Raw genomic sequence first — 139,679 nt, 5'->3', positions numbered from 1 at the left:
TCAAGCCGCTGCCATCTGGCTTTGCCCTGCCGCGCCTCCAGCCCGCCTGCCCAACCTCAGCCTTGAACCCGCTTCCACCACCAGCCTCCACAGCCAAACTCCTCTGCAGCCAAACTACAACTCAAGCCGCTGCTCTCAGTCTGTTGCACATTCTGGCCTCAGTGCCTTCTGTAGCTTCTACTGAACACTCAGTAAACACCCTTGAACTGTGCTCTCACTCTGTGTCTGCTTGTGGGTTTTGGGTCCGGGTCATAGCTCATGACATCATCAGCCCCAAACAGTCTAACCATGATTGACATTCACTCCAGATCAATGATGAACTCCCAAATCAAAGTTATCTGAATGACGCCACCTCACCAGCCGTAATTTAATTACATTTATTTACATTTATCTAACCCTTGAGCTGACCTGAGCGATCCCATTGTCCCATAACAGAAAATTAACCTTGATCCGTGTCTCAAACTATACCGTGTTGGGTCCTTGGATTTGAGGGAATTGGGCCTAGAAAGTCCTTGAATTTGATGTTTAAGGTGTGGGAACCCTGAGTAGTGTGTGTGTGTGTGTGTGTGTGTGTGTGTGTGTGTGTGTGTGTGTGTGTGTGTGTGTGTGTGTGTGTGTGTGTGTGTGTGTGTGTGTGTGTGTGTGTGTGTGTGTGTGTGTGTGTGTGTGTGTGTGTGTGTGTGTGTGTGTGTGTGTGTGTGTGTGTGTGTGTGTGTGTGTGTACGTGTGTGTGTACGTGTACATGTGCAGGAGCAGATACACCCCACTACCTCTCCCCTCCCCTCGCTGCTCGCCCGATACACACAACAGGTTCTCCTCCACCAAGGGGAAGGAATAAGGAGCATGCTACCGCTGCCCCTGCAGGCTAAATGGTAGTTCTACCTGGCTTCAGTGTGTGTGTCTGAGTCATCGTGACCTTGCTGTTACTGACAGCTAAAGCCCTGCTGACAGACAGTCTGAGTGACAGGCGAGCGCAGGTGAAGACTGACGCGTAAACATGCAGACACAAATTCAGGCGCAGAGAGCCTTGGGGCGAGGAGAGGTTCGGAGTGGTGATTGGTTCAGACACATGTGGCAAGAGTCAACTAGAAGGATAACAGATGATACAAAAGAATGGCAAGGCAGACAGTCTGACAGGCATGCTGGACAATCATACGTGCACAGATGGGTGTTAATGATGGAGAGATAGACAGGCAGACAGATAGACAGGCAGACAGATAGACAGGCAGACAGATCGACAGACAGGCAGGCAGATATTTTGCTATGCATGCCGCCGCTGCGCTAGCCTGACATGAATACCAAGAAGCGCGGGCGTGGAGCGGCATTAAGAAAGGGAATTTTGACATTTTCAAAGAAACACACACCTCACATAACCTTCGCCACTACAAAGCCTGCGCATGGCAGGCGTAGGGAGAGAGCGATATTTGGTTTAGAGATAGAAGAGCGATGTCAAAGTGAGCTCTCGGCCTTCACAGGGAGAGACGTGGGAACAGAGACCATGCTGAGGGGATGCTCTCTCTGATGTTCTGCTTCGTCAAATATTCAAGAAAAGCGCAGAAACAATGTACACAGTGCATAGGCCAAGAACGGGAGTCGCCCGCTGGCGCCTCTTCCGTCTATCTGTATGCACGCTCGCTCTCTGTACAGTGTGTGTGTGTATAGTGCTGGGTATCATTAGAAAAATGACGATACCGGTACCAATACCAGTACCCTAAATGTGTTCATGATCTCAATAGAGTACTGCATTCGATACTTCTTTTTGCATCTCGGCACGCTGTACTGCCAACTCCGTGCTCGACTTCACCACCAGACTGTGTGTATGGGTTGTAGCCAGGGCCGTATTTTCAACTGGGGACAGGGAGGACATGTGCCCCCCACTTTTCAAAACCTAGATTTGGTTGCAAGCCGAAAGAGGAAATCATTAAAAATGCCCGACTTTGCAGTGCTCGCTTATTTCATATCAGGTAAGCTGTAGCTGTAGGCTGCTAGTAACAGCCACATCGCTCGGTTAGTTAACAACCAAGTAACGTTAAATAATGTCATTATTAAATTGAACTGATTGGAACGAGGACATCATTAAAAATGCCCAACTTTGTAGTGCTCATTTCATAATCAGGTAAGCTGCCTGTAGCTGTACTGTAGGCTGCTCAGCCACATCGCTCGGTTAGTTAACAACCAAGTAACGTTACATAATGTCATTATTGAGTTGTGTGCATTATCAACATAACAATATATCTTTGCAAGTTACAGAATAATTATCTACGCTATGTATTGCTGGCCAGTCTAGGCTTGGCCAATTCTTCTTGTCTTTTATCCATTGAGAGCGCCAGTGTGTATGGGTCTGTAAGACGTATCCCATTAACCAACGTTAATTGCGATGCATAACATTGCTTATCACTAGGCGATAAGCTGTGGTAGTAAGCCGAGAACTGCATTTTAAAACTAAAATCTAACTGTGTGTCGCAGATGGGCACAGAGCAGTCCTGACAGCGGGGCTTTTACACAGCTCTCTGTGTCTGTCAATGCTGGGCTCATGGCTTTTTGCCTACACGATGCGCGCGCAGCTCCAATGTTGACAGCTGTATAAGGGGTCTATTCACCCTTGGTTGTAGCTGATGTGGCCAATCATATATCACATTAAATCAAAGATCTCTTCTGGTGATTGGCTGTAAGCAAAACCATACAAATAGTACATAAAGGAAGAAATGCATGTATCATTTGACTGGAGACATTTTTCAATACTAGCCTACTGGCTACTAGTACTGGGTTTTTTCCGCCGATACCTTAAAAGTATCGAGTCCCGATACCCAGCCATGTCGCGCCTAGGGCTACATCCCAGTAATCACTACAGGCTCTTCGTGGTGTGTGTGTGTGTGTGTGTGTGTGTGTGTGTGTGTGTGTGTGTGTGTGTGTGTGTGTGTGTGTGTGTGTGTGTAAATGCGCATGTGTGTCAGTTGGTATCAGGGACACACCTGGCCGGAGCAGACGGTGCCTTGATACCTCAGGTGTGGCTACAGAGAAGCCCTACTTCCAGCCAAGGAGGGAGGGAGGGAACCGGGGGGGAGAAGGAGGTCACAGGGGTTGCTGCTGGGCACCAGGCCAACTGTATCCTTGGAAGACCATTAGAAAAACCTGTGCGTGTGTGTGTGTGTGTGTGTGTGTGTGTGTGTGTGTGTGTGTGTGTGTGTGCCCCCCCCTCCCCCCTCCCCAACCAACCAACCAACCCTAACGGACTGGATGAAACCACATGGAAAATAAGTGAGAGCGAGCGTTCATGCACAGATGCTACCCGGCACACACAGCTACACACACACACTAACCACACACATAAACGAACGCAGATGCACTGCCATAGACACAGAGTACCACACATTACATGCTAAGAAGCATAGCATCCACTGCAGTTGCCACCATCTCTTCTCCATTGCCTTGGCTAGTGCCTGCCTGGGGTCTTGGCAGCAGACGCTAGCGAGAGGAGGAGATCGAGGACCGGCAGGAGGCGAGCAATGCGGCGGGGCTAGCCCTCTCGCCCTCTCCTCCCACGCGCCACTTTAACCCTTCATTAAGCTCACTCAGCGTTTTAACCCCTCGTCTTCCACGCCCGGCCCTCCAAGAGCCGTGGCATCTCCCCACCTCGAATTCCCCCGCCGAGACCATCAGAGCCAATTAGCCGAGATAAAAAGCACGCAGCAGGCCGCCGGTCACAGCTGAGAGAGAGAGAGAGAGAGAGAGAGAGAGAGAGAGAGAGAGTGAGAGAGAGAGAGAGAGAGAGAGAGAGAGAGAGAGAGAGAGAGAGAGAGAGAGAGAGAGAGAGAGAGAGAGAGAGAGAGAGAGAGAGAGAGAGAGAGAGAGAGAGAGAGAGAGAGAGAGAGAGAGAGAGAGAGAGAGAGAGAGAGAGATTACCCCGAGACTCAGGTAAACGGCAAAACAAACATACAAACAAATGGGTTTAATTAGGGGGAGGGGGCTGCGGATCACTGCGCGAAATCGCCTGCAGGAATGAGGATGCCGGGAGAGGTGAGCTACAACGGCGTTGCGCGGGAGAGTGTGCTTTTTCACTTGTTAGTCTGACAGACATGCTTAACATATATTTATGAGAGGAAGGCGTGGGTACAATAGCGAGCGAAAGGTTACAATACGAGAGCATAAAAGCATCCATGCATGCGTTTCGACTGCGGCGTGGTAATGCGCTCGGCCTTGGGAAAAAAAGAAAAGAAAACAGATGTATGTGCTAAACACAAGCGGATGAACGTATAGCAACGCGTGCAAAAAGAAGCTGTTGCCACGGCACAGAGGTGAGACGAGCACTTCAATTTTTGATGTTCGGGGAACGAGACGCCGTATAAATACACCTGAACAGTTTTACAAGGTGGTGTTGAGAAACAACAATGCGGTAGACGCTGTGGTAAATATCCACCACAGGCAGCGGCAGTGGAAGAGCCTCCCAGAGCAATAAGAAGCTGAATAGTTAGATGAAGGGTATAGCTGTAACAAGCACTGTGGGGATTAACAGCAAAGGCACAGCAAAGGCAAGGCTTTACTCTGATGTGTTTTATTAACAAGAGGGAAGAAGAAGAAGAAGAAAATAGCAAGAGCTGGCTTCGTAAGAGAGGACATACGGAAAAGCGCGGCGTAGACTCAGCAAGACTTGTAATGCGCCAGGTACGTAGGCTCTACCACAGGAGAGTTGGAAAGAACAATCCACCCCCTGATGCTCTCACACTGTTTAACAATCACCGATCTGCGATCTGTGATGGCCAATGCGTGTTTTTTCGTGTCATCACTCTCCCTCAACCTGCTTCCCTCAAGGTTTCTCCCCCCTTCTCCCCCTCCCCACATCGATAGGTATTTTGTGGGTAGTTTTCCCATGGGTGCAATGTGCATGGTGACCCTGGCATACCAACACCTGGCCGTGGTGTGAGGCTCCTGCACAGAGTGGCCATGCCTCATCCTGTAGCTGATAGAGAACCCGGGTTGAGGGATGAAGGGTTAAGCCCTCTGGTTCACACAGGACGCAGAACGTAAACAGAACTGAAGCTTGAGGCAGGCACAAGCTGAACTGACCCCTAACCGTTCACACAAGAAGCCTTCTCTTTTCCTCTCAGCGCCTCCTCGGCGCGCCTTGAACCCGCCCACAACTCCCATTGACTTCATGCCTGGCAGCTTCAAGCTTCACGCGTCACGCCTGGAAAATAGGACTGAATCCTGAACGATCGCTCCAGCGCAGCTTCGGCGTGGTGTGGGGCTGGTGTGAACGGTCTCACCTGTTAACAAGGACGCTGAAATGAAACTGCGTGGCTTCAGCGTGGCTTTGGCATGGCTTTGCCGTTGCTTCGGCGTATAGTGTGAACGGCCACTAAGGCTGAGGGATAGTCTAGGTTAGGCTGTAGATTAGCTAGATTATTTGGTTGCTAGGTAGTTCAGGTTAAGGTTAGAGTAGTTAGAGAGTCTGTCTTCTTGTTCTCTTCTCTCTCTCTTCTCTCCCTCTTCTTTCTCCACACTCTTCTCCCTCCATCTGCTCTCCCCCCCCCCCCCTTCCCTTCTCTGCTTGTTTTCATATACTTTATATAAGTTGTTCGATTCTGTTTTATTGATTGTGCTTAGCTAGATTTAGTTAAACACATTAATTTAGCTAAACACACTCTCTGTCAAATCCTCTGAGATATGCTTGTGATTTAGGGCTATACAAAGAAACACAGAAAAACTTCCACGGTTAGCAATTTCCTACATTTCCCAGAATGACTATGACTTTCAGGAACCTCCAGAGAACAGTTATATAAACGTGTTGCATTCAGCTGTGTTATATGTGTAGGTGGAGAGATCGATAGCGATAGTGAGAGCAAAGCGGGCGTTTTTCCAGTGGAGAAAAGTGAGAGTCAGGCCCCTTACTCAAAACACAACACGTCTTGTCGCTGCACTGCATTCTGCTTCATTGAGGTTTACTGTCAGTGGAGAAATTGAACTCTCTGCCTCCTCGATGATTGATGTCTCCTGGTATGATTGTTGAACCTCTAAAAGAAAGAAGCCATGAAAGAAGCCCTTGATTCTTTTTGACTGAAAGAAAAACCTTTACAATTCAGTAAAGTTAGCCGTCATTTTTCCTGCTAACGAACGTCATTGTTGTAGCTGGTGGAAATATCTCAATGTAACAACACAATTATCTGTTTGGCCAGTTATCGATGGGAATAAGAAAAATACACCACCAAACAATGGGCCCAGGACTGCACGGTACATAATGCCATTTATGTGAATAGCTGTTTGTTTTTATAACGGTGTTAAAGTGTATTTAGTCGTGGATTATTTCCCCCTTCAATGCCAATGTGTAGCATGGATTGAAAACCTGCCCTTGCATTACAGCACAGTGCAGAACCCGATCACAATGATGGAGTCAAGGGTAACCAAAGTCAATGGCGGTGCAGGTAATTGTGAGCATGTGAAACATGGTCCATTAGTGAGAAGTGATAGAAGATGGCAGCGGTGCACGTAGCGTGCAGGGATTGTGCAGCTGGCACTCACACAGGCTATAGTGCCAAGATCAAAGAAAAGGTGCACTTTTGCACTCAAGCACAGAAAGACACAAGTATAACAAGAAATGTCACCTATCTACATTTTTCCCTTACTCACACACATTTACCCGCACCTGTCTGTCAACGCACATGATGGATGGGACAATGTATCTAAATTCAATACATCACAATATAAAAATTGACAATACATATGGGGCGGAAAGATTAATTGCGAAATTAGCTATATTTTATTCTGCTGTAGTAATCACAAATGAGATGATACGGCTTGCTCATCACAATTTCACAATCTCTCCATCCAAATTATATTATTTACACTTTATAAGGACATTCATAAATTGTTGTTTGCATTCTAGCAAGTGTCATTGCTCGAAAGATTTGCGACTCCGAAATAAACGTAATTCTGCACAGTCAGACACCCACCACAACACCAACAAACGTACACCTGACCACCCCCCAATGCAAATTTCTCACATCTACAACATTTGCACTTGCAGAGTCCCAGCTAAAATGTGTAAAATGAAAACACGCACATCGTCATCGGCGCACGCATCTCCCCGTGACCTACATCATAGTATCAAGAGGTCGCGGGGGCGAGTAGCGAGGGTCATGTCGTCCTTGTGCCCCTAAAGAGAGAATTGAGGCTGCTGTCACTGCTACAATGTCGCTGCATGAGCCGGCTGCTGAGGAAAGGCCTCGGAGAAGCACTGGGGAGAGAGACAGACAGAGAGAGACAGAGAGAGAGACAGACAGACAGAGAGAGAGAGAGAGAGAGAGAGAGAGAGAGAGAGAGACAGAGAGTGTGCCACTCAACTGAATCACCAGTGCCATCAATGTAATGAGAGGAGATGGTCCTAAGCAATGAAAGGCATGAGGGAGAGAGAGGGGAGGAAATGGACAGGGGGGCATATACAGAGTATAGCACTGATGGAGAGACAGAGAGAGGGAGGGAAGAGAGAGGAGGAGATGGACAGGGGGGCATATACAGAGTATTCATCTTATGTAGCCACGCCCATTTGACCCGGTTGTGTGGTCGTGTGACGACTTCCGGCTAAAAATAAATAAAAAGAAAATGGCTGGCTGCTCCAATATCATCTAACTCTGAATTAACTAATAATTTAGCCAATTGTATGTAACATACCAAATAAAAGCAAACGGCAATATAGAATGCAATGCCATGTACCTGGCTCGTTAATTCTCGCATTCCAGGGAATTACGTTAACGTCTGCGGGTCTTATAGACGTAAATGGCTCGAGCTGCGCTCGGAGGAGAGAAAACTATCTGAAGCTTTCTTTGTTGGAGTCCACTCAGTCCAGGTATGTTTTACAAGAAAGTGCTCGTCATTGTCGACGATAACGTTATCTGACCTGGCTAACAGTTGATACTCGCTTGCTTGCTGTGTACCAAGCTCAAAGTAGTAGGCTACGTTCTTTGTTTTACCCCCTGCACTGTCCGCTACAAAAACAACTCTCTTCTTCATGACGTTCTTTCATATTTCGCGCCGTGACCGCCGGAAGTGTTAACACGACCCGGAAGAATTTGGCCCACCCCCGCGTCTGAACATAAGGTGAATAGCACTGATAGAGAGACAGGGAGAGAGAGAGGAGAGAGAGAGAGGAGATGGACAGGGGGGCATATACAGAGTATAGCACTGATGGAGAGATAGACAGAGAGGCGGGGGCTATGACATGATGAGAAACGCTGGAAAATGCAGGAAGGGAAGACGCGGCCGGGCAGATAAGCATTTGTTGCTTTTCTGCCGCAGTGCTGCTGACATGAGGACATCAGAGGCTGAGTGACACTGAGGAGGCCAACTGCTGGGCACTCAAGACTGTGGCACTCCAACTGTCAGGAGAAAAGCATGACACAAAGGGCATGGAGAAGAAAGGATGACAAGAGAGATGGGGGAGGCAGTGTTGCCAAATTCAGCTAACCCAGCCCAAATACCGTTCAAAACCCGCCAAAACGCACAGAAAACTGCCAAAACACATGCAGGTCTATGGAAACAAACGGCTCTGTAAACTTGACACGCCCAAGCCCATTTTCCCCCGCGCACAATGGAACCCAAAACCGCCCAATATGGCAACACCTAAGCGAGAGTCTACCCAAAGTAGACTAGATTGTTATTGGACCCTAAAGAGATTAGAAATTGTCTGAGTATCTCCACTCTGTCAGACTGATCCTGACAAAATACAGGCTCACTGACCACCAACTGGCAGTAGAAACAGGAAGGTCCAGACAGACATGGCTGCCCAGAAAGGAGCATGTGGTCACTGCTTGACAGGGGAGGTAGAGACAGAGATGCACTTCCTGCTTCACTCACTGTGAGAAGTTCTCTTCAATAAGAGACTTCACTATACGGGGAAATAGCCAAGAAAATACCAAACTTCCTATACTGTTAACCCCAAGAGGAGTTAACTGGCAGTTCTCGATGGGTGAATTGACAGCAGCTCCTCTGGCAGCTAAATATGTATCTGCCTGTCACAGCCACGGGGACTCACAACCACTATAAGATCCCAAAAACCATATGGTATTCAGTAATTGTATTAAATTGTATTGTAAGAATGGACTGCATAAGTATAATATAGAACCACCTGCATATGTGACAGCTATAATGTGAATCTTCTGTAAACTGCTTTGGCAACATGTTTCTGTTCGTGACAAAGCTATTTGCATTGAATTGAGAGAGAGAGAGAGAGAGAGAGAGAGACAGAGAGGGAGAGAGAGTTGAATTGAGAGAGACAGAGAGAGAGAGAGAGAGAGACAGAGAGAGGGAGAGACAGACAGAGAGAGAGAGAGACAGAGAGAGGGAGAGACAGACAGAGAGAGAGAGAGACAGAGAGGGAGACAGAGTTGAATTGAGAGAGACAGAGAGAGAGAGAGACACACACAGAGAGACAGACAGAGAGGGAGAGAGAGTTGAATTGAGAGAGACAGAGAGAGAGAAAACAATCCACCTTAATTTTCGATCCTTGGCAGCAACGAACAATACTGACCAATCAGGGCATTGCTAATGTTGTTGTTCATAGCCGCCTCCTGATTTTGTAATCAAACCGCCATTTCCAATATTTAGTCCATTAGTTTCTCATTGTCTTAATGCTCTCCATTCTGACATTCCCATTTCCCACAGCGCTGACAACCTGGACTATTGTTTGCCATCATAGAGGCTGAACTTCCAAGAGGTCATTACTCAGTTCTGGCATCCATCCGGGCTCCGGAAGAGAGAAAAGTCATACATTATTTCTCTCACACATAATCCCGGTGCCAAAGCTGCGTGTCAATCACTTCAGAGTCGCCGCGGCCTCCTCCCGTCGGTTCCGTCACGTCCGGCCCAGTGGATCATCTATTCAGTAGGCGATGGTCCATTTGGATGGGTACCCTCTGTCATTACCCTCACGCCCCCCGGCCCCCGGCTCAATTACAATTGCAGAGTCAGTGAAGAGCCAGGGAGCTGAAAGGGCTGAGCCTGAGAAACGAGCTCCGGGGCGGTTAATTAATGCGTCCATTTCCCCCGTGGTTCATAGGGGGAGGGACGGCATTGATCAGAGCAGGATCGGTCCGGGGGGAGGTAGGCGACGGGGAGCCACAGGGGGGATTAAGTCTAAATCTAGGAGAACAGGACAGGGACGGAGAGAGGGAGAGGGAGGCTTCAAGCCTGGCAGAGTCTGTTCCTCTTGAGACGGGTCTTCCGCTGGGGCCTGCAGCAGACTGTCAGAAATCCTGCGGAGTGACACTTCAAACCCAAAACACCACACTAGTCCCTGACTCTTCCTTCAGAATTGCAAAGAAGATCCAGAAGGAAAGTAACAGTCCAGTGCTCCATCGACGCTATAGATGCCATACTTGTCGATGATTTACATAAATCACTGCCTCCCCTATCTCACTATTTAAATAAAACAACAACAGATAAAAACGTATTTTTTGCATACGTACAAAAACCCGGTGTGAGGTCCGTGAAACAGAAAACACCCAAATGGTGTGTCATCCTAACAAATGTTAAGTGTTCCACCGGCACTGGTGGACAAGCGGCGAAATAGCGAGGAGCCAGAGAAAGCCCACTCGATACTGTGGAACAACAGAATCCGCAATTCACTTTTCTCTAACCCCCGAGGGTCTTGAGTCACCACCACATATTAAAGGACGCCACGCAATAAGAAGAAGAAGAAGCCAGGAGCCACATGGGAGTCAGCGGAGTGACCGTGGCAGCCGCCATCGCTCTTACTGCGCCGTCTTTAGCCGTAGTCTCCCTGACCCTGTCTCTCTGTTTGCCTGGGAGGCCAGGCCCTGCCGCTGTTGATGATAAAACAAACAGACAGGCCTCCATTTATACAGGCAGGTGTCATGACAAGGGATCAACAGCCTACCGCTTCAGGCCTCTTGAGGAGCAGGCGGCACTATTGGCGGGTGGGGGGCTATCATCCTCTTCATCCTCGCCCTCATGATCACCGTCATCAACAGCAGCAATACTGGTGGTGGCAGCAGACGCTCCTTAAGTGCCTCTAAGGCTGCTGGGAAAGGGGGACGGAGTACTGACTCAGATGGAACACAACTCATGGGCCGCCGCACTGTTTACTCGGTCGGGCTTTATTCATTCGTGTCACTGAATTAATCGCGTCAAAAAAGAAAAAAGCAATTGCCAAGAACATTGTTGGAGAAGATGAGGGAGGTGAGAGAGAGACAGAGAGAGAGAGACAGAGAGAGAGAGACAGAGAGAGACAGAGAGAGAGAGCAGTCTGGAGTTGGCCATGGCGAACATGCGGCGGGAATGACAAGAGCGCGGCTGTCATGGCGAGGGATGAAAAACAGCACCTCTCAAACGAGGCGAGGCGGCGGCTGGCTCGTGCGCCAGCGAGGAAGGGGATGCGCGCGCGGGGAGCACAAACGCAATTATCTTCACGCCAGCTTTGTTGTTTGTCAGGAGAACTGGTGCGCATTTAAGCACTTGGGTGTACTGATTATATGACACCCGGAGAGCCTTCGGGGGGTGGACAACAGGCGGCAAGACGGGAGTCGTTACCCAGGCCAAACACACTTCTCATTTGTATTTCCGATGGCGTAAAAAGCATCAGCGGGAATAAATAATAGCTCCTGAACACTCAATCACCCAAGACATGCACCCTCGCTGTTGGTGTTTTTGTTTTTTCCCAATCTCGTTTTATGATCCCATAGGCCGAGCTTCAGATCACGGGAGAAATAACAGCTCCCGTGGGAGGTGTGTGTGGAGCTAAAAGGTTGCCGGGCCACCCTCAGGAACATGTTGTGATCTGATCTGGTGCCATGTGGGCACCAGATCACATATGACCACCTGACAGATGGCATCATGTGGGCATAGAGGTTATTTTCTGACAGTGTGAAAATCATCCTGCTGGCACCTTCCCATGTTGCCAGCTGGTCTTTTCCATAGCACTCTGTCTCATTTAGGTATTAAAAAAAAAAGGCGTAAAATGCAATTTTCTTTCATTTGTCATGACTCCCCAGTGTCACCATCTAGCCCTAGGTGTACAGCTTTGTGGAAAATATTCTCAACGTCAGTATTGGTAATAGTGAGTTAGTGACTATTCTGAAAATACCTGTTGACAAGCTGCAGTGTGCATGCCAAAGGTAATAGAAGAGTGGCTCTACTGCCAGCACACTCCTGGTGCAACGCCAAGGTCACACACCAACAGGCTGGGGAAGAACATGGTGGAACACCATACACTACACATGACTGGCTGGACCAAAAGGCCAGACAGGAGTCACAGGACTGACCACTCCACCAGGAATTCAAGGTTCAGGTACAATTGAAGTCACAAGTTCACATACTGTAGGTTGAAGTCATTATTTAAAAGTATTTTGAACCACTCCACTGAGACTAGTTTGTGCACAACACAAGTTATTTTTCCAACAATTGTTTACAGATTAATTTCACTTACACAGTAATTCACTACATCACACAATTCCAGTGGGTCAAATAAGTTTACATACACTAAGTTGACTCTGCCTTTAAACAGCTTGGAAATTTCCAGAAAATGATGATGTCATGGCTTTAGAAGCTTCTGATAGGCTAATTGACATTATTTGAGTCAATTGGAGGTGCACTTGTAGAAGGGTTAGGGTTAGGGTTTAACCCTAGAGATGAGCGTACTTTGGTGCAAAAAGTGCATATCAATCTCAGAACAGGAAACAGGTACAAAAGTATCAATATCCACAGTAAAACTAGTGGTCCTAACCTAGTCATAACCTGGAAGGCCACTCAGCAAGGAAGAAGCCACTGCTCAAAAACCACCATAAAAAAAGCCAGACTACCGTTTGCAACTGCACATGGGGACAAAGATATTACGTTAGAAACGTCCTCTGGTCTGATGAAACATTTTTGTTTCATCAGACCAGACTGTTTGTACATAATAATGACCATCATTGTTTGGAGGAAAAAGGGTGAGGCTTTCAAGCTGAAGAACGTTAGGGTTGTGCTACAACCCGGGTTTTACGAGTGAGAACGAGAGCTCTCACTCTAGTGCCATCTCCGCTGCGCACGCAGCTACTGGAAGAATGTTATTTTTGCTCCAAAAATTATCGTTATATAAAACCAACCACCCACCAACAGGTGGCGTGGTACCCCCTGGGGCTGAGGCGGCCACCCACATTCCTTACCCACGTGACTACGTCACGCCCGCCCAGACTCAAGGAAGCCACTCCTTCTTCCAGCTCGCTGAGAACGACGCATCCAACGACGCATCGACGCAGCAAGGCTGGGTAGTGAGAGCTCTCGTTCTCACTCGTAAAACCCGGGTTGTAGCACAACCCTAACGTTTTACTTCGTTTCGAACTCAAGCTCTCACTCTAGTGCCAAATTCAACCGCCCTTACTGCCGGGAGCACTCCTCAGAGTGACCCGAGAGGCATTGGTGAACCACAGCCGCATGGCGAAACGCCCATGCCCAACCGTGTGGCATTTGGAGCGGCAACGATACTACCTTCTTGCCATTGACAGTACCGCATGCGCGAAATGCGAACTGGACACGTCAAGGCTGTAGTATCTAACAAACATGTGATGAGAGACCATGAGGCCGCAGCGCACATGTCCTCCACCGATACACCACGCAACAATGCGGAAGACGTCGCAACGCCCCGCGTAGAATGCGCCTTGATACCCTCCGGGGGTACCCTACCCACGGCAGAGTATGCCAAAGCAATCGCCTCCACTATCCAGTGTGATAAGCGATCCTTGGAAAGGGGTCCGCCCTGGGCCCTCTGCCCAAAACAGACCAACAACTGGTTTCTAGTGCGTAATGAACGCGTCCTGGCCACATAGGCCGAGAGCGCCCTTACGGGGCACAGCATGTGCAAACGCCTCTCCTCGCCCGAACTGAATGGCGGGGGACAGAATGCTGACAAGTCTATGACCATAGACCTAAAGCTGGCATTAATATTCTTAGTTTGATAAGCCGGGTTAGGTCGCAACGTAACCCTGCGCCCATCATCCCCGAAAACCATACAGGCCTGCTGCACCGAGAGGGCAATCAGGTCACCAACCCTCTTTCCTAACGACAAGGCCAGCAGCAGCGCGGTCTTCAAAGACAGAAATTTCAGATCGGCGGAGTCCAAGGGCTCAAACGGATGACCCGCGAGCCCGTCCAGCACCGTAACCAAGTCCCATTTGGGAAAGACGCACCGCGACGGCGGGCGCAACCTACGCGCTCCCTTCATGAAGCGCAAGACCAGAGGGAACGCCCCCACGGGGCTCCCCTCAATTCCCATGTGGCAATCAGAAATCGCGGCTACGTACACCTTAAGCGACTGCGGGGACTGGCCCGTGTCAAGCAGGCTCTGAAGGAAACAGAGAACTGGTCGCACACCACAGTTCACTGGATCCACGCCCTTGTCCGTGCACCAACGCGAAAACACCCGCCACTTGTACATGTACTGAGAGCGGGTCGAAGCAGCCCTAGCACTCTGAATAGTGCACACCACATTATTGGGCAAGCCCTGGGCTAGCAAATGGTCCCGTTCAGGAGCCAGACTGCTAGCTTCCACCTGCTGGGGGAGGGGTGGAGCACCTCCCCTTCCGCCTGGGATAGAAGATCCGCCCGCACCGGCAGCGCCCAGGGCGGACCTTGCGCCAAGGAGATCAGGTCCGCAAACCATATCTGCTTGGGCCAAAAGGGGGCCACTGAAATAGGCTGAATGCACTGTTCCCTCACCCTGTCCAACACCTGTCGGATCAGGGGGATCGGGGGAAACGCATAGAGCCCGTCCCGTGGCCACGCGTGCGCCAGCGAGTCGTGACCCAACGGGGGGCTGTCCTCTTGGATCGAGAACCACAGTGGGCAGTGCGTCGCGCGCCGCGATGCGAAGAGATCGACGCGGGCGTGGCCGAACCTGGCCCAAATCTGTTCCACCACCTGAGGGTGGAGGCACCACTCTGTCTGACGGGGATTGCCCCGAGACAGCAGGTCGGCCCCGAAATTCAGCCGGCCTGGCAGATGAACCGCTGACAATGAAAGGAGACGGGGATACGCCCACAGGTGAATCTCCGTCGCTAACCGGTTCAGCGCCTCCGACCGCACACCGCCCTGCTTGTTCAGGTGGGCGATCGCCGCTGTATTGTCCGAGCGGATCAGAACATGGCGTCCATGTATGAGCCGCTGGAAGTGAAGTAGAGCCAGGCGAATTGCCTCCAGCTCTAGCACGTTTATGTGGCGAAGCTCCTGAGCCTCCCACCGGCCGTTCGCCGAAAAGCGCCCGCAAACCGCACCCCATCCCCAGAGGAAGGCGTCGGTGCGAATAACCAACCTGAGCGGGACAGGGCCCAACCGAGTGCCTCTCGAGAGGTAACGGGGGTCCGCCCATATGGCCAGCGCCCGCCGGGCCGGACACGTCAGAGGAACCCTGTGATGACGGTCGCTGGCCGGGTCCAGGCGATGCCTGAGAAACCAGATCTGGAATAGGCGCATGTGCAGTCTCCCCAGTGGGAGCACATGCACTGCTGAGGCCATCAGCTCCAGCATGACTGTGCACTGATGCACTGACACGGAGGGACACAGACCTAGCGTCTTTGCCGTCCGCACTGTGCGAGCCTGTCGCTCTGGCGAAAGGCGGGCCAGCATGGCCCGGGAGTCTAGTTCGAGCCCCAGGAAGGTCGCCACCTGCGCTGGGCCGAGGCAACTCTTCTGCCAGTTCACCAAAAACCCTAAGGTCTGCAGGTGATCGGTCACCACCTTGGTTCCTCCTCGACAAAGAGCGAAGCTCTGTGTCGCAACTCCGCCAGGTTAAAGCCGTCACAGACGCTGCAGAACTTAGCTTTCAGCAGCGCCTGTGCAGAGTGCTCGTGCCCTAGGCAGAACACACAGCTATCGTGCCGATCGTAACCGGCCAGCGTAGCATCGCACACCTCACAGCTCCTGGCTGTCCCCCCCTTCTTCATGGCAGCCGCCTGGCTCATTGCACGAGTTAAGAAGCTAACTCGTAGCAAGCACCCGCAGGCTGTACCAGGATTTAGCGGAGGTTTTACCGTATGAAGCTAAGCAGTAAGCCGCCCTGAGGCTAGCGAACCTGCGCGTGCAACGGTAAAAAGGTAGCCGAAGTGCTAACGCACAATATGGTCAGATGCTAGCCGCACAGGTGCGAGCTAGCTATCTAGCTAAAACTTGAGAGCACAGCTCTTGAGCTACTACTCTCTCTAACGTTACTCCAGCCGGAGTGAACGTAAGTAATCTACATGGCGGTAGCCTGCGCCTAATATGCTAGCACACAAGAGATACTGTTTGCACGGATGCAAGCTAGCTATCTATTCACAACTGAGTGCGTCACCCCGTCCGGGGAAAACGCAGCTGGCTACACGGCGGTAGCTTATTGTACTGTGCTAATACAAGATAGATGCTATCCGCACGGATGCAAGCTAGCTATCTATTCAATAACTGAGAGCGGGAGCCACTCGAGTTAGCTCTCAATTGCCCTTTTCTCTATCGCAGTGATACTCAACTGACGGCCCGCGGGCACCCCCTGTGTGGCCCGCGATGGAATTGCAAAAAAAAGAAAAAAAAAAAAAAGAATTAGGCTACAGTGCACCTGATGCATGCATGCAAAATACCCGCTGAATAAGTGTCCAAATGTTCATGTCATTCTGGCCAATACTCCTGCCCAATACTTAGCATTTCAGTCTGGAATATGGAATATCTTTCAATAATCTATGATTTAGCTGCTAAATTGTCAAATACCGCCGTCTGCTCGCTACCCAGGCACTTATGTATGTACTTAACCTAACTAACTATCCGGTGTGCACAACATTGTCAGACTAAACTCCGGCTGACACCCCAAAAACCTACAATCCGCTACAGAAAAATGTATATTGATTGTTTATTAACTGGCGCCTGGCCTTCTATCATTTCACGAAAGTGGCCCCCGGGCAAAGCAAGTTGAGTATCCCTGCTCTATCGTCACCCCAGCCGGGGTGGATGGAGCACGCTACACGGCGGTAGCTTAACAGGTGTTATCCACACAATAAGCAAGATGCTCTTAGCTTATGATGAGCTTGTCCGACGCCGCTGGTGAAGAGATGCAGGATCGGGCCCCCGAAGCCTGAAGAATCTCGTCCACACAAACCTTCTTAAGGTGGGCAAATAAGACGGAATTAGCCTAGCTTAAGAGCGCAAACTATGAGTTAACACGCAGCAATAACACGTCCTCTAGGGGGGTACGGTGGTGCAGTGGTAAGCGCTGTCGCCTCACAGCTCGAAGGTCCTGGGTTCGATTCCCACCTGGGACGTTGTGAACGCTGGGAATGCGTGCCCGTCCGCATGTCCTCGAGTGCCCACCGCCCGGGTGGGGTCGTCAAAAAGGGCCTTTCTGTGTGGAGTTTGCATGTTCTCCCCGTGCCTCCCAGGGGCTTCCTTCATATAGGAACCCCCTTCACCAAAACATGCAATATCCTGGTTGCTAATGTGGTTCCTCCTCTGGTTGTTAAGGGCGCCTGTTCGGAGGGAGGGGAACTGGTTGGAATAGCGTGAACCTCCCACGTGCTATGTCCTGCTACTGGTGAAGCTTCCCCTGTCAGGTGAAAAGAAGCGGCTGGCTAACTGCCCATGTCTCGGAGGAAGCATGGAGCCAGTTTCGGCTCTCCCCAGATCGGCAGAGGGTGGAGTAGCAACCAGGATAAATAAATTAAATTAGCACTAATGGGGGATAAAAATGGGATAAAAAATCAGGGGGAATTTAAAAATAATAATAATAATAATAACACGTCCTCTAGCGAGCTGGAAGAACAAAGGAGTGGCTTCCCTTGGTCTGGGCAGGCGTGACGTAGTCACATGGGTAAGGAATGTGGGTGGCCGCCTCAGCCCCAGGGGGTACCGCGCCACCTGTTGGTGGGTGGTTGGTTTTATATAAAGATCATTTTTGGAGCAAAAATAACATTCTTCCAGTAGCTGCGTGCGCAGCGGAGATGGCACTAGAGTGAGAGCTTGAGTTTGAAACGAAGTAAAACACCATGAAGCACAGTGGGGGCAGCATCATGTTGTGGGGGTGCTTTGCTGCAGGAGGGACTAAATGGATGGCAGGACAGTGGTGTAGGGGAGTCATGATGGGCCCCAGTGCAAGCAATTTTGACAGGGCCGCCTAGTAGGCTATACGCTAGTTACAAAGTACACACACGCAAGCAATATATATATATATATATATATATATATATATATATATATATATATATATATATATATATATACTTCTAAAGCCATGAATGGAATTTTCCAGGCTGTTTTAAAGGTACAGTCAACTTAGTGTATGATGTAAACTTCTGACTCACTGGAATTGTGGTGAATTATAAGTAAAATGTCTGTAAACAATTGTTGGGAAAATTACTTGTCATGCACAAAGTAGATGTCCTCAAGTTGGAAAACTATAGTTATGAAATCTGTGGAGTGTTTAAAAAGACCTCTAATGACTTCAACCTAAGTGTATGTAAACCTCTGACTACAAATGTAGCTGAGGCAGCCTAATTAAATCCTACAGCAAAAATTGAATCGAATCAAAACCCAATAATGAGCGCTTCTTTCCCAGATAACTTCCCCCGAAAAAAGGAGCAAACTGTCAGCAGGTCAGAGATTTATTGGGACCAACAAATTGCTGTTTCAACTTTATGCCTCCCTGAGAGCCTATGGAAGATATAGCCCATGATATAGCCAGATACATTTAGGTTTCACCATTGCCACGCCCACTTAGGAGACTGATCAGCGAATTAAGTTTCATATACCATTGACAGCCAGCCAATCACAAGCTGATGACCACACCCATTTAGGAGACCGGAAGAGTAGGCCTACCATCTTATTATTGGTGCCATGGGGTTGATATAGCCTTTCCCAGTAAATCTTGCTTTCTTTCTTGGCCTGGTCACAATACGTTTTCTTAAGATTTTTTTTTAATATATAAATACCTGTATCATGTTTATAGATTATTCCATATCTAAACCAATTGTAGTAGGCTGCTGTGACCATCATTTACTTTTAATATAATTTACTTATGAATGTATGAGTTTTTCATACAAAATAATACACTAATATTCCACAATAGGCCAGCCGTTCTTAAGTCTGGTTCATAATGACCTGGATGCAAATTGAGTAAATGTAGTCCTGGAATGCAGACCTCTGAAGAAAGAAAGAAATTATTGCTTTTGTCACACAGGACCCACCGAAGTAAACTGCAATCCATTTTTGTATTCATGGCTTAAAAATCCAGGCCATATATCATTGGCTTCAGGTCTATTAATAATCACATCTTATTATGATGTATTCGGTGCGGTGCTGTTTGTTTGTCAGCAGGATTATGGAAAAACTACTGGCCCGGTTTTAATGGGCCAGGGAAGAAACCATACCATTTTGGAGCGGATCCTGATCCGACTCACGAACAAACAATTTGCCTTGGCGGAGGTCTGCGCTCTCCAAACACCCATCTAGTTTTCAGCTGCATTGCAAATTTCCATATGTTTTGGCAGCTGGATTAATTTGTGGTATATCACACTGGATAACAAACTAGGATATTAAAGTTCACCCATCCAATCTAACTGCACCTAGACATGTTCTGGAACTCTTTTGCTCAAATAGCGCAAACATTATCAAGCAATTATGGTCTAAAATTGTAGCCTGTAAGAGCTGCCTATTTGTACCGGTGTCCCTTCTACCCTGTGCTTTAGACAATGCAGCCCTGTTCTATGTTTAATGGCACTGAAGGACCTAGCCTTTATCCCCTATTTTAAGGATCTCATTTGCATACATTCACTCCTATGCAAAAATCAATCCTTTACCATCTGAAGCCTGCTTTAGAAGAATGGACCTGAACGTTATCATTTCGAGTATTTTTCCAACATTTGTTCCATTTCATCCCACCTCCACTAACGCGCCACTGTCATTTTGATTGCATGTCCAATGATGGCACAATTCCCATCACTTCATTTAGCAAGAGCGCCATCACAGGCGAAAGCAGCTCATTCCCATTTATCGGAATCCCATTTCTATCCCATCTGCCAACTAGTCACCTGTGAAACTAGTTTTTAACCACGGCTTCAAGGTGTCAAGGGTTTCAATGTCTGCCCATCGCCTTTATTAGTGTTTATTCCCAACCATAAAAAGCGCTGGAGGGGCACACACTGCCAGTGCGGGTCGTTACATTGTAAAACACCATGGCAGGGTGGCACACAGCGCGTGGAGAAGCTCAGTGTGTCGAGGAGGAATTAAAATATAAATTTCCCCTTCCAATTAAAACAGGTATTTGGTGCAACTTGAGTGGAGGAAGGGAACATTATCAATGAGGGGAAGAAAACACACTGTTACAAGTCAGGAGGCACAATTACGGATGCTGCTGCTATGCAATTAAATAGTGCTATTTAGACAGCGCTACTCCCCACTAATAAACACTGAACATATAGAGGAGACAGAAGAGGCTGCGGCTGTACCTCCGAATCTCAACAGCTGGAGGAACAGATGAGTGAAATGTAAACAAAAACAGTTGCAAAATAACTACATCAAAGTATGGTTATAGGAGATGGGACTCTGTTTTTACATAAAACATGCACGCTGAGAAAGACTATACATTGGCATCCTATAACCTAAAGGTAAAAAGCAGAGAACCCGTACAAAATGACAAACACATTCGCCTTGAAAAAAAAAACATAGGTTTTATTGAGCAAGAAGATGTTCTTTTTCCAGGGTATGATCCAAAGGAAATGTAGGACAGGCACTACACTACTCCCACACTGTATTAAAGCATGTTTGACTCACTCCCTCGCCCCCCCCCCTGTGAGAGACACTGCACCCCCTCAAATCATACTCTGTGTGGGGTAACTGTAGCTTACTGGGTTTGTTCAACAACAACAAACGATGAAGTACAACATTTAGCTTTAAGCTAGCAACAAGTCAAAATGGGTCACGGCGGCTATGTAGTGGAAATCAATCTGGCAGATGAGTGCTCTCTTTTCATGTCTCCAGCCCTGCTTACATTTCAGAACATCTCAAAACATCACAGGCTGAATTCCTCGGTCCCCCTTCCCTCCCGCTGTGCTCTGGCTTCTCATGACTACGCCTGTTCCTTGTACTGCTGGTGGAGCATGAGCACGTCCTCCTGGGAGACCCTGGTCCAGCCCTCGCTGTGGACGTGGTAGAGGTTGACCTGCCCGCCGCTGTAGGCGTCGCGGTAGGTGGCATGGTAGATGGCGCGACGGCCCAGCTCGCACGCCTCCTCCACGCTCAGGTCGTGCCGCAGGCCGCTGTCGATCACGCCGTACGCGTACATGGAGCCCGAGCCCACGGCAAACAGGTCGCCGCACACCCGGTTCCCCTCCGAGTCGACGTAGTACAGTCCTGCGGGGGAAGAGATGAAACGGAAGGCAAATCGGTCAATACTAGTCTGGGGCGGGCATTGTAGATCCGGTGGATGGGGAACTTTTCTGTGCTCCAAAAAAACAATTCTGCTCTGAAAACAGGGCGTCTTAGTAAATAAATGTGCTATATAGCTAATACACAAAAATACAATTAACTAACACCATATAAAGCCACCTTTCTATGAGGGACACTGTAACACACATCCGACCGGATCTGGGGCGGGTCTTAGACAGGAAGCCAGTAATGGATCCCAGGCTCTTCTCCTTTGCGAGAGAGTCTGGTGACCCGAGGTTAGTCAATATGGGGTGATTTTCAAAGGCGTGTGGGGGGGTGGGGACACGGGGAAGGTGGGAGGAAACGGTGTGCAGCGAGTGGCGTTCGATGCGCACGCTTCCTCTGTTCTCCTGACTCAGGTGTTGAGCCGTGACAGGGAAACGGAGACGCTGTACATTTAACACCACCACGCACACATCACACACACGCACGCACGGGCTGCGTCCTCCAGAGAGACAACACCAACAGCTGCATCCTCTCCCAACTGAAACACGGCCGGCAGATATGAACAGCTGCATCCTCTCTCCGATGTAAAACGAAGCCGGCCGCCCGCCGAACCTGCTGACACGGCGCGGGGCGCCGCGGCGCAATCGCCGTCTGCCGCGGGGCCCCGCCCCCACTCCAGGGCCTTATTGATCCCTGCGACCAGACCAAAAATTAACTATCGACCCGCAACCCGAGCAGGTGACCGCACCTCACACCTCACGAGGGAAAACAACAACACGCTCACATCCTGCGGTCGGGTTGTTGAATAAGCACACGACGTGTTCCTATCTTTCCACACAAGTACACACCCACCCCCCCGGGATTTTTCCCACATCTCCACACGTACACAGGTTTGAATGACACATGCAAACATGTGCTCAGCCCATCCCATCCCACACACACACACACGATGGTCTGCTGGACCTGAGGGACAGTTTGCTCCGCAGCACGCGTTGCGGACACGTGCGAGAGACATTTTGTTCCACGCCATGACACACTCGCTAGGCCTGATCACTGAGTGACATGGGGAACGGGTGACTAGCAGCAGCCAGCCTGCCAGCTCGCCCACAGCAGACCTGCAGATGGTGAAAAGGCAGCCTGCAAAAAGCGCGTCACAAAGCAAAACCTGTGAAAATGAATGACTCACACAAAGACAGGCAAAAAGGCACAGCGACATGCATAGGAAACCGCCTAATATATCCACTGCTATCGCTCATCATCCACATTAAAACACTTGAAAATGCCCTCAGATTGCAGAGCGTCGCTACACCGTTCCACAGCTAAACTAGTGACAGTCTATTAGGGATGGAGAGCCACTTGCTTTTGGAAAGAAAAAAAAAAGAGTTCACCATCGCTTTCAACTGGCAAATTGCTGCTTCCTCAGCCTGTCGTTAGCTCGCCATGATAATCACCCAGTGCTTGCCAAATGCAAGGGGGTAATTTGCCATTTTGCCTGCCTGTGCCTCTTGAAAAATGTAAGGGACTCGTTAAAAACATAATAGGCGGGGAGAGAGAGCTCTAATGGCAGGCTCAAGTGATGAGTAGCATCGATGACGGAGGTGGATGAGGACTCTTTAGGAGGTCCAAGTATAGAAGCATAGCAGCACCCAAAAAAACACCCAAAAAAACACTTCCCACATCCACTCCAAACACACCTGGGGCCTTTGTGGAGCCCGGTGTGATATCGCTCGGCGGTCTTTTGCGTCGCAAAGCGGTTGAGTGTTCGACAAACAAGAAGGGGCTTGAAATTCATGAGGCTTCATATTAAAGCAGAGGCGGAGGCACGCTGCCTGGATGGTAGAGAGGCTCCTTCCACTCCATCAATCAAATGACAGCTGGTTAAGGAGCCTATGCAGCTGGCTGGATTGACAGCTTTTAGAGGTAGGTTTAGAGGGGCATGGTGTGTTGGACGGGGGGCTAGCTGGCTAGCTGCCTGGCTGGTGGCTAGCTGGGTGGCTAGAAAACACACGGGAGAGCAGCGGTTGATGGGGGGAGGGAGGTAAAAATAAATAAAGAGAGACCCATTACATCAAGATGCTGCGTGCCTGGGCTGTGAATGCATGCTCAGTCACTCACAAGGGAGCAGCTGTAAACCCCTGACTACTCATGTTTATCCCCATGGGTCTTCTCCGATGCGGTCGCGGATCAGTGAAAAGATTTGACCGCAGTAATATCCCACGCGGTGACGGCGGTAAGTCTTTTTTACGAGTCGGTTTCCCCCCACTTTAATCACCTGACACCTTGTACAGACCTTTTCATGTCCATGCAGTAGAGGGCGCTGAGCACAGGCAGTAAGTCGCCTTCCCTCCTCCCACAGCCAAGCCACCAACAAGCTGCCAGGCACTAACTGCATCCTGATTGCCAGCGTCATAATGTTTAACATCGTTATTTACAGTCATATTTGTCAAGCTCCTCAACCTACTTTTTATTAGATTTATTCTGCATGCAGCTTAAGACACTTCATCAGCGGAATAAGTGCTCTTGACACGATTGTAGCTGGCTAATGAGCTTCCCCCTTAATCGCGATTGATTTCATTTACATGACATTTACCTCTCCGTTCAATCACAGGCATTGTAAGGCCAAGTGGGTCCTCTGCTCCTATTGAACTTATACAGGGATCATTATTTGCCCAATTGATTGCCCAGGATTTAACATGTGTCATTTAGGTTTGTTGGCACACCGGGGGCCATCATTGTTCTCACAGACCTCTCTTGCTTTCCGAACAAAGCCAGCATCGATCTTGGCGGGCGTATGGGCATTATGCATGCGACCCAATTGTCCACGGCTGAGACCCCTACGTCCATCATCGCGCCGCTCTCTCGCTGGCCTGCAGTCCCAGCCTCATCGATTTCCCATTACTGTGTCACTGTGGCGCCCTCTTTAAGCACACCTCCTGTGATGTACGGCCTCTCGCTGCATGCCATCCAAAAGCCACAGCCCAGAGGCTCCCGAGTACAAAGAGGGGAGGGCAGTGAGAGTGGTTGCAGTACCATCTAGTGAGAGACAATGGTAACTACAATTCTGTTTCTACTGACTGCACCAGTACATGTACCATGCAATAGAATTTTGATACATTCCTAAATGGCGAGGGGGGGTGGGGGTGAGGTGGGGATGGTTGTTACATGGCAGTTCTGTCTTCTGTGTATAAAAATGTATATGTCATCATGAGCATATGGATATATTTTATAGTTCGGAAATAAAGATTTTTTTTTTTTTTTTGGAAATGTGTAGAATTATAGGGATAGTCTGTTTTACAGCAAGACACATTAGGTGCTGAGTCTGACAAACAAATCAGTGGCTTCAAATGTGAGAATTTGCTGGGGGTGTACACCTGCATCAGAGCTGGTCAGCAAAATATGGGAGAACGAGGAAAACTGATCCCAGCATGTGATCTGTCCTAAACAACAAATTAACTTATTTTCTATTTTATTCCACAGATGAGCAGTAAATCAAAATTAGTATGCCCTAATATAATCCACCCAAAAACCAGAAGGGAAAGCAAATCCCAAGACTATGTACCGTAAATTCCGGACTATAAGCCGCGGCTTCCCGTTTTTTGGCCCCTGCGGCTTATATAACGGTGCGTCTTATCTATGGATTTTTTCAGAAAAAAAAAAAAAAATACAAATAAAATCTCTCTTTTTTAGCACTCTTTCTAACTATAAATCCACTTCTGTTTTAATTTCCTCTCTTGCCCTCTTTTCACCACACCGCGGACACTGTGTGCACTGTAAAAATAAACAACGGTGGTGTTGTGTTATGTTGTTTTGTTGAAATGTTACGGTAATACGGTAAATGGGAGCTTCCTCAAACAGCCATCTCTTTCCCGACAATCCCCTCTGTGCGTGACCACTTACATATGGTAATTACGGTAAGCAAACGGCCACTCGGCCATCAACTCCCTCCCCCGACTACCAGGAGAAAATCACAAACTTCGGCGAATTCACACAAAGGAAGATCAAGGAATATTCCATCGAACCGGAGCAGATCATAAATATGGATGAAGTGCCTTTGACGTTCGACCTGCCACTCACTCGGACTGTTAACAAGAAGCGCCCTGGAGGATTCTTTCACCAAAAAAAAGCTTTGCTCGTTCTCGACAGCATGAGAACGAGCAGTAGAAGCAACACTCTCACTTACCATGGGGAAGGTACGCAGAAATTCACACGACGCAGCTTTCAAGTTGAAAGCAGTCAATCTCGCATTAAAAGAGGGAAACAGAGCAGCCGCGCGTAACCTGGGCATCGATGAGTCAATGGTGAGGCGTTGGACGGTGCAGCAGGAGGAACTGTCTCAGCACGGAATATTATAGGAGTGTGAAAACATCCACAATCACCAACGGGTTCCAAAACGCTGGACTGCTGCGGGATGAAGAGGATGACGCCGCCACAGCTGGCGCTGAGGGCCGTCAGAGGCTTCAGAGGCTGTTCGATGCCGACAGTGACGAAGAGGAGTTCGTTGGTTTTGAGTGACAATGAAGGAGAGAGGAGAGTGGTTGACGAAGCCACCCTGAACCTGTTCGTTTCCGACACTGAAGATGAGGACTTTGGTGGTTTCAGTACGCAGGAAGAAGAGGAAGACGAGGATTAGTGACTTGACTTCTCTGGTTACAGGTTTGCTGCACATATAGCCTATTGTTGTGTGATTTTGTCTGGGGATTAGTGACCTGACTTTTGTTTTGTTTTGTTGAAATGTTAATAAATGGGAGCTTCCCCAAACAGCCATCTCTTTCCCGACATTCCTCTCTGTGCACGAACCCTTTCATATGGTAATTAAACATCAAAACACCCGCGGCTTATAGACCGGTGCGGCTTATAGAAGAAAAAAATAGTCAATTTTGGTCCCGCGGCTTATAGACCGGTGCGTCTTATAGTCCGGAATTTACGGTAATTAATATGTGATGGGTATGTTTGTGTGCATTTGCAGTTTTGCAAAGTGGTTGATCACAGAAAAGCACACTAAATTAACTTTCAAATACAGTTGCATAACTGAAAACCTAATCAAATTTGAAACACTGATGACTGCTGCAGTGCAAACTTGCAGGTTCCATGAAGTTGGAATTACTTCTCAGAAGTTTCATACAGATCCCTAACCCAAGCTATTCTTGACAATTAAATGTGGAATTAAATTTACTAAATTCAAACCAGCACGAGCAAACCATCTTCAGTCACAATGGATGTATTTTTCTAGCACTGAGACTGAATGGTTTTTATTTTTTTGCACGTTTTTAGCGGGGGGTTCGTATCTGGAGAAACCCCCAGGGGAGCACAGGGAGAACATGCAAACTCCACAGAGAAAGGCCCTTTTTGACGACCCCATCTGGGCCGAAGGCACTGAGGACATGTGAATGGGGACACACCCTGAGCGCCCCAGGCAGGAATCGAACCCAGTTCCTTCTTGCTGTGAGGAGACATCGCTACCACTGTGCCCCCCTGGTACAGCTGTTTGCAGAATGCCTGATGCAACAAATTCCACAATGCTTTACCAACTAAGAAAACCGAATGACATTTTTATTTCATCCATTCCCCCCATATGCTCATCTAAACTCTCTGCCACAGATTCTATTGTAATATATAGCGATATCTATCACCCAGTTTGGCTAAAACAAACTATAAAAGGTAGATATAAATGCTAATTGACCCAGGTCAGGTGTGCATGTCATATGTCGTAGAGCCGTTTATTTACCTGGACCTCTCTTGTCCCAGCCACACACCATGGTTCCCATGCTGAGGCCCATGCCCTTGTACTGGTACACCATGTTGGCCAGCAGCTTCGAGGCTGCCGCCACAGAGATCCTCTCCTTGTTGCGAAGCTCGTAGATGCGACACTGGCGGGCCAGCAGGCGCTCCCAGAAGCTACAGTCTGCAGCTCCTCCGGCCATGGTACCCAGCAGGTAGGGGTTGATCTCAATCACTTTCTTCACGGTCTGGGAGGCGATGTAGGCACCTGCTGTGGCCCTAGAGTCCACCGCAACAATGACACCATGGTCGAACTGAGAGAGAGGAGAGGAAGGTACAATAGGAGGAGTCACCAATTAAGGCGTTTTACATTTCTTTCAGGTTCATAGAGACAGAATGCAGCATTGCTATTACTGTTTCCACGTGACACAAATACAATACTGTCTGACATTTATGTTAGCCATTAGCCAACTACTGACATTATTGCCAAGGCAAAGTGGAACATCCCAGAACTAGTTTGTAGACACTGTAGGCTAATTGGGTTGCTTCTGTATCCAAAATATCAAAACAAAGCCCTGACAAATGGCTAAACAAACACTCACGGTGAGAAAGCAGTTTGTTGTGTTGGGAATGCTAATGTTAGCTTACCTAGCTAGTAACCTAAGGAATGGAGTAGCGTAATGCACTGAAACGCATTTTTAAAGCATGAAAAACGTGATGTATCGAATGTCCCCTGCGACAATTAAGGCTACGACGACAAGTGTTAATCCATTAGAGGGTTTTTGTAACGCCAATTAGCTACCGTTAGCTTACTTACTTTGAATGCTAAGGTGGTGGTTCCATGCAGAAACTCTATTTTCCTCTCCAGGCCCTCCTCGTCCGCCAGGTTCACGGACGCGTCAACGGAAAAACATAGACCGTCTCCCGGCGTAGCCCCATATCCCAAGTCGCTCTGTCCGAGTCCACAGCCAAAACCAATGCGTTTATTAATATCAAATGAAAAATCCGCAGAATCACTGTTCAACACACTAGCGAGCGCCATCTTGGAAACTGTCTGATCATGAGCAGAGCAAGCAACTTCCGCCGTTTATGGACAGGAAAATCCATAACAGCGCCAAAGAGTATCACAATGTAAATTCTCTGACAGCGCCTCTGTGGCCATGGAGGGCAATGTTGCCAGATCTCGCAAGAGAAATAAGCAACTGGGTGTTTCTTCTTTTTCTTCTTCTTTGAGTTTAATGGCGGTTGGCAAACCGTTTTTTGTGCATTACCGCCCAACTGGGTGTTTTGCCCACCCTTCAAAAGACCTTCACCTCATAACAATAATGGTACATCATATTCTGATGAATGAAAGCCATACAGATTTATTTTATATTTGTTGGTGGATAAACTCTGTTCTGCAAATAATACGGTGGGTAAACTGGATCAGTGGGTTTAACATTCACTACAACCAATTCTCTAACCCCCCCCCCCCCCCTCCCACACACACACACACACACACACACACCACACACACACACACACACACACACACACACACACACACACACACACACACACACACACACACACACACACACCCCACACACACACACCACACACACACACACACACACACACACACACACACACACACACACACACACACACACACACACACACACACACACACACACACACACACACACACACACACACACACATACATTCAAATGAAACCCAAGCTTTTGACAGATCTAAATTTACAATGAAGGTGAAAGAAGGAGATCTGGGGTAGCCGGCAAATTAATTTGTCCCTCTCTTCCTTTCCTCCACCATCTTCACTCTCTTCTCCATGTCTCTGTAATATTCCTCTTTCAGGTTCTCCCTCTCTCTGCGCCTCCATCCACGGGCCGTGATGTGGAAGAGGTCCACGTTATTTCCTGAGTAGGCGTCCCTGTGAGTGGCTCTGAACACAGCCTCTCTGGCCAGAGAGACAGCCTCCTCCTTACTCAGGCTCCACCTCAAGTCTCTGTCCAGGACCCCGTAGGCATACGGAGAACCTGAGCCCACGGAGAAGACGTCTCCCTGCAATCGGGTGCCATCGCTGCACACGTATATCACCTTTGGGCCACAGTTAGAGGAGGTAGAATGGATCGGAATGTCATCTTGGTTACCGACGGCAGCTGAGAAGCTATCATCATTTGACCCCGTTGACCCCGCTGCCCAGTCTACATGCTGCCCCGCTTCGGTATCCCAGCCACACAGTGTGAGGGCCACACACACATCCGTCCCTTTAAAGGGGTGCAGCATGAAGGAGAGGAGCTTGGCGCTGCCACTTACAGACAGGCAGCGCCCGTGCCGTAACTGGTAGAGCCGGATCTCTCTTGCCAAAATGCGTTCCCACAGCACGCAGTCTGCACCGCTGCCAGAGGAGGTCACCACCAAGTGGGAGTGGATGGGAGTGATTTTAGAGACAGCTGGACAGGCGACAAGGCCCCCGGCGCTGGCCCGCGTGTCCGCAGCGGCGATGACCCCACCTTGGAAGATGAAGCCCAGGGTCGTGGTGCCGTGAGACAGAGGGAAAGGCCTGCGGACTGTCAGTGAGCTGGTGCGTGGGGAGACGGGGGTCGAGAGTTTGCTCTGGAAAGGGGCAGAGTTTGGCAGAGATGGTATGAAAAAGTGCAGCGGGACCCCACCATGCCTCTCAGATGATGTCCGCGTCTTCCATCCGAGGTTGTATTGGTCAGTCATCATGTCAAAAGCTGAGGTTGTGCCTTCCAAAAACGAAGCAGGATTCAGCTTGTGAGGCACAGGTAGGGCCTTGAAGCTGCAAATGTCTTCTAAAGCCATAGGTAGGTGAGTGAAATGGATACTGAGGATACTGAGAGATTTGTCAGTCACAAAATGAAATGTCTTTCCTCTTACCAGAGAGGTACAAAGCACAGAATAAACCAGAATCCCACCTCTGGGAAATCAAAGAAATTCACAAATCCAAAAATGTCCTCCGTAGGAATTGGTGTCTCATTAAAATCTCCCAGTGTAACCTTACATTGGCATCATGTACTGTGAACATCCTCAGTGGTGTGAACCTTTTATAATCCTCCAGAACATCACGGCTTGCTTGTGACAATGCTTACACACATGCACATGACGTACAGACACGTACACTTGAAGGCATTTGACTGGACATAAGCGATATTTGATAACAGCTGCTGTGAAAGTGATATCCAGAGAAGCCACTCTCTACAAACATTAAGAGTTCTGCTGAATCAGCTTGTTAACTAATGTGCAATTTCATACACACATTTTTGTTGTTAAAGGAAAATAAGTCTGCAACCTATAAAAATATTGACTATTCTGGTGGTAAATACAATTATTCACTTTAAATACTTTTTCAGTATTTCCTATGATAATTTAAGTGATTAAAAGCCTGGTCTCACAAAGCCCACACAAATGAACAAACTGATGACAACAAATGAACATCATAACCCTCATCAAGATCTCGCGAGAGAATCCCACACTAGCACTCACACTCAGTAGGTCGGGTCTACTGTGGGAGAGACACACACCCTCGGGTGTCGGCTGCAGGTGCTGGATGAGTTGTGAAACGTTTTTTCGTAGAGCCAGGATGTCGAGACATCCCAGTCCAACTACTCAGTCGGCGAGATTCAGTTTTTACACAAGGTTGGAGGGTAGCATAATATAAATAAATAGTGGTAAATAGTCAGCATCGTCTCCTGCTAGTGACGTCATCAGTACACGACAGTAATAATCAATCAATCAATCAATCAATCAATCAATCAATCAATCAATCAATCAATCAATCAATCAATCAATCCATCCATCCATCCATCCATCCATCCAATAAATTACCGGTACACACCATCGACATAAATAGTACACACTCTTGATTGAACACGTACACTCTACACTCTTGTACAGTAGGTGGCGGTATGCACCTTATAATGTTGTTTGCGATCCGCCAGTAAACCGAACAGTGGAGGAGAAGAAGAAGAAGGAGAAGAAGGCGAAATCATCATGGCGTCCGTCAGTACAGGAGGCAGGGTGTCCTGCGGGAGAGATTTGAATTGTGTGCCGGAGGTAGCAGACACTTTAGACGCCTGCGCTAAACTTGGGTGAGAAGAGTGCTGCACTTTGCAAGTTATTTTTCTACAAAACGGAGCTTATGCGACGCCGGGCACGCAGGTTTGCTAGCATCATTTCTGCGCTAAGCTAACCGGTGAATTAAATAGCACGTGCCCAATCACAATGATGCTTGAGATTTTCCACCTAGGCAGTTTTTCTCATAACGTTGCACATGCTGTTCTATCACACTTGTGTTTGCTAGCTGGTACCGTCAACGAGACAGCCTCGCAGTTTAGCTTTTAGACAGCTGTTAACGTTAGCTGATGTCAGTGATTCTCAGCTTTTTTTCCATATCAAGGAAATCTTTAGTCCACATCATGGCCATGGAATCCCCCCCCTTCCCGACGAGATTTTGAGTCTCGGACCCACGTCTGAGAATATCTTTGTTACTTAGATATATGATTTTGTCCAGAGTAGACCCGATCATGACTATCTGTAGCTATTTAAGGTACCGTTAGAGAGATAACAGAGAAGCTATGGTCAAAATAGCCATTCTTCTACAATCTCTATCTGTGTTCTAAATGAAATAATGCTGGAGTTGAACAATTCATTAGTTTGCTTGCTGGGGACCCCCAGGAACCCCCTCAAGGATCGCTAGTGGTCCCCTTACCCCACATTAAGAACCACTTTTAAATCACATGGACCTTTCTGTCTCTGTTTTCTAGGTTTGACTTCCTGTGTATGCCCCTGTTCCACCCGAGGTTCAGGAGAGAGTTTGAGTTGGAACCCGCTAAATCCCGACTCGGAGCCCAGACCCGGTCAGACCTGCTGCTGTGTGGGAGAGGTTAGTGCTGTCTGTCCAGTATGTTCCGTTGTCTCTTATGGAGGGAGCTGCACACCAAACTCCATTCAAAAAAGGTTTAATGAATGTCCTGCTTATCGGCAAACGTACCCACCTGGTAAAACATTGACTTTGACAAATAATCATGATCTAGTAGTAATCCACCCAGCTACACCGATTTCGATTGAATTTTAACCCCCCCCCCCCCCACACACACACACACACCAAGGTGATGTGGGGATTATCATTCAGAAAATTGGTGCCAAATCATGTCTTGACACATAAGTATTGCCTGATTTTTTTTAATGAATGAAGTTTGGTGTCTCTATACAAGAGAGAACATAATGTATTTATGTCCCTGAGATAGCTCTCCCAGCCAGAGTGTTTTTAAATAATCTGGTTTTCAAGTGGGAGTATTGATCATTTCTACCTATTCCCTCTGATTACCAGGTTGAAAGACAATACGTCTGTTTCCTTTCAGAACTTTTAAAGTACGGTAACTTCTTCCTTCATGGTTGATCTGATTGCACATAGCTGTCCCTAAGTAAGTCCTAGATGTACAGTATGTGCAATGTCAAATTAGATTACAGGTGTTTAGGCCTGATCATTGTTGATTCTGTCAGTATTTATTGCGCCATTGTGAGTTAGGCTAATTTAACATAACATCTGTGATGGATGGTAAATGCACATCATTCTGACAACCCCACCGACAAACTCACTTCCCTATCCTGTAATATCCAATTCAGTAATACAAGGGATTTTTACATCAGATCCAATGTATTGGTGAAATGTCATCCCCAGCCTTTTTCGCACTTGGTTTGCAAAAGACAAGGCCAGTAAGACTGAATCTCTTTATTGTGAGAGTAGGTAATTCAAGGGATTCAAAAGTATTTGTAACATGTTAACAAATGCTCTCTCATTCTTAATCCATCCTGCTTTGCCTAGATTGGAATACTCTAATTGTTGGAAAGCTTTCTCCATGGATCGACGCAGACTCCGAAATCGAGACGGAACGCCGGAACTCAGAAGCTGTAAGTTGCACATTGCTCTTGGCCCATTTGTTTGACCGTCCCAATTTTTGGGTTGTTAATTTTGAAGAAAGTTCTTTGATCACAAGCTTTTATAGTCTTGAATGAGCCTACCTTGTCTAATCCATATTATCCGTCTCCTCCTCTCATCCTTCCATGCTCTCTCCATTCTTTGCCCTGTTTCTTTCCCAGGCTCTGGTGCAGGAGCTCAACTTCTCAGCCTACTTGGGTCTGCCAGTCTTCATGGTCCCTCTGAAGGGCCCCCATTGTGCCAACCTAGCCCGTCAGCTGCTAAACCACATCCAAACTGGACACCACACCTCAAATGTAACGCACAGAGCCCTAAACAGATCCCACATGCATGTGTAGATTGCCTGTAAGATGTCAGAAAAGCCAAATTGGGAATTAATATCACAGTTCATGTTTTATTTGCTGTCCAGCTTTCCCATGGACAACTGAAGTTAAGTAACTGCTGTCTTTATTTGTGTCTGGTCAGTTCTGGATCCGCGTCCCGCTGATGGCCCCGGATGACATGTGTGACGAGCTCATTGAGAATGAGCCATCCATGGCCAGGCTCAATTTAATGGATGACGCTACCGAAGAGAAGACCTGGGCCTGGTTAGTTTGACTTCCAGTACACTTCCTGTGCTCCACACCAAAGTAGATGTTACTGATTTCCTTTTAAAATCCTGTCTCATTTTGTTATCTTGCCTCTTCTCTTTTAGGTGGCACTCATTCAGAACTCTTTGTGACTACAACAAGAGGGTCTGTCTCGGTGAGCGAGCACATTGTGAAACACTAACCTGGGGCCATGTCAGAAATACCATGAAGGTTGAATGGTTGTGGTACATTTATGATGCTAAAAATGTATTTTTACTTTATTTATTTTTTTGTATTCCTGAAGCTATTGAAGTCGGGGCAGACATGCCCTGCGATGCTGTGATCGATAAGTGGCTTGGGGAACCGATCAAAGCAGCCATTCTTCCCACCAGCATCTTCCTAACCAATAAGAAGGGCTTCCCTGTCTTGTCAAAAGCTCATCAGCGAATAATCTTCCGTCTTTTCAAGGTATAGAGCAGTAGTTGCAAGTCGTTATGATTCAGTGCAAATGTATAATTTTCACCAGCCGTTGTTTTGGAGCCAAATGCCGAAGTGTTTGTTTTGAAGAGATTAAATGACCAAAGCTTCAGCGATCTCCTTTCCCAGTTGGAGGCCCAGTTCATCTTCACAGGCACCAGTCGCCATAGTGAGAAGGACTTCCGCTCCTACCAGCAGTACCTGGAATACCTCAACCAGAACCGGCCCACACCCAACGCCTACGAGATGTTCGCCAAGGGCTACGAAGACTACCTGCAGTCCCCACTCCAGGTGTGTGTGTGTTCCATTTTGTTTACGTATTTGGATATGTTTTTATTTGTTTGTTTTTCCCAGATGACTGACTGCCTGTTCTCCTTCCCATTAGCCTCTTATGGACAACTTGGAGTCTCAGACGTATGAAGTGTTTGAAAAGGACCCTATTAAATACTCACAGTACCAGAAGGTAAGACTATCTGACAGAGGCAACTGAAACACATTTGATATTTTATACAACATAATACTGTCCTGCAAAGTTAATCAGCAGTAACTACTTTTTGTGTTTTACAAAGGTCATACATCAAGTTTAGATTTAATTTGAACAAAAACTAGGCCCATAGGTCCTACTAAACTGTATTATGCACTTTCGCCATGACAGGAGATAATGAAGTCATTTTTCTCACGTTCACTCTTTTTTTGCTTTTATGCAGATCATGCCCTTTAGCAGTGTGTAGGGCAGACTAGATTAGAAGTTTATTAGCCACAGGGGGGATTTTGTCTTTCGGAAAGAGCCACAGCACAAAAACAGTGCATACTTTCAGTGCTTCTTTTTCCATCCCTTACATGAAAGTCCATCCAGAAACCACAATTCTAATCCATCTGATGTAGACATACATTTTACATCCACTTGACATCATTTACATTTGCATGAGTGGTGAACTCTTGCTCCAACAGTGTGCCATGCTCTCTTTTCATCGAGCTGGGACAATCTTGTTCCATAGCTGTAGAAATGCTGGTCTTTTTCTTGTGTTGAAGGGTTTCACGTATTGAATAGACTGCCTTGTCTTGTGTGTACACTAGGGGTGTCCATTTTGAAAAATTTCCATAATCGAAAATCGGGAAAATTAACGATCAATTATCGATCATATTAACTCATTGAGTGCCAGCCACTTTTGGAGAACGGACGCTCCCAGTGCCAGAGTTTCAGAGCGTTTTCAGTGCTTTCTCGAGGCCCACAGAATATTGTGTGATATTACTATGTAAACACCGAACACGCCAAAAGAACGATGAGAGTCTATTGTATCATCAGCAAAAAAAAGTTTATTGATATCAATCATTTTCCGTTCTTTAGTTATCAGCCAGAGAAGATAGGTTGATTTCAGCAAAAACAGACGTTTCAGACTAGAAGCTGAGATAATCAGCCTTTTGTGAAATGAAACATTTCAAGCACATCACTGACTCTGAAGCTAATATTTTCTGATGTAGTGACACCTCAAAAATAATTTCCTTCAATAAAAGAGCGAAAACAAAGGAATTTTGTTTGGCAAAATAATATTTTTTAGCTGCAACCAGCAGCGCTGGCCCCTGCTGTGCAGACCCTACACTTTCTTGCTGGTCTTGATTTACTGCTGGTGGGCATCAGATATTCTAGCTTGTGTTTGCCAACCAATCTGTCCATCGAGCCTGCTGTCTGGGTCGGTGTTGTATGCTGCCCTGCGTGCCCCACCCCCCTCGACTGCAAACCCCTCCTCCGTGGGTGTGTCTCTGGTGGCTCTGTGCTGCGTTTGCTCTGCACTGAAAACCCAGCTTTTTCACAGCGTTTTGCGTGTATTTGTCACCGGCTCCCAGCGCTTCCAACTGAGAATAATAACAACTCCACAACTAATCATGTGAGGGGCTATTGCAGCGGAGACGGAGGGGCTCAATTGTGGCAGCAGATTGGCTGCTGCAGGCACAGCTAACGTTATGCTTCATGCATATCGATGCATACCGATGCGGTTTCCGTGTCCCCACGGCTGCTTCTGTTTTTTTCCTCACCTTTCTCTAATCTGGAGAGCACTGTCGCCACCTAATGTGTCTGTAAAATAGCTTTTACACATTCAACATCCACCATACTTTCACAGGAGATGCATCTGGCTTTGATCCACGTCCCACCGTCAAAAAACGCAATTGACGACAATCGTCGTCATTGGCACTCAACGTTACTATTTGAATTGACGACGATTGTCGTCATTGGCACTCAATGAGTTAATAATAATATTTTTTTAATATTATTATTATTATTATTATTTTTTACAAAATGAATGCCTATGGCAGAAAATACGAAAGACAACGTGTTCTCCTCAATGAACTCTTTATTTCAATGTGTCTCCTCTCCAACACTCTGCTGTCCCCGGTGCATGCCGGTGTGAATTCCCTATGTTTAAAACAGTTTTGTTGGCACAAAGGCCCGTGCCCAGCCAGAAAACTAGAGACTATATGAAGCTCCACCTCACGTTAGTCGGCTGTGCAATGGAGTGGGGCGAGGAGGAACGAATTCCACCCAAACCTAGTCCGCAAAAAAAAAGATATATATATATATATATATATATATATATATATATATATATATATATATATATATATATAATAATAATCGATAAAAATTCCACATGATCGATTCCATTCCTTAACGATCAATTATCGATTTTCGATAATTGATGAACATCCCTAGTGTACAGGCTGTGTATAAGTGTGCCTTGTCTTGTGTGTACAGGCTGTGTATAAGTGTGTCTTGTCTTGTGTGTACAGTCTGTGTATAAGTGTGCCTTGTCTTGTGTGTCTCTACAGGCTGTGTATAAGTGTGCCTTGTCTTGAGTGTACAGGCTGTGTATAAGTGTACCTTGTCTTGTGTGTCTACTGTCTACAGGCTGTGTATAAGTGTGCCTTGTCTTGTGTGTACAGGCTGTGTATAAGTGTGTCTTGTCTTGTGTTTACAGGCTGTGTATAAGTGTGCTTTGTCTTGTGTGTCTACAGGCTGTGTATAAGTAATTAGACTGCATTGTCTTGTGTCTACAGGCTGTGTATAAGTGTGCCTTGTCTTGTGTCTACAGGCTGTGTATAAGTGTGCCTTGTCTTGTGTGTCTACAGGCTGTGTATAAGTGTGCCTTGTCTTGTGTGTCTACAGGCTGTGTATAAGTGTGCCTTGTCTTGTGTCTACAGGCTGTGTATAAGAGTGTGCCTTGTCTTGTGTCTACAGGCTGTGTATAAGTGTGCCTTGTCTTGTGTGTCTACAGGCTGTGTATAAGTGTGCCTTGTTTTGTGTCTACAGGCTGTGTATAAGTGTGCCTTGTCTTGTGTCTACAGGCTGTGTATAAGTGTGCCTTGTCTTGTGTGTCTACAGGCTGTGTATAAGTGTGCCTTGTCTTGTGTGTCTACAGGCTGTGTATAAGTAATTAGACTGCTTTGTCTTGTGTCTACAGGCTGTGTATAAGTGTGCCTTGTCTTGTGTGTCTACAGGCTGTGTATAAGTGTGCCTTGTCTTGTGTGTCTACAGGCTGTGTATAAGTGTGCATTGTCTTGTGTGTCTACAGGCTGTGTATAAGTGTGCCTTGTCTTGTGTCTACAGGCTGTGTATAAGTGTGCCTTGTCTTGTGTGTCTACAGGCTGTGTATAAGTGTGCCTTGTCTTGTGTGTCTACAGGCTGTGTATAAGTGTGCCTTGTCTTGTGTCTACAGGCTGTGTATAAGTGTGCCTTGTCTTGTGTGTCTACAGGCTGTGTATAAGTGTGCCTTGTCTTGTGTGTCTACAGGCTGTGTATAAGTGTGCCTTGTCTTGTGTCTAAAGGCTGTGTATAAGTGTGCCTTGTCTTGTGTGTCTACAGGCTGTGTATAAGTGTGCCTTGTCTTGTGTCTACAGGCTGTGTGTAAGTGTGCCTTGTCTTGTGTGTCTACAGGCTGTGTATAAGTGTGCCTTGTCTTGTGTGTCTACAGGCTGTGTATAAGTGTGCCTTGTCTTGTGTCTACAGGCTGTGTATAAGTGTGCCTTGTCTTGTGTGTCTACAGGCTGTGTATAAGTGTGCCTTGTCTTGTGTGTCTACAGGCTGTGTATAAGTGTGCCTTGTCTTGTGTCTAAAGGCTGTGTATAAGTGTGCCTTGTCTTGTGTCTAAAGGCTGTGTATAAGTGTGCCTTGTCTTGTGTGTCTACAGGCTGTGTATAAGTGTGCCTTGTCTTGTGTGTCTACAGGCTGTGTATAAGTAATTAGACTGCTTTGTCTTGTGTCTACAGGCTGTGTATAAGTGTGCCTTGTCTTGTGTGTCTACAGGCTGTGTATAAGTGTGCCTTGTCTTGTGTGTCTACAGGCTGTGTATAAGTGTGCATTGTCTTGTGTGTCTACAGGCTGTGTATAAGTGTGCCTTGTCTTGTGTCTACAGGCTGTGTATAAGTGTGCCTTGTCTTGTGTGTCTACAGGCTGTGTATAAGTGTGCCTTGTCTTGTGTGTCTACAGGCTGTGTATAAGTGTGCCTTGTCTTGTGTCTACAGGCTGTGTATAAGTGTGCCTTGTCTTGTGTGTCTACAGGCTGTGTATAAGTGTGCCTTGTCTTGTGTGTCTACAGGCTGTGTATAAGTGTGCCTTGTCTTGTGTCTAAAGGCTGTGTATAAGTGTGCCTTGTCTTGTGTGTCTACAGGCTGTGTATAAGTGTGCCTTGTCTTGTGTCTACAGGCTGTGTGTAAGTGTGCCTTGTCTTGTGTGTCTACAGGCTGTGTATAAGTGTGCCTTGTCTTGTGTGTCTACAGGCTGTGTATAAGTGTGCCTTGTCTTGTGTCTACAGGCTGTGTATAAGTGTGCCTTGTCTTGTGTGTCTACAGGCTGTGTATAAGTGTGCCTTGTCTTGTGTGTCTACAGGCTGTGTATAAGTGTGCCTTGTCTTGTGTCTAAAGGCTGTGTATAAGTGTGCCTTGTCTTGTGTGTCTACAGGCTGTGTATAAGTGTGCCTTGTCTTGTGTGTCTACAGGCTGTGTATAAGTGTGCCTTGTCTTGTGTCTACAGGCTGTGTATAAGTGTGCCTTGTCTTGTGTGTCTACAGGCTGTGTATAAGTGTGCCTTGTCTTGTGTGTCTACAGGCTGTGTATAAGTGTGCCTTGTCTTGTGTGTCTACAGGCTGTGTATAAGTGTGCCTTGTCTTGTGTGTCTACAGGCTGTGTATAAGTGTGCCTTGTCTTGTGTCTACAGGCTGTGTATAAGTGTGCCTTGTCTTGTGTCTAAAGGCTGTGTATAAGTGTGCCTTGTCTTGTGTGTCTACAGGCTGTGTATAAGTGTGCCTTGTCTTGTGTCTACAGGCTGTGTGTAAGTGTGCCTTGTCTTGTGTGTCTACAGGCTGTGTATAAGTGTGCCTTGTCTTGTGTGTCTACAGGCTGTGTATAAGTGTGCCTTGTCTTGTGTCTACAGGCTGTGTATAAGTGTGCCTTGTCTTGTGTCTACAGGCTGTGTATAAGTGTGCCTTGTTTTGTGTCTACAGGCTGTGTATAAGTGTGCCTTGTCTTGTGTGTCTACAGGCTGTGTATAAGTGTGCCTTGTCTTGTGTCTACAGGCTGTGTATAAGTGTGCCTTGTCTTGTGTGTCTACAGGCTGTGTATAAGTAATTAGACTGCTTTGTCTTGTGTCTACAGGCTGTGTATAAGTGTCTACTAGACAGAGTTCCAGATGAGCAGAAAGACACCAACGTTCAGTGAGTAAGCTGTTCCCTAGTCTCTGTATGAACTTGATTTGTCCCCAGAATGTCTATGGCGAAAAACTTCTTTTGCATTCAGATTTTGAAACGGTGTTGAAATCACCTTTGCCGTTAGCGATAATGGTTCGTGAAATTGCGTCCCACATTCAGAGCTCTCTTGCCCCGATAAAGATTAAGATACCACCAGTTCCAAATCAATGTTGGAATAGGCTAATACACAATGGAAAAATAATGCCAACCTTTCAGTTGTGAGCTTCGTTAGGCCATGAAGCATTTTGTGAAACGGTGTTTTGTCTCTGCCTCAGGGTGCTGATGGTGCTGTGTTTTGTCTCTGCCTCAGGGTGCTGATGGTGCTGTGTTTTGTCTCTGCCTCAGGGTGCTGATGGTGCTGGGGGCAGGGAGGGGTCCCCTGGTCAACGCCTCTCTGCAGGCTGCCAGGCAGGCGGACAGGAAGCTGAGGATCTACGCCGTGGAGAAGAACCCCAATGCTGTGGTCACGTGAGTGGAGTATGACTCTTTCTGCTCATAGACACATGCTGTACTGTATACTCATATTTGATGTATCCATTTGCCTCATATGGTAAAATACAGCGACACTTGTCTTTTCACTGTGACTGTTATCATCTGATCACACCAGGAGGCATTAACTGGGCAGGTCTGGCTCATTGTCGGGGTGCACCGATCGATCGGCAAGCAATCTGTATCGGCCGATTGTGACCTCAAATATGCGATCTGCTGTTTCCGATATTCCTTTAATGTTGCCGATTGCATAGCCGATCCGCAGAGTCAATTGGTGCAAAAAAAAAAAAACACATGCGCGCACCTCTTCTCAGCAAGTAGCTTACACATGCGCACAGCTGCACACCCCAGTTCTCAGCAAGTAAAACACGTGGCGCTCAGCCCTTTCCCTCAGCGGAGTTTACTCGCCTCAAAACATGTCTGCGGTGTGGCAATTCCACACAGTGTGTGAGACTGATGCCTCACTTGCTGTATGTAATGTGTGCCAGGAAAAAATACCTCGTGGAGGAAGCAAGGTGAAAAGTTTCAACACGACAAATTTAATATGCCACCTGAAGACCCGTCACGCAGCGCAGCATGGCGAGTTGACCGCAGAGAATGAGAAAAAGAAAGCAGGAGAAAAAAACATCACAGCGGCTGCTGACACAACCCACTTTAGAGAGCACCAACGCATATAGCCGTGATAGTGGGAAGGCCAAGGCCATCACAAGAAAAGTTATGGAATTCATAGGGCTGGATGACCAGCCATTTAGCGTGGTTGAAGACATCGGATTCAGACGGCTGCTCGGCCATATTGAGCCACGCTACACCCTCCCAAGTCGCAGGTATTTCACCGATGTTGCCCTCCCCGAGCTCTACCAGGCAGTGTACTCGCACATTGATGACATTCTGAAGGAAAACGTTTCCTCATTCAGCTTTACAAGTGACATCTGGAGCTCCGATGTCAGCCCCATGTCAATGCTGAGTTTGACAGCCCAGTGGATTGATGCAGACTTCCAACTGCGTAATGTGATCCTCCATTCACAAGAGTTCTCTGGCTCTCACACTGCTGCAGCGCTGGTAACGGCATTTGAGAACATGTTCCAGACATGGAATATCCCGAAAGAAAAGGTGCATGTCATACTCCGAGATAATGCCCGAAACATGGTTAAAGCCATGCAAGATGCAGGCTGGAAAAGTTTGGCATGCATGGCCCACACGCTGCAGCTTGCTGTAAATGAAGGAGTGCTGTCACAGCGCAGCATAGGTGACATCCTAGCTATAGGGAGACGCATCGTGGGCCACTTTAAACACTCTCCCCTGGCATATTCCAGACTTCAAAATGTGCAGAAAGATCTCCAACAGACTCCCAAAAGGTTGCAGCAAGACGTCGCCACCAGGTGGAACAGCAGCTATTACATGCTGCAAAGCCTCCTTGAACAAAAACGGACATCGAGTGCTTATGCAGCCGACTTTGAGCTACCTGCCTCCTTCACTGCAAACCAGTGGGGACTGATCGAAAACATAATATCCATTCTGGAACCCTTTGAAGAACTCACACAGAAAATAAGCAAAGTCTCCACAACTGCCGCTGATGCCATCCCTTCTGTGATGGCTTTGAAACGTGTCCTGGGCAAAGACGTCCCCTCGGATCATGGCGTGAAGACGTCAAAAGCCACACTGCTGGAAGCTGTCACCCGCAGATTTGCTGACATAGAAAAAGATCCTCTCTACAGTTTGGCAACTATAATGGACCCAAGGTGAGAAAAACATTTGTAGAATAATCAGCAAAGATATGTATAGAATAAATCAGCCAAATATAATAAATAAACGTCTAAATGAACGCCATAGGCTACTAAATTAATGTATTAGATTAGTAGATTAGGCTACTATTCCGTTTAGGCCTATTTAAGATTAGGCTACATAAATAGTCTTCTTTGCCTATTCTATGGAGGTCTAAATCACCCCATAGGCTACTAAATTAATTCGATGTTTTCTTTGCTTCAAATAAAAGATAGGCTATCAGTTTAGGCCTATTTAAGATTAGGATATAGTATAAAATAGTCTCCTTTGCCTATTCTATGCTGGTCTAAATCAACAACATAGGCTACTAAATGAATGTGACGTTTTCTTTGCTTCGAATAAAATATTACTATTTTAGGCCTATTTAAGATTAGGCTACATAAATAAAATGGTATGTTTTGCCTATTCTATGCTGGTTTAAAATAACAACATAGGCTGCTAAATTAATGTGATGTTTTCATTGCTTGGAATAAAATATTACTATTTTAGGCCTATTTAAGATTAGGCTACATAAATAAAATGGTATGTTTTGCCTATTCTATGCTGGTTTAAAATAACAACATAGGCTGCTAAATTAATGTGATGTTTTCTTTGCTTCAAATAAAAGATACAAGGACAGATTATATTCCAGCCAATTGAAGGCAGAAGTCAAGGGACAGCTGTTGGATCTGCTGGCGGAACCAGACCCCGACCCCGACCAAGCACCCACAGCTTCAGCCGAGTCAGACACAGATGAGCCAGCCGAGAAGGTGTCACGAGCCGGTTCCATCTCGTCGATGCTTGGTGAGACCATGGAAGAAGCAGGCCCAGAGCCTCAAGCCCATCGTGATGATAACGCGGCGCAGGCACAGCTCGCTCTGTACCTCTCTGAGCCAACCATCTCCATGACAGCACAGCCCCTGGCATATTGGAAGACCAACCAGGATCACTTTCCTGCCCTCGCCAAAGTCGCAAGAGCGTACCTGTCGGCACCCTGCACAAGCGTGGAGAGTGAGCGCTTGTTCAGCGCTGCATCAAACATTGTGAATGAGCACAGAAACAGACTCTTGTCTATAAATGCAGAGATGCTGCTCTTTGTGAAAAAAAACCTCCCGACCTTGCTGAACAAGCAAGTAGGCATGATGTAGAGTAGACTATAGGCTATATTGCAAGTGCCATGTTTTTCTGTTTAGAAGTCATTGTTTAGCCTATATCCTGAACAGCAGGGCGGATATTATTGTTAGGCTATTTGAAATAATTCTGCAAGCTCAAAATCTGAGGCATATATTGCCTTATATTTTATTTTATTTTGAAGGGTTTGAGTTTGGCTTTATTTGAATACACCATATAGATTGGTTAACCTATTTAATTTGTATTTCTTTAAACAGTAGTTACTTTGCATAATTGCTATGCAACATCTCTGCAAGCCAATGTTCCAAGGCATATTGTCTTTTATTTGAATTTTGAACTTATTTATATATATTTTTTTACATTTCTTTGCATTGCAATAATGCAACTAGAGCTAATGTTCCCAGGCTGCATAAGGTTATTTTAATAACGTTTAGCCCATGAGTAAACAGCCAATTGCTTTTTTCCAGCCTGTTAATAAATGTGTTAATTCACTATTCCGTGTGTGTGTATTTAATCGGTGATCCGTGATCAGTGATCGGTGGGGCAGATATTTCTCATAGGCGATCGGCAATCGGTGATCGGTAGCAAAAAACGTGATCGGTGCACCCCTAGCTCATTGGGTCACAATGTGAGCAAAGTGGGATTTGGGTTCATCCTGGTGTCATCAGATAATGAATGGGTTAAATCTGGTGTCATCAGATAATGAAAGTTGCATTGAAAAGACATGTACAAGTGGTGCTTTTTTTAGGTCCTCCGGTGACCTCACCAACAATGATAAAAACAAATCTCTTGGTTTATGGGGTAAAATAGCACTGTAACAGCTGATTGCCACTAGTTGAAGTGGGTGCAGGTGTCCGGGTTCCCACGGGTCCTTGAAAACTTTGAAAGTTTGTGAATTTGAGAAATAAGGCCTTGAAGGTTTTGAAAATAGACAAACATGCGTGAATTTATATAGAAGGCAAGAGACCACATAGTCTGTCATCACTGTAACACAGCACAGCTGAGAAGTGTTCACACACTCTTCTTCATTGTTGTATGTGAGCTTCTGTAAAGCCTGCTAGTTCTCATTATAAAAGGGGTTGTAACAGGTGTTGTAACAGTAATTGACCTTGATCCGAGTCTCAAACCATGCCTTGTGTTGGGTCCTTTCCAATTTGAGGGAATTGGTCCCGGAAAGTCCTTGAATTTGGTGTTTAACCCCGAGGTGTGCAACCCCTAACCTAACCTTTTCCACTGCTGCACAGTCAAAGCATCATTTAGTATTTGGAGAAAATCATTGATCAGTCTGTGTGTGATGCTGATGACCCTCTTTTAGTGGTGCTTAGATGGGTGTGATCAAGTCACTGTGGCGAAGCTTTACCTGACCCAGACAAGCCTTCTCTCTCTCAGGCTGGAGAACTGGCGCTTTGAGGAGTGGGGCGATCAGGTGACCGTGGTGTCATGTGACATGCGGGAGTGGACTGCGCCCGAGAAGGCTGACATCATCGTCAGCGAGCTGCTTGGATCGTTCGGTGACAACGAACTCTCCCCTGAGTGCCTAGACGGAGCGCAGCACTTCCTCAAAGGTACTTTACATAATATGCCGACACTATAGCCAGAGTCCTAGTGAACGCTGACCTGTTTATATTTCCCATACCAAGCAATATGAAAATGATTCATGTTACGCTCCATTATGCTCCGTGCGTCCTCGCCTCTCACACTCACCTCACATGGGCTATCTCTTTCTCTCTGTCTCTCCTGTCACACTCCCAGATGGCGGAGTGAGCATCCCCTGTTCCTACACGTCCTTCCTGGCTCCCCTGTCCTCCTCCAAGCTGTACAACGAGGTGCGAGGGTGCCGGGAGCGTGACAAAGACCCCGAGTGCCACTTCGAGACCCCCTACGTCGTGCGCCTGCACAACTTCCACCAGTTGGCTGAGCCCAAGGCTTGCTTCACCTTCAGACACCCCACCACAGGTAGCCACAACACACACTTTAATCACACATCCTTCAACAAGCACACTGCACACCGTGATATAATGCACTGCTTTCTCCTTTCTCTCAGATATGAACAACAACCGCTATCAGTGCCTCAGATTCCCAGTGGGTTGTAACTCAGTGCTCCACGGCTTTGCCGGCTACTTCGAGACCACGCTCTACAAAGATGTCACCCTTAGTAAGTCTGCTTCAGAAACAGGAGGGCCATGGCGGCATGCTGGGATAAAGCCTGAAAATTAATCTCTATATTGCAAAATCAGATCTGTCAAAAGCTTGGGGTTTTGTGTGTGTGTTGCAGGTATCAAGCCAGATACACATTCACCTGGAATGTTCTCTTGGTTCCCAATCCTTTTCCCGCTTAAAGTAAGTTTTACAGTCATCTCATTAAAACCCTCCGTTATCTAAAACAATCCTTGATTTATCCTACTCACCCCCCTCTTTCTCTTGCATCTTATAGCAACCCATCCCCCTGTCCCGGGACGATAGCGTCACGGTGCGATTCTGGCGCTGCAACAATGGGAAGAAGGTGTGGTACGAGTGGGCCGTGACCGAGCCTTCCTGCTCTGCCATCCACAACCCAGCCGGACGTTCCTACACCATCGGCCTGTGAAGACGACACTCGACCATGACGCTGTTCAAAGTAGCGAAACACCTGTGAGCTTGCATATTGGAATTTACACTCAGAAAATACTCACACCTGTGTCTGAAATTTGGATTCACAGAGAAGATTTACAAAATGTGCAAGTCAATATTTCATTGAATGAAATAGAAGCTGCAAACTTGTAGTATATTTGCTTCCGTTTCTTTTTTTTTTTCTCGTGTTTTTTTTGGTAAGTTAAAAGTTGGCCGGCTACTAGACCAATATGTTCCGTTCTCACAGAGGATGTTTCACCAGGCTCTACTAAAAAGTCCGACAAGTTAATGTAGTCTTATTTATCAGCAAACGAGACACACATTGTAGAACATCTACTTGACTAACTTTGACTTAAGCAGACCTGCCAACCTGCACGCATTTATCGTAGCGTGACGTTTAGAACTAATAAATTCTTATTTGCAAGTTTGGACGGTATGCGGGACTCCCTTTTTACAATTTTTCCGATTTGTCATTTAAAACTACGCAAAAAGGTGTTGACGCCTGTGAATTCAATGGTGCACATGCAATATATCTAAGCGTGTCCTTTGAATTTGTAGGTCAATGGGATCGTGGCTTGTTCTTTTCCACAGGTCTACATTGTTTACTCTCCACCAGATGTTTAGTATTCTCATGAGGCAGGTGGTGATGGTGTTGTCATTCATTGTTCTCCCCATGCCTCTAATCCACACAAAATACGGCCCCAGGGCCGGACCTGGCCCCTGGACCATCTCAATCCGGCCCCCAACGTCCTCAAAGGAAAACAAAAACTCAATAAAAGGCAGAATTATTTTAGTGAATTCCAGCTGCTACAGCCCTTGGATTTGTATCACTATTATACTAGATTAACGAGAAATTACCAATAACAGTGGGAGAGAGGGTTAAAAATAAGGAGACTCCCACGAAAATCGGGAGCATTGGCACTTGGCAGGTATGATCTCCAATGTGTGGCCCTTCGCTTACTTGATGTAAGTCAGCATGGCCCTCTTAACCTGATGCAGGTGTTTATTCAGAACACTGCCCATTGTCTTATGCCTGACCATGTTGCACTGTGGGATATGTCCACCACATCCGCATTATAATAATTAAAAAGTATTTGGATAGCACCTCTTAACAAGGTTACAAGGTGCTTGTAGAAGTAAAAAAAAAAAATACAATACAAATAAAATCAAGTTAAAACAATAACATGCAATACACAACAGAATAAGCACACCAAAGACCAATTGTATAATATATATATATATATATATATGGGTGTCTGTGGTGTGATTATCACTTTAACACATTATGCTCCCAAGTTGAGAAGTTGAAAAAGTTGGGAGCACATAAAGAATTTTAGGGGCACAATGAAAATTAGATACAGAACGATATAGCACCTATTCAATACGATTCGATTAATCTCTGATGCATTACAATTTAGTTTAATTCCATTAAAGTACCATATTGTCATGATGCACCATGCATTTCTTGCCAAAATGACTATACAGCTCATTGGCTATTGTCATTAAATTATTAACGATTTATTTAGTCATCAATGCTGGTGTGGTGGAAAATGTCCCTGCATTGACAGGTCGTGATTGTCAATGTCCACGTTACTGTGATTAGTGACATATCCCACAGTGTGCTGTGAAATCATAAAGCAGATAACCTCACTGCAGAAAATCAGTGAGCAGACACTGGGTGTTGAGTGTCCAGCTAACATTAGCTGTTAAGTTGAAACCATAGCCAAACCGTAGCAATAGCTGCTCTTATATCAGGGTTCCTAACTTTGGGTAACTGGCTGGAGTCAGACTTTGATAGCATGAGCTATGATGAGGGGCCAGCCAACTTTTAGCTAACCACATCCAATATGATGAGAAATCTTATAAATATTTAAAGGTGATTAAAGCATTCCTTCCTTCTTGGGAATCATAAGGAGGGTAACTTAACAAGATGGAGGTGTGTGTGTGATGAAAACTGTTTTTAGCCAGGAACCATCAGGAAAAAGCTGCCTTAAATGACTTTTCTGATTGGTCACACAGAGTGTAAATTCCAGCTTTCAAGTTCTCAGGTTGCTTTGCTACTAACACCTTCACACACAACAGCACACCCACCTAAACGCATACTCGCACATACTTTTTACAGGCACTTGGTGGCATTTGGAAGTGGAAGCAGCCTGGCTCTTTTTCTGTACACGGTTAACCTGGACCCCCCCCCCCCCCTCCTCAAGTTCTGCACTGGCTCTGAGAACCACCAGCCTGGGCACTTGTTATAGTTAATAGGATACACCAGATTTTTGAGTCCGTTTGTTATTGAGTTTGTTGTTGTAGGAGTTAATTTTCAGCAGGCACGGACTATCATCCACACACATTTACCGAGGTTGTCCTTTGTTTTGTTTTTAAGCAGTTAAACGGGTCGACATACCCAGTGAGATTGGCTCATTCAGATTAGGTGTGTAATGGGACACTGTCAAACTCCTTGCCATTGCGTCACCATGCTTTTTTTGTTTGTTTCTATTTTGTTTTGTTTTGACTGTACAGTTTAGGCGTCACAGAAACACATTCAATCCAACAGGACCTCTGCCTGACCAAGCACACATTCCACACTGACGCACACAGACGACACGCTCGAGGGAGTCAGAGGGACGTCAGGCTGTTCAGGTCACACACCACAATGTTGTCATCCTTTTGTTACGGTTCGTTTCTGTATGTTTGAACCATGTTGTCAATAAAGACAAACTGTAAGGTACACACTGCGTGCCCGGCACTTCATTTGGTACCACTGTGTTCTGTAGGTTTCCTTCGTATTGCCGTGTGGATTGATCAGGATGACCGCATGAGCAACCTTCACAGCTGTTTGCTTTAATGAGACAGCCACCTGACACGCAAAGATGGGATTTGTCCAGTAGATGTCACCGGAGAGATCCCATCAAAAGTCATTTATATTAGTTGTGTCCTGAACATTGCCATAGCCCATTGTCAAGAGGAAAATAGGAATGACTGATGCTCTATTAGCTCAGGCACAAAGCTCCTTACAGGTGATTGCCATAGATTTAATGGGCTAAATCCAAACTGGACACATTTACACTACACACTTGTTTCTGTATCAGTGCAACTGTCAAAATCAATTCAGCTCTCCTAGACGCTGCAAAAGCACCTAACATGCTTCTCAGTCACAGCTGTCAGGGGCCTGTTCAACATGATGTAATTACAGTATGAGTATATCTGGTTCCTCCAGAACCTCTCATTCTCCAATGTGCTGTTTTATTTGAACGTTGGGCCCACTTTATAAGCACGTAACCTGCTTGCCAGATTTAGAACAAATAGTTCACTACATTACTTGTCTGCTCTTGAAGACCCGCAAACACTCCCCATGTCGTCTTATCATGTAGAAACACGCCCTTCTTGGCACATATCTAAGAAGCTGCAGTTGCTGAAGAAGAGGCCTAGCCACCGAGCTAAATTAGGATTTAAATGTTTTGTCAGCCTTTGCATTTGTAGCATTACAACAAGGAAATGTCATAAATAAAATGTAATAAGGGCTGCACAGCATAGTGAGCTCATGGATGTGACAGAAAATGTAGGCTACCAAACAGGCCTATTATAATTTGAATATATGTACTCAGCTCCTCGGAGTGCAGTGCCTTAGTGTGACTTGCTATGGCTTTTATATAATAACAGATTTAGTTATAAAATTCTTCTGTTTGAATTTGAATTGCAAAAGGAAATAAAAAAAATGCGTGTGTGTGTGTGTGTGTGTGTGTGTGACGACCTTCATTCAAGTAGCCTATTTTTTTTTAATACTATAGTAGCTACATATTAGTAGGCTTATATCCTAAATGTATTTGATCTCAAATAAATAAATGACTTTTGAAATGACTACAATTTTTAAATCTGCATTTACAAACACTTTACTTTATGTTTGTGAGGGCGGGGCTTGAGGCATGTTGACAGTTTGGGACGCGCTGATTGGTCGTAAATAACAAGCTTTTCCATTTCCCGTAGACGGTGTCAGCTGCGAGTCTTTTGTTATCCTGCTCGCGGACAGCCGAGCCGACAGAAATAATGCTGAACATGCAGTCCGTCACTTAGCAGGCACTTCTCAAGTGGAAATATATACATTGTTTCCAAGTCGCCGCAACTGAAAAGGTGACAGGTGAGTGTCCGTTTTATGAATTGCCTCAATTTAGAAACAAAAGTAACTACATTTTGGAGGGTCATATTGTTCGGTGTAATTGCAAATCCTGGGTTAACCCTCCACAATACTGTAGTGTTAAAGCACAGAAGTTCACCCATTACTGACCAGTTTGGTTTCTTAAAATTAGTTGCCACATTTTGTACACACTCACATGGTTTCAAGTCTGTGGCCTATCTGCTCATTTCAGATCCGCTTAGGTGACAGTGGGCGTTGCACTCATTGAATTATTAATGCTGTAATGTCGTTTCTAATTATAGCACCGCTGTAGCCAACATAAGAAGGGGGGGGGGGGGGGGCACTGGCATCAGCACGTTTGACATTCAGAAGCATTGTTGCTATAGTAGCAAGAGTTGTAGGACAAAGGGGGAATTGTGTTTTTTGAGAATGTCACTCGAATAGCATCTTTCATACTGTGTCAGATAGTAAAGTAATGAAACAGGGTTTTTTCTTCCAACAAAACTCTGGTAGCCTGCCTTAGCCTTAAATTTGTGTAAACGTGTAAGTTTGTTTACTGGTTTGTGGGCAGAGCGGTGTCACCTGTCAAAGGGGGGGATATTGGAGAGAGGAGGAACTCAGGATGACCGCGGGTCCAAGGAAGCGGAGCAGCAGCAGCGGCCAGTCGGAGCCCGGAGACTCCCAGTCTGATGCCGGGGAAGAGGCAGGCAGCTCCGGGGTGGCTCTGAAGAAGGAGATCGGCCTGGGTAGCGCCTGTGGTATTATAGTGGGTAAGTCGATCCAGCCATGTGCTGGCCTGTTCCCAATATGTCACCATGCAGTAAGTAGGTTTAGTGGTGAGAAAATGTGGGTGAGCCATGACTTCCAGTCAGCGAGCATCACAAAGCAACCACCAGTCTGAGGAAAAATAAATTACATTTGAAGAAAAAACAATAATTATTTATCTCTGGAACAATTGTCAGACTAAAATGGTTGATAAACTGAGTTAACCTGGGTTTGCATCCTTTATAGAGCGGGTCTCAACCTTTTTCAGGTCCATAGAGACAGTCCGCATGTCTGGGAACGCCCATACAGGCTCTAGGAACGCCCACAATAGACGCTGGGTTAGCCTGGGGGCGGGGTCAGGGTGGGGTAAATTCCCCCGTTCTATCCATTCAGCAAAGTTAGAATTTAGCTGATAGCCCAGCCCAGGCAGACACGATCGGGGATTTAACCACCGCAGTAAACGCACATCTGAGCAGACGTCTTGTGTTCTGCTCTAGAACCCCCAAACATGTAGTTTAGAGCCGCAGCACCGTCTTTTGGTGAGTCAGCCCATGAGATGGCGCAGTCGGTAGCGCTGTCGCCTCACAGTCAGAAGGTCCTGAGTTTGATTCTCGCCTGGGACACTGTGGGCGCTGTGGTTGTGTTCCCCCCCATATCTTCAGTGCCTACTGCCCAGGTGGGGTATCTCGTCGTAAGGGCCTTTCTCTCTGTGTGGAGTTTGCATGTTCTCCCCGTACCCCCCAGGGGCTTCCTCCGTATATAACCCCCCCACTAAAAACATGCAGAAGATCAGATCGTCATCGTCATCCGACCAGTGACGACAACATCCGAAGTTGGTCCCCGGGCGCTGTACGAGAAAGCGACCACTGCTCCTGGCCTGCCCCTCGGAGGAAAGGACATGCCTGGATGGGTTAAATGCAGAGGACACTTTTCACCGGCCACCGTCAGCATGAGTGTGTTGTGGCTGCATGCATGTATTGGGGTGTTCGTGTGACAATAAAAGACGGGCTTGTCCGTTACGAGAGAGAGAGATATATCGGCGGTTTTACCCCACTCGTGCGCCAACCATTTAACATTTTGTGGGCGTTCCCAGACATGCGGACTGTCTCTATGACCTGAACTGACGCAAGACCATGGACCCCCATTTCATAAGATTTTGTCCCAGGGTCCCCCATCTGATAAGATGTTTGCTTTTAGACATCTTATTACAGAAAGTGTATGAAACACATGACCAAAATAGTCATACTGTACATTCTGTCATTGTGTTACTTATGGATGGAATTATAGTGAAAATAATTGATTCCCCTTTTTGCTGGGGACCCACTGGAACATGCACCCTGAAGGAAACCTAGGAGTTTTTGAGAACTGCGTTGTAGCATAATGAACTTGATTCTGTGTCAACCACAAGTGAAAAATCCTGCAAGTTGTGGGCTGTCATGGCATGTTTTATGGTTATCTTCTTTCTAAAAACCTGACGAAGCCCTTGCTGGGCGAAACGTTGTTTGTGGTTGGAGGGGATCATTAAAGCATGGGACAGCATATACTGTGTGCGGACTTTTTTCGTTATATCTTCTTTCTTCTTATATAAAATTGAGTAAGTGGGTTCTGTCTGTTTACATTTTTGTCCCACTGATGATGTCACAGCACTGATGATGTCTATGAAATCATCAATTGATATCATCAGTGACGTCATTATTGACGAAAACATCTTATGACATCACTGATGAAGGCATAGGCACTGATGATGGCATAGACATTGTGACATCATCAGTGATGTTATATGCATTGTGACATCATCAGTGACAGTGAAGTCATCAGTGATGGGATTGTACACTGCACATGCCAATAGAGCAGGTGATTGTGCGCTGTACATGCCAATAGATCAGGCGAGGCCACGCAGCAGCCGAGCTGCGGGCAAGACCGCACAGCGGGCGACCCTAGGGGGCCCTAGTTGCCACAAAACTGACTTGAATGATGCAAATCATTCATTTTATTTGTTATCCAGTATTGTATTTGAAATGAATATAACATTCACAAGGTATTTGCTTGTTGGGGATGTCAGGCATGTTACTGAATTCGAGTGTGATCACCGACATTTGCATTGCACTGAACACTACCGGCTGTGAAATCTCTTCCCTATTGAATATTTATTTTTACCCTCAGCCTCTCTCTATCGAGTCTCTCTGTCTTGATTGCTCGCCAAATCTCCAGTGCACAAGCAGCATCGTACATCTTGCTCTCGCTCATTCAATGTCACTTTCATGCTTGCGGGGGATTCGCTGGCTGCCATCACACTTCCTCGGTCCCTCCTTGCCTCCCACACATGCAGCGAAAGTCGATAAAAAAGTAATCCCACTAATGCTCGCCCGCCGGTGTCACGATTGCAATTTCCATTACAATCCGTAGCAGCATGGATGAAGCACCATTCAGCAGGAAACCACCCGGACCCTGCACACTTTCTCCATTCACCCACATATGATTAATAGATCTTTATGGATAAAAGAGTGCAACGACTCATCATAACTCAGCACAGCACAGGTTAATCCATTTCTAAACATTTTAATTTCATTCTTTTGTTTGGCGTTTCACATTTCTTCCGGCTGTATCTCTTTCATTGAATCGCTGTACTGCGCAAACCAAAACGGAACATGGATTTTTACTGAGTGGAAGGGGTAATTATTGAATTATGGACACTACCCTTTCTCTTTTTTCAAGGGGGCTGAGTTAATGCTGTATGGGCGGGGGTTAGTTAATGCTGTATGGGAGAGAGTTAATGCTGTATGTGGGGAAAATCATTATCAGGCAGGCAAGACTATCACCAGCCTGAATTTGATCCTGACCGCAATAGCTTTGATATGGGCTGCTGAATGTGACCTTTATGAGAGAGAAACATCCATTTAGTATACTTGATATATCACAACTAATGCTGGCAGTGCTTCACAGTAGTCAAGCGAGAGGGGCAAATTAATTTTCCTAGGGTGATCCAGAACAGGAACTAGAGCTTTCACACTGAGCAGTAGTAGATGAGAGGGGATTTTCGAGTTGTTTCATGCGATTGGTCTGCAGTCAGGAAGCTGGGGAATAAGTGACAGGAAATGGTCACGTTCCGTTATAGTCCTCTTTCTGCTCTGCCGACGTTTCACATTTGTTTTCTTGTGCTCGTTTTTTCATGCCCTTGTTTTTCTCTCCCTGTTCATGAACATGTTATATCTGCAATACCGCCCTTCCTGATACAGATAACTGATGATGTAACTTTCCGTGCTTATTTTGTTAGGGTTTGTTTGAAATATTGCATGAATTACAGTAGTGATTCGCAAACTTTTTCATATCAAGGACCCCTAATTTAGTCCGCATTAGACCCATGGACCCCTACATTTACGAGATTCTTGTCTCAAAACTCAAATCTGAGAATATTTGTATTGTCAGATAATTATGATTTTGTCCAGAACTCCATGACTGTCTGTATTGTAGGCAGAGAGATAAGATCAAAACAGTCTTTCTTCTACATTCTCTAATCGTGTTAACTTTGTAAATTAAATCACGTTGAACAATTCATCAATTTGCTAGGGACCACCTGGAACCCCCTGAAGGGCCCCTGGTGGTCCCCGGACCTCACGTTGAGAACCACTGAATGACAGCATCAGTTCCTGGATGAGCGTTGTTTCTTAATCTGCTCTCTGTGCCTCTCTTGTTTTTCACTCTCCCAGGCAACATAATTGGATCGGGGATCTTCGTGAGTCCTAAGGGGGTTCTGGAGAACGCCGGCTCAGTGGGTCTGGCCATCATCGTGTGGGTCATCACTGGAGTCATCACTGCTATCGGTGCTCTCTGCTATGCCGAGCTGGGCGTGACCATCCCCAAGTCGGGGGGAGACTATGCCTACGTCAAGGATATCTTTGGCGGACTGGCTGGGTGAGAGAAAAATGAGACGAAAATGTTATCCCTTGTGATACCAATGCAGAAATTGGTTGGGTTCCCAGATTAATGAATGTTTGAGATTACATGAGATAGATTTTAAAATATGTCTCAAATGAATGTGGTTCTTGCGGTATCACCCCCCCCCCCCCCCCCCCCCAAAGGTGCCCAATCTGATGGCAGAGCTCTGCACATTGGTAGGCGCTACGGTCTCCCATTCAGAAGAGAAATTATCTCTGTGAATCATGCTTTCTTGGGCCAACGTGGGCCGACCAGAATCATAGTTAATATCCCTACGTGCACATGCCCCAGTGTGGTCAGGAGGATCAGCGCCACCGGAAGAAACGTGTACAGGAGTGTCTGCAGCCACTGAGGAGCCAGTGCATCTCGACCCGGGGGGAGGGGGGTCCCTTCCTGTAGCGAGAAGACCATAAGAGAGTGCACATTTTCCGTTGAGGCGAACAGATTGACGGTGGCCTTACCGAACCGACCTGTTCCACAACCTCGCGAGCGCAGTCGCATTCTCTCAGTATTCCCAGGATGTGCGTTCCTCTGAGAGACGCACCTGAACGCTGCTCCATGACAGCAGGCTGTGAGACAGAGAGAGGAGGGGAAGAGAGCGCCCCGTTTGTGCAATTATGCGCAAAGAATCAGATTCTTTCTTTTTACTGGTTTGATATTCAAAAGTAGGTAGGCCCCCCGGCACTACCGGTTCCGCAGCCTATGGGGATTATGCTACATGAAAGCACCCTCAGAAATTGACAAAGTTCTAGTGAGCCTTTTGTAATTAATCTCACTCACACACACACACACACACACACACACACACACACACACACACGCACGCACACACGTGTGCACACACACACACACACACACACCACACGCACACACACACGCACGCACGCACGCACGCACAGTCACATTGTAACACTGCCTCCTAAATAGCCATGCACACATTACAATAACAACCCCTTGTAGTGTAGTTGTGTATTCCCAACAACCCCAGGACGTCACTGACCCAGTTCTGCTCATCTCTCTTGTCTTTCACAACAATGCACTAGTGCACATTACATTATAGAGTAATGCAACATTTAGTCGATATGCTAATGTGGCAATTAGTGCTTTTTGTTGTCCTACTCCATTTTGCTTTAGTGTGTGTGTGTGTGTGTGTGTGTGTGTGTGCGCGTGCGTGCGCTTGCGTGCGTGTGACATGAGTGTGTTGCTATGTCTCATTAACGTGCTTCCTGCGTTGTCGCCCAGGTTCCTGCGTCTGTGGATCGCGGTGCTGGTTATCTACCCCACCAACCAGGCTGTGATCGCCCTCACCTTCTCAAACTACATCCTGCAGCCGCTCTTCCCCACCTGCCTCCCCCCGGGCCCCGCCCTCCGCCTGCTGGCCGCCGTCTGCCTGCGTGAGTCAGAAAATTGAGCCGCATTTTGTAAGATTAGATTGCAGTGATTGCATTTTGCCTGCTGAAGTCTTCAGTATGGCGACAGATACAGTCCATGCCATGATACAGCGTAGTGAGGCCCTGGTGAACGTTGAGCCCATTTTCAAATTTGCACAGATGGCAGCGAGAGATGGCTGTTTGAAAAACAAACGGAAATGATGTGACGTCAATAAACGGCACACACGCGCTTATCAACCTGGCAGGTCTGTGGTGCTTAGAGGGATGAGAGAGACAAGCATCCAGTGAGACCAGCTTTCCCTGGATGGTCATTTAGGAGAGCGTTTTATATTTTGCTGTTAACGTTTTGATTTGTTTTGCCTAAAACCAGAATTTCATTTTGGCATCTACAGTGTCTCAATTAGGGGGATGACATGCTCTTCTGTGTTGCAGCTGCACTTTGTGATGAACATCTGTCTTTTTTACATTAAACTCTTGCCTATCCATTGTTAAGGGTTGTTGAACACAATATTGTTGTAGAGCACAATAGCCTGCAAAATCTCTCTGTGCGAATGAGTGTTTTTAGTATTGTCATAAACGCTATCACATAATGTATTGTCTTGATATTAAAATGCGCAGAATTTACATGAGCCGCCCTAGACAGCTGTGAAAGAGAAGAAAAATAACTTTGGCTTTAAAAGCAATCCTCTGAAAACATCTGTCTCCTGCAGTGCTTCCCTGTGGAAATCTATTGAACACACCGAAGCATAATTTTACCTGACATGTTTGTGTCACATCTCCCTGTTTCAACCTGCAGCCCACAGAGACGAGCTAGTCAGTGTCAGCATGAGATGTTCTGCAGCTCACTCTGGCAGCTTCTGAACAGTCCCATTAGTGTAGATTATAGCGTAGTTATAGGTACTCGGGGCCATTTGACCAGGTTTCACTGCTCGAGTGACATGATACATCACATCAATACGTAATTAGGGCAATTACCTAATTAAAAAATCAGGCTCAGTCAGGTCACCCGCACAGGTGCTCTTTACACGTCCTAAAAGTTTCAGGCCGATCGCACGTAAAATGATTTGCTTGCATCTATGTTTACCCGGCCTTTTCAACACAAAATGGCCGCTGTGAAAAGGGCCCAATAGAGAGACGGAGAGAGAGAGCAGCAGGTGAACCTGGCAGCATTCTGCAGGCCTCTGGTACAAGTGATGTCTGTCATGTCTATTGAATCCTTCGCCCACCTTGTAGATCACACAAATGTGACTGTAACTTCTGGTATAATGGGAACCTATTGTTGGTTTATCATGTGTCCTCTTCCTGTCCTCAGTGCTGTTGACGTGGGTGAACTGCCACAGCGTGCGCTGGGCCACGCGGGTCCAGGATGTCTTCACCACTGGCAAGCTTCTGGCGTTGGGCCTCATCATAGTCATGGGAATCGTCCAGGTCTGCAAAGGTAGATTGACTTGGCTGGTCCAGTCTGTCTCTCTCACTCGCTCTCAACTTCTCTCTCCATCTCTCTCTCCGTCGATGTCTTTTATCTCGCAAGACACGATTCCAAAATGGCAAAAAATGGACGGCGGACTGTTGCCGTTGGAGAGGAAATGCTTTAGCTACCATCACAATACAGTCCCCCTTGTGCCTCCCACGGGATTTCAGTGATCCCAACGTGAAAGAGGGATTAGAGTAACTCATAGCTCTTCATCCCGCTCATAATCCCCAGCGACACTCTACACAGCCACACTCTACACAGCTACAGTGCCAAACCCAGCCAACCAAGCCGTGCTCACTCGTACGACTTAGCCGCCTCACATCCTGCTTTATGTGGGAAGAGAGCTGGACATGCAGCCCATCACAGGCACTTTGTCTGCCCTTTGATGTGATCTTGTGTTGATTCTCACTTCTTATCTGTGCCCAGTTAAACATACTGTATCACAGTGATCCTCAAACTTGTTTGGCTTCACAAAGCCCCCCATTCCCTGATTTCTGAATCCAAGTACCCCATTTACCCGACTACAACATTTTGCTTAGAAAACTGCAAGAGAAAACTATAGCATAATGATGCAATGAATGAATGCTAATAACCCACCTTTTGAAGACTATAACATTACAAAATAAGAAATGGAGTGAAAGAGTTGCAATTAGTGCCCCGTGAGCAGATTTATTTTAACATTGAATTTATTTTCATGATTTAGTCTTACATTTTTCCATTTCCAAATACCCCATGTGGTACCTCCACATACCGCTAGGGGTACACGTACCCCAGTTTTGGAACCACTGCTGTATCAATAATGAAACCCAAGATGAGGATTTGTGGTTCAAAGCATGGGGAACATGACAGAGCTTGTTAAAATCCAATTCAGTCAATATCAGTAGGATGTTTATAGCTGAGTTGACTATAACAGGGTAATCGTAGCTTTCAGCGATTTGAATCCCTTTTAAGACCATCTTAATGTAGTTGGAATAAAACTTCAACAATTGTTCAACATAAATACATCTCAAAACTAAAGAAAAACACCCGACCATTCGGAATATAAGTCTCCGTAACCAGGTGGTTTTCCTGGTAGATGGTATTTTTTAAGACTTCTGCAACTGTAATTAAGACTTAAAAGGCTACAGTTTAATTGTATTTAAGACATTTTAAATGCTTTGACTGAATGTAGATAGTTCAGTGTGAGACTGTTGAAGGACCTTCAGACACTGTAAAAGCAGATGGCATCTGGTGCCATCTGCTGCTCAGGTTGTGGTGGTGCATGACAGCAGGTGCTATAGATGAAGCTGGGTCATGTTTTGGTCTCAGGTCACTATTACTGGTTGGAGCCAGTGCACGCCTTCGAGACCTTCCGAGACTACGATGTCGGCCTGATCGCGCTGGCCTTCCTCCAAGGTTCCTTTGCATACGGAGGCTGGAACTTCCTCAATTACGTCACGGAGGAGCTGGTCGACCCATACAGGTGAAACACACACACACACACACACACACACACACACACACACACACACACACACACACACACACGCACACACACACTGTCTGGAAGCTTTTGCTCATGTGACTTCTGCCAGTTGCACATAGGGTTCTTGTGCACAATTTTTGTGCTTGCAACTAAATCCAAACAAAAAGTTATGGTTTGAGAGGTTCTGAAACTTCTTCATGTCAAGGACCCCTTAACTGACACAGTTTAGAGTCTAGACTGGTCTAAAAATGGTCTAAACTTTAGACCGGCGATCCTCAAAGTCCGGACTCCGGTCCGCATCCGGACCGAGACGCCGTCCTATCCGGACCGAGCCCTATAACCTACAATCATTGATAACTTACATTTTCACGGAGCTTTTCTATTTTAACCGGCACATGCTTTTCTAATCTTTACGGTAATACTGGTTCATCTGCCAGGAAGCTCACAGACCAATGAATGCGCTGTAAATCATCGCACCGTGATGCTACTCGGCCAATCAAATAAGCGAATCGTTTCTCCCTGTCGTTTCCTAGTGCTGCTGTGAGAGTGACACATGGACGGAGGGGATGATAGAAGTAATTTCATATGGCGTGGTCAAAACAAATGACTCTTACATGTCCATTCATTGTTCTTACGGGCAGTTCAAAACCAGTATGTCTCGGTTGAAGTGCGATCCGATCCTGACCTGTCTATGGAAGCGCCACACATGAGCAAGCACACACACACCAGCGCGCACACACATTCACTTGCCCGACGGAGAAGTTTGCATTGGGAACGCTCGACAGACAGACACAGACAGACAGAGGGGGCAGACGGATAGATTGATATATATATGGATGGATGGATAGATAGATAGATAGACAGATAGATAGATAGATAGATAGATAGATAGATAGCTCACTTCTCTAAAGAGAAAAGGTGGAGCTGGAATGTGTGTATCGCCGCTGTGTAGAGGACGTTGGCTTGATTTAACAGTCAGTTGTATACAGACATTGTACCATTAAGCTACTTTAGTCATTGAGTTCAATGGCACTGAATCATAATGCAAGCTACGTTACAATGTTCCGGACCTTTGCTTAAGGAAATTTTCTCGAACTGGACCTCTTTGAATTTTAATTGAGTGCCCCTGCTTTAGACCATCATACTGACTGAAGCCCTCCAGCCGCAGAATTTGTTCCCATTAGCTTTTTTCACCTCAGCCGCAAGTGCAAGCAAAACATTAACAAGGGCCCCGGCACTGGAACACCTAAATGGATTGGAAGTTGGAAACCCTCATTAATGTTTGCTTGCACCAATGTTACTTCCTGCCTTTTAGACACAAAATGGCTGCTGGTGAAAAAGGCCCATACGGTGCACCACTGTATGGCATGTAGCACCCCAGCAGATGGGACAAGGCGAGATGAAAGCGCTGCCATGTTGTAGTGATTTTTTGTCTACCTCGTCCTTCGTCCTCCAGGAACCTGCCCCGGGCCATCTTTATCTCCATCCCCCTGGTCACCTTCGTCTACGTCTTCGCCAACATGGCCTACATCACGGCCATGAGCCCCCAGGAGCTGCTGGCCTCCAACGCTGTGGCAGTGGTGAGAACAGACACACAGTCAACCACAGCATCAGAACGAATGAGCCATTTATGCATGTAGAGCCCATCATTGTCGCATAATGCTTGTAACGCATAGTCTCTGTCTGTTACATGTCATTCTGAAATGTCTTGATTAGTTGCTACTATTTTAGTAGGTGTTTGCCATTTTCTCCTCCTCTTCTCTCTGTCTCTCTGCTCCTAACACTCTCACTCCCAGACATTTGGAGAGAAGCTGCTATGGGAGGCTGTATCATGGATCATGCCCATCTCTGTGGCGCTCTCCACCTTCGGGGGGGTCAATGGCTCCCTCTTCACATCCTCGCGGTCAGTTTGTGCCCCCCCCCCCCCATGTCTCCTCCTCCATCCTCTCTTGTTTCCCTCTCTTTGCAGCTTCTGTGCGTACTGTGCTTTTTCAGATATCTCATTTTCCATGCATACATTTTTGTCTATGTCCTCCATTGGAAAATTATATTGTCTAGTGCAGTGGTTTTCAAAGTCTGAGACTGTGGGCCTCCCCCAAGACAAAGATTGGAAAAAGGCACCCCCCTCGCTCAACTCCTGGATGCCTGTGGCATCGTGATTATGTTATTGATCCCATAAGCAGTCAACAACAATATTGCTGCCGGCCTACACCAAATGCATACATTTTTTGGGGGAAATAGTAAAATTCCACAAAACTACTGTATCTCTGGACTAGCTCTTTAACATTTAGGCTGTTCTATGTGATCTCCTTTTGATAACAAATGTAATATTTTTTCACTTCCATTCACTGAGCCTCCCCTGAAACTGCTTGGAGTTCCCCTGGGGAGGCCCGCCTCCCACTTTGAAAATCCCTGGTCTAGTGCAGTGTTGTGGTCATTGTGCATTAATTGACCTTTCCTAAGCCCCGCCCCTCTGTCAGAACCTAGGTCAACTTTCATGTGTAGAGAGCAGCAGCGGTTTTGGTGTGTAGTGTGTACCCTGTCTGATGATTAAAATTAGCATGAACCATAAAACACAGAAGTCAGAAACATTAAAACGGGGGGGGGGGGGGGGGGGGTTACGGATTTCATAGGGCCCTAGATGACAAATTAGTAGGCAGATATGGTTGGTTAGGGTGGCTTTTGTTTTGCGGTAAAAGTGGCTTTCCTATTGACTTTGTCCTGCCAGTGAGGCTCTCATGGAGAAAATAGTGAGGATCACTGGTCTCTAGAGAGAAGTTTGATTATGGGAAGTTGGAAAATTATATTGTCTCAAAGGATATTTGACAGCAGATCCCAGTCCCACTCTGCTGACTCAGCTTTACTCCGGATCTGCCCATCCATCACCTTAGTGTAAATCTGCACTCATACTCCCTTTTGACAGACCTCTTTATTGATGAAAACAGAACTCATACTGTACAATTCACAGTTTCTGACAGCATTATCACCACTATATTTCATTGAGAGACTGAAACGGACAGCCATTCCACAAAGGGGAAAAAGTATGAATTTAACAGTGCCATACCAACACTACTCCATTCTATTTTTGTCTTGTCTGTCTTCGAGTAACATTATATCTGTATCCTTTCACTGCTATAAAAATATAGAAAGCATTGTATTTACCGTTGTACCATTTTTCTCAATGATGGTCAATTATTACTACTTAAAAGTAAAAAAAATAATCTCTTTATATATTTATATATATATATATATATATATATATATATATATATATATATATATATATATATATATATATATATATATAATTATTTATTAGTATTTCAAAGTAAATGAGCATATGATCAGAAATCCTTGGATATTAAAAATGACTACCGGTAATTGAAATCGGTTGAGAAATAAATGTTAGCTCTCCCGTTTACTTCCATTTGTTTACAGGGCAGGCTTGCCCGGACCACTATGGCGGCGACATTGACATATCGCAGCAACGCGCGAAAGCAGACAATGCAGCGGCTATGCTAGTTATGACCAGGTTATGACTAAGAGGTCTCTCTTACCCCCTGGTGGCAAAGCCTAGAAGAGTAGGCAACAGAAATACGGTAATATGGTAAATCTGTCCTGTCGTTGTCCCATACGAGAATGCTTATACGATTGCACTCATATCAAGTACACTCGGCAATCACTGACTGATCCAAGCATCACTGGTGGCCGGCGGGGGACAATATGTTTAGTATTTCTCTCTGTCTCTCTCTCTCTCTCTCAGGCTGTTCTTTGCTGGAGCGAGGGAAGGCCATCTTCCACGCCTGCTGGCCATGATTCATGTCGGCCGCTGCACCCCCATCCCGGCCCTGCTGTTCACTGTGAGTCCTACCACACACACACACACACACACACACACACACACACACACACACACACACACACACACACACACACACACACACACACACAATACTTGTTTACTCTTTGTCCTCTATGTGCCCCAAGTCTTCTTGCTGTGAAGAAATCATTACTACCCCCCCATGTCTCACCCCATTCAGTGTATCTCCACTCTGCTGATGCTGTGCACCAGTGACATTTACACCCTCATCAACTACGTGGGCTTCATCAACTACCTATTCTATGGCGTCACTGTCGCCGGGCAGATTGTGCTGCGCTTCCAACAGCCCAACATGTATCGACCTATCAAGGTAAAGACACTCTCAGACCAGCTTATTCGTTAGTTAGGGCTTTTGACTGGTTTATCAGCAATCCAAAGTTTCAATATTTAGATATATTTTGCATGTGACTTACAACATGTTTCGCTTTTGTTTGGGGTCTCTTTTGTATTGTAAAAATACAATTTAATTGAATTCAAATAAACTATCTAGAATGAAAAAGTGAATCCTGGAGCTTGGTGAAGTATACAGGATGTCAGGACTACATTGAAACTTGTGTGGAACTATTAAAGCTCCATGACTTCATTAGTGCCCTGACCGTTCCCCATCCTTCAGGTGAGCCTCATCTGGCCTGTGATCTACCTGCTGTTCTGGGCCTTCCTGTTGGTCTTCTCCCTCTACTCTGAGCCGGTGGTCTGTGGCATTGGTCTGGCCATCATGATGACCGGCGTCCCTGTATACTTCTTTGGAGTCTACTGGGAAAACAAGCCAGAGTGCTTTGACAGTACCATTGGTAAGGAACAGTCCAGTTATTTTAAATCAGAATCAGAATCACTTTTATTGCCACAATATGCAAGATTACATACAACGAATTTGTCTTAAAAAGTATGCAGCGTAGCGGTCATATCAATATTCAGAGATAAAAAGAAGATATCTAAAAGACAAAATGACAAAATTGCAAGTGCAGTCCTAAACAATATATACTGTACATGAATAGGGGTGGGAGGGGTCGGTCATGATTTTACGAGACCGCTTCAGCGCCCTGGCGGTGTGCAGGTCCTGAAGGAATGGCAGGCTGCATCCGACCACTTTCTCAGCACAGTGGATGATGCACTGCAATTTGTTAATGTCCTTGAGAGTGGCAGCAGCGTACCAGACTGTGATGGAGGCGGTAAGGATGGACTAAACGATGGAGGTGTAGAAGTGCACCATCTTTTCCTTTGGTATTTTGAATTTCTTCAGCTGCTGTACAAAGTACATCCTCTGTTGTGCCTTTTTGGAGAGAGCTCTGATGTTCAGCTCCCCTTTCAGGTCCTGATGATGGACCCCAAGTAGCAGGAGGACTCCAGTGTTAACTGGGGACCCAGGGTGATGGGGAGGGTGGGACTGTGTTCCTCCTGTAATCCACAATCATCTCCGCTGTCTTTTGAGCATTATAAATAAATAAAAAGGTTATGGAAGATTTTAGTAAGAACTAGATGAACCGTGTGACTTTAATTACAAGCCCTCGTTGGCTTGTGATTGGGCCGTTTGAAGCTAAACAAACCAAATACAACAAAGTAAACTTTTCCAGCAGTGAAGTGGATTCAGAAATTATGATAGGTAAGTACCCTGGATCTAGGCACAGACGATTGGTGGAAAGGATGTTTTAGTCGGGATGAATGCCAACAAGTGTCCTTCAAATGAGGAATTCCATTGCCGGTACAAAATTATTTCACCTGTCTTTGCCATTGCCTCCCAGGTAAGATGACCCATCTGTGCCAGAAGTTCTGTTTGGTGGTTTACCCCCTCATGGCGCAGAGGCCGGAGCCCTGTGTGCCTGCAGGGAAAGATGGAGAAGGGGAGGAAGAAAAGCCCATAAACAGCTGATTGAACACTTGCACAAACAGATGCAGACATTTTGCTCACACCCCACAGGGGCTGGAAGAAGAGGCCCGGAGAAGACTCCCAGAAAGAGGAAATGCAACACATTCACCTAACATAAACACTCAAGGAATATATTCTGTAGCACTGGATTGTCTGTCTCTTGAGGTGTTCTTTGACTGGCCTTAATCCTGAACACCACTGCCTCAGTGTAACTCTGCCTGGCAACAGGCGTTTTGAGATGCAATATCACTTATTTTGAACAGAAGTTATGACCCACATGGTCATTTTTCCTGTCTTCAAATTTGGATTTAAAAGTTTGAATTTTGTATTGTGTTTGATATTGTGTTGTTGTTTGTCTGTTGTTTATGATTTTGGTGGGGGGGGACTGGAAAACAACTTTTAATGTTCAAGTTCTATGTATTGTGCATATTATTATGTCATTTTCGTAACACTAACATGAAATGACTTTTCCTATTGGTTTGTTTTATTCTCATTGGATTCATCACATCTTTGTAATTTAAGTAAAATGTTATTGATAATTATGTCAAAATGTCTCATTTTGAAATACATGCAGCCAGAATAGGCTTTTGAGAGCAAATGGCGTGTTTGTTTCTGTTTTTATTGAGTGTAGATCTCTAAATGCTATAATGATCATGACGAGTTGCTCATTGGTTGATAAGTGAATGTTATATTTTATTTCCCTCTTCAAGCTCACATTGACTTGGCACCTCAGCCAGACCACATCAGTTCAAATTCTGACACTGACTGCAGGTGTACCATTCCTCTGAAATATTTGTCAATATCTTTTTAAAATATATCCTATTGATTGAATGATATGATACTGCAACATCCATCCTCCATTGCACCATCAATGCAGTTCTTTGTAAACAGCAATTCCCCCTATTTAAAAAAATATCCCTACTGTATCATCTTTAATACTATAGTCTGCAGTAGTCAGTGTGCGTTACTGTATAGTGACCTTATCATAGTATGTTTTTATTTATTTATTATTACTGTAGGATTTTGTGTGGCAACATTTACCTTCAGTATTTGCATGTAATTTGAAACTTTTGCTGTGGTATTTGTGTGGTGCCCCTCTACAACTGACTAGTTATCCTTAAAGGTCACGCTGCCTTGCACTGCCTTGTACGGTGGCGAGTTCTTCGGGCTGCAGACTGCATCCTTCATGCATATTTTATCCACCTGTTGGGATACCTGACGTAGAGGAGGCGGAGTCCACGCCCAGTGACAGATCTAATTACGGAAGTGATTGGTAGCGTTACCAAGATAGCCAGAATAAACCAAAATAAGAAAGGAAAATGTGCGAGTACGCCTTCAAAATAAAAGCATACACCTGTTAAAAAGCTATTTGGACGTGTAGTACAGAAGAAGTTAATCTAATCTAGGAATCTAATTTGCGTGTCTGTTTTGTCTGTAATTTTGCATTCTGTATTCCCTTCTGTAACAATTTACTTGCTAGTAACAAGTGTTTTATTTTGGAAAGTTCGACAGGAGGTTCTCTTTTTATTCTGGCTAACTTGACACTGATAGCAACCCTATGGACTGCATACAGTAGTTTGGTTTCTAGCCAACAGATTATTGCCGAGTATCTGTGGGGGGTCGGTTGAATTCGTTTGAAGATTTGAATATTGGCAAGTCACTGTACAGTGAACAGGTAGGTTGTTTTTCTTCTTCGGAGGCTGAAACATCCGCATAAATAAACTGTCATGTTAGCTAGCTCTTTAGCTAGGCAGCCTAGTACAGAGCAGGCTTGACAGCATCTGCAAGGTTAGCTACATTGGGCTAGCTGACTAGCCTCTGGTTGATTTCACTGCTGTTTCTCCTGCATCACCAGGAGGTGGCTAATGCTCACTAGTTGGTAAACTAGGTAATTGAAATATATTCTGTCAAATATACAAATGTCATTGTCAAGAGAGCTTGCTATTGAACCAGCTCTTTTATGAATGAATAACGTCACTACAGACTTGTCAACAAATGAACAGCCATTAATCGCTGTTCAACTTGGAAAACTAGAAGAAATATGCAGGTAAAGTGATTAACTTGGGCGCAGTTAGCCTACTTAAATACAGCTAGCCTACTTCAATACAGCTTCAGAAGAGCTTTAGCATTAAAATGACTTTCTTTAAACAGCTCTAAAGACACACACACACACACACACACACACACACACACCACACACACACACACACACACACACACACACACACACACACACACACACTCTTACCTGTCTGGGTTTCCCTATCCAGGAAGCAAAATACTGGTACCTACACAATTCATAATAGCCTACCATATTCCCATGTTGTCACATGCATTTCCTACCAATACTGTATGCTGCTTCACCATTATATACAGCTCACTAGGGCTGGGTATAATATTAATGTTTACAGATGTTTACGAGATCTTGTTGTGCTAAGAACCAAACCACGCAAGTCTAACGGATTTAAAGCTTCAACTGGATAATGCCTGTTCCACAAGAAAAGGCATTATATTCAAAGATCGATACTGGGAGTTCTGAATCCATATCAGTTCCTTCAAATTAATATGGATTCAATATTGATATATTATTATTACTTTTAACCCAGCCCTACAGCTCACTGGGTGTTGCTCATTTGGTTATAACCACCTGTTAAATGATTACAATTCCAATCATCTGTTATTACCCGACCAAGATGGCCATGCGGTAATGTAGCTGAACTGTGAATATAATTCAAGTAGGTTTTGTTCTCTGTGTTAATAAACTGTTGTTGTTTTTTACATTTCCTTGATTGCCCCATTCCATCCCCACCCACTCAACACCCACACCCACACACACACACACACACACACACACACACACACACACACACACACACACACACACACACACACACACACACACACACACACACACACACACACACACACACACACAGCCATGTCTCCATCAGTACGTCTGCAGGAGATGATCCGGGTCATCAGGTCAGCCAGGACGCAGGGCGAGGAGCGGGGCGTGATCCAGAGGGAGTGTGCTGCTATCCGGGCGCAGTTCAGACAAGCCGACAACGGGGGGCGCTCTCACAACCTGGCCAAGCTGCTCTACGTGCACATGCTAGGCTACCCCGCTCACTTCGGTCAGGTGAGGGAGTTTTCATTACGCTTGTCATGAGTCGTTTGGCTTAGAGGGCCCTTGTTCAAGCACCTGCACTGCTGAAGTGTCCTTGAGCAAGACACTGAATCCCTACCAGCTCCAGGTTTCTGTTCTGTAGCTTAGCCTGACCTTAGAGATAGAGATGAATAAAGTTTGCTGCTGTATTTCTGGCCTTACTCCCCACACCAACACAGCCATGTTGTTCAAAGAGCTTCACATGTAAGCGTGTTATCTCTCCTCCTGTCAGATGGAGTGTGTGCGTCTGATAGCCAGCCCTCGCTACAATGAGAAGCGTGTGGGATACCTGGGAGCCATGATGCTGCTGGATGAGAAGCAGGATGCCAGCCTGCTCATCACTAACTCCATCAAGAAGTAAGGACAGTCCAAACCACTATTGTAATTCTTAAGTGCTATTCCAACTGGATTCATTTTATTGGGCTGGGATGGCCTGTAATTTAACTTTTACATGCTACGTGTGTAATTCCAGAGCACCATTTGTGCAGGATCAAGTTATCCATGTGATCTCCCTCAGATCACAGTGTGTAACAGATGTAAGAAACAAACAAACATAACCATCATGTTTACATTTTATGACAATCTGCAGGCTGCCAAAAACATAACACAATATTATGTTATGTAAATGTCAATACAGAGTGGATTCAAATGACTATCAACAGTTAGGTCTTTTGCTCTCGATATCTTTCTGGGCAGACGTGTGGAAATTACGGACATGGCAGATTTGTACTGTATTAGAATTCTGTATGCCATGGGTAACAGCTACAATGACAGCTCCCCCCAAATTCATCTAATCCAGTTTGACATGGACTTTAGACGGATTGAATTCTGAGATAATTATGTAGAATTAGAGAAATAGAGATATTCTAGTAAGACAGAGTGGGATAAAAGACAGAATATGTGTTGAATATTCTAATATGATTGTAACTTTTGGCTTACTTACTTACTTTACTTTATTGGTTTATTGTGACGGGACAATGCACATTAATGGACATGTTCAGAAATACAGAAGCCTCTATATACGAAAACATGTAAATATGCCGGAGTTAGCTAATGCTAATTTACATCCGTAGTCCCCAATAGATATCAAAACAATCACTCATTACAATCATTCAACGTACAAACCGATATACATGTAACGTGTCATCGCAAGAGATACCACAACATTACAGACATCAAAATTACAGCAAAACTCAGACAGAATGTACATGCATCGTGTCAGTGCTAAAAGAAGAATACTACACCTTACATTCGACAGGTTACATGATAACACATCATTAAGCCAACACAGCGGTCTGAGCTCATCTCTGTGTGTTTTTCAGTGACCTGTCCAACAGCAGCCAGTATGTGCAGTCCCTGGCTCTGTGCACTCTGGCCTGTATGGGCTCATCTGAGATGTGCAGGGATCTGGCGCCGGAGATCGACCGGCTGCTGCGAGCCTCCAACTCCTACATCAAGAAGAAGGTCAGGACTACCACACTTTATTTATTTGATCTTTTGATCAGGACTACCACACTTTATTTATTTGATCTTTTGGTCAGGACTACCACACTTTATTTATTTGATCTTTTGGTCAGGACTACCACACTTTATTTATTTGATCTTTTGGTCAGGACTACCACACTTTATTTATTTGATCTTTTGATCAGGACTACCACACTTTATTTATTTGATCTTTTGGTCAGGACTACCACACTTTATTTATTTGATCTTTTGATCAGGACTACCACACTTTATTTATTTGATCTTTTGGTCAGGACTACCACACTTTATTTATTTGATCTTTTGATCAGGACTACCACACTTTATTTATTTGATCTTTTGGTCAGGACTACCACACTTTATTTATTTGATCTTTTGATCCGGACTACCACACTTTATTTATTTGATCTTTTGGTCAGGACTACCACACTTTATTTATTTGATCTGTTCCAAAACATGTCAATGTGTGTCGTTGCCTGGGAAACGCACAACCCATAATACAACTGTTCGCATCGCATCCCATGATAGTATGATGATACTTAACTTGGGATGCCTTTGCGAACATAGATGTGAACAGGTTAGCTAAAAGTTTACCGTCGCCGCCAGCGAGGGCCCCCACCGTTGCGGTCGGGGTACGTTTCGAAATCCCTCCAGGCCTGAAAATCTTTCTAGGGGAAACACTGCACTTTATTCATTTGATCTTTTTCACATCCATTCATTCATCTGTCCAATTTGATCTCACCATCTCAGTATGGTGTAATATCACTTATTAACCTGTTTACAGTCTATCAAACACTATTCTCAGACACTTTTGGATCAGTGTGGACAGCAGTAGATCTAACCAGAGATCCCACTGTTGCTACAGCTCACTGTAGTTGTAGTGATGTTTTACGGTGCTGATGATGTCCCCCGTTGCCATTCCAGGCCGCCCTGTGTGCCGTTCACATTGTGAGAAAAGTCCCGGAGCTGGGGGAGCTTTTCACCCCCGCTGCTCGGTCCCTCCTCTCAGAGAAGAACCACGGTCAGTAGATCCATTAGAACATGTTTTTAGCAGTTTTTTTTTCGTTCTGACTCTTCACCAAGTTGAATTTACTATTACGTCAACCATCTTTGTTTCTACTATGTTTTAGCAGTATGTTGAATACCAGTAAGCACGTCTTCCCACTGACGTTTCCCAACTGTTCATCGCGATTGTGATTCTGCTCGCTCCTACTGTAGGTGTGCTGCACGGTGCTGTGGTGCTGATCACTGAGTTGTGTGAGCGGAATCCAGAGACACTGGAGCAGTTCCGGAAGGTGGGAGACGCACGCACGCACGCACGCACGCACGCACGCACACACGCACACACACGCACACGCACGCACACACACACACACACACACACACGCACACACACACACACACACACACGCGCACGCGCACACACACACACACACACACACACACACGCACACACACGCACACACACACACACACACACACACACATCATGTCAATTCAGCGTTACTAAATGTACGCTACAATGTAATTGTTTGTGTTGTGTATGCCACAACATAAGTGTTTGTGTTGTGTGTGTGTATCTCAGACGGTGCCAGATCTGGTCCAGATCATGAAAGGTCTGGTAACGTCGGGTTACTCCCCGGAACACAACGTGGCAGGAATCAGTGACCCCTTCCTACAGGTCAGTCTGGCGTCCACTGCAGCTGCACTCACTTCAAATAGGAATTTTCTTTTGTTTTTCCATTTCAATGGCTGCTTTATTGGCATGACTCAGGGATTCCACAAGTAACTAGAAGGGCACCCGGAGAGCACAGACCTCCGCGTGAGTCACATCTGGATCCGCTCCGAAATTGAATGGGGCCCATGCTACACCATTCCACGTTTTATGAAAATCTGGCCAGTAGATTTCTTCCGTAATCCTGCTGACAGACAGACAAACGGCACCAAAAACATAACCTCCTTGGCGGAGGTAATTACATTCACTATGAAACGATAAGAATGAAATAACAACTGATTATCTACACTGTTATTATTCATTCAGTTTTGCTGCCCATTTCCCTTAATGTATGACAACAATCAACCTTTGTTTCTGCGCCACCGTCTCTCCTTTTTGGGGTTGCTGACTCAGAGTACCAAAATAACTGCCATCCCATTGTCTGTGTCCTCCCTCCCTCCCTCCTCCTCTCCATCTCTAGGTGCGCATCCTGAGGTTGCTGAGAATTCTCGGCCGCAACAACGACGCAGCCAGTGACGCCATGAACGACTTACTCGCCCAGGTCCGATATTCACTTACTCAGAGAAGCCCTTTTGTAATACCTGCCAGGCTGCCAACATTGAATGAACATGTTCCCAAACAGACGCCGGGTGTTTAGAACAGCGGTTCTCAACCTTTTTGAGCTGCGACCCCAAAAAAAAACTTAGGCTGGGGTTCGTGACCCCCCTCCCGCTGCTACCCAACCCAACGACAGTGTGCACGCATTCACACACTGATTTCACTCACTCACTGAAATCGTTTTTATCGTTGAAATAGCTTTATGATACATTAAACCATTGGCATGGGAGATTTAATCATCATGGGAGAAAATCATTTATTCCCCCCCCCCCCATCTTTTCTCATCCCGCGACCCCAAAAATAATCTCGCGACCCGGTCCCGACCCCCAGGAGAGTCTGAGAAGAGTGCCCATTACCCTGAGCCATCAAAGTTGAGTCTGCACGCTTGGAATTTCACCATTTTAGGGGCAAGGCCAATTGGCCTTCGGTGTCACACATTTTTTTTAGGACACAAAGGCCATGAGTGAAATAAGAGGATTTAGAGCCTACAAATAAATAACTTGACTTTCCAATGAAGATTCAAGATTTGTTAAGTGTCCCAAAAGGGCAATTTGGGTTGCAAAAGCGTAATACAAAGTGACATGAAAAACATAAATTGTTCGCTTGAACATTTGAAGTTGTCATATGCCTCCTTAATGTTATGCTGATCAATGATGGCATTGGCTGTCCAGCCTTTACATATTTGTTAGTTGTATCTAAACTTTTACAGTCTGTGTCTAAACCATTGAGCTATGTCGATGGTCTAACCAGAGAGATGAACAGGCACACACACAACACACACAAACATGCAGAGAGAGAGAGAGAGAGAGAGAATGTGTGTAACATCCTTTTTCTGCCAGCCTTGTATCTATACCAACGGAGTAAATATGTTTCCATATTGTCATCATATTGTACAGTAATGTGGGAATAGAAATAACGCACATCAGATCATAAATCTGACCTCCCGTGTCAACAATCAGGCCATTAGTGGTGCCATGTGTATACCATGGCTGCTTTTTCTTTTCTTTTTTTGGGGGGGGGGGGGGGGGGGGGGGGCGGCAATACTATTAGTGACCACTAGGAGCCTTGAATCTTGCCACGGTGATGCGAGGCGATCACTCCCGTCTGACGCCACAGCGGAGAAGTCTGCCTAACCAAGCAGAGACTTTATTAGAAAAACTAACAAAACAAAACAAAAAACAGTCTTTATCAATTAGCAAGTCCGAGTCCTCGTCTCCAACTTCCGAGTCCCAATGCATGAAGGCTCGAGTCCAAGTCTGAGTCATCAGTGCCTCAAGTCCAAGTCTGAGTCATCAGTGCCTCAAGTCCAAGTCTGAGTCATCAGTGCCTCAAGTCCAAGTCTGAGTCACAAGTCCTGAAAACTGGACTCGAGTCAGACTGAAGGCTGAGTCCTGGACTCGAGTACTACAACACTGTATACTGTACTGTACTGTACTGTACTGTACTGTACTGTACTGTACTGTAAGTGATGTACTGAGTGTGTCTGTGGCTTGCCATACAGGTGGCTACTAACACAGACAGCAGTAAGACTGCGGGCAGCGCTGTGCTGTATGAGACTGTTCTCACTGTGATGGACATCAAGTCAGAGAGCGGCCTCAGGGTGAGGAGCTAGCATCACTTGTCACTCTTTATATCCACATCTTCAATGTTAATATAGATTGACCATATTACATACAGTCTGAATGCACTTCTCGTGTCTGTATGTCACAGGTCCTGGCTGTGAACATCCTGGGAAGATTTCTCCTCAACAACGACAGGAACATTCGGTTAGTGGCGCGTTTCCCTTACTCTGTCTGCATCCCTGAATGTCTGTTCCTCTTTCCGCCGCTACGTCTCTCACTACCCTCCCCCCCCCCCCCCCCCCCCCCCTTCCCTTCTCTTTTATCGCTCAGGGTCATTTTACCGTTTCCATTCCTCAGTGTCGCCAGAGACAGCGAGGGAGAACCCTCTCTAGACAGGCTGTTATCAGTCAGGGCTCAGTAATCACTTCCTCTGGAAATGTTCCTCCAGAGCCACCACAGACGCCCCTCGCCTGTCTGTAAAGCGCTGACCTCTCAATTACAGGCCATGTCGTTTTTTTTTTTGTTGCCATCAGGCAGTTTGAAGGCCTCCTACTGGTCCTTGGGGCTTTGTTATGGCACTATTTCTCGGGGTTGCGTCCATAGGGGCTATGTTGCCTGGCAGGCTCGTCTGGTTTTACCTGCAGGCTGCCTCGCTCTCTCCCTGTGGATTAGTGATGGTGATATGATGGGTTTATCTCTCAGGAGACCTGCTGCTGCCAGGCCTGGATTGATTACATGTGATCTCCCCTGTGCACAGAGACATAGTTGATCTGCTCATGAAGCAAAGACATTTCATGCGGCAGGAAAGCGGTTTGGCTCGTCAAGTTAAGAAAGCTATATTTGTGCAAAACTCAAGGTGAACTTGTGTGAAATTGTTAGCTGCTGATTGTGAAAATCCAATTTCATCTGCTTCTGTTTATTTGAAATGGTACTACGCACTTGGAATGTAACAAACATAATTGACCAAAGTAGACCTTGATGAATTTTGCTTCATTGTAACAGTGCTGGATGAAATTGGAATGCTGATGTGCTCATTTTCTGGCTGTTATTGTTCCCATGTCCAGGTATATTTCCATGACCTCTCTTCAGAAGATCGTGGTGACAGACCACAATGCAGTGCAGCGCCACCGGGGCACCATAGTGGACTGTCTGAAGGACCAGGATGCCTCTGTCAAACGGTAACGGAGCCCCTCTCACCTCTCTCTGCTCGTCAAGCACAGTTACCCCACTGGTGCTGAATAAGCTTGACGCTTTAACGTGTGTTTTGAGCGGTCTCACATTCACAGTAATGGCAGGCGGTGTCACACTGTGTGTCAAGTCACTAACGGTAGTCTCCTCTGCCCTGTGTTCCACCGTCCAGTCGTGCGTTGGAGCTTTCCCTGGCCCTGGTGTCGGCCGTCAACATTCGCTCCATGATGAAGGAGCTGCTCCTCTTCCTCTCCTCCTGCCCCACCGAGCTGAAGTCCCATGCCACCAGCGGCATCTTCAATGCCGCCGAGAGGTAACGGGGGGGTGGGGGGGAGGGGGAGGGGGCGGGGGACACAGACACATGCATGACTGCGCCGCGTTAACACATATCCACACATGCTAGCACACATATATTAATGTGCATAGGAGTGCATTGGGCACACTCTTCCGCCATTGACAGTGGGGGGCAGGGGGGACGTGAAAAAGTGTGACAAGGCTATTTCCATGTGACAAGGCCATAACAAGGAAGTGTCTTTCCTGGAAGCTTGTGTGTATACGTCTCGCTCTGTGTCTGTCTCCACTCTCAATGACACCCATGTTTAGTTCAATGGCCATGTGAGTATAAATAGCCTTCTCTGTTTCACTGTCTATTACTGTCTAGCACTTTAGCACTGGATGCGCCGCTCTATGTGTGTGTGTGTGTGTGTGTGTGTGTGTGTGTGTGTGTGTGTGTGTGTGTGTGTGTGTGTGTGTGTGTGTATGTGTGTGTGTGTGTGTATGTGTATGTGTATGTTAGCAGGGAGAGGACGGGGGTTCGGGTTGGTGTTTTGTGTGTATGTCTCCGATCCGTTCCCCCTGCGAGCGCCACTGAGTGCGTGTGTCTCTGTGTCTCTGTCAGGTATGCGCCCTCCCAGCGCTGGCACATTGACACCATCCTGCATGTCCTCACCACGGTAAATACAGACTGCCACTGTGTGCCACCACCCACCCTGCCCTTTTTAGAGCGCTCCTAAGCTATCGTAGATGCACTGTGCCACAGTGCAGTGGATGTACCAGGTCCTGATTCAGCCTTCTATCCCAGACTAGTGCTTTCCATTTGGCACTCCGTACCATTCTCCGTTCATTCCCCACTCCCTCTAGGTAAGGGACTACTACATACAAAAGCACATGATGGGTGTAAACGTTAATGCTTACACTAATCCCTTGCTTTACTCTCAGAGGGATGGACAAGTGTAGAGAAAGGGTAAGGGTACAGATGTGGGACAAATTCAGGCTTAATCCACATCGGTAAATGGCCCCTTATGAATTCCAGTCATTGTGATGGAATTTACCCTGCCTTAAGTTAGGTCATGGTGTCTGGGTGGAAATGTAGGATGACCCAAATACTTGCCCCAGCTGTCTAGCTGCTGTAGTTCTGTGTGTGTGTGTGTGTGTGTGTGTGTGTACTAGCGTGTGCGTGTGTGTGACTTAGATTCCCTCTCTGCCAGGCAGGGGGTGACGTGAGAGACGAGACGGTGCCTAACTTGATTCAGCTCATCACCACCGCCTCGGACCTGCACTGCTACACCGTCCACAAGCTCTACCGGGCGCTGGTCACTGACATCTCTCAGGTGTGTGTGTGTGTGCGCGTGTGTGCGTGTGTGTGTGCGTGTGCGCGTGTGTGACACGCGGTGTGTGTGTGTGTGTGTGTGTGTATGCGCGTGCGTGCGCCATTACCATTTACCATTAGTTCTCATTTTTGACATACTGCTACTGGGAAATGTCTACGTTTTCAAGGTTAGGAATATGCTTGGATTTATTTTAATATACTCCTTGAAAAATGCTTGATTTTCAACACAATCTGGTGTTTCTTCTACACAATCACTCATGTACACCAGAAATATTTTAATAGTTGAAATGAAACAATCCCATCGTCATGATTTGTTTGTTGTCTCCTGGCGTCTCACACAAGACACACAAGGTGACAATAGACATCGATTGCTGTGGGTATAAAGCAATACTGTATGCATTCATAGTAACAATTTAGATGTGATGATAAAGCAGAGAGTCTGTACGTTTGTGGTTTAGGTACCCTGAAAGTGCTTGAATTTTACTCTTAAAAAGATGTGCGAACCCTGCTACTATCCTCCAGCATAGTGTATTGTAAAGTGTTAGCATGGAGCAGTGAAGCGGATGATCTAACTGAGGACCCATGGGTATTTTTGTTGTCCGTGTTCCCATCACTTAACGAGTACGCTGGTCTACCAAAGACTTGCTGTAATCCTTTAAGAGTTTCAGCGTGAGTTTAATAGGCATACACAGCTGTGTAAGTGTCATTCTTTGCTCTGTGTGTGCCTTCTGCAGCAATCTCTGGTGCAGGTGGCGTGCTGGTGTATAGGAGAGTACGGAGACCTGCTGCTGAGAGGAGAGTGTGACGAGACAGAGCCAGTTCAGGTACACATTAACGATCGAGTTCAAGTACAAATCTGCCACATTTTAGTAGTAAATATCTGTTTTGCTGCTCTTTATACTGATCGATACATAAAGGAGTTATCTCATTAGCTACGTACTGTATGTACAGCAATGCCCCTTTTCACTTCATATCATTTCAGAGTGTCTGTCAGGGATGCAGCTGCATACGGTTAATTAAAGACGTCCTTTGTCCAGCACTTTTCTTTAAACAAATGTGCAGCAGTGTACACTGACTGAGCTCCACAATGAAGACGAGAGACAAAGAAATGAGGTTAGCCAAGAAGAGAAGAGGACAGCGTCAAAACAGAGACGTAGTTATAAGGGTTGAGGGGGGGGCGGGTAGAGGCTGTGATTCCAGAAAGGGGAGCAGGAGGGTAAGGTTAGAACCGAATATAGCGCAAAGAGAAACATCACTACATGATGACAGCATGTAGCACCTTCTGAGAAGTCCGTCCTGTCGAAGGTTGTTTAAAGAGTACATGTCCTGATGGCAAAGGTCCAGCTTGCTTTAATCTGGGATTTGATACCTGTTTGAAAGCAGGTTGAGATATGAGGGGATTTCCACAGTGCTAAAACCCGATACCAAGAGTCCCGTATGACATGGCAGAAATAAATGCAGTGCCTTGTTTTTTTTTTTTGGTCTCTTTTATACGTGAAAGAAAAACCCTGTCAGATTAAACACGCATTAACTCCTAAGTGCTTTTAGATCAGTGACCCCAAAACAAACGCCTACATGTTTATCTCAGCACTCCATATCTGCTGATGCTTAAAGTACTCCTAATTAGTAATGGCAGGGTGGCGTTGCTACATTCCTAGTTGTAGTCTGGAAAAACGTAATGTTAGACAAATCACACAACTTCTCCCACCTGTCATTCAGCTCACTGATGACGATGTCCTGGACGCCTTGGAAACGGTGCTACAGTCCCACATGTCGTCCCCGGCGACCAGAGGCTTCGCTCTCACGGCCACCATGAAGCTGAGCACACGCATCACTGAGAATGTGGAGTAAGCATCACCTCCGTCGCGCGTCTTTCTGCCGCAGAGCACAAGATGACTATAACTTATCTGTGGGGGTTGATAGGGATGTTGATTAATATCAGTGACTCAACGATTACTTTGCCCAAGTGCTGAGGCTTTTAAAACTCACTCTCCAGACTGTACAAACATATACATATACAAGCGCAAATTCGCAATAGCTGTGACCACAATATGCAAATTTCTGAAATGCAGGATGGCAGGGGCAGCTCACCCTACTCTGCCTCTGCCACCCTGCATTTCGGAAATTTGCCGCCCTACCGCCCCCTTTTAGCTGGTTGGCGTGAACACAAACACACACGTTTATACACACACACACACACACACACACACACACACACACACACACACACACACACACACACACACACACTTGACCTCCATGCCAAATTTCAGCCTCCTAGGGTAAAAACTGTGGGTGGTGAATTTTTTTAGGGGACCAACTGACAGAGCGACCTATAGAGCTGCTGGTCACAGCTAAAGCTGACACCAGGGGCTTGAGTCCAGGAGATATCATACAACTACAAAGCTGCTTGCTGTGTTTTTTTGTTTCTTTCTTGCATTTATGAGCTCTCTATATTGCTGATAGAGACAACATTTAAGTGGCTACAGCCCCCTCATCCATCCATCCCATAACTACTGTTCTCTCTCTCCCCCCCATCTCTCCACCTCTTCTCAGTCGGATCAGGAGCATCGTCAGCATCTACGGCAGCTGTATAGACGTGGAGCTCCAGCAGAGGGCAGTTGAATACAACGCTCTGTTCAAAAAATATGACCACATGAGGTACGCAACATCATGCACTGAAAACACAGGCAATATGTGTGTTTTCCTCAGAGAAAATTAGAATTGCAATTGTTATGTGCATTTTTGTGACTACAGCTGTGAGCTGTTTTAGCAGTGACAGTGACAGCTATGCATCCAGCTGAGAGATGTTTGTTCTGTACCCAGGGCGGCGGTGCTGGAGAGGATGCCTGTGATGGACAAGAACTCCCCGGGTCATACCAACGGAGAGTCAGCAGGGGGGATGCTCAAGGAGATCGAGCCAACCAAACTCAAGCAGGGAGAGCCAGTGACGGCCCAAGAGCCTGCTAACCAGGTACATGAGGATGATGATGATGATGGAAATACATTGAGATATTTGGCAATAACTTCTTGTCAAGACTCAAATGATACCTCATGTGAATATGTTTACCTATCACACCTTGACCTTTCTGATTCTGGCTTCTCTTCATCAATTACCTGTTGATTTTAAGGTTTCACTGATAACTTTTAAATTAATAGTTCACCCCAAAATTAAAATGCATTATCTACGCACCACCATATCAATTGAAAGTCAGCATAGATCTACTCACTCCAATCGTGCATACCTTCCCACCCAAACACCTAAAAAGCACTAGCGCACTTATTTTGTTCTTTCATGTCTTATTTTGTGGGCAGATTTGCTTGCTGCTGATTTAAAAATGCACCAGTCTAAACTGGATGAATCAAGTTGAAGTTTCGCCCTCTCGTCTGTGGTTTTGCTGAAGGTTTGTGACCTTTTGGACCTGCTGGGTGGCTCTGAGGAGCCTCTGCGACCCAGCCCGGCCCAGGGCAGCATGGCACCCGGCCCGGGCAGCAGCACCGCAGGGGGAGACCTGCTGGACCTGCTGGGGGGGCTGGAGCCCACACCGCTCGCACCAGGTCAGTCAGTCAGAGGATGTGAGATTTGGGAGAGTGTGCAGAATAAGATGCTCTGGATAAGGGCATCAGAAAAATGCCACATATTTTTGGGTGTAATATGGGATTTCAAACAAACAATCTGTGTGTATTCTCCATAGCACCCACAGTGACGGTGTACGAGAAGAACGGTGTGACTCTGACACTCCAGTGTGAAAAAGAGAAGGACTCGGGCCTGACGGTCACACTCACAGCCTCCAACGCCACCGAGTCGGATATCAGCAGCTTCACCCTGCAGGCAGCAGTGCCAAAGGTTTGCCCGGCTACCAGCCACATCTAAACGGAACACTCTATGCATGCACACTGTTAAATTAATTCTCCAAAGATAAGTCCACTGCCAAGCCAGCTTTCTTGCTCAGCTTCCAATGTCTGAAATTAACATTAATGGTGCACCGAAAGAGTTCACCTGCCAAGAATAATTTTTACTGAGCAAAAATAATTATTATAAATTTTTCATTCTTTATTATACATTTTTCATTCTAATACATCGTCCTACCCATTTTCCATGCGTTGGTGTGAAGCATCCAGTACAGAGACAGGAGCAGAGCAAACTGGCTCACTCACTCACTCACTCGCACAATATATCAAGTTTGTAATTCATCATGAACCACCTCGCTACGTGGGGAATAAAGTTGCGTTTCAACTCATGTAAGGCTTGGTAATCAACCAGGAAGCAGAGTACGAGAGAAAAGTTTGTATACGGTGGTCAGCAGGGACAAAGTTTGAGAACGGGCAAAGACTAAAGACTGTGTGTAACCGAGGGGTTCAAGTGTCATCATCTCAGTAAGCTCACTCTTGACCAAAGATGGGGACTTGAGACTTGGTGACTTGGACTCGAGTAACCTGTTTTGATGACTTGACAAAAAATAAATGACTTGACTTGAGACGTGATGACTTGTTGACTTGACTTGCCCAAAACAAAATGATTTCGGACTCGCTTGAGACTTGGACCAAATTACTTGGTCCCATGTCTGCCCTTGACCCACCGAAAACTACTTTTACCAGCATTTGGTGCTTGGCAGGTGTTAATTTCAGCCCCCGTCAGGTTGTCAGTGGTAGGTGTTACGGCAGTAACCAGGCTGTGTGTGTTTGGATACTCTTAACTTTGGAATTGCTTTTGACCTTTGACAACCCCCCCACCCCCAGAGTGTGCAGTTACACATGAAGGCCCCCAGTGGCGACTTTCTTCCTGCGCGCAGCATGGCTAAAGTGACCCAGACGGTGCTCCTCAACAACCCAAACAAGGTGGGTCTGCAGTTGGGAAGGAAGTAAATGCTAGATTTCTGTGAAAATATAACCTGAATCTATACACCTTAGCTGCACATTTTCAAACCACTCCCACTCTTCTTCAATTCGCCACAAATGCAGAATAGGCCGGGAGAGAATCTGTACTTGTTTTTTTCTTCCCATCACTATGTAGATGGAGAGTCCATTCTAGCTGTAACATGCCATCTATATCCTGCTTCCTCTCCCAGGTGAACCTGAAGATGAGGGTCCGCATGTCTTACACCAGCCAAGGAGCGGCTTTTCAGGATACTATCCAGATCGACTCCTTCCCTGGTCCCGCCTGCCACTGACAGCCATCAGTCGGTCCGACAAGACTACGGCAAAGGTCTAAGTCTGTGGATGAATGGGCAGGCATCGCCCCGTCAGCCCCCTGCTACACTACATCAGCCACACTACAGTACGACGTTCTCGTCAGTCCGAGCTGATGTTTCTCAAACAACTGATTTTGTTGCTGTTTATATGGCTGGAGGACACTGTTCTTTCACAGGAGCCCCAAAGCCTTGTGTGTGACCTCGGCTAGACATTATTCCCCATAGATTTCCGCCCTCTTCTGAAGCCCCCAGAGTATAACTGAGATCGATGGCATTATTCGATATGGCACATGCTTTGGAATCAAGTTCAGGTGGTCAGCAATTTGATCAGCTTGTCACCTGTCTGCAGGTATCATATTGAAATATCTACATAGCCATTTTTTCCTTCTGGGAATTGTGCAATCATACAAACGTTGCCCAGTAAGAACCATCCAGTGAGTAGTTTTTGTTTTCTCTAACAAGCGACTGTTGCTGATTGTTATTTGAGAGGGATGCAACGTCATGTGTAGTGAAAAAGGTTGACAGATACCAGGGCAGACACAAAACGACTCCGAAATCATCCTATTTTGGGATCAAAAAGGTGACTCGTTTGCATCCCTGAATTTTGATAAATAACCTTTCACTCCTGAAATATGTACCTTTCATGTGGCTCATTTTGGCTCCTCTGTGTCAATTATGAACCACCTTATCAGCTTTCATCTAAGCCCCCGTTCACACAGGACGCTGGAGCAACGCTCTACCTACGCTGAACCCACAAGTTTCATTTAGGCATCCTTGTTAACAGGCGAGGCTGTTCACACCACCCACGCGCGCGCTCGCCGAAGCCACGCTCACGCCTTGCTCAAGCGATCGTTCAGGATTCACGCCTATTTTCCAAGCGTGATGCGTGAAGCCAGGCATGTCAATGGGAGTTGTGGGTGGTCGGGTTTTGTGGGCGCGAGAGTAGGCGCTAAGAGGAAAAGAGAAGGCTTCTTGTGTGAACGGTTTGGCGTACGTTCAGCTTGTGCCTGCTTCAAGCTTCAGTTCTACGTTCGGCGTCCTGTGTGAACAAGGGCTAACACTACTCCATGCACACTCCCTTCAATCTTATTTTCCAGCTCTCCTCCCTGACGTGGCCTTCACGCTCACCCTGTATTTTTTTTAATCACTGGATCGGTTTAACGAATGAGGACCACAGTCGAGCTACCATGAAATGGTTTATCCTGATCCAATGCTTTTGGATTTATTGGGGAAACATGAGGTGGCCCTGAGAGTGAAGCGTGTTGGACTTCAAGCAGGACCTTGTATGTGTCAATTCTTTGCTCCTCTCTTCTTCCTACCTCTTATCCACTAATCTTCTCAGCTGCTTGTCCCTTCATTAGCTGAGGTATTTTCACATACAAGATTTTAATTTTGTTTTGTTTTTTTTAGGTCAAAGAATTGTTTTACCTATGAATAGACGTGTTGTGTTTCCAAACCAAGCGACACTCACTCGTCCTGACCAGTATCTCGTCTGTTGTTTACAGTGCCCTTCTTATTGGGTTATCGGATGATTTTTTTATTTGTATTATTCTGGTCTGAAGCCTGTATACTGTGTATAGTGATACAGGAGGAATAATTGATATTACTGTCTCCAAAACATATTTGAGCTGTTCAGTATATACAGTAAGCACAATGTGAATAGAGTCTAGGTCTTTGAAAAATGCCCTATGAAACCCTTTGTTGACCAAATTCCACACTTTGATGTATTCTTGCAAGAAAAAACACCTCCAGATGAAGACAGTATATTACCTTATCAGTAAATTGATATCTAATTTATTAAACAGGAGTGTCACCATCACTGACTCGTCAGTACCAACCATTTCCAGAACACTACTCTTATAAGAAAGTAAATGGGAAAATACCATAAGAATTCAGTTTGTTGTGAATGTTGTCTTTGAATCCTGTCTCATGTCATTTTCTAATTAAAAAACATGTTTTCAAACTCCTCAGCAGTGACTTGCCTTCATACCTGAGCTACAAGCATCCAGAACACTTTCAAATCAACTTCACCATTTATTCACAAGCAAAAATAACCAGTGTTCTCGAACTTGCTCTCTTGTACTGGGTGGGTCTATTGGTGAAACGCAAAATAAAGCATAGGCGGGTTACAAAAACATCTACAAAGGAATCAGCAGAAAGTCCTTTTTTGTCGTTGGTGGTGGTGGTGGGGGGTTTGCTTCGGCCCGGGAGGCTGTGCTGTTAACATGGTGAGACAGTGACTGACGCCCGAAAGAGTTGACGCTGGGCTGGCCCGCACCACAACAGGGACTACTGGACTAGGAGGCGAGGGGTATGCAGGGACTACTGGACTAGGAGGCGAGGGGTATGCAGGGACTGTGGAACATTAGTCCTCCTCTTAGCGCCAGCACCAGATGAAGCACCGAGCCGCCCTGGATCTTGTAGTCCGCCGCCGTCTTCTCATCGTTCCTGGGGAAGACCATTTAGAGAAAATTTTCATGTCAAAGAGTAGAAATAGACACATTCTGCAGGCTGAGAGGGTTCAGTTAGTGTCGAGGGACTCACATCTGTTTTCCACTATAGATGAGTCTTTGCTGCTGAGGTGGGATCCCCTCCTTCTCCTCCACCCTTTCTTTGATTCGCTCCACCTTGATTTACAACATGCAAAAGGCAGGAGGTTGGAACAGAGACAACAGTCAGAAATGCAGGGTTCCTACACAGGAAACTCTGGAAAAGCATTATTCTAACGAAGTGTATTTGATCATTTCCAGACAGGTCTTGAATAGTTTGGGAATTAAGAAAATAATGTCTGGAAAAGTATGGAAAATGTTCTGGTTCAGGTGCGATACACACATTATAGCTTTTATGTTGTTGTAGACTCACTTTTGAGTCCAGTTTTTGAGGATGTGAAGAATAATGTTCAGATAGAAGGATGCTCTTAGTACCCAGCTGCTACATTATATCAAATACCGACCAAAAGCTTTTAAATTGTAACTGTGGGAACCCTGCCATTCATCTCACATATTCTATTATTTGTTGCTGTGAAGAACAATCCTCATCTATATGATCTAATTAGCAGGGGCAAGAAGTCCATGACCAGACAAGATCTTCAAAACAAATGAAGGTCTAGAAACAGTATAGGTTTTTATTTTATTGAAAATGTGTAGTCGCCTCGCCTGCTCTGATGACATCACTCACTGATGACATCACAATAGGTTCACAATGTATATGATCAGTGATGATGTCACAATGCCTATGACATCATCAGCACCTATGACATCATCAGTGATGTCATAGGATATTTTTGCGATTATGACATCACTATGACATCAGTGCCTATGACAATCAGTGATGTCATAAAATGATTTTGCGCTTATGACATCAGTGGGACAAAAATCGAAACAGAGAACACAGACAGAGATTGCACACTTTCCCCTTTTTTATATAGATTTTTCATCTCGTGAAATACTGGATTCATGTCGTGCCCTCACCTTGTCTGTGGGCTCAATGTCGATCTCTATTTCTTTCCCAGTGAGAGTCTGAAACACAAGGTTAACACGATCACATCCTCGCCAGGTTTGGTTTCTGTTCCACATCACACATAATAGAATACACGTTACTCTGTATGAGTTCCCAAAGAGCAGCATGGACGGACTCGACAGCTCACATTCATGATGAGCCAAGAAAGAACAGAAACTCACAATTGTTTTTGTTTGAGATAAAGATGAAATACATGATTGGCTGGCCCTGAATTAATGAGCCATGTAACAATGTTAGCAAGCTAACGTAACGCTACCAACAACATAAGCCTAACCGGCGCTGCACTGCAGGTAACGTTAGGCTAACGTTAGCTAGCATGTGTGTTAAAAAACGTGTCTCACCTTAACTTTAATCAGCATGTTGAATTAAGCATACAATACGATTCAAGACGATATGTATTTATTCTATTTATTAAACTATACACACTGGAGCTAACCTGTGAACTAGCAAACAGCTACTTCCTGTGTAACATATTCAACTGTCCGTGTGACGTCGTGCTGCATGAGAAACGTATTCCGGTACAAATGAACCTTATTCTAAAGGCAGCTATCATTTGGAAACTGTATATATATAATAAAAAAACGCGATAAAGGTGTGTGCAATTTTCAAAACACATACAAATTATCTATGGGTGTCTGCGACCTCTACTCAGATGGTTTGTGTTTGTCCAAAACTCCAAATTCCACACAGATGTTGCTCATTCAGTTAATTAGCCTACTTGATGAGTCTATAAAATGAGTCAGTTCCATTGAGTTCTGGATCAGGAGTTAGTCATGTTGATTCATCTTTGCCTATGTGTGACAATCTTGGCTGTTGTAGCTGCAAATGTTAAGGGTGGGAACCGATCTAATTCAGGTATATGTCGAAATAGACATTTGTCAACCATATTATGTACTTTTTCAAATTGTAATTTAATTGACAGAAACTGGAATTGTGACATTTTGTTTGCAGATGCTGCTATCGGTGTGCGATGTGAGTGTTTGAAAGACTCGGTAAACATCACATGGAAGGTCAGCCGGGAGGTGGTGCCGTATGCATCTCGTCTCTTCCTTGGAAGCTGCATGCCCTCCCAATTGATTGAACTGGACACTGAAGAGGGGGTAGTCAAATTCAGCTACAAGTTCAAGGACTGCAAATTCAGAAGACTGGTAATGTAAATGCTTTACCTGATCACAATAACATTCAGCCACTTCAGTGTCCTAATGACCTAATGTCCCACAGGCGAAAGGAAAACGAGTCCTCTATCAAAATGAGTTGACTTTCAGGCCACGAGCAAAAAAACCTCCAGTTTTCACACATCCAATTGAGTGTGCTTATCCAAGGTAAAGTCTCACATTGGACTTGAAATTCCAGCCCATTCTTGCTGAAATGTGAGAAACAATGGAACGAACTTGTATATTTCAGACCAGACGGGTGGGTTCCTCCGTTTCTGACCCCAGGATCGGGCATGGTAGAAGGTCATGGCGGGCTGGTCTTCCACATGGCTCTCCTCAATGGTGAGTTCTCACTTTTGTTGCCAAAGCTGCAGAAGATGCAATGCAGATTGACCTTCAAAGACAAATTTCCATGGTTGTTCTCTCTACCCTACAGAGGACCGCACCGCCCTAGCAACAACAAACGTCATCCCCCTTGGCTCGTTTATTCCAATATGGGCGGCAGTGGAGCAGGCGTTCCATCAACCCTTGATTCTGTTCATGGAGGAATGTGTGGCTGCATCCACCCTGGAGCCGCAGCCGGGTGGCCAGTTTCACCCCATCATCTCCAATAAGGGGTAAGGTTCTCATGATACGGAGTCTTTACATGGAAGAACGCTAGGTCAGGTAAACTAAAGGCAAAGAAATCTAGAAGCTTTATTGCGACTTAAGGTTTGGATGATTTCTCCAGGTGTCTTGTGGATGGCAAGAGTCCAAACTCTAACTCCAGGTTCTTGCCTCGGTACCATTCCTCTGCAATCACCCTGAACCTGCAGTCCTTTAACTCTTCTGGTCTCGGAGTAGAGGTGAGGGTCACTAGTTGTTCCATTGAGCAATGGTCTTTGATCCAATCGTCTTTGACAATTTCTTTGTCCCCACAGGTGTACATCCACTGCAAACTAGTGGCATGGGATCCTGATCATCTTGATCAAAGCAAGAAAGCCTGCAATTACGTTAAAGAAAGTGGATACGCTAAAGGAAGTGAAATTGGAAGGTAATCGCGTTTTTAACGTTTCAAACGCTGGTGAGTGAGTATTCAGTCGATACCGTGCTAACATGATGATCCCCTAACGTGGCTCCTTTCTCAGATGGGAACTCCTCGATGACTCGTCTCAGGATGACCTTTGTAGCTGCTGTGAAAAGGCTGACAGTTGCAAGTCTCGGTCAAAGTCCAAGAGAGCAGTTGACTCGGGTATCACATTCACACCAACTTGGGATATTTTGATTGTGCTTTTTATCAATGAAGTAATTATTTTTCCCCCTTTTCAGAATCCCATGGCCTCATTAAAAATGCTGTGTTCGGCCCTCTGGTCATAGTGGATCCTTCTGACATAAGCATGTCTGTCAAGTCTTTGACTTCAGAGCAAGGTTGGTGTGGTCTGAATTGTTTGTCTACTGATGCACTTGAATTCCTTGCCAAAGACTATTTTATCATATTTTTCCACAGCTGACTGGATGGTGTAATGGTCTCTAGGTCATAAAGTACACCTTGTCCCAAAAGCATGCGACAGAAGGACTTGTGGTTCTCATGGTCATTCTCATCTGTTCCAGGAGAAGCCTAGTCCAAGATTACTGTGGGAAGCCCTATGGAGAATAGGTGATGGCCTCAACCTCCTGACTTGCAAGGCTTTGGAACATCAACCTTGTATCTGTGTCTTTTTAATAAAAGTCATTTGCAGAGCCAAAGTGAATTCACTGCTTATTGCTAATTCCATACATTTACTTTATGATGCAAAAATAAACCTGAACTCATGTCATGTTCTGTTCCTTTGATGTCATGACAGTCTTATAATTGAATAGTTTATTTTACCTCTGGCCTAGGTTGTTTGTCTGCAGGACACTTCAAACGAATTAAAACTTGTACAGACGGGCCTTGGGCCAAGGCACAAATTATTTGATTTTTGTAGTGAGCTAGGGTTTCTGTATTGAATTAGTGGTGTTTAGCCACAACGATAAAACTGCTGTAGAGACTACCGCAGATCCAAAGGGTGTGTTCATTTGACAAGTTGGAGAATAGACCTCTCACAGCAGTCATAATGGCGAAACACAGGTATAACTAATAACATTAATGATTGTACCGTTCCTGTGCCATTCCAATGAGCTTGCATGCAGAAATACCAAGGCCTGGCAATGGATGGAACACCTAAATGGAATGGAACCATGATAATATAAATATGACCTGTCAAAATGGCTGCTGTCGACAAGTTCTATTCAGTGTTTGAAGTTTACGCTTCTGATTGCCTTCTAGTTTGTGTGGTTTTCTGAAAGGGAATTTGCAGGTTTGCCGTAAGAATGGTGTTTGACAAAAACTGCAGTTACACATTGACATACAGCTCTGATTATAATGCAGCTTTTTTGTGTGACAATTCTCAAAACTACTTCCATAGACAGGCCAGGATTTTACCACAAAATCTGGGTCAACCTCTTAATTGCAACAAAACCAAACTATGGATATTGTGTCTGTCCTAAATGAGGGGGATCTTAAGGAAGCCTATGAGGGGTTTTGAAAATCACCTAAATATGATCCTACAGACACTAGGTGAATAGGGGGGGGGTTAATAGATATCACAATGACACTTACCCAGTTGATTACTTACCGTATATTAAGACATATTGTATGTGTGCAAATGAGGCATAAATATGCACAAATTAGTGCACAACAGAAATCTGAACATTGGATAAAGCCAGGTTCAAACTTCTTGTTTCATTTTGTTGACATAATTAGGGCCTTTTTATCACTGATATTGTCACTCAAATACTGTCGACAGTCATTGAAAAACAAATGTCGTTTTTTTACCCCCCTTGATACAACCTTTGGCTCTAATGTCAGGGCTTAGAGTACCAATCAAATATTTTGGCCCAGAATCCAGATAGTGAAGGGCAGAACCAAAAAGCATGGGACACCTCACACTTATCACAGTGGTGAGGCTTTTGGTAGGATCATATTTAGATGATTTTCAAAACTTTTAGAACATTTCGAGCACACAAAATCCATTGAGTTTGGTTTTGTTGCAGACAGTTAGTGAGAGGTTGACCCACATCATTACTGGATTAATTCGACAACATAGTGGTTTAGTGGATTGTGGTTTAGAAAAATATATTTGGGTTTTCTAGCTGGGCATTTTTCCATTTTGCATTAGGCTACAGAAAACTGTAATTTAAATGCATCACTTCACAATGATAAGTGATATTCGGATAATCCTTACACATTTAGGCCTAGATGTATGCTGCTGCAGATCAAACTAGATAAATATTGAAAAGAGATGCATGTAGTAAGATCTAATAGATATATGATGTAATAAGAATTCAAGGGTGATTGTTTGAAGCTTGTTATAATTAGGCAGGTGCAGGTCGTTGACGTGGGCCAGGTGAAAAAGATTTGCTTGATTGCTGTCTTCCAGTCAGAGGGAATAAAAAGCAGTTGCAGCTGAAACTCTCAGCACAGTCACGATGGCTTTCTTTTGGCAAGGAGCAGCGCTTTTGATCCTGGCAGCTGCCATGTCAGTCCATGCAGGTAACGTTGATACATCGCCATGTGGGGGAATTGTAGTCAGTCAAGTCCTTTCTCATCAGTGGAAACTTGACTTTTTAACACTGTCCTTTAACAGGTATGGAGCTGGACTGCAGGCGTGACTCTCTCTTCTTGTCATGGACGGACACCAGGCCCCAGGCTGATCCCTCGCTTGTGCGTCTGGGTAACTGTTTTCCCACCGTCTCTGCTAACGAGGCCACCTTCAATGTGGAGCTCACTGACTGTCATTTCAGGAGATTGGTAAGTAGCATACTTAGCATTGTCGTCTATAGTCAATGTGTTTCCTCCAGCTGATATTCACATAATCTCTCTATAGGTGACTGGGGATGAGCTTGTGTACACCAATGACCTGACCTACATTTCTGCTCCCGGTTCCCTCATCCTGCCCTTCACTGAGCAGGTTGTCTGTGCCTATGAGAGGTGAATTTGAGTTGTGTTAATTAACACTTATAATGATTCCAGTCTATGGAACTATGGCAACATGTCAGGTGTTGCAGCAATTTCTTCTTTGATTTCATCCAGACCCAGTGATTGGTACCCTCCCATGTATGACCCAGTTTTGACTGAAACATTCGGCCTAGGAGATCTGGTATTCCACTTGGAACTTATGAATGGTGGGTGTAACGCTTTACTACTCGTGTGTACTAACCCCTTCACTGAAAATGAGAAGCACACCTATAGCTTTCCGTATCTGTGTTTGCTGCTTTAGATGACTTCTCAGGCCCGGCCCCATCCACTGCCTTCACTCTCGGCTCCCTCATCCCCATCATGGCTAGTGTGGAGCAGATGTCCCATCAGCCGTTGCTGCTGCTTCTCGAGGAATGCGTGGCCACGAATACACCCGAGCTGCAGCCTGAAAGCAAAGTGTTCACCATCATCGCCAATAAAGGGTATTAATACTATGTAAATGTCAGCGGGGGCGATTGGCATTTTGGTGATGCAGTGAACTTCATGGGCTTGATAATATGTTCTCTTTTTTTACAATCTAGATGTCTTGTGGACAGCAAGACAACGCGCTCAAAATTTGAACCAAGACAAAAATCCTCTGAGCTTCACATGTCCCTCCAAGCCTTTAGGTTTGGTCTGGGAGAGGAGGTAATGTCATTACGTTCTAGTTCTTGCATTGCCCAATGTGTGATCAGGAGAACATGAGGGATTAAATTCTTGAATTTCCCTGCAACAGGTGTTCATCCACTGCACGCTTGTGGCCTGGGATCCCAGTGGTCTTGACAACAGTAAGAAGGCCTGCCACTATGTCGAACAAGGGTAAAAAGATCATTTGGAACTTTTGCTTGTCAGTCTGCCTTGCTAAGTATGTCAAACTTAGGACTGATGCTATTCTTGCATGCACACAGCTGGGAGCTGCTAGATGACCCTTCATACAGCGGTCTGTGTGACTGCTGCGAGTCCAGCTGCACGTCCAGGAGGCGGAGGAGTGTTTCATCAGGTATTGAAATGCTCTTCAAAATGACTTGCTACTTGTCAGCCATCTTAAACTGTCTCATACTAATGGACTAATGTTTTTCAGATATTGGCGGAGTAGAACACAATGCAGTCCTTGGGCCACTTACTATCACTGACTTTGGAAGATGACTCAAGTAAGCAACATATTTCATTGTGGTTTTTGTCAATTTGTCTCAACATTTGACAATAACTTTCTCAAATTATTTTGTTTCAGGATGGATCCATCAGTTGGTGGTCTGGTTCCCGCATTACTTCAGTCTTGACTTTTACTCTGGTTTGGCAATAAAATGCTTTACTCTGGAAATTCATAAGGCTCAGGCTCCCTTGTTTCTGATCAATGTGGCCATTGGTGGCTGGGCTGTTACCAGTGTTGGGGGTAACTCACTACAAATTAGTGTAATAAGTAACGAGTTACTCTACACAAAGTAATATTGTAAAGTAACTTATTACTATCAAATGAAAGTAACTACCGTAGTAAAATGTAGTATACTACATTTTGAAAGTAACTTGCCCAACACTGGCTGTTACTAAGGGATTTATGGCAGCTCTAAACATTGCTAATGACATACCTGTCCATAATGAACATATGGAAGTGAGACACTCAAGCCCTGTTCATAACTGTTACCTACAAGAAAGTGGAATATAGTGTGTGCCATTTTTGTCTGAATTATCAACTTTCATTTGATTCACTAGTCAATATAAAATAACCACAATGCACTGCAATTTCTACTAACAGTGACTGTACCTATTTTCTCCCATATACCGCAATGCGTTTACCAAAGGAGAATTGAGGTAAACTGGTTTGATCATCCCCCCCCATATGGGGAATAGTGAGTGACCGAACCCTGCTTGTCTGTTCAAAAGTAGAAAGAGGCTCCTGTCAGAACTAATTTGCACTGTTCTGCTGGACTCAAAGGACATCAGACAAGTATATTGACCATTCTTTGCTGACTTTGAGGCACAGTGGGATGTTTCTGTAAACATCTCCCACATCCAGCTGCACTGGATGAGTAATCCAGAGCTTTATTTTGAAAGTAGGCCCTTTCTCACAGATCAAGACGAACAGTCAGTTACTGGGTCAGTCTTCACAAATAAACCTCGTCCTGATTGAACATTCAGTGAGGGACTGATTGTACCGACCATTTTCTGTAGAACACTTGGCCGGTTAAAATAAGGATTCTCTCTGAACATAAGTAATTGGCAGAATCTAATTTAAATAATTCAAAGGTTAAAGTAATTTAATTTGGCTTCCTATATGGACAGTGTTGTCCTGCCTCTCGCTGGCCTTCACTACGGTCTCGGAGGATATCGCTGAAAATTACCCCGATCAATATATCAAAACAACTAACAAACATTTTCCACATAAACATGAGTTATGAATCAAGATTAAGGTTCAACCTGATCACAAGGGAGTCTGAACGAGAGGACACTCATTGGATTACCTTTCAAATGTAGTCTACATAATGTCATGCACTGGTCCTCAGCCTGACCATATCAACAAACTCGGTCTTTATCAGTTAATTTCTTAGGTCAACCGACAAATCTCTCCAATCTTTCAGCTCATTCCTGATGTCAAGCCGGTGCCTTATTGCTCAAATGCCTGCTGATCCTGAGCTGTATCCCCCTCTTTATCCATCCATCCATTCTGCTCCATCAAAGCAGCAAATAGCCTCCAGAAATCACGACCATAAAAAATGTAGGCAGAGAACAACACCAATTCTGTATCTTTGACATCCGACATGCACAGAGATGGCCTATGTTTAATGATTCAGATAGTTTTAAATTGGATCTAATTGATTGGAAGGTAGAACCCACACAGAAATAATTTTGACATTTTTTAATTATTTATTATTAGATACCTCATGGATGGAAATGTTCTCTGAATAATAAAGGATTCAAAAGTATACCTCGGGTTTGTGGGTGGCTTGTTCTACCTTCAAATGTTCTGCACTTAACCCAGCACCGACTGTTGATGCGCATATAGTTGATCTTTCACTATCTAACACGAAATGACATGCATTATTATTGGCCATGGAGTGGAACAAGTGAACATGGTGTTTTTCCACTCTTTCTTGACTGATACATGTTGGATCTTGAGTAGGGCCTACACATACTGGCAGATATAGGGTGCTGGGAAGGATCAGCTTTGCTAACCTAAAAGACAGGTCATGGTTTTGATGTCATCGTCCTTCAGTGTCCAAATGCCGACATTCCAGTTCCAACACAGTCAGAGATGCTGGGCGGGCCTATCACATGGTGTGGGAAAGGTCTGTTTGGCCAAATGAAATCCAAACCATTTTTACAAATCTGAAGATCAATTGCAGAAGTAACTTCAAATCAACGGGCAACATTTGATTTAGCGTGGCCAAAATGTTTAAGTTTCAAGCATTCCTCAGCTAACCAACAACAAACAGTCCATGTTTGTGTGAGATCTGAGACTTGATATTACTGTAGTAAGTTACTAATAGGCCTAAGTGTTGTTAGATGAAGGCCAGGCCACTGTATTTGAAAATATGTTCAAGTTCTCTCTGCTGTGAACTGTCCAATAATGGGCTTTTTTTTTAAACAAACTAATAGGCCTAAATAAAAAAAATATGTTCAATAACATAACATGTAGCCTAATTGGAAAACTGACAATGCTAATGTTAAAGGGATAGTTCACATTTTTCAAAATCTAGCCCTATTTGTTACTTACCAATGATGATGTTGATTTGTAGAGTGATTTATCAGCACAATCCATGCTGTTCCTCATAGTAGCTCTGGAAAGTTTGGCAAAAATGATAAGGTCAATGGGGTCACGTATGTATAAGCTGAATGAGGCTCACTAAAATTTCATCCACAGTGTGCACACACACACACACACACACACACACACACACACACACACACACACACACACACACACACACACACACACACACACACACACAGTGCACACAAAGTACATTTCAGTGAGCTTCAGTCAGCTTGTACATACAGGAGCGTGACCCCATTGACCTTATATTTGTTTCCTCCCAACTTTCCAGAGCTATACTATGAGGAGCAGGATGGATTGTGTTGAGAAAGACCTCTATCAGTCAACATCATCATTGATATAAGTAGCAAATAGGGCTACACTTTAAAAAACGTGGACTTTAATCAAATATGGCAGGCATAGTGTAAACCCAAATAAACTTTACCCACTATAGATTCAGTCAGTGTCTCGTCATAGACGCGTATTCAATGGATCAGCGTGGGGTAAATCCTCCCGTTGTTCAAATGCAGCAGAGTTAGCATTTAGCTGCTAGCCCAGCCCAGGCAGACAGGATCAGGGATTCAACCCCCGCAGTGAACATAACATCCAAACAGACCTGCTTTTGAATCCCCAATCCTGTAGTGTAGAGCCACAGCACCACAGCACAACTCATTTGGTGAGTCAGCCCATTGAGATATGGGTTAGGGTCACCAGATCAACTCAATCAATCAATCAATCAATCAATCAATCAATCAATCAATCAATCAATCAATGAGGGGAACTATCAACCTTGGGTAGAACTGGAATGCACCTGTATTCGCCACTACACCCTGCCCCAATCAGCATCGTTCTTGGTCGCGTCAGTTCACTTGTTAATTGGGACAGTCTTCTTGGCCGACTGGTTAGCGTGTTCGAGTTGGAATGCAGGAACTCATCTGAACTTGGGTTCGATTCCCCCTTTCCGCACGAACGGGGAGGTGGTAGTGTGACTACACGTCAGCCCGGTTAGCATTAGAGCACGCTGGCCCTTGGCCAATGGGATTGTCCCTTTAAACAAAAAAAGCTCAGTCCGTTTTTAATTTTACTGTTATGAGGTGTGAATGGTGAATCCAATCAGAACTACCAAAGAGTATTGAAGGCAAGAGAAGGACTACTCGTTTGTTTTCGTTTTTTTTGTTGCAACAACGCTGCCGCCATTTTTGCCTGAATTTTCGCGTCCTTGCGCCAATGTGGTTAGCGCCAATGGGACAACAGCACAGAACCATAACAGCACAGAACCATGACAGGCAAAGAGTGCTCCCCAAGTTGCAATCGAGCGGCCGCTTCTGTTCTCTGTAGTTGTGAAGCGCGTGAGACGTGGACGCAGCACTGCTGAAAGGTCCCGCGCCACTGACCACAGTCATCACAGCACAGCAATATCTGAGCAGGGGGGCAGCAGGTAATTTTAGCAAGTTAGTTCTGATAAGAACACAAATGTTATTGTTTTGCCCACCATGCCATGTAAGTAGCTCTGTTTCTTCTCTCCTGTAGCATTTTGGAGCTAACAGGTGACCTAAACTTTGAACTTCTAATGTTAGCTAGGTCTCTGTTTGTAAGTAGGCTATGACCCACAGAAATCATTCTGAAGCCCCAGCACGGAAGATAATAGCTACTGAAACACATCTAGAATCCATTTGCTAAGAAATTGGCCTAAGTATTTTTTGTGGCCTAATCTGATTTGTGTAGGCCAACACTTAAAAATCTTGTCTAATTGCAGGCTGAGAAGCAAGAAGATGGATTGGTGGTTCCACTGTAACCATTGCTTCAGGACGAAAGGGAAGAGGTTTGCTGTAACCAGCTGTGGCCATATCTGCTGTGAAGGATGCGTCAACCCTAGTATGACAGTTATATCTGCTCCACTTGCCATAACATTACTTTACTTTTGTGCCTAAAACCCTGCTAACGTTAACTTTGATTCTTTAGCATCGACTATCTTTTATTTGACACTGCAACATTTCCCATTTGCCCTTTCCCACAGAACAGTGCAACATATGTGGAGCCAGCTGCAATTATCTGCCCATCACAGATGAGGTTGGTCTGTTTGTAGCATATTCATTGGTGGTTATGATGCTCAGGGTTACCACTGGTCTGGAAAGTGTTTGGATAAAAAAAAAAAATCAATACCTGTCATCTCAAAATTCACCTATGATACAATTCTTATTATATGTCTAGAGTGCTGGGCCAAGCTTGATACACTTTCTTCCTATCTAACGTATTACTCTCCACGTAGGCTACAAGCAAACAGCAATTTACGGATGGCCGGCCTGTCATTGGCTGTTCTGCCCTCTCGTAGGGTTCTTAACTCAAATATGTGGCTGGTTGCCTAGTAACCCGCATTGTTTCGATTGTTTAAAGTCTTAAGACCTTGATGATTACTCCCCACCATGGCTGCGGCACACCCCGACGTGCACAAAGGTGCAAGGGTCCGATCATTGCTGCTTGCAGCTTTAATAATATTTGTCCTTGAAAACGGCTTGAAAAGTCCTTGAAATGTATCATTACAAAAGAGTGGCAACCCTGGATGCTGCCAACAGAAATGCCCCTCCTATTTTATACATGATAGTCAACATCTTCTCAAATTTCTGTTTCAGATGAAGCCTCAGGAAAAGCTGTTTTTCAAAGACCCTGTGAAGCTCATTCAGTCACGTCTGGAGCACATAGCACAGGTGCGTGTTCCTTCCAGCATTCACCCACCCCAAGCTCTCCTGGGGTCATATTCACTGCACTACTATGCCCAAGTTAACTTCAGATGAGCCAGTCAGTCGCTTATCAATCTACACTGTATTGCTCCAATTGGTGTGATCAACAACACTGAAAGCATCACCATGTCATTGTGAAGACCTGAGTTATTATCCAATAGCCCCAGAGGTGATTTCTTGTAGGCTCATACTTATTTTCACTGAAAATACATTTAACAGTGAGCCCTCCTCCGTCTCCCACACAGATTACAAATTTTCAGCGGACTCAGAAGGAGAGAGTCAACGCCTACTTCAGGCATAAATCAGTGGAGTCGGAGAGGCGTCTGAAGGAGGTCACTGAGCAGGCTTACAGGTGACATTTCAACGCTCATCGCTGTTCCTCTCTCTGTCCCTGTGTGTATACATACATTACCCTGCACGGCAAAGCTACTTCTCCCCACTTCTGTTTCCGCTAGGCAAATTTCAGATCTGAGAAGAGAGAATGCTGAATTAAATAGGCCCCTTTCTCAGAGGAGGGTACGTGTTGCAAGAGGCTGCATGACAACAAGTTTTATTTTATTTTAAAAAATAAAAAAATAAAAAAAAACAAGTTGATACTGCCTAAAAATGCCAGTGTTCAGATAATACATGGTATGTAATTTGACCTGCACATATCCTGCTCCACCACAGGTTTCACCAGCACAATTCCCAGCACACGGGTAAAGGCCAACCTACATTTCAGTACATCCTGTTTCATGTCAAACTTTCCAGTATTAATGTTAGAATGACTAAAAGTAAGCCTGAGAAGTAATTATTTCCCCACATATCTAGTGCTCAAAGGATGACACTCCCTGTGGCTATCACCTCCCCAGGTGAGATGCGTGTAATGCAGATTTTCTGTGATTATCTATTTTTCCTACCGGATGGTCCATTTCATATCTTTTGATTCAAGGCTTGTGAACTTACTTGTGCCATATATCATGCATGTTTTCATTCACCAGTCACCCCTCGCTCACGGAGTATGATGAGGTATGATAGGAGCAAAGTCATGTTGACATGGATTGCATTCCTTGTTTTCTGCATCATCACATATCTACACGCTACATCAAAACACTGATATTGCAGAACATCTGTTGCTTGAATATTTGAACATGCCGTCTGTGCCTCAGTCACCCAGGCTCAGCTGAATCCCAGGGGAGGGCCAGCAGAGGTCCGAGAGTCTCCCTCACAGTAAGCATTCATTGGCTACACGTTTTGTTTTCAGGCCCAACTTATTTTTTTAATGATTTAGGAACTGTAATTGATTCATTTACATTTGAACAATAGTGCTACTTTCCAAGTATTTTGTGTTCAAAGTTCCACATACATCAACTGGACCCCTCTATATGTTAAACACATTAAGTGATGAATCTATGAAAGCATAACATCCGGTCATTATTCTTGTCCACAATACATAGGGTATTTAGCATTTTTGGATAGATCTCTCCCTGTTTGGGTTGAACTTTTCTTGTACAAGATGAATGAAACATTTGCCGTCTTTTCTTTCTGTTCCCCTCAGACTCCACCTGGATCAGCTGCCTCTATGTCCACATTGTCCAGCCATAGTTCTGTTCGTGGACTGAGTAAGTGTTGTTGCAAACATTGTATCTTCAGCACATAATGCATGTAATAATTACACTAGATAGTAGATACATCAACTTGGAAAGGAAATGGGCTTCATCTTGAAAATCCTGTTGCCTCCTTATTTTAACAAGGAACAACACCCACGTCCACGGCCTATATCACTCCTCCAACCAGGTGAGAAATACTTCCCAAGTACCTTCTGCCATAAACCATTTTATGATATTTGTACATTGTACTGGTGGGTTGCTTCCTGTGTAATTGCGGAATTTGTCCATTTGTCTCATTCTCAGGACTCGGACTCCAAACATCTTCCACATGCAGTTCACCACTGGATGTGGACTGCAGTCACCCAGGTTAAGAAATGGCCACCAGTGATTGGATGATTTTTTCCTCATGTTAGGGGTCATTGGCCATTAGGGCCGTCAAGCCTTTGTAGTAAACACATTCTTGACTTGTTCTTGCCCAGAAACAGTACACACAAGGTTCGGTATGTTCTGCAGTGTTGTCGACTTACGATGGTTTGTATCCGTTTTGCTGATATGGATAGTGTGTATTGATGTTATGAGGAGTTAAACTGCCATATGATCCTAGTTTGAACAGGGCCTTTGAATGAATGCATTTCCTGAATTCATTTCTTAATCCTTTTTTCTGCCGATACATTTTAGCAGCAATTTGAACACTTTGGAAATGTTTCTGTTTGAATGATTTCACAGCCAGTTGCTTTTTGCTTGTTTACAAGAATCAATAGTCATCTTCTCTTGAATATTAAGTTTGATGAATCAAAATCAGTTCAATAAAAAAAAGGGGGATTCATTAAAGGTACACAAAGAAATAGCTCGCACATATGGTTATAAAGGCAAATCCTTTACTGTTTCTAGTGACACAATTGTTCAAATGAGACAGAGTAACATTAAATGAGTGCCCTTTTTTCTTTTACAAATAAGAAGAAACTAAGTTGAGATCAACTACTGTAGTGTATAGATATCGACAACTGAGGCAAAGGAAGACGTTTAAGTCTTTTGGACTTTTTCCACACATAATACTTGCATTAACTTTTCATGGCTAATAGAATAACAAACAGCAAGGTAGAAATAATTCTGTTAAATACATGTGCTGACATACCTGAATGTGACACATTTGTGCTTTCTGTGTTGATAAAAAAAGCATGTTTTACTTGGTTACTTGTGGGCCCTCACTATTTTCATTTATCTAGAGATTATACACTTGCTGTTGCCAGAACTCAAACCTCAAACCTAGGTCACGTTCCTCCACTATGACAGCTTCTACAGTAGGTGGATGTGTTGAAGCCATAAGCATCACCTCACCCCCCCCCCCCATACCTACACAGATTAAAAATCAAGGCAGAGACACTAAAATACTGACATGGATTGAATCACTCAAAGCAAATTCAATTTAAGGTTGACAACTTGTGTCTATTTGTTAGTTATGACTACTTTTACTGTTGAACGGTGCAGGTCAATGCTAACTACGTGTAAATCAAGTATTTCGGCATAGCATCTATTCTAAACACAATCAAGAAATACATTTCAGGAATATGCTTGCATCAACTTGAATTACAATTAGTTTTAACAGTATTTGCTGGTTGCGCCAAACCTTTTGAAAACAGCATGGCAAAAGGTTTAAATATTAATGGATCAATGAATGACACTGTATAGTTAGGAATCCATATTTTGTGAAAGAAATGTATTTAATGACGATAATGGCTGCAGGCTCTAAAGCCCAAGTGCAACATGCCAAATTAAAGTGTAGATGTCCAGTGTGCTTTTCATGAAAAGGAATTATTGGCTGTAAAGGAATGATTATACACAGTGATCAGTCAACAGTTTCATCATCATAGTCATCATTTTCCCAGAGCAGTTTCTTGCCTGCTACACTGAAGTACCAGAAGTACAACCAATATAAATTATACTGCTACTATAACATACTAAAAAAAAAACATCTGTAGTAGTGATAATCTAAACAGAAATAAGCCAAAAATATATCAAACCAGTGTACAAGGTACTGTCCTATTTACAGCAACATAGGCAGCACAAGTATTTATTCAAGTCCAAATATATTAGGATAAGCAGGAAATGTAACTGCTCCAATTAAAGCAATGCTAACCAAAGTAATAACTACAGCTGTTGCCATGAAAAAAGGAACACCCCACTAACTTCCAAAAAATCTCAGTAAGTTTGGTTCCAGTGTCTTTTACTCAATCAGTGACATTAGGTTCCTGCTCAATCTCCTCACTCTCCTGAGATGCAAACCAATCTCGCACTTGCTGGTAGCTCATTCTTGACTTGTTGCATAGGGTGTCAAGGTCTTTTTCGTGTAGTGTCCCCGTCAAACGGTGATACGCTACCAGCGGTTGGAGATCAGGGGAATCTGTTGGGGCACTTGATGCGTTCACTTGAGATTTACGTTTGCGGCTTCCGCCACCTCTCGGGGTCGCCCCAGAGCCACTGCCATTAGTTAAACCACTGCCACTTTGCTGGGTAGCGAGTTCAGCCAAGAACTGCTCGCGGACCCCCTGCACCCAGCGCAACTGACCGTTTTTAACAGCGTAGCGCGTGTCCCCAAACCACTGAATAACGTCCGCCCGCGGTAAGCCTGTAAGCTTAACAAGTTCAGTGTACTCTTCGCTCTTTGGCCACTGGCAGAGTAAGAAGTTCTGCTTTAGCACATCCAATTGTTCCTTGGTCTTGCGTGGTCGTCCAGCAGGCGTGAGGGCAGGGGATGTGGACGAGGAAGCCCCTGATGAACCAGCTTTGGCAGAGTGGGCAGACTTCTTTGATGTGGAGGCTGCTGTTGGTGGTGGTGGTGTGCCAGAGGGGGAAGAGCACGGGGACACTTTTAATATACCTGATGGTTGCTGTGGAACATCTGGATCAGTCTTGCTGGTCTTGGTCAACTGTAAGGGTATTTCTTCATGTTCCTCCTCTTTAAAATCATCCCCATTGCCAGAAACCTCCTCTACAGCCTCATCGCCTTCTGCCTCCACATCTACCACTCTTTCCCCAAAGGCTTCCAGGCTGTTTGACAGAAAGGTCTGAAAGAAATGTGAGTCTTTAATCCCATTGCTGCGGGCTGCCTCCTGTACCTTCGCACCGTTAGGCTGTTGTTGACGAGTCTTTTGAGTCGTGAGTGGAAGAGGCTGAAGCTGCTGATCATCTTTTACTCCAGCTGCAGTATGGTGAGAGTAGACCTGGGCTGCCGCGAGGGTCCCTCGGCCGACCCTAAGCTGGTAGCGGCTGTCACTGAACCATTTACGGATGTCGTTGCGGCTCAGCCCCGTTTCTTCCTGCAAACGTCTAAGTTCCGCCTCCGCGGGCCAGTTCTCTACCAGGAAGCTGCTGCGGAGGACAGCGAGCTGAGCTTTGGACTTTTTGTAACGTCCGTGACGCCGCTGTTGTGAGGACGGCTCCGAGAGGTCTAGGGAAATGTCTGCCGGAGTAGTTGCTGGCATGTCCACTGGGGGGCGGTAGTAGTATGAATCCTGAGGTGGAGGGAGCGAGGAGCTGAAACATGGGACAGTGGGTTTGGCTGGTTTGTAGGATTCTGGTGACTCATACTTTGGTTTCTTTTGGGGGGTCAAGGTGGAGAGAGCACTTGGTTTCTTCTGGGGCAACAAGGTGGAGACAGCATCTTCTATTGGATCAGTAATGTTATCCATGTCCTCGATAATAGGTTCCTCACAACTTTTCCTCTTGCTCTTCATCTTGGCTTCCTCCTTTGTTTCAGTATCATCAGCGGAAAGCTCAGGTACTGCCAGCTTCCGTCGTGTCTCCTCTATCTCCTCTGAGGCCCAGCTGATACCATATTTAATTCTTTGCACCATAAACCACACCTTGACTTTGTCCAGTGGCAAGGCACACACCCGGGCCAAGGCATTCACCTCACGGGACGTGGGGTACGGAAACAAGTTAAAGGCTTGGACCAGCTCTGGGATGTTGTCGAGTTCACGAGTCTGATCAGACTGCGTCCACACCAGCTTCAGTCCCTCTGACACTAGAGGCAGGCACACGACAGAGTTGTTGTTTGTGCTGAAACTAGCCGCACCGCTTGTGTTGCTATCAGCTGCGCTGGCAGAGTGGCGCACATCCTTGGAGGAGCGCTGAACCACACGCTTTCCTTCACGTTCCGTCTTTGTCACTATGCCTTCAAACGTCTGCTTCATGTCCACGACTAGCCCTGTTCTACCATTTTGTTCAATGTAGGCTGCCATCTGGGATATAAAAGTCGGGTCTCTTTTACCTAGAAAACAAAAACAAACAAGAAAATCACTGATTTGGCTCTTGATGTGTTTTGCTGTCTCAAATGCCAAGTTGTTTTGATTTTTAACATTAGCCACTATATGAACTAAACACACACACACACACACACACACACAGGGAAAAATATACCTGAGATAAGATTAGTTTGCAAATATTGCATTCTTTGTTGTCTTTAACTTCCCACAATTACATCCACTTTCAATGAGGCTCATTTATTGTACTGGATCTCATGGTCAAACTGAGATGTCATCCATGCAGTCTGGTAGCCTGGTAAACCAGCCCGTCATGTGAACTCTATCAGCACACAATTAAAAAAATAACAGGAAAATTGATACTGAAGAGTTCAACCAATGATGTTGATGTTTTGCAAACTTTCTGTTCTCTTGTATTCTCAAAGTCAATTATCTGACAGCTGTTTCCCCCTTCCCCCCCTACTTTGCACTCCTTATTCTGAACCTCGCAATGAAACCAGTCGTATACTCTCTGTCCAGATTGAGTTCCCCTCCCCCCTGGAACCACACTGTGGTGACTGACTTTTGTTTTGTGAGAGTGGGGGAGTGGTGGCAAAGGGTGGGGTAGGGTAGGGTAGGGTGGGGTGGGGGACTTGGGGAATGGGGGTCCATAAGAAATCCATCACAGTCTACTTTCTCACCCCTCCTCAGTCCAGGCTTTGTTCCACTTCCAAGTTCTCAGTCCTCAAAGTTTCAAGTGTAGCCTCTTCACCAAGGCAAACTACTAGATAAGAAACCTACAGAAAGAGACAATGATGGCATATTAGTCATTCTCTATAGGCAAGGAATTGAGTCAAGCATGCAACAGAATTAAAGCACATTCAGTGAATATTGTGAAATATTCCTGGTGGAAAAATGCCCAGTGAAAAACAAACACTGTTGTCTGATGTGTGTTATGCAACAGGTGTAGTATAGCCAACACTTGAACATATCCCAAATCAAATGTCAAATTGTGTGTTAGTAAATCCAAATAATGTATAATCCAACTGAACGTAATGTTTATGGCTATTTCTGCCCCACTGCAGTCAGTAGCTAATTGGCTATATGAATCAGGTGTTTAACAGCAGTGCCTTACAAATAGCTAAGTCACATAAGTCTGTTGTCTGTTTGGGGGTTTTATTTAATTTGGTTAATTATTATTTATTTTGGGACACCAGAGGAAATGTTGCACATTCAGCGAATAGATTAGCTACACCATGGCCGATTATTTAGGGACATTTGTGCCACGCAAGTGTGCAAAAGGGCCATTGGCTAATAATCACCATCAACAAGTTCAATTACGATTAATTTACGACGGGTAAGATATCAGAGATAATTTCCTCGCCCGTTTGTATTTTCGCATACAGTACAATAAATGTTTATGTATCAGTGCTACAATGTAACAAAAAGCTCAAAAGTTGCTCACTATGCCAGTACGTGACAATAACAGTCCAGTGTCTCCCCCTTTGTGGCGTACTAACTAAAACGGTTCCCACTGCACAGGCGCACTTCGCCGTCAGACACGCTTCACTGGAACATAAAAATAAACTTACCGAAAATGCCAAAGCGATCTTTTATTCGGGCGATCCGCAAAAGCGAGAATTAAACGAAAATAAATCCAGTTTACCCCTCCTCCAGTCCGTATTTTATGGCTGAAGTTAAGAGAAAGCCCAGGGAAACAATGCCGTCTGCCTGTTTGACCCTTGTCTTATTTATCAAGCACCTCGACGGGATTATCGTCGGGATACAAAGATGCGAGGCATCCAAGTTTGTCGAGTTGAGTCGCGGGACGGGTTCTCGTCGTAGAGGGGCCGAAGAGTTTAATCCACGGGGGTGAGGTCTCTACTTGGGTCGCCGTTGACTTCGTCCTCCTCGGTCCGTCCGTTGTCGCTTTTGTTCTGAAACTGAGAAGTGTTTCCCCTGTCCGGCCAGAGCGAGGCTAGGCGGAGCTGAGAGGACCAGGAAACCCAGCAGGCCCCAGTGACTCTCCACAGTGACGGCAGCCAGGGAGGGTGTGCCAGCCCGGAAAGCAGGCCAGGGATTGGATGAAGGAGGCGTCTGTATTATAAAGCTATGGCAGTAGTATTATGGCAGTAGGCTTGCAGGGGTCGGTCGGGTGGTCCCAAACATTTCCATGCCCCCCTTCCCCCAAAATAGGGCCATGATTTGATATGGTTTTGTCCATAACTGTCTAGGTGGGGCCAGTGAATCATCTGATCCGAAATAAACATTCTGCTCCAACTTATCAAATGAATGAAACTAGGCTATTTCTCATTTTCCTAGGGACCCACTGGAGCCTCCTCACCCTGGAGAATCACTGAGCTTAAAAAAAAGTAACTCTTCTCAGAGAGAGTTTAACGCTAATACATCATCGAAGTTTAACAAGAATAAAACATCAAACTTATATTTATAACTGATTTCAAATCTGAATACATATCACCTTTTTGGCAAAGTCAACCAACAGTAAACCAAGAAAAGAATGTTTTGTAACAAAGGGAGAAGAGTAGAACCACCAGTGTTCCAGTGAGTTTCTGATGTAGTTCAATAGCTTATTTCAAACCTTTTTTGGGGTGACGCGAGCAAGGAGGCTGCCCTTCAACTAGAGGACATGGGTTCAAAGCCCTGTCCTTGAGCAATACTGAATGCCTACCAGCTTCCGGCATGTTGTTTTGACCTCCCAGTGGAGGGGGACAAGCGAAAAAAGATGATTTCCCTATGGGGATTTATAAAGTATCACATTATTATGTCAGAGGTTCAGGTTTTCTTCGTAAAATTATACAAGTAGCTTTAAGCATGTGGTTTTATCTGAATTATCGGAGTAATTTACATATCAGCTGTGTGCTTTATCATAACATTGAATGCATCCTGCACAATAAGACATGTAGAAGATGTAGATATTACACATCTGCATGGGATTTTATCCTCCACTTTATAACATGCAGTGACAGAATGCACCTTAATGGCATTTTATCAAACATTAGACACAAATATTTAAATTGAAAGCACAAAATTCCAGGGGGGGAAATCAAAACAAATCTGAGTCTTATTTAGCTGAAATCTGTCTATTAGCTTTATTCAAAAATCTTTAGAGTGAATCTGGATATACAGAAAGACTGCTTTAGAAAATAGATTACACAACATACATTCACATTTTCACATTCTGTGGCTATTTCTCTGAAATCTGTCTTGATTAACTTTATTCAAACACCTTTACAGTACCGTACATAGTGATTCGGATACAGATAGAAATACTGCTTTAGAAAATAATTACACTAAATACATTCCCACTTTCACATTCTGTGGCTTCACCCACAGCTGACATTAGTGCTAGGGGTTTCCTCAAAAAATGATAGAGACCATCCTTCATGTTTACATAGTATAGAATCACATTAATTTGTAATCACACAAGTGTGAATGAAAATGTAATTGAAATAAGAGCCCTTCCTTCATATCTAGGTCAGTCAGTCTTAGTGTTATTATCCCATATATATATACTGTATATATATATATATATATATATATATATATATATATATATATATATATATATATATATATATATATAATGCTATTATCCCATTTTAGGCTGATATAGATTTAGATAGAATTAACTCCATAAGAGTCAGTAGAAACACTATGATTACTGCCACTGAAGCATTGATATACATCAGACATGTTTAGAATCGCCCACCCGCAAGGGTGAGCATAAAGCGTGGCACGTGCAGGAACGAGGGCAAAACGACAGAGAGCCAGGAGAGGTACGGGACCTGGGTCACCAGGAACTTCAGGGAGGTGTAATCAGTCACACTCCGACCTGGGAGTAAAACGGCAAACAAAATATTAGAATGAAGTGATCGCACACAATGGTTACGTTCAAATCTCCAGGAAACATTTATACATTTACCATCAATATCTTTTATCCCATAGCGCCTCGCCAGGTCACAACTCATCAGGACTTTCCCAGTCAGCGACATCAGACTTTTATCTTTCAGGCAGAGAGAGAAACCACACACAAGCCAATTTGTGTCATGAGTAGATGATTACGATTACGCCTACTTTGCAAATAAAACTTGGTACGAGTCAAACCTGTAAAATAAGCAGCTAAACAGACAAATGTTTCTCAACAAGGACGTCGGTTTCCTAAGGCTCATTACAATGCATGGCATGTGCAGACCAATCTTATCCACACAGTAACTCAAATCCTCTTTTGCAAAGCCCTTGTGACTAAAGTGAAGCAGACTCCAGGAGTTGCATTTCATTGCAGTCTACTTTTAACAAACTGATTGTGATATGAAGGCCATCTCTTAAAATCCTACCTGTTGCCAGGCCGACAATGCACTTCCCACTCAGCTCCGTGGTTTCTCCACTGGCAAAATATTCCTTGAACTGAGGAAAAGGGAATCCCGTACATTAGCAAACATGGAGAGGCGGAAATAGCTATAACTTTGGGTAACGGCATGTTGTCAACAAGAGTCTACCTTAGGATCTATGCCCTGTGGCGTGTCTTTCTCCGTGATGAATTGGGAGACCAGCTCTGTCTGAACCGCCCCCGGCCACAGGCTGACAGACACCACCCCTCTGCTTTTCAGCTCGACCGCTGTGTCTGCCGCAAGCCTGTCACACTGGAAAGAAAATGGACTTATAACACAGAGAGATATGGTGAAGTAGAATATTTAGATTCGCTGTGTTTGTGGCCCAACTTGGCTCTTGATTACATACATCTAGGACTTAACGAGCAGAGAACTTACTGCGGCTTTGCCGACGCCGTACGGCACGTTGAACAAATATCGCAGCCCTCCCATAGATGAGATGACAACGATCAAACCCCGGCCCTGCGCCACCATAAGCCGGGAGGCATACACTGAGCAGAAATAGTGGCCCCTGGCAGTAAATATATCAAAACAAATGTCAGCTACCTGTATGAACTAGTAGTGAGAGAGTGAATTCCTGCTGAACTAAAGAATCTTGCATAACAAGTCTGAGAAACTGGCAGTAGATAAGAGGAAATGACTAAGCAGTCTGCTGACCATGATGAATACATGACTAATCAGACATGACTATGCACAGAAACTCACCTGAGGCCCGTGTTATTTATGGTGTCCCATATGGATGGATCCATTTCCCAGAACTTCTTTCCCATATTCTCAAAGATAGCCTAGAATAAAATGTCATGATGATGACCGTTTGCTCTCAGGTAAATCACAGCAGCCCTGTTTGAAACCCTTCCCTAATACAGAAATAATCATCTTGTGTGTGTCTGAATTCTCATCTGTTAATTTAATTCACTGCATAGTCCACTATAAAATTACCCACAATGCACTGCAATTTCTAGTGAACAGCAAATGTACCTTACAAGAAGAGTGAGGTAGTAGTGTCTGAAACTCGTTTGATCGTTCCCCATGTAGTTCACTATAATGTTAAACACTACATGGGGAATAGTGAGTGAGTGAATGAATGAGTGAACTATTCCGAACATGGCTAGTGGGTAGTTTATGGTTGGTGCTCCATCCCTGATGTTCCCTGCATAGCCTTATTATACACAGTAAACACTACATAATGTGTGATGGCACCCACCTGAACCCCTGCATAGGCATTGTTAACAAGGATATCCAGCCTGCCGTTCTGCTCACGCTTGATCCGCTCAAACAGATCTTTGATGTCTTCCTCCTTTGAAGAGTCGCAGACAACTGTCACACAATTGCCACCCCTCTCCTTCACCTGCATTGAGGAAAAACACAAATCAGCTGAAAATACTACGACCACAAACACACCCAGAATTGGCCAATACATCCACCAAAAAGGGGAAGGGAAAGTTTGCCATTTTTAGAAGTCTAACACCCCTAATGGAGGTTAACAGGAGAATGCCAGCGGTCAATAGTAGCCTATAGATAAAAAAGGGCCTGTATTTTACCTCGGAAGCGGTCTGTTTCAGAGTCTTCTCCTGGCGGCCGGTGATGTAGACTGTGGCTCCAGCTTCAGACAGCTGCAGAGCGATTCCCCTGCCAATACCCCTGGAGGCCCCGGTCACCACACACACCCAGCCACTGAGGGACATGTTCTGGTCTGGAGCGGAGAAGACAGCAGATTACTCAGACACACACCACCTAAAAGCAGTTAGGTTGAATGGAGATCCTTGGAGGAGAAAAGTGAAATGGTGCGCTATCTATCGCCACCCAATGTCCATAGTCCACTTTGCAATTGTGTGTGTGTGTGTGTGTGTGTGTGTGCGTGTGTGTGTGTGTGTTACGCAATAGATTAGGTCATTGTTATTCAGCTACAGGCGTGTACAGTTAGTTGTCACTGATAAACTGGGATGAATGTGAAAATGAAGAGTGCCACGCCATCCTTACAAAAGAAAACATCAGTAATCCAACACATTTTAGATGAATACTGCACAAGACAGACAGCACAACAGGAATATAATGCCATAATATGAAATAATGTGATAGTCGTCAAAACTCACTATAGTGATTTTTAATTAGGCTAATAAGAAAACATTTCCAATAGACCCTTACACGAGTCAGAAGCAGTAGGCTAATTGTGTAGTTAGCCTGTATCAGGATGGATGAGCAAACCACATTTAGATCAGGCAAACCTTTGAAAACGAAAAGTAGGCTATCTAGCGTTAAATAACGTGACCAAAATTGGAAAGTCTCGACCGCGTTCAACAAAGATAAATTACCTTTTTCAATAGCAAAGACTTTGGTTAGGCCACTTCTCAAATCCTTCTGCGCAGATAACTTCAGAAGAAACCCGGCCGATCACATGTATTGTTTCACAAGCAGTGCTCGCTGTTCATACTGCTGCAAGAATGATACAACCACAGATGACATTCATAAAAACACCACCACACACCTCCCCATCGTCTACAGTGATATCGCGATAAGAAGCGAGAGTATCTAGTAGCTACTTCCGCCTACGGATCCCCGGTAGGACACGCCCACCCATTCATTTGAACGAAGGCTGCTGAGAAATGTTCGCTTCTGGAGAGCGTCATGTGTTGTGGTGGTGAGAGACCATGCATGTAGGCTATTAAAAGAAGACAATAACATTAATTTAAATGTAGTCTGGGGATGCCCCCTCTTAATAGGGACAATTAAGCCTAGGCTATTTAGCTAAAACAGAATTTGATTTGCATTACTATAAATACACTCCCACAGGATTTGATTTGCATTACTATAAATAAACTCCCACAGGAATATCACAAGAACATTTCCCAGTAGGCTGCAGTTAAAATAAATAAATAAAAGTCTAGGGAAGTAGCTTACACTTATTATGTGCTGGATTATTTAAATTGGAACTTGCCACAGGTGTTGATCAGAATCACGGAGCTGCTTTTATTGGGGCATTCAGGCTGAGGTAAGGCAGCCGATCAAGTAGCCTACTCAGCAGTCGAAGAACACAGCCCAGAACAGTCTGAAACATCGCTTATTTCTTGGCATGTATGACATCATTGATGACTTCCCAGTTGCAGTGACATCATTGATGGCCTCATAGTTGCAGTGATATCATCGATGACCTCACAGTTGAGTGACTGTGATGATGGTGGTCCAGTCCATGACATCAGCTCATTAGGTCACATGTTCGAATCCGGCCCATGGGTGTTCCAATGTATATGGTCTCATTGGTCGGTATGAGAGGGCCTTTTCTACAAAAAGTTTTAATTGTAATGCATTTGACAATGGCTTCTGTGCAGCTTTTGAAAAGCAGTTTTTCATTTTTAAACAGACAGATTTTTTTAAATAGTTTTAATTATAATATAAGGTGACCTGCCATAAATTATTAATAGCTATAAATGCGAGATATCAATTGATACGTCTTGCTAACATCTAACATTCAAACTGCACATACATAGGCCTTTCGATGATCTAAAGGCATATGTGTGCAGTTTGAATTCTTAAATCAAATATCATGAGAATGAGGGGAAATAATTGTGTGCTGTGCTGAATAGGCTACTGAACAGTTTGCTTTTAATCAGACACATCACTGTAGGTGATTTACTCTTGAGTGTCCTGAAGAGGCGAAGCTCTGAGACCATATGACCAATGTGGAAAATTTGATATAAAACACATAAGAGAGGCAGCAAATTGGAAAGTTAAGTTTTGTTAACTGATTGTTGAGTGTCGACATTGGACTCAATCTTGTTTACTTTTGCCTTGCAGACATTTCCAAACAGTCTGGGGATTGGTCCAATTTTGTAACCTTCAGGCTTCTGGTAATACCCCATTACCAAAAATGACCTGGCTAGAAAGCATGTTGTTAATCATTATCCATGCACTAAAATTGGTAAGCCTGTACACATAAAAGGAAATACTAGAAACATGGGTGCATGGATGTTTAAAACAACAACAACAAAAACAATCTTGTGCAAGAATTTGATATTTCCCTTATTTTCCATTAAAAATGTCATAGAAGGAGTAGCCCTGCTGGGCCAAGGCGTACCATGTAAAAGCCAAGTTGGCTTTGAATCCGGCCTTACTTTGACCTTTGTATGTCATCCAAAATCTTTCCTGTGTATCATACTTTGAACTGTCAAATAAATCTTAAATGCCAAAGGTAAAAGGTCATACACCAGCAAAAACCTGGCACACTAGTTGAGTTTACACTTAGTATTGATAGATGATCGTTTGCCATTCATAATCTCATTACTCTTGATAGTGTTCTTATAACTGATAAAAATGCTTTTATGAATAAAAAAATATGGAACATTTTGAGAAAACTAATTGACAGCTCTACACAGTATTTTCAATCCATCTGCTTTATCAGCACTTAAAAAACTACAAAGTGAAAAGCTCCCAAATTACATTGTGCCATAGGTTGAGGCCACGTCTCGTCATAGACGCTGGTTTAGCTGGCTTAGCCTGGCTGGGGGCGTGGTCAGGGCGTGGTAAAAACCCCCATTCTATCCATTCAGCAAAGTTAGAATTTAGCTGATAGCCCAGCCCAGGCAGGCAGAGACAATCGGGGATTTAACCACCACAGTAAAGGCACATCTGAGCAGACTTCTTGTGTTCTGCTCTAGAATCCTCAAACCTGTAGTTTAGAGCCGCAGCACCGTCTTTTGGTGAGTCAGCCCATGAGATATATGGGCGGTTTTACCCCACTCCGCGCCAGCCATTTAACATTTTGTGGGCGTTCCCAGACATGCAGACTGTCTCTATTATAGAAGTCAAGTCAAGTCAAGTTTATTTGTACACCCTAATTCACAAGTGTTCCAGGGGGCTTTACAGAGAATATGTCTAGCTAAATAAAATAAATACATAAATATGTCCCTAAATACCAGTCTGTACAGTAAATAGAACGCTATAAATAATTTATTTTAAACTGTCACAATTAAAAAAATGTGTGGTCTTCTCAGTCCATCCTATGTGAAAACTACAATCTCTTTTACATGGTACATTCAGATGTAGACTGGATTATTTCACAGCTCCCAGTGAGTCCTCAAGACTGTGATTTATCGGATTAGTTGATTTGACACATAAATTAAATTTCTAAAAAACAATGGATGGATGAAGTAATGCATGTAAATCTAGTTAATCCCAAGTTTTTGTCCATCCTTCCTGACAGGACAGTCCTAATATTGATACACTAATTTTTCTCTCTTGGCCCCAGATAATCCTACCAGAAAGGAATTTATCCCAAGAATGTAAATGCAATGGTATAGCTACAGCACTTGTAGCTTGTTATTTTGTTATTACTATGACATCATCAACGTTAACATTTTAACGCATTAAGAGTTTGAGTATCATTTTTATTCAGTTCCTGTATTGGTGTTGAGTAATTACATTTGATCTATTTCTCCTCTTCTATCACAATCAAATCTTGTGTCGGTGAGCCTTGTGCATGTGCATGCAAAATAAATCATTTATATTGATAATGATAATTGACCTTGTCAGGTCTTGCTCGTAAAAGAGATCTTTGATCTCAAGTGACTACCTTGTCAAATAAAGGTACAATAAAATAATACTGGGAAAACTCTAAGCAGCTGTAACAAATTGAGCAATGTATATTTATTTATCTTGTGTACAAAACTTTCTCTGTAGGGATTGAGTCATTTAGAAAGAAGTAGGGCGCGCACATCCAGCAGCTTCAGCAGGTCAGGTCAGGTGCAGGACAACGCACAAAGTAAACTCAAAAGAAAAGTAATGTCCGCACGCTGAAAATGAGCTCCCAGGTCAGTTTATTTGACATTTTGACACAGAGGTCTTCATCAGAATAAAGAAGGAAGTAGGAGGGGCACTCATATACATCAAAGACTCAACACTGATTGGTGGAGAGAGAAAACAACCAGGTGTATACATTTGTGTAAATCAGGGATCATACAAATCACCAATGCATTATACATGTAAGTACAGTATATACGTAAGTACAGAGTGCATAGACCTTCACTTCTGAAGACTGACAATATATATAATATAAATGCAAACCTAAGGAAATATATAAATCTACTCAAAGTAAGCAGTGTAGGTAATGTATGCGCAAAATAGACCATGACCATAATTACCTGCACTTAGATAGACAGCATGTAACAACAAAAGAAAGAGAAACAACTACGCATTATACAACAATAGCAAAGTCTTTAATTAGTTTATATAAATTTAAAATACATTTAAAAACAGGGACTTAGAGGGAGAAAAGTCCCAGAGAGGCCTACTGTTATCTAATGTAAACCAGAACATACTAAAAGACTATTAAGGTGAGTAATTTAGCCTCAGCTCTATTGATTGAGTGATGAGGAAAGTGAAGCTCTTCGAGCTGTCAGATATGCTCACTGCATAGACTGATGTTACATCAGTCATATCTACATCATGTAGATATTTGCGTGTAAGACTATGCAAATCAATCTGTCTATGTTGCTGTGCTGCCTTAACATGATTTGCCTTCCTCAGGTACAGCTAATATGGCTGAATGGGTAGCTTCAGCAGGCGACTACTCGCAACCATTAACGGGGTGAGTATTCATTCCTATACAAATTCAGGGCCAGCTAACATCTCTATCACCTATACAGACCACATGACATGGGACCTGAGGGAAAAAACCACTGGAGAAACCCCAGACTGGTGGGCTTAGAGTTGCTCTAATATAAACTACTACATTTTCTTATGAAAAGGCATTTGGGCCTAAGGAGTGAAGTGAGGCTATTGAAACTGAATCTTGGGACAAACATGCCGTGCGACGGCAACTATAATTGACTGTAAGCCATCAAGTTGTAAAGAAAGAGGAAATACGCTTGGACTAGACATAATGAATGTTGCAATGTACCTTTAATTGGCAGGGTTTCATGCCCAACTGCATAACAAGATAAACCAGTTGCTGGAGACGTCCGATAGCAACACATTCCTGCGTTAAACTAAAGTCAGAGCAAAACACAAAATGATGCAACCATTTCTCATTTATTTCCCAGCACATATCAATATGGCATATATATTGCTTATTATAAATTCACCGTCACCCACTAAAAAGCTAATGCTAAATGCCCCCCAAAAACATCTAGCTCTGCAGCCCGCTGCACTCACCAGTGAGGTGAATATATTGCGGGAGAAGGTCACACATATGAATACTACTGGAATTACTGGCGAGTGTTGCTGTTGTTTCCTTACTCACAAAGCCTTAACAATTTAGCTTCGTACTCAGTTACGATAATACAATAAACTCAATTTTAACTCTAAAATTTAATTTGCATTCATAAGTGTTTGATATTCCCCTGCAATGCTAATCCTGTCGGGCGACTCTGTATCAATGAAATGTTAAATACAAATGTTTATATCTAAAATTATGTATCATAGCGCTCCAGAGACAGCTGATGCAAAAGATCAATGAGCTGAGGATTTAGATAGGGCAAATGGAAAGCAGCAACAACTCCCACCTCAGTAGAGGTGAGTAGAGTAAGAGTAAGAGCATGTTTTTGAAAACTCACAAGAGAATAGACAATGATGTGGTCTTAAGGATTGGCAACAAAAAGGCTGATCTGAATTAGTGCAAACCCAGTAGATATACACAGTAGTGTGTGTAAACTGACTTGTGTTTGTCTTCCGTTCTCGAGATCATCTCGCTTCAAAATGGGATTTGCGGTGATTCCTCGTAAAAAAACCAGCAAATCATGGATACGAACAAAATTAAGAGAACATTCGTGAGAAAAGAGAAATGACTCTGCCCCGTTTGCCCACACTGTACAGAGACCTTCACTGGTAAAATCTTCAGAGAGAGTTCATTCACATTGTTAATGTATGGAAACAGCCTGTCAGTGAAAGTGTGTGTGAAGGTGTGTATGTGTGTGTTAGTATCAGGATCAGAGAATGACAGCTTTCCTCTGTCCCAGTCAAGGTGCACTCTGATCCTCTGGAGATTCTTCTCCACTGGAAGAATGGTGAATCGATCGGGTGAGGAGACTGCTCTGTATTCACCATCATAGAACCATATTCTCCATAACCCATACCATATGGGTCCCTTCCTCTCCACAGACTCCGATATCACACCCAGCTGCCAGTCTGTATTGTCTCCAACCTCAACATCCCAGCTGTGAGTTCCTGAGTTAAAGCCCTCAGATCCTAGGACACAGCAGCCAGCAAACCTCTCTGGGTTTTCAGGAAGCTGCTGTCTCTCTCCATATCTCACACTGGTCAGATCTTCACACAGGATGGATTCTGGAGGGGCAGTGTTTGGGTCCAGAATCACAGGAGTGTAGGAGACAATCTTCTTCATCTTGTCCCAGACTGTGAACCTCAGGTTGCCCAGGTGTTTGGCCTCGTCTATCAGAGCTTCTGTGAGCAGCTGTGGATCCTCCAGCAGGGGACGCTGGACTCTTTCCACTGTAGCCTTGTAGTTCTGCAGGAAAGAGACATCTTCCACTCTCAGCTCTTTCTCTATGGCTCTGAGAGTATCTGAAAGAGCTGCTATATTTCTGCTCAGACCCTCAATCTTCTGCTTCATCGTCTGACTCTTCCGCTTCTCTTCCTTCTTCAGTGCAGCGATCCTGGCCTCCTCTTCCCTTTGTAGAAACTGCTTTAGCTTCTTAAACTCCTCCTTAATCTGCCTCTCTGTGCGCTGAGCCTGGACCTTAATGTGTTTTGCGGTTTGATCACAGTTTCCTTTAACTTCATTAAAGAGCTCCAGTTTCTCCTCTAAGGACTTCAGTGATTCCCGAAGTTCCTCCTTGTAATCCAGTGCAGCTTCATTGATGGGTTTGAATCTGTGGTTTGTGTGTGTTTTTGAATCTCGACAGACAAGACACACTGGCTGCAGATGTTCTAGACAGAAGAGCTTGAGTTTCTCAGAGTGCAGACTGCAGAGAAGCTCAGATCCTGCTGAAGCTCTCTGATCTCTCTCCAGTAAGAAACCCTCACACAGGTTCTTTAACGCCAAGTTACGAGGTGGTTTACTCTGTGAAGATATTTCCTTACAAATTGGACACTCACGTATTTGTTTCTCTGTCCACCAGCTCTGCAGACAGGCTTTACAGAAGCTGTGGCTACATGGGAGGATGACAGGATCTTTAAAGATGTCACAGCAGATGATACAGGAGAGATCCTCCTCTGGTCTGGAGGACATTTTCTCAAAGTGAAGCTGAAAAACAAATCGCTCAAACAAGAAGTCTGTGAGTCAGTTGGGGCACCACTCCCTCCTCTAGAATGTTCCCTGAAAGTTACTTTCACTTTCAGTCTTGTTTCTTCTGAAACGGCTGTCAACAACAAGTTAAAGTAGCAGTATTCCAGTAGTCCCTGTGTCACCTCACTGCTGTAGCTGTCATCCTTCAGTGGAAGTCGTGGGTTTGAAGGTGAATCTTATCGTCTGTCTCTCGATGTGTGTGTCTCATCAGTGAGGAGTGGGACAATAATAACATCTGTTTCCTGGTTTGTCGGAGTTGAGTAAGAGAAAGGGGCGGAACTTTGTATCGCCTAAAAGCTCAGCTCTTCATTGGAATAGAGTTCACACACATGGTCATGTGATCATGTGTGAGTGTGTCATTCAGAGTGTTTTTTTTTGTTGTTGCAACATTTGAACGAGCTGAACTGCAACACAATGAGCCAGCAGCTCATACGAAAAGCAGCTGTGTCTTCTTCTTTTCGAGTCCATAGCAGTCTTAAATGTCGTTTTGCCAGTATCGGGCGCAGGCCACAGCTGATGGGGTGGGATCAGCCAGATCCTGTGGGCTACACTGGGGGGCATCGACACATTCTAGCAGGTGGGACATGTTTTGTACTGATCCGCAGCTGCATGTGTCCTCTGTCTGATATGTCCAGGCTTTCATCAGTGCCTGGCACCTCCCCTGCTCCACACGTAGACTGTTAAGGGTCTTCCAGGTTGGCCATGGGAGGTCGTGACCGCTAGCGAGGCATTCGGTGGGTGTAATTCCTCTCCATCCATTCATGGGTTCGGTTGTATTGCTTCCATTCATCTTTCCAGATGTCGGCCCTTGCTGTTTGTTTGGATGTCTGGAGGGGCAGGACTGTCTGCAGGAAGCTGGCTCTTGATGTTAGTCTGGGTGGAGGTGCTGTATGGCCGTGCAAGGGGTGCCTGATGTCGAGCTCCTGTGCTCTCCGCTCATCTTGAGCGATGGTGGAGCGTCTGATGTGGGGGGGGGAGCAATGCCAGCTAAGGCATAGAGGCATGGGACAGGTGTTGTTTTGATGCATCCCGTGATAATGCGGCAGGTGTCATTAAGGGCTGTGTCCACCAGTTTGGTGTGGTGGGATCAGCTCCAGCTTGAGGAAGCATACTCGACTGTGGAGAAGCTCAGTGTATATGAAAAAAATAAAAGAAAGTCTAGTAAGACTGTGTAGCTATACATCTGGGTGCAGGATGGACTTCAGCAGCAACTGCATGAGAAGGCTTCCGACTTCAACCGACAGCAGGAGTTGAAAAAGGGAGATAACAAACTGCAGGACAAATACAACAGTAAGTTTCCCTCTCTGGAAGTGCTCACTGATACAATACATGCATCAATCAGCATTTAATGGAGTAAAAGCAGCATTACCAACCCCCCCCCCCCCCCCCCCCCCTATTTATCATGATTTATCAGACAAAACTAAATTGGTCTGTCTCTCCTATCTCGATAGGCTTTGCAAATGAGAAGATCCCGCTGCAAGACACAGTAGAAGGTAGTGAAGTCTTCACCACAGCATACTTTATAGAATACACGGACAATAAATAATATGTGCACTTTTGTTGGTACTCTCCTCAGATCTTCACAACAAACTGAACGACGTGGACGGTAACACGGTCTACCCCAGTGAGTCACTCACACAAGTTCAATTCATATCTTGGAATCTGTTAGTCTGCCGATTCTGTAATGATATTCAAATGTGGCTGTGGCACTTTCAATCTTTCTTGATATCCTTATAAAAGGGAATAAGTGGGTTCTGCAATTTTGGTCACATTTCTGTGGTCATGTTTTTGGTCACACTCGAGCAATTGTGACCAGAATGTACGTGAATCATGCAAGTTTGACGGAAATGATTCACGGTCATTCACTTTCAATTCAAGAGAATTATGCAAATCATTCAAATTGCATGATTCACAAATTATCTTGAATTGAAAGTGAATGAGGGAAATTAAGAAGTTACTATATCTGGAAGTCAAAACGAAAGAGAAAAGAGGATGTGTAAAAAGCAAGGCAGTGCAGCAGATACTGAAGCAGATAACTGAATGCTGTTATTTTAGTAGCCTATGGGGAGATACTTGAATAACTTCAGCTAGCAATGGCGTCACTTTTTTTAGTTAACCTGGCTAGCTACAGTAAGCTAATAGTTAAGCTATTAATGCTATGGAAGCAGGGCACACAATTAGCACCAGACACCAGCCTAATACTGGTACTGTAAAATGTAAATATGCAAGTGACTGGTAGATTTGCGTCACTCACCACCAGCCAAAAAACAAACAAACAATGGTAATCTATTGAGTGGCTGGTAACATTTGAATATTCACTAGCCAAAAAAGTTAATTTTGCACCATGTATGAAAGCTATAAATTGGCTAATGAAATATGTCCTAGGAACTTGAGGAATTATAATTATAATATGCCTCTATCCCAGCACAGGTGCCACCTGTCACACTGGGTAATCTCCTGGATTATACAAAGGGTCAGATCTCTTTCTACGATGCTGCAACCAGAGATCATATCTACTCATTCGTAGGTCAGAAGTAAACAAGTAAACAAACAAAATCTATCCATCTATCAATGCTTGTGTTGACATGGGTGAAAATTAGTCCAATTGTCTTGATTGCTGCTGGCTCAGTGGAGTGGATACATGAATAGTGAATAGGGCAAGTTATGTTTGACAGTGTCAAGACTCTTATCTCTGTCTTCCCAGAGGACATTGTTTTACTCCACTATTTGATATATAAATGTTAAAAAAAAAGCATTCCAACTCATTCATAAATATATCTCTAAATCTAAGAATTGTCAAAATGCAAAACAGAAAAATATGTACACTACACATAATCCATTTACTGTTGTTCAATTGATGATTTGATGAAGTTTTAAGAGAATAAAACAAGACAATTTGTACAATTGTGTGTAATCGTGTATTTCATTTATTTTTGTATGGTAAAAAAAAAGTTCTATATAATAATAAATCTGGGAGAGAAACTGTAATACAACAATGGAATTTATCTCCATTACATTTTCCCTCTTGTTGTCCACATGTCATTCTAGGTGCTTTAGTCACTATAGGCACAACACGGGAAAACAGAGCCTGTAAGCTTAATTGCCTTGAATATGACGTGAAACAAGTTTATTGATGAAATCATGTTACTAAATGACAGATCTTCAGCCAATGTTATGCATGAGTCCTGATCCCAAAAAAAGGGGGGGGGGGGGGGGAAGAGAAAACAGAGAAAGCCCTTATTGAAAGATTATGTCTTCCACCAGGAAATGGTTTATCTCCAATAATGATAAGAGTGGTAAATAAAGGAGGAAAAATAATCAGAATAAAAAAATTAGTCCCATCATGTTCCTCTCAAGAAGGGGGAACTAGCTCAGTCCTAATACAAAATATTTCTCATCCACACCGTTTATCCATTTCTCACCACATAATCACTTATTCTAGTTGGTATTCAATACATCACTTATAACACCCGCCAATCAATGCACCAGTCTGGGAACCCAGAGTACTGATAGACTCTGGGTGCCCAGATTGCCATGCTCTGATCCATTTCTCTCTCCCTATCCCTCCATCAATCCCTTCCCGCTGTACCGGCTACACTCCTGTAGAAGTGGGCAACGAACAGTGGGTCCCGCTCTTCCAGGATGTGTAGGAAACGGTTCCTCTCCTCCTCACTCCATGACTCAAACCACTGGGTCCACAGGCGCAGCTGGCATTCAAAGATGTTTGGTGGGCTGTCTTTAACCTTGACACAGAACACAAAGAAAAACTGTTGTTAAATACAGATGATTATAAGATCAACCTCTGGTGTTATCTGCTTAGAAGTGAATGGTATGTGAGATGTACCTGCAGAGTGTTGAGTGAATCCAAGAGGGTGCACACTTTCCCGGGCACAGCTTTTCCCAGCAGGTCCTGCAGGAAGCGCTCCCTCTGGATGGGGGTCCAGCTTAGGAACCAGCTCAGGACACAGCGCTGCTCCTGGAGGGTCACATAGGAGATGGGCTCAGGCTCCCCACCCGGGCTCATGCTCAGTGAGGTGCATGACAGGTTCTCCAGGCTGGGAGGTACTGCACCCCGGGGAGCTGCTGGTAAGTCATCCAGGCTGGGAGACGAGCAGCCGGGCCAGGCTTGTGTCTGTCCACTGGTGGGATCTCTGATCATGGAGTAGTAATTACCAGATACCGGTAGACTGTCTGTGGCTGGCATCATGTCAGCGAGTTGCTGCTCCTGCTGTTGGGTTGAGCCGTGACTGACATGATAGAACCACGACATCTTTGGGAAGATGTTTCTCTTTCCGTTTGAGAGCAGATTCGCCAGCTATTCATCTGCTGGATCCAGCGGTGCCAGCTGTTGCTAAAGAGACAATCCTCTGTGCCATCAATCAACCTGGCTAGCTAAATGCACCAGTGTATCAAGAGAGTCTGGTCTGGCTAATGTTAACCTATAGCTACTAGTATAGCCTGTGCTATGTAAGCGAGGCTAACACTAGTACATTCGGGTAAAAATTACAATTCAGCATTACATTTCACTACTTTAACACACATCCTTATAATTCCCCACCTTTTCGCAATACAAGTCACCTTATTTTCGGCATACCTGATCCGCAGCAACGTTTAGCGAGACGCACTAATCTAGCTATCCATCTTCACAAACATACACAGGAAGAGTACGCATATGTTGTGTTGTGTAGGAAATCAAGCCTGCGCAGACTGTGCGCAACGTTATTGTGGCACAACTAAACGGGTTAAAATAATGTTAACGTTATTTCTTAAAGGTATTCAATAGAAGTACAAATTTATTTTATTTATTCTAAACCTGAAATGGTAAATAAATGCAAAAAAAAAATTGATTAGGGGAATCGTCAACGATGACGTTGAAGAAGGAAGGCGTGGCTGGTTGCTCGTCGCTCTCGCTCGGAACGGACGAGAGGAAGGGAAAATGGCGGACCTCGAAGACGTTACGCTGGACGGGAGACCGCTCCAGTCTCTTCGGGTGGCGGATCTAAAAGCTGCTTTGGAGGAGCGAGGACTCCCGAAAAGCGGACAGAAAAATGCCCTCGTCAAAAGACTCAAAGGGGTGAGTTAAGCTGCGAAATCAGGAGCACAGCTGGCCGAGCTAAGAGGACGGGGCTGATGCTCGTCTCGAGGGCCGACCACTGCCTGTAGCAGCTAGCCAGGTTAACACTAACCAACTGGAAATTGAATGTTATTTGTTTTAAGTGTGACCGAGTGGGGTTTTCGCTGTGCGACGATAGACCATCCACAGCAATATCGGGGGTTCAATTAACTTACTAGCTAATCTCAAAGTATTATTAAGGTGATGTTGTCCTGTTAGCTAGTTAGCTTACTGGCTAACGCTGTGTTGAGCTTTGAGTTGATCGGTGGCCTCAGTGACTGGCTGGTGTGTGTTGTCGGTGTGCATGATTAGAGGGGGAGGTTACAGAAGAGGTCTTTGTAACGTTAGCGTTAGCTCAACAACTTGGAGCAGCCATTGTGAATGTCTACTTGTGTAACGTATTTAAAATGACATAACGTTTTGCGCAACAATACAATACAAAGGGTAACGTTAGTTTGTCACATAGTTACACCGTGTGGTCCAAGCGTGTGAGCCTCCATGTGTCCTGTGTGGACGTTTTGTTTACATGATGATAGCAAGCAAACTCTGTCTCATCTTCTGTCTCCAGTTGGCACTTGACATAATTTGCTTTTAACTGCGTACGTGCGTAACGTTAGCCCTTTGATGATTTGCTCACTGAATTACGACACGAAGGGGTGTCATTTCTGTATTATTCTTAAGCTCCAATATCAGCGTTGGATTTTGTCAGATACTGTAATTCAATGTTACTAAGGTGCGTTAGATGTAGCATCTTGACAGTTGACAGTGACCATGCTAAAGAGTACAGAAAACCACTTGTTGATTCATTTTCGATGGCCAACTACGATTGGTAACAAATTTAATGAATCGCCCGCCATATAATTATCCTTTAAAATGTAGAAATGTTGGAGACACATTTTTATACAATTTAATACCATTAAAAGCAAGCCATTGGCGTATTGACCAAATGTTTACAGTGATGATTTGATAAATGTTGGTAATTAGTATCATCTTTCATCACAGTGTTTATATTTCCATGGACATTATGCCATATATAGTCCTAGATAAAAATGTCTTGACAAAAGAGATGCAGTTTGACAACAAAAAAACTCTGAATTTTAAGTTATGTGGACAAACACTCACTTTGTCACTTGTGGTGTTGATATGCCAAGGCAGTGAAGGCACACATAGACTCATAATACTTTGTGAAGAAAGAATATATTGGTGGTCGCAATATAAATTATGACTGAACATAAATTACCCAGATATGTACATTCTAACGCACCAGTAATTATTTCTGGACATAAAGGTTTGTGCATATATACCACATACTGTCTGTAAAAGATCAAGTGTTTATTGGCTGTTTTAAAGTCAAATATCTGACAGGATGTGTTTGGTTTTGATGCTCGTTCTAACAGCTCTGAAACATACTTGCTACCTATTTACATGGATTGAATGAAGTTGAATCTTTTGTCTCAATAACAGGCTCTCATGTTGGAGAATCTGCAGAGGACCTCCACCCCTCACATTGGACTACAGCCCAACTCTCAGGTGGGTGTCACAAAGGTGCTGGGACACATTTCAAAGACTGAAGCAGCCCCTTCGCAAAATGATCTCTGAAGTTTGACTGACAAAGTGCATAAGCACACAATATCAGAGAAATCTCTGTGACGTCTCTGCCAGTGGCCTTGAAGACTTGCAGACTGTTTTCAATTGTCTGTCTCTGCATTTAGATTGGGGAGGAAATGAGCCAGAACAGCTTCATCAAGCAGTATCTGGCTAAACAACAGGAGCTCCTGAGGCAGCGTCTGGAGAGAGAGGCTCGTGAGGCAGTTGAAGAAACCGATGGTAAGGTGTCCAACTGCTACAAGTGAATGAATTAGGCTTACTTAGGCACCACTATTTATGATACATCTCTGTTGTCGTATTCAGAGCAAGAGGATCACACAGAAGTCAACAACAGCACCTCGTGTTCTGCTCCAGCCCAGGTTAGATATCTTTTTGTTTACTTTTATATTATGCTGTCGCTCACATTTACTAATCTTCCTGTCTGTGAAGTTACTGCATGCCCTAAAGATCTTGCACATTTGGAAGGACCTTGCTGGTAAGAGAATTTGTGTCAGCATATTTGCATTGGATAAACTGGCATAGTCCTGCAACAAACTCAATCTCAGTCCCTTACCTTTCTGTGTCCATCAGGATGTCACCCCAGTGTTGGCTGATCAGCACAGACCACCTGGCCCCTCGGATGGGGAGGGACTGGCAGGCCCAGCGAATGAGGCCAGGGGAAACCGGAACCAGGAAGCTAATATGTCCAGTCCTCCTGCTTCAACCTTGCCTACACCTGCTCCTGGCTCCGTGGCCGTGCGAGAGAGGGTTCCTACATCTAGCCAAGTCCCGGCCGACAGCGATGATGACGATAGCGAAGACGGTGAGGAGGATGGTGAGGATGATGACTGGGACAATGGCGCTCGGAGGAGGAGCCTCGGAGAGCCAGCCAGAGGGCCCTCGGCCAGGGAGAGATCTGGAGCATCCCGCCAACCCCAGCAGCAGCACATCCCTCCCCTCTTGTCTCCACAACTCCGCCAACCAACCCCACCTCCTTCCCCACCCCCCGAGTTATCGTTCCCTCTACCTGACACCCCTAAACAGAGCCCCCCTAGTCCAGATATGCCCCCAGCTAGGCAGCGCACATCCAGTACCTCCAGTTCTGGTTCCTCCAGCAGTGGCAGCCGCAGCAGCAGCCCAGAGCCACAGAGGAGTGGACACGCTGAGCGCAAGCCTGGCCCGCTGACCTTGCTGGCACGCAAAATGGCGTCGGAAGGAGCCTTCTCTGGAGCTGGGTGGCACGGCCGCGATGGGAACGGAGATAGGCAGGATAACGGCTCCACTTCAGCTACGGCGTTTCCAGGCAGAGGGCCTACAGACAGTGTGGTGTCTGCCATCACCCATACAGCCAGCACTGCAGACAATGTGCCACTTCCCATGATTCCAGGCACCACCCAGGGTGCCATAGGAGCACATGTGCCCCACAGTCAAGTACCTGTGAGTGTGCTCAGGGGCACTGCAACAGAAGACAGGGACAGAGATTTAGAAAGAGAAAAGGCCCTTGAGCAAGAGAGACTTAGAACCTTGGAGCTGGAGAGACAGGAGAAGCAGAGAATACTTGAGCAAAAGCGGGCAATGGAGGAAGAGCGCCAGAGAGCGCTCGCACAGGAGAGAGAGGAAAGAGAGCGAGTTTTGGAGCAAGAGAGACTGGAGCGAGAGCAGGCCGTAGAACGGGAGAAAGCCTTGCAGCGAGAGAGGGAACTTGCTCTAGAGCGAGAGAGGGAGGAGAGAGAGCGAGCTTTAGCTAAAGAGAGGGAGGAGAGAGAGCTAGCCCTGGCGAGAGAGAGGGCCCTTCTGCTGGAGAGGGAGAAGGAGCTTGAAAGACAGAGAGCCCTGGAGCAGGAGCGAGCTCTGCAGAGAGAAAGAGAGGAGAGGGAAAGGGCCCTGCAGCGAGAGAGAGAAGAAAAGGAGAGAGCCATGGAGCTAGAGAGAGCCAAGGCGCTGGAGCGGGAGGAGAGAGAGAGGGCTCTTGAGCAAGAGAGGTTAGAGAAGGAAAGAGCTTTGGAGGCGGAGAGGAAGGAGAACGAGAGGATTGAAAGAGAAAGGGCTTTGGAGCGAGAGAGGTTGGAAAGGGAAAAGGCTTTGGCACAAGAGCGAGAGCAGAAAGAGAGAATGGAGAGAGAGAGAGCCTTAGAGCAAGAGAGGCTGGAGAGGGAGAGAGCCTTAGAGCAAGAGAGGCTGGAGCGTGAGAGGAAGGAGCAAGAGAGGCTGGAGAGGGAGAGAGCCTTAGAGCAAGAGAGGCTGGAGCGTGAGAGGAAGGAGAAAGAGAGGATGCAGAGGGAGAGAGCCTTAGAGCAAGAAAGGCTGGTGAGAGAGGAGGCTTTAGAGCGTGAGAGGAAGGAGAAAGAGAGGATGGAGAGAGAGAAAGCCTTAGAGCAAGAGAGGCTGGTGAGAGAGGAGGCTTTAGAGCGTGAGAGGAAGGAGAAAGAGAGGTTGGAGAGGGAGAGAGCCTTAGAGCAAGAGAGGCTGGTGAGAGAGGAGGCTTTAGAGTGTGAGAGGAAGGAGAAAGAGAGGATGGAGAGGGAGAGAGCCTTAGAGCAAGAAAGGCTGCAGCGTGAGAGGATGGAAAGAGAAAAGGCCTTGGAACGAGAGAGGGAGGAAAAAGAGAAAGCAGAACGAGAGAGGTTAGAGAGGGAAAAGGCCTTAGAGCAAGAGAGGATGGAGAGAGAGAAAGCCTTGGAGCAACAGAGGTTAGAGAGGGGAAAGGCCTTGGAAAGAGAGAGGGAGGAAAAAGAGAAAGCAGAGCGAGAGAGGGAAAAGGCCTTAGAGAAAGAGAGGCTGGAGGGAGAAAGAGCCTTGGAGCAAGAGAGGAAGGAGAGAGAGAGAGCCTTCGAGCAGGAGAGGCTGGAGCGTGAGAGGAAGGAGAGAGAGAGAGCCTTCGAGCAGGAGAGGCTGGAGCGTGAGAGGAAGGAGAAAGAGAGGATGGAAAGAGAAAAGGCCTTAGAACGAGAGAGGGAGGAAAAGGAGAAAGCGGAGCGAGAGAGGTTAGAGAGGGAAAAGGCCTTAGAGCAAGAGAGGCTGGAGCGTGAGAGGAAGGAGAAAGAGAGAACCTTGGAGCAAGAGAGGCTGGAGCGTGAGAGGAAGGAGAAAGAGAGAATGGAGAGAGAGAAAGCCTTAGAGCAAGAGAGGCTGGGGCGTGAGAGGAAGGAGAAAGAGAGAATGGAGAGAGAGAAAGCCTTAGAGCAAGAGAGGCTGGGGCGTGAGAGGAAGGAGAGAGAGACAGCCTTAGAGCAAGAGAGGCTGGGGCGTGAGAGGAAGGAGAGAGAGAGAGCCTTAGAGCAAGAGAGGCTGGGGCGTGAGAGGAAGGAGAAAGAGAGAGCCTTAGAGCAAGAGAGGCTGGAGCGTGAGAGGAAGGAGAAAGAGAGGATGGAGAGAGAAAAGGCCTTGGAACGAGAGAGGGAGGAAAAAGAGAAAGCCGAGCGAGAGGCGGCTTTGGAGAGGGAGAGGGTGGAGAAGGAGAGAAAAGAAAAGGCTTTACAGCAGGAAAGGCTGGAGAAAGAGCGGGCTCAAGAACAGGAGAGGGTTGAGAGGGAAAAAGCTCTTGAATGCCAACGATTGGAGAAGGAGAAGGTCTTACAGCAGGAGAAAGCCATGCAGAAGGAGGAGCAGGAGAGGGCCTTGGAACAAGAGAAAGAGAGAGCTAAGGTGGCTGAAAGAGAGAGGGAGAGTCACCTCCCTCCGTCCAAACGTGGCCGTGAGATTGGTCTCACCACCCTGCCCACTCCTCCCCCCCTCTCCACAGGACCTGGTGGAAAGCCATCAGAATCTGATACACCAATGTCACCGACTCAGTCCACGCCTCTGTCGCCGCCGTCCTCATTCAAGAAGTTCCGGTTCTTAAGGGATCCCCCAGTTCAACCCCCGTCTTCTTCCACCTCCATAGTTATCAAGCGGCCCCGTACCTTCTCTGACACCCCCCAACCTCACGCATCGTCCCTCGCCTCCCCCGCCAAAGTTGTGCAGCGGGCGCAAGTCGGACGTCAACCCTCCGCGGAACAGGAAGAGTCACAAGTGCGCCCTGGACGGGAGGTTGTTTCCGGGTCGCACGGTTCTCTGGGGACCCGGCCTGAGAAGGAGACCACCACCACACGAGAAGAAAAGGCCGTAAGCCTGGCATCAGAGGATAAAGCCCAAGTGGATTCAATGGAGACAGAGCAACAGGCCGCCGAAGAGTCCACCAAAAAGGCGAAGGTGGACGAAGGGAAGGCTCCCTCAAGCCCGACGGGGGCCGCACTGAGGAGGGGGAGAGATGCAAAGAAGGAAGAGAAAGGAGCGAGGCAAAGGTCCTCCTCGAACGATTCCTCCTCCTCGGACTCGGACTCTGGGTCCTCTTCGTCTCGGTCCTCCGGCTCGTCCTCATCATCCCAGGAGAGATCCCGCTCCACCTCCAGCGGTAGGAGGGTAAGTGGTCTTCTGCACTTCTGGCCACAATTGGTGACGTCAAGGCAGATTATGTTTTCTTGTTTTCATACATTTACTTATTTTTTTTATGTTGCCCCGATCACATCCCCGATTTAATATGCATAGTGTGAACAGTGTCAGCCCCCCAAAATAAAATGCTACTTTTATTGCAGCAAATGTTAGGAATGAAAGAGGGTGGTTTTATTTGATTTCATTCCCACTATTCTGTCATTCTTCTGTCTGCACAGTAGTACCGTATAGCACTATTCTCCACCTCTCTCTCTCTCAGGGAAGGAAACTGGAGAAAGGTCCCTCGCCTCAGCACAGGGTGAAGGGCGAGGCCCAGGTTAAGGGTTCAAAGGAAACCCCAGCAGCCGCCCTCCGCAAAAGGGGGATGTCTGTAGAGGAGAATAACGCGACTGTGGATGGAGCCAGCCACAGCAAGGTCAGCTCATTATACTGTACATACCACAAAACACTGTAGGGCCTGTATCCTGACAACACATCCATCTGTATCTATCCTCATTCTCTTCACATTTTCTACATTCTTTAGACAAATTGATTTCCTGAATCAAGAGTTAATTCTATACAGTCACACGTACATTCTTATGATGGTTTACTTGACCTTGAATGTCCCTTGGCGGACGGTGTTATTGGAACTGTTTGATCAACGTTTGGCATGTATTCTCTCCACAACTTACTACCTTTACCGGCCGTTTAATTCACCAGAAACCGTTCTTTGGACCAGCTGCCAGAGAGGAGAAGACACCGAGGAGGAAGGACAGCGAAGCAGAGGAGAAGAAAGACAAGCCAAGGTCTAGTTTTTGGTCTTTTGGTCAAACTGGGCAAACAGGATGCATGCACACACATTAGGGAAGCTGATTTAACATTTAGAAGTTTGACTATCTGGAGTGATCATTACAGATAGCAACAAGGTCATTTTGACTAGTCGTAATTACGTTGTTCAATATGTCTATTATAACGTCATTCTTCCTCGTCAAAAAGAACATTTCAGATATCCGCAATGTCATTCCTCCTAAGACAAATGATGCCACCTTTGCCATTATGTTTACAAGATATCATGAACTGAAATGATGACCGTCAGAAATGACTGTAGATATCTGAAACTTGAATTACAACTAGTAATAATAATTCAACTGCCACTGAATTGTAGATATCTGTAATGAAAAACCCCATACACATGAATGGCAAAAGTGACATAATTTGTCCTATGAAGAATGACGACGTGGGTTGATATCTGAAATGACAATTGTGGATAGGAAGAATGTCATTGTGTGGATATCTGAAATGTTCTTTTTGACGAGGAAGAATTGAATGACAGATATCCTAAATAAGCTATTAAATGTTAAAAGGGCTTGCCATACGGAAGTCTGCTTGGGTTGCCATTAAGAGGTGGTGGTGATAGAAAATAGACTGAGCTACTGGAGGTATTCTTCAATGCATGCTGTGCACTGGCTAATCACGTGACCGATCAGGTCCAGTAAAGCATAACTGTGGGGAATTGCACGCGTTTACTCATTCAATAACGAATAATAACAATTATTATGAAACATGAGTGTCCCTAATTATGTAATATAGATAAAGGAATCAAACAATCTATTCTTGACCTGCATCCTGATGGAAAAGGCATCCAGAGACTACACTGTCACAAAGTCATGCTTAGCAGCACTGTGTGTTCTCTGGTGTTTATGGGTTGTGTGTGTGTGACGAGATTTTGTTGCAGCCCGTTGTGTTTTGGACCCAGAGGCCAACCAGCTGAGAAATGGGTGCAGCCGGTTAGCATTGAGCAGCTCTGTAGGCTCACTCAGCAGGTTAGCATTGAGCAGCTCTGTAGGCTCACTCAGCTAGCATTGAGCAGCTCTGTAGGCTCACTCAGCAGGTTAGCATTGAGCAGCTCTGTAGGCTCACTCAGCAGGTTAGCATTGAGCAGCTCTGTAGGCTCACTCAGCAGGCTAGCATTGAGCAGCTCTGTGGGCTCACTCAGCAGGTTAGCATTGAGCAGGCTCTGTGGGCTCACTCAGCAGGCTAGCATTGAGCAGCTCTGTAGGCTCACTCAGCAGGTTAGCATTGAGCAGCTCTGTAGGCTCACTCAGCAGGCTAGCATTGAGCAGCTCTGTGGGCTCACTCAGCAGGTTAGCATTGAGCAGGCTCTGTGGGCTCACTCAGCAGGCTAGCATTGAGCAGCTCTGTAGGCTCACTCAGCAGGTTAGCATTGAGCAGGCTCTGTGGGCTCACTCAGCAGGCTAGCATTGAGCAGGCTCTGTGGGCTCACTCAGCAGGAATGACTTGAGCTTACTCACTGACTAGCAGTGAGTGAAGGGTGGCTGTTTGTACAGCAGTCAAGTCATAATCACCATTTGTCCCTTTCCTCATGGTGAAGGGATGTCCTAACATCAATCTGTGCAGGTTCTCTTGTGATGCCTGCTATGTGTTTTAAATGGTGCACACCTGCATAACCTTGACCATGATTGATGACGTTGTGCGATGTGTGTGTGTACGTTCTGCTTATTTGCCACATTCAGTGTGTGCGCATGGTGTGTAATATATAGCAAGCTAATTTTGCTGTGCTTCGTTTTGCGTGTCGAGTATCAGATGTTGTTTTCTAAGCCCCATTTGACATTCACAATCACCTCCGATCCTTTGCATAATTGCATTGCATATTTACAAGCAGGTGCTTTGTGAGAAAACGGCAAGGGAGAATTTCATGTGTTGAATTTCCCATCAGGCGATTGAGGAGACCGCCTTAAAGCCGGTCTGGCTGAGACGATGCGGGTCCTTTTTTATAACGTTACATGATCTCCCTCCCCCCCCTCCCCTCCCTCGCAGCAACATGGCTGAGCTGCGTGTATGTGGCCGATGTTGACTGTGATAGAGGCTCATTAGCAAGCGAGGCGTCGTCCGTAGGCTTTATCTGGGTCAGGTTCTGGTGCCGACAGCAATGCGTTCAGTGAGGAATAGACTGTGGTGAGAGGAAGGTAGGAGAGAGGGGAGAGGCGGCTCGTCGCGACCCGATGCAGTCTCTCTCTTTTCATCCGCCAGGCATTGATGCGCTAGCGCTCAGTGTGCCGCTCCGCTCAGTCGGGGTGTCGCTCCGCTCAGTCTGGAGGAAGCAGCTTGAAAGGACTGCGGCGTCTCTGAATTCCTCTCGTCAGTTCGCTGTGCTGGGATTGAAGGCTTTGACTGCAGCGCTACTGGGAAATCACAACGTGACTGTAGCCCACAGTATGAGATAGAGCATTAATGACACATTTATTTTAGCACCACCTGGTTGTATTCATCAACATTAATCTTACTGGATTTGTTTTCACCTGCCGAGATTTGTATTGCAGGGTGTCTCGAGGTCCTTAGAAGATAACATGTTGTTAAATATAGCCGCCTTCAGTTCTATATTTTGATTGTATTTCTATTTTTCACGTTCCACATTTATTATTGTGGTGAAATTGGCCTTTTATTTTATATGCGAATTTGCTGAAGCCTTGTTATATTGGTTCCATTAAAAAAAAGTATTGTTACGTCTGTGCAACCTCATAAGTTTTCATGTTCTGGATTTTTTCTTTTGCTGTTGTAGTGAAATGCAATATATTTGTTTTCTCTTCCCCCGATCCGAATTGTCTACTTATCTGTCCCCTCCTTTCCTGTTGTCATGCACCTTTCACGCTGTGCAGGGAGGTGAAGGAGACTGCCATGGAAGAGCCTGAGAAGCTCCCAGAGATGAGCGAGGAGGTAAGAGAACTGAAGAACTCGGGAACATCTTGGTCCTCAAGTGTCTCCAAAGTCACCAGCTGAGGGCTGAGATGGGCCAAACTACTTGAGCCCTTTATTCACATTATTTCTATTCACAGCCGTAGTTGAAACTATGATTTTGCACGTAGTTTTCTTTAGACTTGAAAACATTACGTTGAGGTCATTTAAATACTTCTCGTCCATTAGAAGAGAAAATGGCTTTTTTCTTATTGGAAATCTTAGCTTTACAATCTTTTTTTGTAATATTTCCATTTGATGACTTAATGAGCCCCTTTTCACAAGCTCTAGATTGAATGTGTGTAGGAGGATACATTTCTGATTTGGCTGTTTTGAAAAGCTTTGCTGGCACTGTCTCAGGCAGAAGGCAGCAGGGTGATTTTCTCATTGTGGCTGATGTTTAAACCCCAATTGATTGCTTTGTTATAAAGGTGCTCATGCCTCTTCCATTGCCCCTAATGGTACCTGCATACTACCACTGCTACTACTACTACTGCTGCACCTGTTCCACTGTCCCCAAGAAACCTGGGTTGACCACAGATAGGCCCCCGAGGCTGCACTGCAGAGGGACAGTCCTGGCAACTAAGGCCGCCTCATTGTCACGGAGATGGCCGACAAGATCTATTGATTGGACTTGAAGTTCCAGAGAAAGGTCTGGCTAGTCAATGTGGCCCACCTATCTCTCTTAGCATGTTGTTTATCCACTTATTGCAATCAAGTTGGAGAACAGACAAGGAAGTGCACTCACATCACTTCCCCAGAGACTGCTCCGAAACCCTATCAAGCAGCGGAGCGGTTTCCCGGTGGCCTCACCTGAGGACATTTTTCATCCCACAGTCAAAGTTACAGAAGAATGTGGTGCATGATGGACCTCATGCTGTCAGTCAATGTGGTCGCTGGACTGTAACATGCTTGAAAAAGGACATTTTGGACTTTGTTAATCTCTTTGGAGCGGAATCCAAATGAATCTCTCGAGCAAATGCCGCTGCTTGGATTCTAAGTGAATTTTCAAACTGCTCTAAGCTTTTATGTGGACTTCCAACGGCCCTCAGCAGATTTTATATTTGGCTGAAGAGGAGACTTGCCAGTTGGGTCTCTTCCTGCCTGCAACCCTCACCGGAGTTGTGCTGCTTTGTGACTCTCGGTATGAACTTATTGTCCTCAAACAAAACTGGCCGACCGTTAAAATAGACATTTGTGGATTTGTCTGCACACTGACTGTTGGGCAACATCCAATCTCATCACAAGAGAAAAAGGACTAATGCCAAAAGATCTGAGGACGACCGCTTTGGCCAAAAGCATTTTCAAGCCCCTACCCCAATGAACTATCAAGCCCATCCTGCCAGCCAACCAGCTTTCAGATTTCCACCCAAACATCTCAGCCACCTTTGATTGGACCCTTGTTGCCTAGATACAGTACATGCAGTCGTGATTGGGCCATATCCAACCCAGTAAGGATCAGGTGTCAGTGGTACCAGGGAATAAGTAGTTTGTTTTCTCAATGTTATTTTCCACACAATTAATTAGAATACTTAGTTTTCAGTCAGACCCTCTGTAGTTTATGCTGGGGGGGAATCAACATTTTTTGGGGGGAAATGTTTACCTTATTCATGGCTACTGCAGTTTTGATTAAAGGTGGATCTTTTGTTTTATGATCTTATTTAAATCTGACTAGACTTCAGTTTATTTGAAACTAATTAATGAGCCTATTCGGACCTGAGTTTAAACAAATTATTTTTTAGCTCTATGGAATTTAAACTGCAGTATTGCCATCAGATCCTTTTTGTTTGTGTTTGATAGAGACTGCAACTACAGCTTACACCTCTAAAACAAATTAACTCATTTTCAAATAAGTATTATTGATCAAATAAGGGCATGCTGTGTTTACTACCAATGTAGAAATAGACAACGCAGCTTGGTGCCGTCAATAGACTTGAATTGGAAAGTGACCTTGAGTAGCAGTTTCTATCCCTCACTCTCTGTCCCCTCTCTCTGTTCCACTGTCCCTCCAACCTGTCCTTGACCCTTAGTCTCCACCCATGGTCTCTGCCTCTCACCTCCCCCATGTATTTTGGGGTTGTTCTTATCTCCTTCTGTTTCAGACACCTAAGGCCTTCACAGGTCGTAAGATCTCCCTTAGCAGTGAGTACCCCTTCCCGACATGTGCTCCCCTTGCCCTGCTTCTTATCCGTTTGTCCATCAGTGTGTTTTATGTTGTACAGTACTGTGCAAAAGTCTTTGACACCCAAGAGTTTTTATATACATTTTGTCTTAGATTTTTTTTTAGAACCTTTTCAGTTAATTATTGTTCAAAGCATCTTCGCTTTACTTTTTTCTTTTATATGTGCCTCCGAATTTTGCACAGTACTGTATCTGTTAATGATGATTTAGAACAAGACGCATGACTATATCTGTCACTGGAACTCCACGCACACAAATGTCTGTGTCGTAAGGGCTCTGTAGATGCGAACGTGATGAACACGGCCCTGTATGAGTATGACAAGCATGCATGCGTTGTGGACATTGACAAAACTAAAGGACTGGTGTACGTCGTGGATTCAACCATTTTCCCATCTCACCAGCAGGCAGTAAATCGTCCCCGGGCACTGGCAATGCAGAGGGCGAGCAGGAGTCTGGGGCCGGCGGCGGCCGCAAAAGGCGTTGGGGCTCCAGCACAGCCGTCACTGCCAAGAAGCCGTCCATCAGCATCACTACGGATTCCCTCAAGGTATTTACAGCAGCACAGTAAGCCTCCAAATACTGTGGGCTTGCTGCTTGCAATACTGTTTCTGACCGATGCACTGACTGAATGCAACGTGTAACAGAGTTCACTCTTCTTGTAATCTTAATTAATCTGTAATCTTGGTCCCCCCCCCCCCCAACCCCCAGTCTCTGATCCCAGAGATCCGGCCGTGTGTAGGCCAGGAGGCGGTGGTGGACCTGCATCCGGAAGAAACTGTCCTCTCTGGGGCTGAGGAGGAAGAGAGGGAGCGCCCCGACCAGGAGCTCCAGATCCGACGCACTGTCACACAGGTCGGTCCACACCTCTTAGCTTTTCGATTGAATGTAATACTAAATACTAAAGTAGTCTTCAGGGAAGCCCAACGTATCTATCGTGGCATTGGGGTTATCGCTTGTGTTGATACCTGCCTTCCATTGTAGGTGGTGCACTCAGAGAGCCAGGAGAATGGACAGGAGGCCAAGGGGAGCAGACAGGAGGAGATGGAGGAGGAGGAGGACCTGAGAGAAGACGGAGAGACGACGAAGCCCCCAGAGGAGAAGCTGGACAGCACATTGCCTGGTGTGATCGAAACCCAGTCCCCTTCACATATCAGCCATGATGTGGAGATGAACACTGGTGATTATTAGACAGCCGTTAGATTTAGCCAAAGCAATTTCGAAAAGGAAAATGCTTTTGTTTTAAAATCGATGTAACATTGAGACTTTTACATGAATAACCTCCTTTTACACTGTTAGACATAACAGAAGCTAACCTCATCTCCATGTTACATATTTTGAATGGAAGGACATGTCATTAAAATCACCTTTCCTTTTTTGTGGAAGGGGATAAAGTTACCAAAGTTGCTCATAGAACATTGATGACACCTCAAGTTGCTTTTCTGTTCAGCTGCCCTGTGCCCAGCCTCCTTTGTGTCAATGTAATAAGTTATTATTGTTATAATATCTCTCTAGAGATATTTTGTTGACATCTTCTATCTCTCTGTCCCAGTGATCCCTAGCGACACCCTCATCCGTCGCTCCATCAGCCAGCAGAAGACCGGTGTGTCCATCACCATCGACGACCCCATCCGCACGGCCCGGCAGCCTTCACCGCCCCGCGGCAAAGTCTCCAACATCGTCCACGTCTGCAACCTGGTGAGAGAGCAGAGCACTATCCTCACTCAGTCAACTGTGATCCATGCGTTTATTGCATCATGTCTTGACAGATAATCCAAAATGCTGTGGCTAGATATCTTATTGATTATGGTGTATATCTTATTTCCTATGGTGATTTACTAGGGATGCACCGATTGCCATTTTCTTGGCCGATTCCAATTTCCGATTTTTGAATAGTCTGACTTGCCGATACCGATTTTTGCCGATTCCGATTTTTTTTTCTAAAAACAACAATTGACAGCTTACACAAACGTTTTTGTAACTTTGTTTGAAAATTAAGATTCATAGAACAATTCTTACATCTAATGGGGATCCAAATAATCTTATCTTATCTTATCATTTGCATGAAGTAGGACCATCTCACTCAAACACATCTCAAAATAAAAGTGTTCCAGGTTAGGCTACTGGACAGAGCTTTTTTGTGCAAATACAATGAATACAAAAATTAAATTAAATCCAATAGCCTATATCCCACAGCTATCATGCATTTACTTTTCCAAAAGAAAACAGGTGCAACAGAACATCAAAATGATCCATGGACAAGGAGTTTATAGCCTGGCTCCAGTCCAGACCAGTCCTCTTGAGTAGAGGGGAAATGAGTTTATGAGTTACAGTAACGATCTTCAGTCTGAATATCAGGCGGAGTTTACACACAGTCCGAAGTTTGGTATGCGTATTTTTATCTGCCATCCGAAAAAATATCGTCATGCACAGAAATCCTTGCACACGTGAGTCCGATGCATTTTTATTATTATGTCCGTCGTTCTATTTGCAATACGAAACAAATAGTCTCTCCTGTATCTACGTTACAACATGACTGACAGGCTGAGGCACCAGCGCTGATGTGGAATGGAAAAGGCAGGTCGGGGAATGGTGGACACAATGCTCGCGTTCACCTCGCCAAGTCGGCTGTGCACTGTGGCCGGGTGCAGCAGCACTGCTTCCCGGGTAGAGAGAGCAGAGAGAGGGGGGCCAGTGAGGTGAAGCGAGCCGCTCAGACTTGACTCCAGCCGAGCGGGACTCGGCCGCATCTCTGTCTCCACGGCTTATTTTCGACTTGCATGTGTGACAAACTGCGAGATTTGTCTACTTCACTGACGGTGAAAAAAATCCACAACGAGGAAGGTATGCTGGCGTGTGTGGTGTGGTGGCTGGGTGCCTGTCTCGGTGCTTTGGGGTGCGCGCACGTCATGTGAAAATCGGCTCACAGAATCGGCTATTTAGAGTGACCGGCGCAGATCACCGATCGAGGCCGATCACGTGAAAATCGGCCATTTCCGGTCACGTGCCGATCGATCGGTGCATCCCTATGATTTACCATAAGCTCATTGGCTGTAGCTGCCATTTGATAATAATCACCTGTTAATTTGTTACAATCACTTGTTATTTTACTATCAAGATGGCTGTGTAGTTATGTAAGATAATACTGTGATACTACTGAACTATAGCTGATTTTATGGTCGCCGTAGTGAGCCAGGCGAAAATATGACGTCATTGCACTAGTCGCGTCGGCCGCGAGCCTCCATAACCACTGGTGCGTACCTGAAGATGTCCATAACAGCGTGTGCTCCCAGGGCGCACTGTGCTTTGCAAGAGAGACCGAGAGAGAAATGAAATGAAGAAGTCTGTCTACTGAGCCGTGTTTTGACCAAAGTTCTTGACCCATGTGGTACAACTTTGTGGTCATGTCATTTTTTAGTCATTTCAAGTAAATGTGTTTTGTTGAGAGAGATAAAGCAGCACAAAGTAGGCTACCAGGGCTGAGAATTGAAGCAAGTTTGGTGATTCTATTCTTGTGCTGATATACAGTTGAGTGAAACTGCAGTACTGCACATAATGGCTTTTCATTGTCACTTAATGGCCCGTTTCTCACTTATCAGTTGATGATCACTTGGTCGCAACTTGCAGCACTTACCATAAATGCCTTGTGCATTAAAGGTGATGTATCTTTCTTTCAGGTGAGGCCGTTCACCCTGGGCCAGCTTAAGGAGCTGCTGGGCAGAACTGGCACCCTGCTGGAGGAGGGCTTCTGGATCGATAAAATCAAGTCTCACTGCTATGTCACGGTAAGTTTCACATCATCCCTCTAATATTGGACAATTAACCTATATCGTTGCAGATTGCTCTGTTAGAGGTTCTCAACCTTTCTCAACCTGTAAGCCCATGGAAGATTGTTGCTTCTTTATCTCATTGCTCTCCTTTGTGTTTTTAGTACTCCAGCTCAGAGGAGGCAGTGGCCACCCGGGCAGCACTGCATGGAGTGAAATGGCCTCTGAGCAACCCCAAAGTCCTTAGTGTGGACTTCTGCCAGCAGGATGAGGTGAGATCTTATGGTTATTGGTCAGTATTTATCCCAAAGCCTGCAAAGCTCAGCCTACTGTAACCTGAATGCGTTTCTGCTCGGTAGTTGGACTTCCACAAAGGTTTGCGTGCAGCCGCAAAAGCCGGAGCAGAGGACCAGGGCCCTGTGGTTGGGCCGGCCCGCGGTCGGACAATGGGCCTGCCCTCGCTCCTCCCTGAGCGAGGAGACCAGTGGGCTGAGCGGGAGCGCGAGATGGAGCGCAGGGAGAGGGCCCGCGCAGAGCGGGAGTGGGACCGCGACAAGGTCCGAGAGTTTGGAAAACCTGGAGAGGAGAAGGAAGGAGGCCCCCGAAGGTCACGCTCCAGAGAGAGACGACGCAAGGAGAGGGCAAAGAGTAAGGAGAAGAAGACTGACAAGAAGGGTAAGAGATAAAGATATAATGGAGATTTGACACTAGGTACAAATGGTAAATGGCCTTCATTTATATAGTGCTTTTATCCAAAGCACTTTACAATCAGTATGTACGTTCACACACCGATAGCAGCAAGCTACCACGCAGGGTGCTGGCACAGCCATCGGGAGCAATTTGGGGTTCAATAACTTGCCCAAGGACACTACAGGAGGCGGGGATTGAACCACCGACATCTTTTATCCAAAGCGATTAGTGGATAACCCGTTCTACCTCCTGAGCTACAGCCGCCCAATTTTACAATTTTATTTTTGTTAATATTTGTGTCTTTGTTTTGGCAGAGAAAGCAGCTGAGGAGCCCCCTGCTAAGCTGCTGGATGACCTGTTCCGCAAAACTAAAGCAGCTCCTTGTATATACTGGCTCCCTCTCTCAGAGGAGCAGGTGAGACAGAAACCAAGTGATACCACTTGTCTTTTGACGAAATCCTTCCAAATAAATTAAAATTAAAAAAAATTATTTTTAAAAGTCCTCACGTTGAGCATTTTCTCCCTATTTCAGTTTGCCCAGCGGGAAGCCGCCAAAGCAGAACGGGTGAAGGAGCGTGAGAAACGGAGGAAGGAACAGGAGGAGGAGGACGAGAAGAAAAGGGAAGAAGAGCGCAAGGAGAGGATAAAAGCCGGAGGCGCCGCCCCCGCAGACCGGGTGGAGGTAGACAAGGACAGAGAGAGGGACAGAGCCCGCGATCGAGGGAGGGACAGTGACAGGGACAGAGACCGAGGGAGGGACAGTGACAGGGACAGAGAGAACGACAAACGCAGGGATGGTTACCGTAGGCCGGGGGGTGGCGGGGCGGCTGGGGCGGGCGGGGGCAGACGCTCACGCAGCCGCAGCGCCCAGCGAGACAGGCGGCGCTAACGCCCATGGAACTGTCCTGACGAGCGCCCCTCCCCGCTTTTCTCTCCTCACTACATGTACTTTGTTACGAATAAGACCCAACAGAGGACCAACTGAAGTAGTCACCATCTCTCAGATTGTCACCTTTTTTAAAGCACATACACACACAGTCATATGCTTATAGGGGACCATTGAATTTTTTGCAGTGTTCGCTCCCAGAGTGCTGTATGTCTTCGCTCCTGTCGGGGGTTTGATATATTTTTCTTTTTACATTTGCCTCTGATTTTCTTGTGTTTTTAATTTGTCTTGACAGCATAGCAGTAACGGCACGCCGGGTTATTTTAATTCCTCCCGACTCTCGAGTTCCCCGGATAGCTCCAAAAGTGTAGGTGCCGATCACAACTTGCAATCAATTGTTGCCGCCTTCAGTGTTGCACAGCCCTGTGATTTCAATGAGGAATCTGTTTGTTGCTGCATGTAGTCCAAGGCTTGTCGCCAGCCCTGCCTAGACTGAAAACATGGCCCTCTGCTCTGAGAAATATTGGATAGGTGTGTTTGGCATTTTGTACAGACCTATGATGAGTTTACTCAAGATCCAAGTCTGTAAATGAGGCAGCTTAGGGGTATTTTTTGGACACGTGTGGATGAACGACTATGGTAATGCGGTGTTCCTCTCTCCCTCTGTTTAGTTGAAGAGACGAGACGCTTCTCTGTGGGAGATTATCCATGTCTATCAGACCTGATACAGGTTGCTATGATGTCCTTTTTATCGATTCTCTTCTTCCTCCCTCCTTTTTACTCTTCATTTCTCTTACCCTGTAGTGTCAACACAGGCCCGAGAGGGGAGGGTGCATTAATGAATTTCCTCACCAATGGTTTTAATATTGTTTTTGTTTTGTTTTTTAATCATTTTATCATTTTAGTATAAAGGTTTATGTTTCGTTTTTTTCTTTTCTTTTTTTGAGTACGCCTGTAAGTGGTGAATGTACAAATAATAAAAATTGAAGTTTGAAATGATTGTGAGATTTCTTGTCCATATCCCCTGCACATGGGAGATGTAGTCTGTGCCATGGCGCACAATCTGTCCACTGGATTGTTGGCAGTGCTTGCCTTGAACAGAGCTAGAAAAGTCTCCTTGATGCCTTACCCAGGCAATCTTGTAGCATTTAACCTTAACTTGGTTTGGATTTTTGGGCACATCTTAAGAGGGTTACAACAGATCTTTAATTAGGTTGTGGCATGTGGGTAGCATTTAAAATTCTCACGCCACATTTTGGTTCACAATGTTCAGCCTTACTAAGGGCCGTACTGTAGTTGGCACAATGATTATTCTGTGGCTAAGTCAAGAGCAAGCAAAGCAGCTAAAAAACGAACTTCCTCTGCAAAATCTGCGG

At 45.3% G+C, this 139,679-nt stretch overlaps 14 protein-coding genes across 19 annotated transcripts; 7 read left to right on the top strand and 7 right to left on the bottom strand.

Moving 5' to 3' along the window:
- Positions 1 to 20,646: 20,646 nt before the first annotated feature.
- psmb5 (proteasome 20S subunit beta 5) lies at positions 20,647 to 28,129 on the bottom strand (the record flags this gene model as incomplete). The annotated part of the gene is made up of 3 exons (XM_083659525.1): positions 20,647 to 21,348; positions 27,095 to 27,401; positions 27,905 to 28,129. 3 exons carry the CDS (start codon positions 28,127 to 28,129, stop codon positions 21,065 to 21,067), a joined length of 816 nt encoding a protein of 271 aa, XP_083515651.1. The 3' UTR covers positions 20,647 to 21,064.
- Positions 28,130 to 28,872: 743 nt separating this feature from the next.
- On the bottom strand, positions 28,873 to 29,919 carry psmb11a (proteasome 20S subunit beta 11a; the record flags this gene model as incomplete). Its single annotated transcript, XM_083659038.1, has 1 exon — positions 28,873 to 29,919. One exon carries the CDS (start codon positions 29,917 to 29,919, stop codon positions 28,873 to 28,875), a length of 1,047 nt encoding a protein of 348 aa, XP_083515164.1.
- Positions 29,920 to 31,094: 1,175 nt separating this feature from the next.
- prmt5 (protein arginine methyltransferase 5) lies at positions 31,095 to 48,547 on the top strand. Its single transcript, XM_083659505.1, has 16 exons — positions 31,095 to 31,205; positions 31,881 to 31,999; positions 32,942 to 33,027; positions 33,217 to 33,351; positions 33,521 to 33,642; positions 33,750 to 33,799; positions 33,929 to 34,092; positions 34,231 to 34,392; positions 34,487 to 34,564; positions 39,748 to 39,806; positions 40,185 to 40,307; positions 44,610 to 44,785; positions 44,973 to 45,176; positions 45,265 to 45,375; positions 45,496 to 45,560; positions 45,655 to 48,547. Exons 1-16 carry the CDS (start codon positions 31,108 to 31,110, stop codon positions 45,805 to 45,807), a joined length of 1,905 nt encoding a protein of 634 aa, XP_083515631.1. The 5' UTR covers positions 31,095 to 31,107; the 3' UTR covers positions 45,808 to 48,547.
- Positions 48,548 to 49,839: 1,292 nt separating this feature from the next.
- slc7a8b (solute carrier family 7 member 8b) lies at positions 49,840 to 65,293 on the top strand. Of its 2 annotated transcripts, XM_083659510.1 has the most exons (12): positions 49,840 to 49,962; positions 50,531 to 50,729; positions 54,432 to 54,636; positions 55,903 to 56,054; positions 57,364 to 57,489; positions 58,834 to 58,987; positions 60,447 to 60,570; positions 60,787 to 60,893; positions 62,754 to 62,850; positions 63,031 to 63,180; positions 63,484 to 63,661; positions 64,610 to 65,293. In XM_083659510.1, the coding sequence occupies exons 2-12, from the start codon at positions 50,582 to 50,584 to the stop codon at positions 64,735 to 64,737; spliced, it is 1,569 nt and encodes a 522-aa protein (XP_083515636.1). In that variant the 5' UTR covers positions 49,840 to 49,962; positions 50,531 to 50,581; the 3' UTR covers positions 64,738 to 65,293. The 2 variants fall into 2 exon arrangements, with proteins under 2 accessions (XP_083515636.1, XP_083515637.1); XM_083659511.1 differs by lacking the exons at positions 49,840 to 49,962; positions 50,531 to 50,729 and adding an exon at positions 52,513 to 52,578.
- A 1,033-nt stretch (positions 65,294 to 66,326) lies between these two features.
- ap1g2 (adaptor related protein complex 1 subunit gamma 2) lies at positions 66,327 to 83,152 on the top strand. The gene is made up of 22 exons (XM_083659497.1): positions 66,327 to 66,409; positions 67,671 to 67,873; positions 68,133 to 68,257; positions 69,223 to 69,364; positions 70,307 to 70,403; positions 70,601 to 70,677; positions 70,968 to 71,063; positions 71,578 to 71,658; positions 73,216 to 73,314; positions 73,425 to 73,480; positions 74,341 to 74,454; positions 74,637 to 74,777; positions 75,363 to 75,417; positions 75,952 to 76,074; positions 76,808 to 76,897; positions 77,793 to 77,920; positions 78,630 to 78,734; positions 78,900 to 79,047; positions 79,478 to 79,631; positions 79,769 to 79,920; positions 80,814 to 80,912; positions 81,143 to 83,152. The coding sequence occupies exons 2-22, from the start codon at positions 67,673 to 67,675 to the stop codon at positions 81,242 to 81,244; spliced, it is 2,385 nt and encodes a 794-aa protein (XP_083515623.1). The 5' UTR covers positions 66,327 to 66,409; positions 67,671 to 67,672; the 3' UTR covers positions 81,245 to 83,152.
- A 134-nt stretch (positions 83,153 to 83,286) lies between these two features.
- nedd8l (NEDD8 ubiquitin like modifier, like) lies at positions 83,287 to 85,255 on the bottom strand. The gene is made up of 4 exons (XM_083659529.1): positions 85,126 to 85,255; positions 84,736 to 84,783; positions 83,810 to 83,892; positions 83,287 to 83,713 (listed from the first exon to the last, which is right to left on the bottom strand). The coding sequence occupies exons 1-4, from the start codon at positions 85,141 to 85,143 to the stop codon at positions 83,596 to 83,598; spliced, it is 267 nt and encodes an 88-aa protein (XP_083515655.1). The 5' UTR covers positions 85,144 to 85,255; the 3' UTR covers positions 83,287 to 83,595.
- Positions 85,256 to 85,845: 590 nt separating this feature from the next.
- On the top strand, positions 85,846 to 87,539 carry LOC310796803 (zona pellucida sperm-binding protein 3-like; the record flags this gene model as incomplete). Its single annotated transcript, XM_083659037.1, has 7 exons — positions 85,846 to 85,937; positions 86,189 to 86,280; positions 86,375 to 86,555; positions 86,669 to 86,783; positions 86,859 to 86,971; positions 87,066 to 87,169; positions 87,529 to 87,539. The coding sequence occupies 7 exons, from the start codon at positions 85,846 to 85,848 to the stop codon at positions 87,537 to 87,539; spliced, it is 708 nt and encodes a 235-aa protein (XP_083515163.1).
- Positions 87,540 to 89,427: 1,888 nt separating this feature from the next.
- Positions 89,428 to 91,987, top strand: LOC310796802 (zona pellucida sperm-binding protein 3-like; the record flags this gene model as incomplete). The annotated part of the gene is made up of 9 exons (XM_083659036.1): positions 89,428 to 89,491; positions 89,586 to 89,749; positions 89,826 to 89,929; positions 90,032 to 90,123; positions 90,219 to 90,399; positions 90,499 to 90,604; positions 90,693 to 90,775; positions 90,865 to 90,956; positions 91,971 to 91,987. 9 exons carry the CDS (start codon positions 89,428 to 89,430, stop codon positions 91,985 to 91,987), a joined length of 903 nt encoding a protein of 300 aa, XP_083515162.1.
- Positions 91,988 to 95,479: 3,492 nt separating this feature from the next.
- LOC310796801 (E3 ubiquitin-protein ligase RNF212B-like) lies at positions 95,480 to 98,422 on the top strand (the record flags this gene model as incomplete). The annotated part of the gene is made up of 8 exons (XM_083659035.1): positions 95,480 to 95,582; positions 95,725 to 95,777; positions 96,338 to 96,412; positions 96,691 to 96,797; positions 97,594 to 97,654; positions 97,983 to 98,046; positions 98,179 to 98,221; positions 98,338 to 98,422. The coding sequence occupies 8 exons, from the start codon at positions 95,480 to 95,482 to the stop codon at positions 98,420 to 98,422; spliced, it is 591 nt and encodes a 196-aa protein (XP_083515161.1).
- A 1,250-nt stretch (positions 98,423 to 99,672) lies between these two features.
- homeza (homeobox and leucine zipper encoding a) lies at positions 99,673 to 104,199 on the bottom strand. Its single transcript, XM_083659504.1, has 3 exons — positions 103,868 to 104,199; positions 102,977 to 103,072; positions 99,673 to 102,304 (listed from the first exon to the last, which is right to left on the bottom strand). Exon 3 carries the CDS (start codon positions 102,273 to 102,275, stop codon positions 100,263 to 100,265), a length of 2,013 nt encoding a protein of 670 aa, XP_083515630.1. The 5' UTR covers positions 102,276 to 102,304; positions 102,977 to 103,072; positions 103,868 to 104,199; the 3' UTR covers positions 99,673 to 100,262.
- Positions 104,200 to 105,903: 1,704 nt separating this feature from the next.
- dhrs1 (dehydrogenase/reductase (SDR family) member 1) lies at positions 105,904 to 109,130 on the bottom strand. The gene is made up of 9 exons (XM_083659520.1): positions 108,997 to 109,130; positions 108,226 to 108,377; positions 107,889 to 108,032; positions 107,390 to 107,469; positions 107,063 to 107,195; positions 106,793 to 106,936; positions 106,631 to 106,700; positions 106,219 to 106,299; positions 105,904 to 106,128 (listed from the first exon to the last, which is right to left on the bottom strand). Exons 2-9 carry the CDS (start codon positions 108,367 to 108,369, stop codon positions 105,992 to 105,994), a joined length of 933 nt encoding a protein of 310 aa, XP_083515646.1. The 5' UTR covers positions 108,370 to 108,377; positions 108,997 to 109,130; the 3' UTR covers positions 105,904 to 105,991.
- Positions 109,131 to 112,486: 3,356 nt separating this feature from the next.
- Positions 112,487 to 116,128, bottom strand: LOC310797172 (nuclear factor 7, ovary-like). The gene has a single exon (XM_083659512.1). It carries the CDS (start codon positions 115,860 to 115,862, stop codon positions 114,369 to 114,371), a length of 1,494 nt encoding a protein of 497 aa, XP_083515638.1. The 5' UTR covers positions 115,863 to 116,128; the 3' UTR covers positions 112,487 to 114,368.
- A 2,700-nt stretch (positions 116,129 to 118,828) lies between these two features.
- On the bottom strand, positions 118,829 to 120,571 carry cUnh14orf119 (chromosome Un C14orf119 homolog). 2 transcript variants are annotated; one of them, XM_083659527.1, is made up of 3 exons: positions 120,478 to 120,571; positions 119,764 to 120,270; positions 118,829 to 119,662 (listed from the first exon to the last, which is right to left on the bottom strand). In XM_083659527.1, exons 2-3 carry the CDS (start codon positions 120,187 to 120,189, stop codon positions 119,489 to 119,491), a joined length of 600 nt encoding a protein of 199 aa, XP_083515653.1. In that variant the 5' UTR covers positions 120,190 to 120,270; positions 120,478 to 120,571; the 3' UTR covers positions 118,829 to 119,488. The 2 variants fall into 2 exon arrangements, with proteins under 2 accessions (XP_083515653.1, XP_083515652.1); XM_083659526.1 differs by having other exon boundaries at positions 119,764 to 120,564.
- Positions 120,572 to 120,850: 279 nt separating this feature from the next.
- On the top strand, positions 120,851 to 139,293 carry acin1a (apoptotic chromatin condensation inducer 1a). 4 transcript variants are annotated; one of them, XM_083659494.1, is made up of 19 exons: positions 120,851 to 120,993; positions 122,497 to 122,562; positions 122,745 to 122,859; positions 122,944 to 122,999; positions 123,211 to 124,763; positions 124,797 to 127,020; positions 127,310 to 127,465; positions 127,750 to 127,835; positions 130,707 to 130,764; positions 132,885 to 132,924; positions 133,365 to 133,510; positions 133,672 to 133,815; positions 133,945 to 134,140; positions 134,513 to 134,658; positions 136,638 to 136,745; positions 136,892 to 136,999; positions 137,087 to 137,402; positions 137,732 to 137,832; positions 137,950 to 139,293. In XM_083659494.1, exons 1-19 carry the CDS (start codon positions 120,856 to 120,858, stop codon positions 138,304 to 138,306), a joined length of 6,114 nt encoding a protein of 2,037 aa, XP_083515620.1. In that variant the 5' UTR covers positions 120,851 to 120,855; the 3' UTR covers positions 138,307 to 139,293. The 4 variants fall into 4 exon arrangements, with proteins under 4 accessions (XP_083515620.1, XP_083515621.1, XP_083515619.1 ...); XM_083659495.1 differs by having other exon boundaries at positions 123,211 to 125,462; positions 125,511 to 127,020; XM_083659493.1 differs by having other exon boundaries at positions 123,211 to 127,020; positions 133,368 to 133,510.
- Positions 139,294 to 139,679: the final 386 nt, after the last annotated feature.

The sequence above is a fragment of the Poromitra crassiceps genome (genome assembly GCF_964638095.1).
Source record: "Poromitra crassiceps genome assembly, chromosome: 23".
Taxonomy (NCBI): Eukaryota; Metazoa; Chordata; class Actinopteri; order Beryciformes; family Melamphaidae; genus Poromitra; species Poromitra crassiceps.
Note: the sequence above shows the minus strand (reverse complement) of the source record. Positions and strands in the feature narration are given on the sequence as shown.

What these genes read in the sequence shown, in the direction of transcription:
- prmt5 (XM_083659505.1), top strand. Translation starts at nt 31,108, where the DNA reads ATGGCGTCCGTCAGTACAGGAGGCAGGGTGTCCTGCGGGAGAGATTTG. An exon ending in AACGCCGGAACTCAGAAGCT is followed by an intron (nt 33,028 to 33,216) that starts GTAAGTTGCACA and finishes TTTCTTTCCCAG; the next exon opens with GCTCTGGTGCAGGAGCTCAA. An exon ending in ACCTGCAGTCCCCACTCCAG is followed by an intron (nt 34,393 to 34,486) that starts GTGTGTGTGTGT and finishes CCTTCCCATTAG; the next exon opens with CCTCTTATGGACAACTTGGA.
- slc7a8b (XM_083659510.1), top strand. Translation starts at nt 50,582, where the DNA reads ATGACCGCGGGTCCAAGGAAGCGGAGCAGCAGCAGCGGCCAGTCGGAG. An exon ending in GAGCTGGTCGACCCATACAG is followed by an intron (nt 58,988 to 60,446) that starts GTGAAACACACA and finishes TTCGTCCTCCAG; the next exon opens with GAACCTGCCCCGGGCCATCT. An exon ending in ACATGTATCGACCTATCAAG is followed by an intron (nt 63,181 to 63,483) that starts GTAAAGACACTC and finishes CCCATCCTTCAG; the next exon opens with GTGAGCCTCATCTGGCCTGT.
- ap1g2 (XM_083659497.1), top strand. Translation starts at nt 67,673, where the DNA reads ATGTCTCCATCAGTACGTCTGCAGGAGATGATCCGGGTCATCAGGTCA. An exon ending in ATCACTAACTCCATCAAGAA is followed by an intron (nt 68,258 to 69,222) that starts GTAAGGACAGTC and finishes TGTGTTTTTCAG; the next exon opens with TGACCTGTCCAACAGCAGCC. An exon ending in AGTCAGAGAGCGGCCTCAGG is followed by an intron (nt 73,315 to 73,424) that starts GTGAGGAGCTAG and finishes TGTATGTCACAG; the next exon opens with GTCCTGGCTGTGAACATCCT.
- nedd8l (XM_083659529.1), bottom strand. An exon ending in ACATTGAGCCCACAGACAAG is followed by an intron (nt 83,893 to 84,735) that starts GTGAGGGCACGA and finishes TTGTAAATCAAG; the next exon opens with GTGGAGCGAATCAAAGAAAG. An exon ending in ATCTATAGTGGAAAACAGAT is followed by an intron (nt 83,714 to 83,809) that starts GTGAGTCCCTCG and finishes GGTCTTCCCCAG; the next exon opens with GAACGATGAGAAGACGGCGG.
- homeza (XM_083659504.1), bottom strand. Translation starts at nt 102,275, where the DNA reads ATGGCAGCCTACATTGAACAAAATGGTAGAACAGGGCTAGTCGTGGAC.
- dhrs1 (XM_083659520.1), bottom strand. Translation starts at nt 108,369, where the DNA reads ATGTCCCTCAGTGGCTGGGTGTGTGTGGTGACCGGGGCCTCCAGGGGT. An exon ending in ATAAATAACACGGGCCTCAG is followed by an intron (nt 107,196 to 107,389) that starts GTGAGTTTCTGT and finishes ATTTACTGCCAG; the next exon opens with GGGCCACTATTTCTGCTCAG. An exon ending in ACGGCGTCGGCAAAGCCGCA is followed by an intron (nt 106,937 to 107,062) that starts GTAAGTTCTCTG and finishes TTTTCTTTCCAG; the next exon opens with TGTGACAGGCTTGCGGCAGA.
- LOC310797172 (XM_083659512.1), bottom strand. Translation starts at nt 115,862, where the DNA reads ATGTCCTCCAGACCAGAGGAGGATCTCTCCTGTATCATCTGCTGTGAC.
- cUnh14orf119 (XM_083659527.1), bottom strand. Translation starts at nt 120,189, where the DNA reads ATGTCGTGGTTCTATCATGTCAGTCACGGCTCAACCCAACAGCAGGAG. An exon ending in ATTCACTCAACACTCTGCAG is followed by an intron (nt 119,663 to 119,763) that starts GTACATCTCACA and finishes TTCTGTGTCAAG; the next exon opens with GTTAAAGACAGCCCACCAAA.
- acin1a (XM_083659492.1), top strand. Translation starts at nt 120,856, where the DNA reads ATGGCGGACCTCGAAGACGTTACGCTGGACGGGAGACCGCTCCAGTCT. An exon ending in TCGTCAAAAGACTCAAAGGG is followed by an intron (nt 120,994 to 122,496) that starts GTGAGTTAAGCT and finishes TCTCAATAACAG; the next exon opens with GCTCTCATGTTGGAGAATCT. An exon ending in TCCCTCTCTCAGAGGAGCAG is followed by an intron (nt 137,833 to 137,949) that starts GTGAGACAGAAA and finishes TCCCTATTTCAG; the next exon opens with TTTGCCCAGCGGGAAGCCGC.